This window comes from Nothobranchius furzeri, chromosome 10 (assembly GCF_043380555.1).
Source record: "Nothobranchius furzeri strain GRZ-AD chromosome 10, NfurGRZ-RIMD1, whole genome shotgun sequence".
NCBI classification, from domain to species: domain Eukaryota; kingdom Metazoa; phylum Chordata; class Actinopteri; order Cyprinodontiformes; family Nothobranchiidae; genus Nothobranchius; species Nothobranchius furzeri.
In genome coordinates, this window is record NC_091750.1 from 35,676,772 (window position 1) to 35,812,088 (window position 135,317).

The window sequence follows — 135,317 nt, forward strand, 5'->3', positions numbered from 1 at the left end:
TTAAAAACAGTGACGGGATGATTCCCCCTCCCCCTGCATAACTGACCCCTCACATTCAGAACAGTGATGTGAGGAGATGATTGATTCTCCTTTTGCATTACTGACCCCCCTTTCATGACAAACGGTGATGTCATGTTTCACTTTTGTTGGGGTGTGCTACTCTTCTTAGGCAGAAGTCACCCATTTCATGAAAATAGTGATTTGAGATAACGTTTGGCTAGCCTCACTAGATTCAGACAAAACTGTGAAATCATGTGATGCTTCAATTCAATTCAAAAATACTTTATTAATCTCACAGGGAAATTGATTGCTGTAGCTCAGAATAATGAATTATATATATATATATATATATATATATATATATATATATATATATATATATATATATATATAGATATAGATATAATTATATATATATATATAATTTTATATATATATATATATATATATATATATATATATATATATATATATATATAATTACATATGTAATCTGCTAGACAAGATACATCCTGATGATATAATTATATAATAACCGTTATGATTATATAATATACAACAATGATATAATTTTGTCATGAACACCAAGGTGTTGACGCATAACTTGATTTTATTGTTTCAAAGCTTCATGTGATGGAGCAAGGTTTTCTGCGCATGCGCTTTTCTCACTTCATCGCACACAAAGCTGCGGTCAGGTCCCAGGGATGCGCGCGGCCGAGAGCAGCACGCGGTAATTTGTCGCTCGGTACCGGCAGGCGGAACGGCTGGAGCGGAACGGAACCATGAGCTGCAACTGGGGCACGGAGCTGTGGGTACGTGAACCTGTTCCCGCTCAGAACCGGTTAACGGCAGCGCAGAAACCTGCTGCTGGGCGGCCATCAGTGCATGTGTCCGCATGTGCGCGTGAGGCCCGCTCTTCCATAGCAACACGGTGGGTGACGTCAGCGGCTGGCGCTGCAGCATCACGGACGGTGCAGAGACGACAATAAATCAGTGTTTGACAGTGTTTTCTGATGATATGAATAATTGATCCGAAACTAATAAGCAGGTGAACGTACTCCCCGTTAGGTCCCACGCGCGTGCAGGTAAAATAATAGCAGAACCGTTATGATTCTGCTGCAGCCTGCCTGCCCCACTGACTCTCACCTGACTATTAGATTTGTTGAAACTGTTGCAGATTTCCGAAATGATCAGAAACCAATAATTAATAATAAAAACGATTAAAAACAACACCTGTTTGGAGTAACCCGTTTTTTTCTGCTGTTTCAGGATCAGTTTGAGAATCTGGAGAAACACACCAGCTGGGGAATCGACTTCCTGGAGAGATACACAAAGTTTGTTAAAGAGCGAGTGGACATTGAGCTGAGCTACGCCAAACAGATCAGGTAAATAAACGCCTCACCTGCAATCACCTTGGCCCTATGTCCTGCTCTGCTAGAGACTCTAGGAACCGAAGTGAACTCACAGTTGGAGCCCTCGTGGACCCTGAGGTCCCCAGCATCGGGCGTTTAGTTTGTCGAAGCCCAGTTCCACCATCACGGCCCTTGCCTGTGGAACAACCTGCAGAGGGACCTCGGGACTGTTGATGTTTTCAGAAATAAGCTTAAAACCTACCTTTTTAGTTGTTAATTTATTCATTTCACTTTATTTTAACATTTAGTTTATTTATTGTTGCCATGGCGATGACCCTGGTCTCTGTGGGCAGGACTCCAACAGCAGCAACACTAGATTGGTGTCTGCTACCCGTCAATCAAATAGACACACCGCTAATTATTCCTGATTGCAAGCTTTAATTACATCTGAATATAGCGCTGCACGATATTAGGAAAACCTGCGATATTCCATTACAATGATTAATATTGCGATGACGATATCGCTTGCGATAAATAAAAACTTAACTCAGGAACAAAATTAATCAAAACAAAGAAGTAAAAAAAATCATAAAAATTATAAAAGCAAAAGATGTGAGGCAAGGGGAAAAGAAAATGAAGAAAAGACATTCAGTGGATCCCGGGAAAAGCAGAATCAGCAGAAAGAGCAGAACAAAGCTAACTCAGGTGTTTTCTGACCATCAAAATTAAGTGCCATCCTCCTCGGGGGCGGGCATCTGACCTATGAGAACCCACCCGATTGGCCAAATGGGTGAAGAGCTCTATTTGCGTTGTTAAAAAAAACATAATGCTTTCATTTGATTGACAGAATGCATCATGGGTAGCAAACATTTGAGCTGACCATTTATTGTGATATTTATCTGTTCTTTGCGATATGCATATTGTGCATGCTGATATCGCGATGACGATATATTTACGATATATTGTGCAGCCCTATCTGAATATATGAGTTACAGAAAAATTCACCCCCCTCAGAGTTGTCATGACGATAAACTTGACATTTTAAACGCAAGTCACCCCCAAACCAAGTTTTTTTTTGCTGATAAACTACACAAATGATTGTCTAATCGTGCTGCAGACACGCGTACTCAATCATTTGGCGCTAAAACTGTCAGTGTTGTGTCGTTGTCAGGTAAAAACTGCACTGCATTTGAATTGAAATCTGCCGTCGCTATTGGCTAAGAAGTACACTATGACGCTAGATGGTACATTATGATGTCACAATGTCGTTGTGAGCCTGTGTGTGTGTATTTTTTAGTGGCTCCGTCCTCTCGGTCTGCCAGGCAGCAGCATTTGTTGCGTTTTTTAAACATAAAGTGGGAGTGGAGTAAGTTTCTTGTAGGGGGTGACTTGCTCTTTCAATGTTTTTCTGAACCAGGCTGTAAACATGTCTATTTCTGCTGTGAAGGTGGGATGTTTATGGGAGTCAATGCCTTTCATACGTTTCACCCTACGAAGTAGGTAAACTTGTGTATGATTTGGTCTGATATCGTATCAGATTGATGTCGGTGTCCGTCAGTACCGAAGGCTGCAATATCAGCATCGTATCGAAAGTGGAAAAGTTGCATCGGGACATCCCTAAAAATGTCACCTGTCTTGTCTTCCTGCAGGAACCTGTCTAAGAAGTATTATCCAAAGAGAAACCGAGAAGATGAGAGCAGGTCAGTCACACATTGTGTGTGTGTGTGTGTGTGTGTGTGTGTGTGTGTGTGTGTGTGTGTGCCAAACCCGGATTTCCAAAGTATTTTCTTTTATTCTCTCTTTTCATCTTTTCTGATTCTCTCTCTCTCTCTCTCTCTCTCTCTCTCTCTCTCTCTCTCTCTCTCTCTCTCTCTCTCTCCCAACCTCTCTTCGGTTTTTTCACCTTTCCCTTTCTTTTCCATCCTTATTAAAACAAACCCAAATTAAATTGCTCTATGGTTGCTGCTGGAGCTCCTGGATCAGATGTTTACAGTAAAGGCTTGACTCCCAACACAGGTGTGCACATAAGTGGTCCGCAGGTGCGTATGCGCTGTCAAAATAAACAATGCGCACCTGAAAAAAAGCTGCAGCTCGCATTTGCGCACCTAAGACTTTGTGAAGGAAGAAATACATTTCTGGAGCATTTTAAAGAGCAAGTCACCTCCTACAAGAAACTTACTCCACTCCCGCTTCATGTTTGAAAAATGCAACAAATGCTGTTGCCTGGCAGACCGAGAGGGCGGAGCTGCTAACAAATACACACACACAGGCTCACAACGGCATTGTGACATCATAATGTACCAGTTTACATCATAGCATACCTCTTAGCCAATAGCGGTGGCAGATTTAAATTCAAATACAGTGCAGAGTTTTAACCTGACAACGGCACAACACTGCCAGTTTTAGGCAGAAAATTAAAATTTTAACTAAGATGCACTGAAGTGCCAAATTATTGACGACACGTGTCTGCAGCACGATTAGACACACATTTATTTAGTTTATCAGGGGAAAAAGTTGATTTGGGGGTGACTTGCTCTTTAAAGATGTCCAAGAAGCAAGCACCGTTAAGTAATTATTTTGGTGTTCCTCCGCCTCCAAAAAACGTCAGACTGAGTCGGAACCGCAAAAGAAAAGCGTATTCACGGAGAAGTGGCTGCAGGAGGTCGGCTGGCTTCAAACAAACGGAGAACGCACAGAGATGTGGTGCAGATTATGCCGTGAAAATCCCACCCTGGCAGACAAAAACAGCGCCTTTTACAAAAACTTCAATCATCCAGCGTTTGATAAACATGCTAACAGCAGAGATCATCAGAAAGTTGTTCGGGAAGTCAATAATGAAGCTGAACGCAGTCAGGACCATGATGAGGACGATGAGTCTGTATTTATGCCATTTAAAAAACTTCAGTGCTCTGAAATAGTAATTTTGTTAGTGCTTTAAAATGTATTTTATTTGATTTTTGTTATCACAAAAGCAGCTTTTTACACGTTGTGTTTTACATTCAGACAATTCAGTCATGTTGTTTGAAAATGAGAAGGTTTAAGTTAAGCTGGCTATATGTACCTGTTGTAGTTGTTTTCAGTCAAAATTAAAATATGTCGCATTGTCAACGCGTTACTCTGTTTTGTTCCTATTGTGAGTTGGGTTAGGAATTAAGTGCATTAAAAATGTGAGGACCAAGCAGCAACCATAGGTTTTCCCCTGAGTACCAACCCAAAAATATTATGTGCACCCCTGCTCCAACAGCCTTCAGACCCTAAAGACCCCTAACACACGAGCCCATTAACGATGACTTTTTTTATTTAAGGGAAAATCTCCGTAACCATTCTGGCTGGGGACGTGATCGTACCCTAACCCTGTCACCTGTTGGATCTGCTAGGATGCTGAGCAAAGGCTTAAATCTAATATGACAGTTAGAGGTTGACTGATATTGGTTTTTCTGTTGCAGATACCGATGCCGATATCTAGGGAGACATGATCAGCCGATGACCGATATGTAATGCCGATTTTTAAGGGCTGATTTTCATGACCGATATCTTGACGTTTTCCACCATATTTTCATGTTAAAATGTCCCTGATGACATCAGATATCAGTAGCGATGGGTACTGAATTCGGTACTTTTTAAGGTACCGACCGAATTCCACAGTACCGACTGAGCACTGATTCACGTCATTTGAAACGGTGCCTCGTTTCGGTACCCGTCCTTCATAACGAGAACTTGCCTAGACAGCTGCGCATGCGCAAGAGCGTTATGTCGTCGGTCGCTGCGAGCCAGTTGTAAACAGAGCAGCATGGTAGAAAGAACGCACGCTAACGCTTGGGTCCACTTCACTAAATGTGATGGGTAACTGGGTGATGATGAAACCAGCGACAACGATCTAAGTGAGACATCCTCATCTTAATCTGCTCCGGTAGGTAAATAAAATGTTTAAGATAACGTTAGCTTGATATGTTAGCTTCCGTTCCGCTAATGATGCGTTCGCTTTCTCCTCGGAACTCAGAATTTCCGACTAGAAGAACATGAACGCGCTCTAAAGTTTGGCTTCACTTTACTAAATGCGACGGGTGATTGGGTGAAGATGAAACCAGCGACAACGATCTAAGTGTGAGGCATCATCGTTTTAATCTGCTCCAGCAGCTAAATAAACTGTTTAAGATAACGTTAGCTTGATATGTTAGCTTCCATTGCCACCGTTGTTATCAGCTAATGGTGCGTTCGCTTTCTCCTTGGAAATTCTAACTTCCCAGTAGGAAAAATCAAATGAAAAAAGACGGCAAAAGGAATGAAGATACACAGTAAATTTAGTTCACAGTAAAGATGTTTGCTTCAGTTTAATTATCAGCTTATAAAACTACAAGGACGATGTTAAAATACAAACAGTTGTATGTTATTTATCATGATATTTATCAAATATTGTTATATATTGAGAAAAATATAAAAGACAATTTAAATATTAAACACTCAAAAGTATCTAAAATTGGTACCGTTAAGTACCGGTATCGATTCCTAGGTACCGGGAATTAGTACCGAATCGATTCAAATGTCAAAGGTGCCCATCCCTAGTTATCAGTATAGCTGAATCAGTGTTTGAACTCTGAATTTAACTAAATGTTAAACCTTAACCGTTCTGTGTTAAAGTCAGACACATAAATAAAGTTAATTTAGATTTCTTTGTTATGCAGATGTTATTAGTGAACGTAAAAAACTCTTTCATTAAATAAACTGCACCGGGCTGCCCGAGGATGTGCCTGATTTTAAATCAGCTTTACTAAGGACAATTATTAGCCGATGTATAATTAACAATAAATATCAGCCCAGGCCTACCCCTAATGACGCTGCTTACTGAGGCTGTGGTGAGAAAGAGATCCGTCTGAACCAAATTTCCAACGTTTTCAGCAGTAATATGTGTTGGATTGTGGACCAACTATTTCATTGGATGTAAAAAGTTCTGTTTTTGCTTGAGATGACTCAGGTGTGGCAGGAACATGATGCAAAATGCGAGTTGAACATTATTTATCATTTCTGAGATGAAAAAAGGGTTTCTGTGTTGTGGTTGCACCTTGATTGCCGTGTATCATTCCAATCACAATCCCAGCTTTCTGATGACATAAAACATGCATGTAGAAAGAGCGATGCAAGAAAGACGCTGATTTGACATCAAAGTGGGTCACATCCCATCCACAACACTAATTTAAGGCATAGAATAACCACCAATGAGGAGCTTGGAGTGTTGATTAGGTTGTCCAGTCGCCCAACCTTGGTGTGAGCATGTTCACTGAGCTGGCCGTTGACTGTGACGGGTTTCTTCAGGTACACCTGGTGTTTGGCCTTTGCAGCCACTCTGCAACAGCTGAACGAGCTGGCAGCTCAGAAGGAAGATCTGGCCGAAAACCTGAACTCCCAGATCGTCTGCGAGCTGGCGCGGTACACGCAGGAGCTGAAGACCGAGAGGAAGACCGTGAGTCTGTCACCTGAGATTTGTTGGTTAAAGCTCTACTCACACCCTACAGTGATCACACCTGATAACACGCTGCTACCCAAAGGCACAAATACAGTTTCACTGAATAGAATAGAATAGAATAGAATAGAATAATGTAAAGGATGGGTCGTTTACATCAAACTTATGAACCATAAAATGTGAGATTCCATCAAAATATGAAATATCAATCTGATGGATCTTTGACTATTTTAACCAGAAGATCAGAACTTTTTATTGCAGGGATTAAGCGACACTTCGTATTAACCCCGAGGAAAGAGAGAGAGTCAGGTTTATAATAATTAAGAAATTTATTTCTACACAATTTAAACAAGACTAACTTTAACACTCTGTGTACTGATGGACGAAGGTGGAGTGAGACGTGATATGATGGTGGTGTGTGTGGAGTGTTATTCAGAACCAGCGGATCCGGAGAAGCATTTAGTTCTGAGTGGGAGTGAATGTTTCACTCTAAGCTTTAGTCGGAGATTTATAACACACATCAGACGCCATCTGTCGGTCTACGTACCCCAGGGGAAGCCTCCGTTAGATCCAGAATGCCGAGGTCGTCTTGGACCCTCCTTGGTACCGAAGCCGGTAGAAAAGCAGTGGTGCCGACCAGTCGAGTCTTGGAATGCTTCCAGGTCACGACAGGTTATCACTGGCGTCTCCGAGACCCTGAAGGGGTGGTGAGGTTCAGCTTTTATTCTGAAGGAACCGTTGCGGTCAGGTGTAACGTGCAACAGATTTTATCCAGCTTGTCGAGGTTCTTTATGGCTGAAGAGGAAGTCCGGATGGCCGGTCCGAGACTTCTCTAGAACGCTTGAACTAAAGAAAAGGTGGTGTGGGATAGTTTTTATAATTGTCATATTTTGGTTTACTGGTGAATCAGAATTTGACATGCAAAAGAGGGTTTATACAAACACCACAGAAAACCACGCCCAGCCAGAAACGAAGGTTCTGATTGGATCAGACAAAAGGAAATGTGTCATGTGACTTTAGCATTACGTGTCATCAGTGTCTAGTGCAAATGTCCAGGATTATAATAACTTGTAAAATACTACTGATCACAGGATTATAATCTCAAGTACTAACATTGTCATTTCACAGACTGATTGAACATTGGGCTCACATTATTAATGGTAATAACAAAGTTATTGATCATGTGTTTATCACAAGAGTTCTTAGTCTTCGCTGTAACAGAGGTGAAGCAGTTCAGATGAGCAGAGTGCATGAAAGACCTTGGCCACTATCTCATGTAGATCAGGCTGTCAGAGACTTTATGTCTCCGCTCGAGCAGACGCAGCAGATCATGACCTTTAGGTCAAAAACAGGACATTCATGACGCTACAATAACCTTTATTGTCATTGCAACAAGTACAACGAAATTAGATGCAATCCCCATGTCCAAAATTGAATTTAAATGGGATAAACAAATAATTAAAAAATATATAAAAAGATAAAAAGAATCTAAAAAATATGTATAAAATAGAATTAAATTGGAGAGCAGTACTGCACATGAACCTCTGCACTTGAATCATTTCGCACTGACTATGTGTGAAAGAGAAGCTAACAATATATATATATAATAATATTGCACCAGTTTATTTATATATTGCACATAAAGTTGGATTGAGAAGAATGTGGGGTGGGGGTGGGGGTGTTAATTGCCATTCAGTGCCCTGATAGCCCATGATAAAAGCTGCTGTGTAGTCTTTTTGTCCTCGTTTTGAGGCTCCTGTATCTTTTGCCTGATGGCAGTAGTTGGAACAAATCCTGAGCGGGGTGTGAGGGATCTTTTAGGGTGCTTTCCGCTCTCCTGGGGCAGCGAAAGTTGTGAAGTTCATCCAGAGAAGTCAAACGACAGCTGCTGCTGGGCGGTCTCCACAATCCTTTGGAGTGATTTCCTTCATCACTTCATCAAAGGTCACATTTACCTTTAAACCCCCAAACCATGAAAGATCCACAGAAGATCTGTTTTGGAGCTCAGTTAAAATGAACCTCCGTGTTCCAGGCTCAGGTCTTTATCTGGCAACCATCGAGCGGGCTTTTAAACAATTCAGGTGTCTCTCACAGAGACCATAACCCTAGAAATGATCTTGGTGGGCGTCTACCTGCACATCCCCATTTCTGTCCTCTCTGAGATGGAGCTCAGCTACGGGACACTCATCTTTCATCCCAAGCTCGGCTGTGGTTCTCCTTTCTCTGCAGTGTTCATCTGCTGCTTCAGGCTGAAGTTCTCCTTATGGTTCCTGGTATCTCTGAGGATAATATCAACCAGTCTCAACCTCCTTAGCAGGTGACTTTGGGTCACAGTGAATCTCACCTTGTGTCTCAGAGACCTTGATGAAGGAACTCCACCTCCATCTAACCCTTTCTAAGGTTAAACTATCCATCAACCAACCGATCAGGCCAAACCTGGATAGATGAGTCACTTCCTCAGCGGTCAGACAAAACCTGGACGTAGGACTTCTCTGTCTGCTGGGTCAGCCTGGTTTCTGTCCACCATCTTGTATCGGAGTCATTCTGGTCTGCAGACCCGGTTCTCAAATAGACAGAAAAGCTCTCGACTGAATCTGGACTTCCAGACCAGTTCTACCAAACCTCTGATGAACGTTGGCTGCTTTTTTTTCATTTCTTCTTCCGGCTCTTGGAGGGTGCCGGAGCTTTTCTTCTCCTCTCCTCCATATCTTATCCTCAAGGCCTTTGTCTGTCTGTGTGTGCTGGGTGCACGGCTGCTTCTGCATTTTTCTGGTCAGTTGGTCTCTCAACGCGGTTGATAAAATTTTTCAACGATGAGAACGGGAGAAGGGGCTCCCGGATGCCCCTCCGGCACAGACCAGCTGTCTGTGGAGGACTCTGAAGACGTGTGGATATTCGTGGTGTTGGTGTCGGGTTTCCTGCTCATTGGCCTTGGAGGCTACCTGGCTTACCGGAAAATTAACGAGCTGTCGAGGAATACTGGCCTGATCCCGGAGCTCAGGGATGGTTTGCACTGCGCTGTGAATTCACAGACTCATAATTGTCGAGATGAATCGTAAGTTTGGGACTTTGGCCGAGATTCATTCATTGGCACAAAGATGGATGCCATCAAGGAGAGAGTGGACGAATCAGCACGAATTGGGATAGATTAATGTCCATTACTATTTGGATTCGGAGAGGTTGAGGACCAACAAACTGTAAGACAGAGAGGAAATTATCTCTGTCTGGCCCCAAAACAATTTCTAATCTAAATCTGGTGCCCTTGAGCCTGCAAGGCTCCAACGAAAACTCCCCCCTCAGAAGATATGTGGAATGTGCCGTCGCTATGGCAACTCAACTCTGTCTCCTTTCCCAGCCTGGGCGGGACTGCGGGAAGGTCGCTGAAACGTTCCAGGGTCACTGCAACCCTCCAACCCTCAATGCTCCTCCCCCTATCCACACTGATGTGACATGCGCTGCTTATCGTGGCTGCAGGAACTGAAGTGGGGATAGTCCCAACCCACCACCCCACCTAGTGGACACTTATGTTGTGTTGTCTGAAGTCTGTTGCATATCTGTCTGAGGTGTTTTTTGCAGAGCAAAGCTGCCCTCCTGGTGGAGGGTAACTCTGAAGTGCCTTTTTTCCCTCCACCTGAACCAATCCTCATGTAACCCTCTTGATCTCTGTTAAGGTAGCGCGACTCGGGTTGCAAATGACCACAGTCACCAATTCTTGTCATGTGGCTTGCCCATGTATGTCTGATCTCTGAATTGTGTGTACTGAAACTCTAATTTCCCTCTGGGATTAATAAAGTATCTTTGATTTGATTTGATTGATTTTGTTTTCATTCCAGCATTTCCAAGATGGTCGCCGTGCTCAGCAACACATAGAGAGCTCCTGGAAACAGCTGGAATCTGTAAGTAGTCAACTGGCCACATGCACTCACACTGGCCACACCCACCATCCTCCTGCTTGAGCTAGCATAACTGGCTCCGCCCACCTCGTTAGATCATTTTTTGTTTTTGTTCAGAGCAAACGCCGCTATGAGCGAGATTGTAAGGAGGCGGAGCGAGCTCAGCACATCTCAGACAGGATTGATGTGGAAAAGACGGACGGAGAGAAGGTTGGTCACACAAATCACTGAACATCTGGAGCAGCTGTGCTAACTCTGTGTGATGACAGAATCTGATCTTTGTCTCTGTCTCTGTGTTTGTGTCTCAGCGCTGCTCCATTAAGGTAGGTTTGGTGTTTCCAACCAACTCCAGATGTTTTGGTGCAGAACTGTTGATGTGTTTTGGTTGGCTGGTTCATTTCAGACTCGCCAGACAGCACAGCAGAAACAGCAAGCTGCTGAGGAGTCCAGGAAAGACTATGTGACCAGTTTAAACCAGTTTAATCAGGACCAACACCAGCACTACCACACACTGGTACCCGTTATATACCAGGTAAACCAATACCAGCTATAGCAGTGCTGCCAGCAGAAGTAATGGGTTTGGGCGGCCATGACTCAGATTAAAAGAGCGACTGTTGAAGGTCAGCGGTCCCAGGCTCCTGTTGAAGGGCCCTTCAGTAGGGATGGGCACCTTTGACGTTTGAATCGATTCGGTACTAATTCCCGGTACCTAGGAATCGATACCGGTACTTAACGGTACCAATTTTAGATACTTTTGAGTGTTTAATATTTAAATTGTCTTTTAGAATTAAATATATATTTTTCTCAATATATAACCATATTTGATAAATTTCACGATAAATAACGTACAACTGTTTGTATTTTAACATCGTCCTTGTAGTTTTATAAGCTGATAATTAAACTGAAGCAAACATCTTTACTGTGAACTAAATTTACTGTGTATCTTCATTCCTTTTGCCGTCTTTTTTCATTTGATTTTTCCTACTGGGAAGTTAGAATTTCCGAGGAGAAAGCGAATGCACCATTAGCTGATAACACTGGTGGCAATGGAAGCTAACATATCAAGCTAACGTTATCTTAAACAGTTTATTTAGCTTCTGGAGCAGAATAAAACGATGATGCCTCACACTTAAATCGTTGTCGCTGGTTTCATCTTCACCCAATCACCCGTCGCATTTAGTAAAGTAATTCGACACCGGTTGGCGAAAAGCTCCAGAGTTGTTTAAAGAACTGAAGCCGTTAAACAGGAGCGACCCAGAAGTTATTTCTTGTACCCCTAAGAAGCCACGGCATCGTTTTGTTTTACTCTAATATCAGGTAAACCAGGTTGGAGGCTAATATTAAGCTAACATTGAGCTAACAATGCTAACGATGAATTAGAAGCAAGTAGTCAGCTCTAAAAAATTTTTAAAAATCTACTTTTTCAATCACCAACAACTCGATATTATAATGAAATAGTGTGATGTCAATAAAGAGTCCATCGTGGTGTGATGGGAGGAATGAGCACCACCTCACCCCTGCCACGTGGACCTCAAGTGATAAACCATCAATCCTGCTCAATGGTCAACTTTCCTCGCGAGGTCACCCATAAAGACAGTGGGAGGGTTAAAGCTTCTTTCCGGAGTAGCTCTCTTATCCGATGGCACCATCTAGTGGCTGACAAGCATATCACACAAAAAGTCTGTTGCTCTGTTTTTTTTAAGATGTCGACTTCACGCTTCTGTTTATAAATGTGCTTCTGTAGCCAACAAACAGCTACTGCTGGAGGCATACTACCGTAATAAGTGTAGTAAGTGCTCCCTACCATAATACACCCAAGAGTACTAACACCGGATATGAAAATTTTATTGACTCGTCTTTGTTCGTCGTCTAGAATCTTCTGGCGCTGAGCCTTAACTGACAACAGCCATGAAACTCAGAACAGGAGTGAGAGAGCAACTTCTTTTTAAACACAAATGGACTGCAGTACCCACATTTGACCACATGATGTCATTCTTTCTTCATTCTTCCACATTGAGACATCGGTATAGAGCTTTCAGATTAAATCTGTTTGTACAGCGGATTCAGGACATGGAGGAGCGGCGTATCGAGAGAGTCAGCGAAGCGATGCGTTTGTCTGCAGAGGCAGAGAGAAAAGTTTATCCTGTCCTCAGTCACTGTTTGGATGCAATGATGGACGCCGCTGAGAGCATCCAACCCAGAAAGGTGAGTCTCCTCTTCGCTGCGTTCTTCTCCGACGGATGTGTGAGTGAGATGCAGACGTCTGTGATTGGTTTAAAATCAAAATATCACATTTTTGTTTAGTTTGCCTTCTCTCCTCAGAGTGACTCCAGCTGTTGCTGTAGCAGCACAGACACATGCTCTCTGTGTCTGTAATGATCCTGGAAATGCTCATGTACAATGATGGTGTGCCTTTAATCTAAGACAGACTTCAAGAACGTTGTGGCTCTGTCATTTCAGAATGTAATATCATCCATTACGACACTAAAACCACCCAGTTTTGGGATGAAGGACAGAAAGTTGCTTTAAAATGTGAAAAGTCTTGTGTCACCTGCTGTTAGGACACTCGCCACGTGGTGGATGTGTACAAAACGGGCTTCGACCCTCCAGGCGACATTGAATTTGAAGATTACAGTGCCACCATGAGGCGGAGCATCTCTGAATCTAGCTACCTCAACAACAGAGCTGAGGGGCGGAGACACAGCAGGAAGCTGTGGCCCTTCTTACGCAAAAACAAGGTGAGCTCAGCTCCGTCCCCGTCCCTGCCCACGTCCCACGCAAAGACAAATGCACCTGGACAATTCAACCGTTTCACCTGGAGCCTTGTTTTGTCTCTTTGCAGCTTTTGAACCTCTTGTCCTCCCCTCGGCAGCCTCCGCCTCCACCCCCAACCTCACCTTCACCTGGGGCCGCGGTCAACAGTCCCCACTCCCCACCCACATCCTCCAGAGAGCCAATCACACAGCGGCTTAGTGACCTCATGAGCTCTAGTTCAAAAACCAGGAAGCAGTGTCTTCGCAGCATAAAGAGAGGGGTACACACACACACACACACACACACACACTCACACACTGTAAATATAAACGTCTATATATTACCGTATTTTCCGGAATATAAGTCACACTTTTTTTCATAGTCTGGCTGGTCCTGCGACTTATATACCAAATTATGTATACCGTGCTGCTGCGGGCCGGCTCCGGCCCAGGAATGAGCTCTCCCCGCCCGCTGGGAGGGTTTGAAACACCGCCACCCTCTGCTGGAGACCGTGGCGCGCTGCTGCAACAGCTGATTGTTTATTCTGTTATTGTTATCGGTACTTGTCTTGCAATGTGAAACGCTTGGTCTCAGATTTAGTAAAAAAAGAATAAAATTTCCCCCCAAAATGCGACTTATATATGTTTATATATGTTTTTTTTTCTTCTTCATGATTCATTTTATGGCTGGAGCGACTTATACTCCGGAAAATACGGTAGATGTATATTTATAAAGAATATTTTTATTCTTTTTCTGATGTTTCATCCAATAAACATGTTTCTAAATGACTTGAAACAATATTTCTGTAAACCAAGACACGAAAACATCTTTTAAGCTCAAATTCAACAGAACAACTGAACTCTGACGTCAAAAATTAGATGTAATTTAAGTAAAATCTGTTGAGCGTCAATGTTTTGACGTTCTAATCAAATATAACGTTTGGACTCAATCAGGGATGTGTATTTTTGAAATTCTGGCGATACGATACACATCACAATACAGGGGAGATGATACGATAAATCACGATATATTGCGATACATTCAGTCAGACGTTACAAACAATTAATTTTACTGAATTTATTGTAAGAATGTTCAGTAAACAGTCCAAACTGATACGTAACATGTTTAACATGAGGTATCTGAACCATAAGGGAGGGATTTACATTTCAGTGGTGGAAACAAAACTCATTGCACACTGCTGCCAACTAGCGGGTGGCGATTGAATTGCACAAAACGAAAAGAAAATACACAAATGTTTGCATGTAAATTCTTTCAAGAATTAGATACACGGCTTTTGAATATCAGTGTAATAATTACAGGGAAAAAATCACGATATATTGCCATATCGATATTTCCGATACACAGCTTTTGAATATCGATATACTATTGCTGGAAAAAAATATCACGATATATTGCCATATCGATATTTTCTTACATCCCTAGACTCAATCATAGTGATCACGTACCAACGGTGGGACTCCCTCCAAGCAACAACAGACACAAGTGACTTTTTACTGGTTTACTGGTGGATTTAAAGTGTTTAAAATGTTCTCACTGATGTTTTGTGCTGGTTGGGGCTAGCCTAACCCGAGCTTCTCCTAAAACACCGAATGTGATTAAACGTTCTGTTTCGTTCATGCTCTCCTTTCTGATTGGACAGCTGTCCCTAAAACTGGTCAGTATCTGTTCAGATGAATGTTTCTGCTGGCGGGGAATCTCCTCGTGAACGTGCCTGAACTGTTGCAGGTCTCCAGCCCAGCAGACTGCAGCCACCTTCCTCCTGAGCAACGGCGCAAGAAGCTTCAAATCCGAATCAACAACATCAACCAGGAAATACAGCGCGAGAAAGAACAGCGGTAAAGCCACCGGACAGGTTCCACGTTCGCTCTAGGATTAGGATTAAGCCTGGATTATTTGAGCCAGTTTGATGTTCTAGTCCCTCTGTCCTAGAGAGCCTCTGCTGTCAGGGTGCCTAGAGTGTTCCGGTTCTGCTTGTGACTGGATCAGATTGTTGCCATAGCGATGGCTCGCGAATGCTGGGTTGATTGGCTCTCGCTCTCTGAGCGAGGAACACAATCAACGTTCCAGGACTTGGTTGTGTGTAAAGGCTGTAAATCCCTCTGTGCTTCAGAGACGCTCTGCTGAAGATGAGGGAGGTTTACGAGCGAAGTCCTCAGATGGGCGATGCGGGCAGCCTGGAGCCCCGGCTGGAGGAAGTCAAGCAAAACCTGCAGAAAATGGAGGAGGAGCTGAGAAGGATCCAGGTTTGTTTGATGTTTAGCGTCAAGAATTCAGATGAAATGATGGTGAGATTACATAATTACCTTCAGTCTGTCCACATCTGAGCAGCTTTGTGTGTTTGTTGTGTTGCCGTAGGTGTGGTTGTCAGAGACAGACAGTGGCCTGTCTGATCACAGCAGCAGGAGGCAGGGTGGAGGTTGTGGGTTGAATTCTCAAGCAACAACGCCAGGCAGCAGCAGCTTGAAACAGCTGAACAAGCGCAGCCCGGCCAGTAGAGAGAGGTGCTCGAGACGTCTCAGACTTCGGATCTTTTTCCTGCTCCGTCTGAACTCCTTTGTCTCTGACCCCTGACCTCTTAGCCCCGATGGCAGTTACACCGAGGATCACAATGCAGAGCTTCACTTCAAGTCCCGCAGTTCAGAGTTCGACGACGAGTTTGACGACGAGGAACCGTTACCGAGTATTGGCACCTGCAAGTCTCTTTACCCGTTCCAAGGTACGTCCCTGCAGGCTTTAGCAGCGTTTACAACAACAAATCATCTCCTAACCCAAACTAAAGCATTCAAGCTTCACAGTAGGGTTCTGGAGGGATGGATGGACTGTGTTGGGCTGGGCTGGTGTCAGTGATGTTGTGGCACAACATGAGCCTCTGTTTGTGACTTGTGTAGCCTCCAGGAATGGTCAGTTGTCCGCCCACAGCGGGACCTCTTCAGTATCGGGCCATTTGGAGACATAAGTCTTAACTGGTGCCTTCTAGGGATGAGCGAGTACACCACTATCTGTATCTGTACTTGGAGTGGGCGTGGCCTAACCAGGAAGTGGGTGTGGTTTACATCAATATGTTATTTTAAGTCTGATCAGAAGTCGCTATGTGTATTATTTATTTGAAAACTATTTACAGAGCAGCCTCAGAGATGAGATTAAATGTTTTTGATCACAATAGTAAAGGAACTATTACAGAACAAGTTTTTCAGTAAAATCAGAACATTAAATCAGAACATTAATATTTAAGTGCATGAATTAAGAGAGAGAGAGAAGAAAAGATCTTTTCTATAGCGCCTCTCAAGATAAAAATCACGGGGCGCTTCACAAAAACAAAACATGTAAAATAGAACAAAGACTTTAGAAAATGATTAAAATATATTTAAAATGAGCAACAAATAGACAATTGTGAGTAAAAAATGTAAAGAAAGAGAGAGAGTGAATAGGAAAGAGGGAGTGGATCCTGAGGAAGAGGAGAGAGAGAGAGAGAGAAAAAAACCTGACCGGAGCGGAGGCAGTGACTGACGCAGCATGAGCCGTTTTCAGCTCTGTCTTGTCAAATGCACCACGTACGTTACGAAAAAAGTTACTTTAAATAACTTTAAAGTAACCTTAAAAAGAAGCAAACTGAAGAAAACATAGGGAGTACTGAAGAAACGTGAACAGTGAAGCAAGCACAGAGATCCGTTACTGTGTGTGTGTGTGTGTGTGTGTGTGTGTGTGTGTGTGTGTGTGTGTGTGTGTGTGTGTGTGTGTGTGTGTGTGTGTGTGTGTGTGTGTGTGTGTGTGTGTGTGTGTGTGTGTGTGTGTGTGTGTACCAGACGCGGACTGAGGTGTGAGCTCCCGGCTGCAGAGTTTTGTGTGTAGGGAGGGGCGGGTGCTCTATGTGACTGGCCAATCACAGAGCGTGAAGACAATCAGTTACCCAATGAGGATTTTCCTTCAGCACGATTACAGATATTTACGAGTTTTACTCATTTCATGCTGGTACTCGTCAACAATGCTTTATCCGTACCGGATACTCGTCTGAAACGAGGGAGGGGGGGGTGGGGTGGGGGGGTGGGGGGTGGGGGGGGGGGGCGCTATAATTTCTCAACAATTAAAAACACATTGTTTTGTATTTGCAGACTAACTTTTACGTTGTGGTTTTAGAAGACAGTACAGGTTTACTGATAGCATTTATGTGTTTACAATAACTTTTGTGGGGGGGACAACTTTGTGTGAGGGGGGATGCGTCCCCCCCCCCCCTCGTCCCCCCTGGGATCTCCGCCTATGAATGAAATGGACAATATGGTTAAACAAAATGTTTTGATTAATCTGTGCTTAAATTACTGAAGTTGAAGTGATTATTATTACATTGAAAGATTAATAAGGATGAAATGAATATATGACCCATATATTTAATCAGCGCACTGACTGGACAAGACACACTCACCATATCTCCATGACGCAGGTTAAAGTTAACGTCACAGCACATAATCCTGCATCTTCATATCTGAGGGAGGTGTGTATCTGAGGTTGTTGGCAAAACCCCTTCACAGGGCAAGTTCTGATTCATCAGTAAACCAAAATATGGCCGTTATTAAATCAGCATCACTTCCTGAGGAATCCAGTTAACTCTGACTGGCCGTCGGAGGAAGCCTCTGCTCCCATCGCATCTTTTGACGAGCTGTCAAAAACCTCTTGCACGCTACAGATGACCGCAAGCGGTTCCTGCAGAATAAAGCTGAACCAGCTCCGACTCCTTAAGAGTCCTCCATAGATATAAATAACGACATGTCGTGACCTGGAGACATCTCGAGACCGGTCTAGTCGGCACTGCGGTTTCTTCTACGGACTTCGGTACCTTTGGGGGTCCACGGACTTCCACACATTCCGCATCTACCACGGGGGTCTTCGAAGGATGCGTAGACTCGGCAGATTGCGTCTGATATGGCTTCATGAACCATCACTATAGTTATAGCAGACCCTCCCACTCAGAACTCAGTTCCTCCAGATACGAGGGTTCTGATGACATCACATTCACACATCATCACACCCCACATTAGATTCATTCATCACATAAAGTGTTTTCTAGTTGTCATGTTTTTAATTGTTTAGAAAATAAATGTCTTACTTTTTATAAACTTGTAAACACTTGTTAACCTGGATGATTGAAACCACCTGACTGGTTCAGGTGAGTAGCAGAGGCCTTTCAGACCCACATCCGTCCAGGTCAGACAATAGAACCTTCTGGACAAAAGGTGGAGGCAGTGATGTGGTCTCCACACGTTACTGATGATCTCCTGCTGTAACAGATGCTCTCCTCTAGGTGGTGCTATAATACCTGATTTAACACATTCAGTCACGACTGCTGGTTAAAAATCAGTCGCCTTCAAACTTAAACAAAGAAGTGAGAGACTAGATTCCGAACTGTGTTTTTAGGTTGGGTTTGACCTAACCTCTGACCTCCCTTAAGATGCTTTAGCCCACAAAGTGTGTGGTTCTACAAGGTTCTGAATGGGTTCTGTGTGGTTCTGTCGTCTGATCTTGTGGTTTCTGACCCTCTGCAGGTCAGAATGAAGGCACTCTGTCGATGGTGGAGGGAGAACTGCTTTCTGTTGTGGAGGAGGACAAAGGGGATGGCTGGACCAGAGTTCGGAGGAATCTAGAAGAGGAAGGATACGTTCCTACGTCCTACATCAAAATTTTCTTGGACAGCAGCACCAAAGGTGCCGTGACCTACATCTGACCTGTGAGACCTGTAATGACCTTTAATGTCTTCTTTATCTGCTGACGACCTTCAAATAATCCCTGGTGCCTTTGAATGGTGATGGAGGAACGGATTCACTGCAGGACGTCTGAGAGGCTCCAGTTAGCTCGTTATTTATTATATTAATATTATTATTGTTGTTGTTGTTGTTGTCCAAAAGGCTCTAACATGTGAGTAAGCTGTAGGATAAAAATAGATGTAGCCTAAGTTAAGATGAAAGATGTCTTCTGTCCGGCTCACTAGAGACCTTGTGTCCAAAGAGTCTGGACCTACGACATCCCGGCGTCCTCCTTGTCTTCCAGAAATGTTCTCATCTCCACTCCTACTTCCTGTCTGGTGTTCATGTGTTCCTACAGCTCTGGGTCTGCTTGACACACCGACTGGGGATGCTGGGAAACTGTTAATGATGTGGACATAATTCCTGTCCCCAGCAAAGACACATGAAGAAGTATTGGTGCATCCTTGTGAGTGGATGTTAAAGCAGGAGCAACATCCCTTCAGCTTTAGTAGAGGAGATTCCAGATGGAGCCGTGTGAGGACAGCCAGGATGTAGAGGCCAGAGAGAACAACATGAATGGACAGCAACAGCAATAACGACAAACTTGGACTCTAGAGCAGCATAACTAAAGGCATGAGCCAGTATGTCCTCCAGCAGCATAACTAAAGGGATGAGCCAGTATGTCCTCCAGCTGCATTACTAAAGGGATGAGCCAGTATGTCCTCCAGCCGCATTACTAAAGGGATGAGCCAGTATGTCCTCCAGCAGCATAACTAAAGGGATGAGCCAGTATGTCCTCCAGCCGCATTACTAAAGGGATGAGCCAGTATGTCCTCCAGCTGCATTACTAAAGGGATGAGCCAGTATGTCCTCCAGCAGCATAACTAAAGGGATGAGCCAGTATGTCCTCCAGCCGCATTACTAAAGGGATGAGCCAGTATGTCCTCCAGCAGCATAACTAAAGGGATGAGCCAGTATGTCCTCCAGCCGCATTACTAAAGGGATGAGCCAGTATGTCCTCCAGCCGCATTACTAAAGGGATGAGCCAGTATGTCCTCCAGCAGCATAACTAAAGGGATGAGCCAGCATGTCCTCCAGCCGCATTACTAAAAGGATGAGCCAGTATGTCCTTTAGTAGCGTAACTAAAGGCATGAGCCAGTATGTCCTCCAGCCGCATTACTAAAGGGATGAGCCAGTATGTCCTCCAGCAGCATAACTAAAGGGAAGAGCCAGTATGTCCTCCAGCAGCATAACTAAAGGGATGAGCCAGCATGTCCTCCAGCCGCATTACTAAAAGGATGAGCCAGTATGTCCTTTAGTAGCGTAACTAAAGGCATGAGCCAGTATGTCCTCCAGCAGCATAACTAAAGGGATGAGCTAGTATGTCCTACAGCAGCATAACTAAAGGGATGAGCTAGTATGCCCTTTAGTAGCGTAACTAAAAGGATGAGCCAGTATGTCCTCCAGCAGCATAACTAAAGGGATGAGCCAGCATGTCCTACAGCATAACTAAAAGGATGAGCCAGTATGTCCTCCAGCAGCATAACTAAAGGGGAGAGCCAGTATGTCCTACAGCATAACTAAAAGGATGAGCAAGTATGTCCTCCAGCAGCATAACTAAAGGGATGAGCCAGCATGTCCTACAGCATAACTAAAAGGATGAGCCAGTATGTCCTCCAGCAGCATAACTAAAGGGGAGAGCCAGTATGTCCTACAGCATAACTAAAGGGATGAGCTAGTATGCCCTTTAGTAGCGTAACTAAAAGGATGAGCCAGTATGTCCTCCAGCAGCATAACTAAAGGGATGAGCCAGCATGTCCTACAGCATAACTAAAAGGATGAGCAAGTATGTCCTACAGCATAACTAAAAGGATGAACAAGTATGTCTTTTAGTAGCATAACTAAAGGGATGAGCCAGTATGTCCTCCAGCAGCATAACTAAAAGGATGAGCCAGCATGTCCTCCAGCAGCATAACTAAAGGGATGAGCCAGCATGTCCTCCAGCCGCATTACTAAAGGGATGAGCCAGTATGTCCTCCAGCTGCATAACTAAAGGGATGAACTAGTATGCCCTTTAGTAGCGTAACTAAAAGGATGAGCCAGTATGTCCTCCAGCAGCATAACTAAAGGGAAGAGCCAGTATGTCCTACAGCATAACTAAAAGGATGAGCAAGTATGTCCTTTAGTTGCGTAACTAAAGGGATGAGCCAGTATGTCCTCCAGCATAACTAAAAGGATGAGCTAGTATGCCCTTTAGTAGCGTAACTAAAAGGATGAGCCAGTATGTTCTCCAGCAGCATAACTAAAGGGATGAGCCAGCATGTCCTTTAGTAGCATAACTAAAAGGATGACCCGGTATGTCCTACAGCAGCGTAACTAAAAGGATGAGCCAGTATGTCCTACAGCATAACTAAAAGGATGAGCTAGTATGCCCTTTAGTAGCATAACTAAAAGGATGAGCAAGTATGTCCTACAGCAGCGTAACTAAAGGGATGAGCCAGCATGTCCTTTAGTAGCATAACTAAAAGGATGAGCCGGTATGTCCTACAGTAGCGTAACTAAAAGGATGAGCCAGTATGTCCTACAGCATAACTAAAAGGATGAGCAAGTATGTCCTACAGCATAACTAAAAGGATGAACAAGTATGTCTTTTAGTAGCATAACTAAAGGGATGAGCCAGTATGTCCTCCAGCAGCATAACTAAAAGGATGAGCCAGCATGTCCTACAGCATAACTAAAGGGATGAGCCAGTATGTCCTCCAGCAGCATAACTAAAGGGATGAGCCAGCATGTCCTCCAGCCGCATTACTAAAGGGATGAGCCAGTATGTCCTCCAGCTGCATAACTAAAGGGATGAACTAGTATGCCCTTTAGTAGCGTAACTAAAAGGATGAGCCAGTATGTCCTCCAGCAGCATAACTAAAGGGAAGAGCCAGTATGTCCTACAGCATAACTAAAAGGATGAGCAAGTATGTCCTTTAGTTGCGTAACTAAAGGGATGAGCCAGTATGTCCTCCAGCATAACTAAAAGGATGAGCTAGTATGCCCTTTAGTAGCGTAACTAAAAGGATGAGCCAGTATGTTCTCCAGCAGCATAACTAAAGGGATGAGCCAGCATGTCCTTTAGTAGCATAACTAAAAGGATGACCCGGTATGTCCTACAGCAGCGTAACTAAAAGGATGAGCCAGTATGTCCTACAGCATAACTAAAAGGATGAGCTAGTATGCCCTTTAGTAGCATAACTAAAAGGATGAGCAAGTATGTCCTACAGCAGCGTAACTAAAGGGATGAGCCAGCATGTCCTTTAGTAGCATAACTAAAAGGATGAGCCGGTATGTCCTACAGCAGCGTAACTAAAAGGATGAGCCAGTATGTCCTACAGCATAACTAAAAGGATGAGCAAGTATGTCCTACAGCAGCGTAACTAAAGGGATGAGCCAGTATGTCCTACAGCATAACTAAGGGGATGAGCCAGTATGTTGCCCAGCAGTCTAAGCCTACAACAGCGTAACTACACCTTTCTCTTTACAGGAGCAACAGAATCCAGCGAACGCCCATAAAAGGACGTTTTCTATAGCATCATCAATTTGTGAAGAGGTCGTGTTTAGGTGTCCCTGTGGGACTGAAGACAAAAATAGTCTAATGAACCTCCACTTGTGCCTGCTCTAACGTCTACCTGTTGTTTCCTCTGTTCCCTCTGCCCCTCTGTCTTTTAGGCTTTGTTCAGAATAGTCGGCTGGTCTAGCTCAATCGCCCGATGAGGACGTCTCACTACTAGAAGGGATGTAAAGATCAGAAGAGGTCTGGAGATGGCTCCTTATTGGACAGACTTTCTAGAAGATATTTGGACTAATTTAAGGTTTTAATAGAAGGAAACCTGCTGCAGATTCACAAAGAAGCCAGAGACGCTCTTTAGGTTGATGTTTCATCAGAATGTTGCTGAATGTTTTCATGAAAATTAGAATTTAAATGTAACTTAAATAGATCCTGATTTGAATCAATTTAATTTAAAAGACATACTGATCTGAGATGCTGCTTGTGTCAATGCTGAGTCAGTAAAAACTTATGGCAGTGATGTCATAGCGATGAGACTGCAGTGATGTCACAGCGGTGAGACTGTAGTGATGTCATAGAGTTGAGACTGCAGTGGTGTCACAGCGGTGAGACTGCAGTGATGTCACAGCGGTGAGACAGTAGTGATGTCACAGCGGTGAGACTGCAGTGGTGTCATAGCGATGAGACTGCAGTGGTCACAGCGGTGAGACTGTAGTGATGTCATAGCGATGAGACTGTAGTGATGTCACTGCGGTGAGACTGTAGTAATGTCATAGCGATGAGACTGCATTGATGTCACAGCGGTGAGACTGTAGTGATGTCACAGCGATGAGACTGCAGTGATGTCACAGCGGTGAGACTGTAGTGATGTCACAGCGATGAGACTGCAGTGATGTCACAGCGGTGAGACTGTAGTGATGTCACATCGATGAGACTGCAGTGGTGTCACAGCGGTGAGACTGTAGTGATGTCATAGCGATGAGACTGCAGTGATGTCACAGCGGTGAGACTGTAGTGATGTCATAGCAATGAGACTGCAGTGATGTCACAGCAGTGAGACTGCAGTGATGTCACAGCGGTGAGACTGTAGTGATGTTATAGCGATGAGACTGCAGTGATGTCACAGCGGTGAGACTGCAGTGATGTCACAGCGATGAGACTGAAGTGATGTCACAGTTGTGAGACTGCAGTGATGTCACAGCAGTGGGACTGTAGTGATGTAGTGATGTCACAGCAATGAGACTATAGTGATGTCACAGCGGTGAGATTGCAGTGATGTCAGCAGTAAGACTAGTCATGTAGTGATGTCACAGCGGTGAGACTGTAGTGATGTCACAGCGATGAGACTGCAGTGATGTCACAGCTGTGAGACTGTAGTGATGTCACAGCGGTAGGACTGTAGTGATGTCACAGCGGTGAGACTGTAGTGTCACAGCGGTGAGACTGTAGTGATGTCACAGCGGTGAGACTGCAGTGATGTCACAGCAGTGAGACTGTAGTGATGTCATAGCGGTGAGACTGTAGTGATGTCACAGCGGTGAGACTGTACTGATGTCACAGCAGTGAGACTGCAGTGATGTCATAGCAATGAGACTGTAGTGATGTCATAGCGGTGAGACTGCAGTGATGTCAGCAGTGAGACTGTAGTGATGTCACAGCGGTGAGACTAGTGATGTCACAGCGATGGGACTGTAGTGATGTCATGGTGGTGAGACTGCAGTGATGTCAGCAGTGAGACTGTAGTGATGTCACAGCGGTGAGACTAGTGATGTCACAGCGATGGGACTGTAGTGATGTCATGGTGGTGAGACTGCAGTGATGTCAGCAGTGAGACTGTAGTGATGTCACAGCGGTGAGACTAGTGATGTCACAGCGATGGGACTGTAGTGATGTCATGGCGGTGAGACTGCAGTGATGTCAGCAGTGAGACTAGTGATGTCACAGTGGTGTGGCTGCAGTGATGTCACAGGACCTCGTTTTAGGAGCAGCCATTTTAAATTTTGTACTTTTGACCGTATGTAAAAAGATTTCTATCTAGTAAGTGTTGCTCTGCCCCAAACATGCTCGTATTAGCCACGCCCCCTGAGGAACAGTTTGTTTTGGCCCCGCCCATCTGCCACTTGGTGATAAAAAGACTAGCTGACTTTAAAAACGTGAAACTTTTTCTTTTATTAGTGAGCTACTGAGTTATTTTATTTGTTTTTTTACAAGATGTGAATCTGATGATCATGAGATCATGCTTTTTTCAGCTTCCTGTGTGTCAGACTTTCAAAATAAAGTACAGTTTGAGTGTAATGTTGATGTTGGTTATTTTTACTCAGTTTTGATGAAGCCAACTCTCCTCTAAGCTACAAACAGGAAAGCAGAAGTAACGGCAGCTTGATTAGGTGGGGGCGGAGCTGCAAGGCTCATATTGCTGGCCTCCTGCTGGCAGGACGTGGTTGAAACTCCTCCCCTGGGAGGTGTCCACGAGGACATCCTGTCCAAACTACCGCAGGGGACCCCTCTCCCGTTGTCCTGGATGTCCGAGCTCCTCCCCTATCTAAAGATCACAACCGTCGGTGAGGGTCAGATCAAACACCGAACTCCTCATTCCGGCTCAGAATCTCTGCCAATGCCACTCTGATCCTGTCTGACAAGTTCTTACAACATTCTAATGAAATGTTTCATTATTGGCCTTTTAAACGTTTATGTTGATCCTTCTGATAGAAATTCAGGTCACATGATCTCCACTCTCCATTGTTCAAAGCAGCAGCAGTGTGTGTGTGTGTGTGTGTGTGTGTGTGTGTGTGTGTGTGAGACCCAGACACCGAGTTGTCTGAAATGATCAGGATGACAAATAGAGTCCCGCTGCTCTGATTGGTCGGCTAAATGAAGCACGTGTGACGAGTGTGAGGCTGCTGAAAAGGTTTGATAAAAAAATCAGAAGAACATTTTTATAGTTAATCACCTGGAGAATTAATTTTCTCTCCTTCATAATCGTTTTACTAGAACTGAATACAAACGCTGGATCTATAACCTGGTTCACTGGTGGCTCTGGTCCTAAGTTCTCCATCCGACAGGAGTAACCTAACCTACAGAGGCATGGCTCTGTCTCCCTATACTGGTGAAGCTGGCCATGACCGGGTTACTCTGGTTTTTTAGTCCAGCTGTGTGGATTTCTGAAGCCCTTTTGGAGGGATGAATAAATCCTTGTGGTTACTTATCCAGGTGAGTCGCTTAACCAGTTAGGATAGACTGCCATCTTTCAGCATCTTCACCCTGAAATACTAAAGTCCAGCCAGCAGGTGTCTCTACAGGTAATTAAACCCACATCAAGTCTATCTATCTATCTATCTATCTATCTATCTATCTATCTATCTATCTATCTATCTATCTATCTATCTATCTATCTATCTATCTATCTATCTATCTATCTATCTATCTATCTATCTATCTATCTATCTATCTATCTATCTATCTATCTATCTATCTATCTATCTATCTATCCATCCATCATCTGAGACAAAGCAGCAGAAACACGTTTTTTCCGTTTCTCAGCAACAAAACGGTTATTTTCTCATCCATGTTGGTTTCTGTCCAAAATGCTCAGCTAGTGTGTGAACGCTGTGCACAGCCATTGTGCCATTGCACACACACACACACACACACACACACACACACACACACACACACACACACACACACACATACTGTAGTGCTTGCAGATCTGCAGATGGAGATGTTGTTTCTATGACAACCCGTTGAGGACGATGATTTATTTAAAGATGTTCCCAGCCTCTCCTCCTGCTGGCTGATTTCATTCCAGTCTGTCGTTAAGTATCAGAGAGGAAACGCTGACCTGAAACGTGTCGTGTAGAAACCCTGAAGCCTGACCTAAATGAAGATGAAGCTCTATAGAACCCTGAGAACTCCCCGAACCCGAGGCTGTTTCCCAGAACACAAATCGTTTTATCCTGATGCCTAAAGCAGCTTCTCGTTTGTCTCATGACCTCAGTTATCTGACTCTCAGGTTTCATTGAAGGGAATCCTGACACACCCAACCCAAATGCAGCTCAAGCCTTTCTCTATTCCAAAGGATGTGTTGGTATTGATTATTTGTAATTAATTAAATACGCCATCACCCAGTAAATAGTAAATCAGGAACAATTTTTAAAGCGGCGACATTTTCAGCTGGAGGCCAAATGGCTTCCTGCAAAGACTGAAACAGGAAACGGTAAGAAAAGCTCAGCACCACGGACAGCTCCTCCTCTTCCTCCTCGGCTCTGTTCACCAGCCAGGCTCTGACATCATCCCCGTACCCCTCCCCACTGGAGGATTTGATCTCCACTCGGCTGTTTTTTGGCGTTGAATCAGAGGAACAAGAAAGAGGGTGGTGGAGGAGGAGGAAAGCAGAAAACCATTAAAGCGGGTTAGTAATCAGTTGGTTAGCAGCTGGTTTGTGTTTTCAGGACGATCCAATGGAGTCTGAGGAGAGCCTGCTCCACGTTTGTCTGCTGCTTCTGCTGCTTGGATCCAACTTCACTCTGGTACCGTTCAGTCTGTTCTTCACACAGTTCTTCATCTTCATTTCTGTTGCTCTTCCTCCCTCCTAGGGTTAGGGTTCGGTTTCCTTACTGCTCATTTTCAGCTCCAGTCATTTGTTCTGAGGTTAGGGTTTTGGTCTGTTCTGGTTTCATGAATGTTTCCTTTAGGGTAAAGGTTCTGTTCTGTTGTCCTGATCGGGAACCAAAACCGAATTTAAAATCAGAAACTCTTAGAAACTAAATAAAAAACCTCAATTCTAATAAATCCGGTAATAGTCCAGATTATGAGTTGGATTACGATGCATTAGGCTGGAGAACAAAACTGAAGCAACTAATAAAAACCAACATTTAAAAAGAGAAAAGCATCAAATAAAATCATTGTCTGATTGGCTTAATCATAGGAGACGAGTGAAAAGTGTGAAATTACATAACGATGAGAATTTTAACACATCTTTAACACATTCTGGGATTTTCACACATCTTCTCATCCATCCCTCCTCCTTCACAAGCTGCTATTTCTGTAAAGAATTCAAATCTGTTGTTTTGGCAGAAACCAGCAAAGATGCTAAAGATGAAAACAGAGATGTCTAAATCAAGAGTCTCGTTGTCCTGGTGTTTCAGGATTAGAGTCATTAGGTAATGGCGGCTCCACGTGTTAAAACAACATTTGGACCTGTTCAGATCACTTTCCCAGATCTAGGTCATTGTGTTGTAATTGAGTCGAGACGACAGAGGGTAGCGCACCTGAATGTCTCAAGTCCTGTAAAGGGATGTGGGCAGGAGTGCCCCAGGTAAGGTCTTTTATTCAGATTTAACGTCTAATCTGAAACAGTTAAATGAAATTTAATCCTCAGGGAACACTCTTTCGTCCTCACTGCTGAGAAGTTTCTGATCCTCACCTTTACTCTCAGGTTGGTCCTGCGACCCCGGAGGAAGGCTGGCAGGTGTACAGTTCAGCCCAGGATGCTGAGGGTCGATGTGTCTGCACCGTTGTTGCTCCTCAGCAGACCGTTTGCTCCAGAGATGCGCGAACGAAACAGCTGCGACAACTTCTGGAGAAGGTAGAAACGCCAAACACGGAGACTGAACTAACAACAAACTCAGCATCTACTCTCAGTACTATGTCATGTTGTGGGGCAAGAGTCTAACCCAGGAAATGCAGAATCAGAGTCAGAGTCGGGTGGTATGAAAAAAAAAATTATTGAAAAAAAAAAGGATGAACTAAGGGCGCACTGGAAAACCAGCGGGTGCAGAAACGGGAAGCAGCGTCTGGGGGGGGGGGGGGGAGGAGCAGAGGTGAGTATGGGAGTAATAGTATGGTAGGGGAATTGAGGACGGAGGGACTTACGGCTTAGAAAAACGAGACGTGTGTGGGAGGGGTGAGCCGGGGTTAGTCCAGGGAATGAATGTAGAGCGGTTGAGGTGAATGGTGAAATTGGATCCGGACCGGTGTGGTTCTGGAGAGGGAGCGAGAGGTGGAGGAGATCGGGTCGGCACTTGGAGGAGGGTGAACCAGGAGACGAACCAGAGAATAATCCAAAACGGCGTCGGGAAAAATCCTGATGGTAATCCAGACCTGGGGTGAGTAAATCCATAAAAGTATTAATCCAAGTCACGAGAGAAAAACACACTAGAGAACTAGAGCTAGAGATAAACTACCGGTCAGTGGTAATCATCCGGCGTCGAGTCATGTCCACCTTCCTCCTTATAAACCGGCCCGCTGATCAGCTGATTGGAAACAGCTGTTGCTCCCTCTCCTGAAACCAAGCACTCAGAGATGGTGAGAAGATGAGAAGAGTACTCACCCCGGCTCATGACATACTAAAGTCAGGGACTTCTATCTCCCTGTTTCATTCTCCCACATGAGTTGTTTAGACGTGCTGATTGGAAAAGAGGAGTAAATTGTAGCCCTCAGCATCATTAGCAGCTCTTGCAACCCGAGAGGGTGCATCGCAGGCTGATTTAATGATGTACCCGTGTTGAAGTCATGTGACAACATCTGCTGACACACGTTCATGTTGTCCAGGTGCAGAACATGAGCCAGTCCATTGAGGTTCTGGACCAGCGGACTCAGAGAGATATGCAGTTTGTGGAGAAGATGGAGGTTCAACTGAAAAGTCTGGAAAACAAATTCAGACAAGTGGAAGATGGGCATGAAAGCAACATCGCCAGGCAGTACAAGGTGCCACCAACACTGTCAGTTAGCAGCTTACTTCACCGCGTGTCTGCAGTTCCCGAACAACGTCAATTTATGTATCTGCAACATTCTCTCAACAAACTGTTCTGAACGGGGAGGTCCTGATCTGATCGTAAATATCAGATCGGGTCATCCAGCCACACTCGGCTCCATCAGCTGGGCTGTAAGCACGCCCTGCTGGGCCGCTTTCGTCAGGCAAACTGACACCTAGCAGACGGACACGTGCTTTATTTCAATTCGCTTTGAGGATATAAAAAGCCAATTCACGTGTGGGACATCCCTAATAAATAATGTGTTTTAGTATAAGAGTTTCCTGCTTTTTCCCCTCATGTCTCAGTCCATTAAAGCAAAGATGGAGGACTTGCGTCCCCTGATCCCCGTTCTGGAGGCCTACAAGGCAGATGCTCTGCTGGTCCAACAGTTTAAAGAGGAGGCGGCAAATGTGACGGAGCTGCTGGAATCCCTGCAGGAGCAACTGGGTGGACTTGACTACCAGGAGCTCCATGGTAGAGTGATGAACCTGGAGGACCGTCTGCGAGCTTGCATGCAGAGACTCGGTATGTACACCACTGATAAATTAGCCAAAGTGTGCGTGAGTGAGTGAGTGAGTGAGTGAGTGAGTGAGAGTGCACAGCTAGGGTCCTGTTTACAGATAAGTGCTGCAGCCCTGGATGGTCCAGATAGAATTGGCTGAAACATCAATAAGGTGGAGGCAGAATCATGATTTGGGCCAGAATCATGGGGAGGGAGCTGGTCGACCCCTTTAGGCTCCCTGAAAGTGTGAAAATGACAGCGGACTCTCTTCATGGTACAAAAAGAAGAGCTCTACATCTCTGATGGGTATAAAAGAAGAGAAACTCATGGTGGGGCTCCCATTCTTCCATTGCCTTCATCCATGCTGAGAATCTTCGGAACATCCTCAAGCAGAAGATCTATGAAGGCGGGAGGTTGTTCACATCCACACTGTAGCGGTGGAAGAAGGTTCAGACTTCCTTTTTAGGGCTCAGTATCTCGTCCATGGATGCTTTGGGATGCGGGCTGTTGGGATCGTTCCTCTAATCTTTACTTCAGAGGAAAATCGCTCTCACCGGTCAGCTACTTAAATATGACCTAAATGTAAATATGACTCCTTAATGCTGCAAAACCAACACACAACTGTTTCCGATTGGTTACAGCCTATAAAATATGTTTACCTCTCATGTGCGTGATGTTTTAAAACAGGTCATCTTAAGTTTTACATAAAAATCCCCATTTTCATTTGGAGGAAATCGTGACTGTCATTTGCATCAATTAGAAGGAAAAGTCTATGAAAAATGTGATTTGCATAATTATTTGGAACACAGCATTGAACCGTCTTGTAGCCCAGCCCGCCATCGCTGATGCAGACCAGCCAGGAGCCCTGACACCCTCCCCTGACGGCCCTCACCTACACCCCCACCAGGGTCCGCCGCTTTCCACCACAACAAAGTGTCATGGATTCTCTAAAAGCAAAGTGTCTTACTATCTTTCAGACATTTAAATCCTCAGACTTTGTCATTTCTGTCACCATTTTTTTTTCAGCCTGTGGAAAATTGACTGGAATCTCTGAACCAGTCACCATTAAGACCTCTGGGTCTCGATTTGGCTCGTGGATGACTGACCCGCTGGCTCCAGCTGGAGACAACAGAGTAAGTTTGTTGATCAGCACCATCAAAAACACACCATGAAAATAATCAAACATGATCTCAAACAATCTTCTGAGTAAGTGGTGCTGAAATCCTCCCGGGCACTAAACTCCAAGAATGTTTTACCCCTCTACGGGGACAACGTCTATATTTAAACATCGTTGTGCCTTTTCACAAACTCTTAGAATTATGGGATTTCACCCAAACAATCATCAGAGATCAAGCTAGTCGCAGTTATTCCACCAATCAGTGCGGGGTTATGACGCACCAAATATGGGCGTGTCTGCAGAGCCCGAAAACTGCTCGGTCTTCTCGTGTGTTTACGGTCGGTTCTCTAAAACTAACAATGCTAGGTTTATGAAACTCTTCCATCACATGGTTGACTAGTTGTGCTAAATAAGGATACATGTGTTGTTAATGTTAAACTCAATGAAGTTGGTGAAATCATCGCATGAGCAACATTCGCCCTGAACAAGTCAAATAAATTATACCATACCATACCATAGTTTATTTATGTAGCATGTTTAAAACGCAGCATGGGAGCTGCCCAGAGTGCTACACAGGCTAAACCAAAACACGACCAATCTAAGGAACTAAAACAGAAGATAAAAGTACCAATCAAAAGCAGATAAAACATGAGGAATACTAAGAACACAATAAAAACTAAAACAAGTCACTGACTAAAAGCCACATCGTAGAAGTGGGTCTTTAAACGAGATTTAAAACCCGCCAATGATGGAGCCTGCCCAACTCCAATGGGCAACGAGTTCCACAGCTTTGGGGCAGCATGCACGAATGCTCTCTCAACCCGTGATTTCTATCGCATCCGGGGCGTGCACAGCAGCAGGAGGTCAGCCAACCTCAACGTGCACGTGGGTACACATGGAGTGAGCAGGTCAGAGAGACAGGGAGGTGCCAGGTCGTGGAGTGCTTTAAGTCAGTAACTTAAACTGTACTCTGAAAATGACAGGGAGCCAGTGAAGATGTGCCAGGACAGGGGTAATACGGTTACGTCGGTGCGTATTTGTCAAGACGACCTGCGGCCGATTCAGGGCAGAGACCGGAGCACCAACTAGGAGGGCGTTTGCATAGTCCAGGCGAGAGGTAATGAAGGCATGGATGACTGACTCAAAATGCCTCCACATCAAGATTTGTCTGAGGCGAGTCAGGAGACGAAGCAGATAAAAGCAAGACCTCACTACGGAGTTTATCTGTGGGGCCATTGAGTTCAGCATCCAGCTTTACCCCGAGACTTGTCACACCACACTGTTTGGGGTTGAGGGTTAAAAGGTCACAAACAGGGTGAGAGCCATGGCGGTTGCGGGGGTCAAAAGAAATAGACTCAGTCTTCCTTTCATTTAACTTTCAGATATTGGATGCCAGCCAGCCCTTCACGTCACTTAAACATGCAGCCAATCGCGAGTCCGCGTTCTTCTCATCCATTGCTACGTATAATTGACAGTCATCAGCGTAAATGTGATAGCTCAGGCCATGCCGATTCAGGATTTTGCCCAGAGGCAGAAGGTAGATAGAAAACAGCACGGAGCCTTGTGGCACCCCCCAAGGCAGTGGGAGACAGGAGGATGCACAGTCACCAATCTGGACAGAGATGGACCGGTTGGATAGGTAGGAGCGGAACCATTAATGTGCCACCCCGTCACCGCAACCCAAGACCCAAGCCGGTCCAATAAAATATGGTGATTGACTATCAAAAGCCGCTGAAAGGTCCACCAGGAGCAGCAGTACCCTAGACCCAGAGTCGGATGCCACCAGAATGTCGTTTAGCACCCTAATCAAAGCAGGCTCCGTGCTATGGTGTGGTCTGAAGGCAGACTGAAATATGAACAAATTTAGGTCAAATTTGTTGTTTTTTTAGACATAATCTTAATATTTATGGTTACAGTGATAATAACAATTACAATACTTAATATATTTAGCAGTTTAAAACTAAGATTTCTATGGAAAATGGAGGACAGTTGTTGCGTCAACCAAGCTCGCCATCACTGATGATGATGAACAGGAAGAAGATGATAATGAGGCCGATCATCAAATATAAAATATTCTAAAATATTATAATAATCTGTATTTGATAAGAAATTGTATCTATTGTTCAACAACTTTTCACAAATATTCTACAGTTTTTATAAAAATATACTGCATTGTTTAATAACTGTGACATATTCTGTATTTTTGAACAGTGATGTAATGTTCTAAAATTAGCTAGATTATTCTAAAGTGTATTAAAATTATCCGTACTGTTCAAAAATAATGTTTATTTAACTTATTCATGCGTTTTATTTTGGGATTTATTTTGCCAGAACATGGCCAACGTCCATATTTGGTCACTTTGTTTTCTCTGATTTTCTGCAAGAAAATAAATATTAAGGTAAATTACCAAAGTGTATTTCTGTTGTTACAATTTTCAAAAGTAACACCTACTTCAATGAAGTCCTACCCTATAAAGCAGGGGTGTCAAATATGCGGCCCACGCATATTTGACATCACTCACTTTCAAAATGGTTGTTTTATGCTGACGTGTTAAATGTCCTGAAGGGGCTGAGTTTTGAGAGGACCGAGTTCACGTTCCTCTCTCATAGTGGAAATGTGGCTATGGAACCTGCCGCTACGGGAGTAAATAATGCACTTGTTTGTCTTTCATACAGGTTTGGTACATGGATGGTTACCACAACAATCGCTTTGTCAGGGAATACCAGTCGATGGAAGACTTCATGACAACAGACAACTTCACCTCTCATCGTCTGCCTCACCCGTGGTCCGGTACCGGTCAAGTCATTTATAATGGATCTATTTACTTTAACAAATTCCAGAGTCACACCATCATCAAGTTCGACTTCAGCACTTCACTCATCAGTCGCTCCCGGCAGCTCGACTTTGCTGGTTACAACAACATGTATCATTACTCGTGGGGGGGTCACTCAGATATTGACCTCATGGTAGATGAGGGGGGACTTTGGGCTGTGTACGCTACCAATCAAAATGCAGGTAACATTGTCCTCAGCAAATTAAACCCAAACACGCTCCAAATCATCCGCAGCTGGACCACCAACCACCCGAAACGCAGCGCCGGCGAGTCCTTCATGATCTGTGGAACGTTATATGTCACCAACGGTTACTCGGGAGGAACCAAAGTGTACTACGCTTACTCCACCAACTCGTCTACGTACGAATACATCGACATCCCTCTGACTAATAAATACAGCCATCTGTCCATGCTTGACTACAACCCAAGAGACAGAGCACTCTACGCGTGGAACAATGGCCACCAAGTCCTGTATAATGTCACTCTTTATCACATAATACAGTAACGTTAGATCATGTCTAGAAGTTTCAGTAATGTCACAGTCCCGTCATACAACGGTCTCCTCCTCAACTAGGATTAAAGATTGTATTTGATTTACGAAAAACCTTCACATTCCCTCTCATCCCGTTTAGAAACGTGCAAAAGACACGATCAGGTTCCCTTTTCTGTGTTGTCAGGGCGGAGGGGTATTTACTGCTGAAGAAGTGGAATATCTGAGCACTCCAGTAGACGCGTCCTCAGTGGGTCCCATGGCCACAGATATTAACAGTGACTTTGTTGTGATTTATAGTGAATTCAGTTTTATTTGAGTCTCCAAGTGATAGAAAAACATATGTTTTCTCTTCAGATTCTGTCCTTTTTCAGCTTTTTCACGGTTTCACATTTTGCTAAACTCTTTTGGAATTCAGCCATCGAGCGCCATGTTTGATCGGCCTCCTCATACATCGTAACAGGTAAAACTGGCGTAGAGGTTGATGTGTAACAATTCTGCTGCCAGTTGGCCCATTCAAACATAAAGACTGAGTTTTCTCTAATGCAGACAGCCAGCCTTAAGCAGTGCTTCCAGTGTTGCTAACCAGCCAAGTTTGATTTTTTAGACCTGAATTTTTTACTACGATAATTAAGGCCTGGACTGTTACCGGCCAGCATGTCGAAGCACTCAGACGAAGATGTGAGAGACGTGCTTTTATGTGACTGTTGGAAATAATTAACTCAGAAACATCTGAAACCACACCGTGACATTTCAAATCCAGACATAAAAGGATTATTTTTACGATTGTCCATCATACTAGACTTTGTAATAATGTCTTATTATGGAAGAAGACTCTGGTGTGGATTCTATCTAAGACCTTAATGTGTGTCCACTAATCTACCCTGAAAACAAAATCATTTTTCGGTTTAAGTTCATTAAAAGTTGGTTTAGTTAAAGCATCATGGATGCCACCACATGAATTTAATGTACAGGTGCTGGCCAGTAAATTAGAATATCATCAAAAGGTTGAAAATATTTCAGTAATTCCATTCAAAACGTGAAACTTGTACATTATATTCATGCAATGCACACAGACCAATGTATTTCCGATGTTTATTACGTTTAATTTTGATATTTATAGGTGACAACCAATGAAAACATCAAATCTGGTATCTCAGAAAATTAGAATATTCTAAAGGCCAATGAAAAAATGTTTGTTTCTCTAATGTTGGCCAACTGAAAAGAATGAACATGAAAAGAATGTGCATGTATAGCACTCAATACTTAGTCGGGGCTCCTTTTGCCTCAATAACTGCAGTAATGCGGCGTGGCATGGACTCGATCAGTCTGTGGCACTGCTCAGGTGTTATGAGAGCCCAGGTTGCTCTGATAGTCGTCTTCAGCTCCTCTGCATTGTTGGGTCTAGCGTATTGCATCCTCCGCTTCACAATACCCCATAGATTTTCTATGGGGTTAAGGTCAGGCGAGTTTGCTGGCCTATCAAGGACAGGGATACCATGGTCCTTGAACCAGGTGCTGGTGGTTTTGGCACTGTGTGCAGGTGCCAAGTCCTGTTGAAAGGTGAAGTCTGCATCCCCATAAAGTTGGTCAGCAGCAGGAAGCATGAAGTGCTCTAAAACTTCCTGGTAGACGGCTGCATTGACCCTGGACCTCAGGAAACAGAGTGGGCCAACACCGGCAGATGACATGGCACCCCACACCATCACTGACGGTGGAAACTTTACACTGGACCTCATGCAACGTGGATTCTGTGCTTCTCCGCTCTTCCTCCAGACTCTGGGTCCTTGATTTCCAAAGGAAATGCAGAACTTGCTTTCATCAGAAAACATAACTTTGGACCACTCAGCATCAGTCCAGTCCTTTTTGTCCTTGGCCCAGGCGAGACGCTTCTTGCGCTGTTTCTTGTTCAAGAGTGGCTTGACACACGGAATGCGACACCTGAATCCCATGTCTTTCATGAGTCTCCTCGTGGTGGTTCTTGAAGCGCTGACTCCAGCTGCAGTCCACTCTTTGTGGATCTCCCCCACATTTTTGAATGGGTTTGTCGTCACAATTCTCTGCAGGGTGCGGTTATCCCTAGAGCTTGTACACTTTTTTCTACCACATTTTTTCCGTCCCTTCGCCTGTCTGTTAATGTGCTTGGACACAGAGCTCTGCGAACAGCCAGCTTCTTTAGCAATCACCTTTTGTGTCTTGCCCTCCTTGTGCAAGGTGTCAATGATTGTCTTTTGGACAGCTGTTAAGTCAGAAGTCTTCCCCATGATTGTGGTGCCTTCAAAACAAGACTGAGGGACCTTTTAAAGGCCTTTGCAGGTGTTTTGAGTAAATCAGCTGATTAGAGTGGCAGCAGGTGTCTTCTATATTCAGCCTTTTCAGAATATTCTAATTTTTTGAGATACCAAATTTGGAGTTTTCATTAGTTGTCACTTATGAATATCAAATTTAAATGTAATGAACATTGGAAATACATTGGTCTGTGTGCATTGCATGAATATAATGTACAAGTTTCACGTTTTGAATGGAATTACTGAAATATTTTCAACCTTTTGATGATATTCTAATTTACTGGCCAGCACCTGTATATTCATGTTTTTTTTTTTGCTTCACACAGCAAAATCAATACATTCATTGTTAAAGTTAAAAATTAATCTCATCTATGAATCATTTATATTTTGGCAAAGACTGGGTTTTGGGGAGCACAAGTGCTCTTAGGATCCTTAGACTGAGCTCCGTGTCTCCAGCCAGTGGCGCGGCGAGGTTTTCATGGAGCCCCAACCAAAAAGACTTGCCGTCCGGTGCAGACCAGGAAGTGTGAAGCCACCTCTGGTTGAGCAGTTGGGAAGAGGAGGGGCCCCATCAGGGGTGTGAGATGGTCAGCAGAGCTGTTCTGTCTCACTACTGATGCGGTTCTGACTTGGTTCAGTTTGTCGGCCTCTAGGGGCCCCTGGTGGTCTGGGGGCCCCTATTGACACATGGGCCATCTGTCTCCAGCTATCTGAGGACATTACCTGTCCAAGCTGTGAGAAGTAGACATTGCAACCCAAGTTCCAAACCTTTGTCGCAAAACCCCAACCAAGATCGACCAAAAACATCCAGGGCCTGTTTGGGTTTTACCACTCTGGAGTTTTTAAAACAACTCCAGCAGTGAAAAATGCAAATAATTGCTTTTTCACTGCCCACCTTTCTACTGGGGCTGTTTCAGATTCACTTCGGCTGCGAATGTGATCCATGCAGCTGGTCCTTCACAATCACAAAATCAGGATTGAGTTCATGCATCATTTAGCCACGATAACAAGGACGGAGAAAGATGGCAGCATGTATCCTAAAGGTCTTGGCCAAAGAGGAGTCACAGGCCATGACATTTAGTTTACCTAAACAGTAGGAAACTTCCATGTGTCTTTTATTTTGAAAGTTTCTCATTGTTTTTACAGTTTCTGTTTTTGAATTCCTGTCTGGCTCAGTTTGAACTGCTGAGTTTGACTTGTTCTGGAGGCGTAGCTCATAAAAACAATCTGGGGCAAAAACTTACAGTAGTGGTGCGACACTACGCTTCTGGGATGCGTTCGTCCGTTATTACACCACGTAGATGTTTGGTGATATTTATGCAAGTCAGAGGACTCCAAAGTGCTTTACACCATAGTCAGTCATTCACCCACTCACATACAAGCTGATGGTGATTGTAGCCTGAGCTGCCTTGGGGCAGGCCACTGGTCCCTCTGACCAGCACCAGCAGGCAATTCCAAAAATCACAAGTGACACAGATAGAGCCTGGGTTTGAACCGGCAACTCTCCAATTACAGAAGACCTGCCAAACCATGAGTCACTGTCGCCCTAACCAAGTCCGCTCCAGGTTTGTCAACCTCTGCTTCTGTAATGAAAAATGTTGTAGTCAGATTTAGGAGAACTTCAAGCTGAATCTTTCACCGTCTGGCTACTATCTGGTTACTATCTGGTTACTATCTGGTTACTATCTGGTTACTGTCTGGGGCGATGGTGGCACAGGAGTTAAGAGCTCGCCCCGTAATCGGAAGGTTGCAGGTTCGAGCCCCGCTCAGTCTGTCGCTGTCGTTGTGTCCTTGGGCAAGACACTTAACCCACGTTGCCTGCTGGTGGTGGTCGGAGGGACCGGTGGCGCCAGTGCTCGGCAGCCTCGCCTCTGTCAGTGCGCCCCAGGGCAGCTGTGGCTACATCGTAGCTCATCTCCACCAGTGTGTGAATGTGTGTGTGAATGGATGAATGACTGATTGTGTTGTAAAGCGCCTTGGGGGGTTCCAGGACCCTAGAAGGCGCTATATCAAATACAGGCCATTCACCATTTACCATTAATATCTGGTTAGTATCTGGTTCCTATCTGGTTACTATCTGGTTCCTATCTAGATACTATCTGGTTACTATTTAGTTACTGTCTTGTTACTATCTAGTGTAGCGTCATGAATGTCCTGTTTATGACCTAAAGATCATAGTCTCTGACAGCCTAATCTACATGAGATAGTGGCCAAGGTCTTTCATGCACTCTGCTCATCTGAACTGCTTCACCGCTGTTACAGCGAAGACGAAGAACTCTTGTGATAAACACATAATCAATAACTTTGTTATTACCAATAATAATGTGAGCTCAATGTTCAATCAGTCTGTGAAATGACAATGTTATTACTTGATATTATAATCCTGTGATCAGTAGTATTTTACAAGTTATTATAATCCTGGACATTTGCACTAGACACTAAAGACACGTAATGCTAAAGTCACATGACACATTTCCTTTTGTCTGATCCAATCAGAACCTTCGTTTCTGGCTAGGCGTGGTTTTCTGTGGTGTTTGTATAAACCCTCTTTTTCATGTCAAGTTCTGATTTGCCAGTAAACCAAAATATGACAATTATAAAAACTATTCCACGCCACCTTTTCTTTAGTTCAAGCGTTCTAGAGAAGTCTCGGACCGGCCATCCGGACTTCCTCTTCAGCCAAAAGAACCTCGACAAGCTGGTTACACCTGACCACAACGGTTCCTTCAGAATAAAAGCTGAACCTCACGACCCCTTCAGGGTCTCGGAGACGCCAGTGATAACCTGTCGTGACCTGGAAGCATTCCAAGACTAGTCTGGTCGGCACCGCTGCTTTTCTACCGGCTTCGGTACCAAGGAGGGTCCAAGACGACCTCGGCATTCTGGATCTAACGGAGGCTTCCCCTGGGGTACGTAGACCAACAGATGGCGTTTCATGTGTGTTATAAATCTCCGACTAAAGCTTAGAGCGAAACATTCACTCCCACTCAGAACTAACTGCTTCTCCGGATCCGCTGGTTCTGATAACAACATTCCACACACACACCATCATCATTCATCACGTCTCACTCCACCTTCGTCCATCAGTACACCGAGTGTTTAAAGTTAGTCGTCTAAATTGTGTAGAAATAAATTTCTTAACTATTTTAAACCTGACTCTCTTTCTTTCCTTGGAGTTAATACGAAGTGTCGCTTAATCCCTGCAATAAAAAGTTCTGATCTTCTGGTTAAAATAGTCAAAGATCCATCAGATTGATATTTCATATTTCTATGGAATCTCACATTTTATGGTTCATAAGTTTGATGTAAACGACCCATTCTTTACACTAGTAACTATCTGCTTTCTATCTGGTTACTATCTTCCCTTCAGTATGCAGCAGTCAGTGATCTTCGCTTTGGAGAACCTTGGGGGGAATCTCTTCTCTTAGCAGTCTTTCTCAGTCACTGATGGCTCAGAGCTAAACTCCAAACCATCACAACTTTCCATTTAACATATTCTAATGTTGGACTCCAGTTTAAAACAGAACTTTTACAAACATTCTGACCTTTATAGCTGGATTTGTGAAGTGATCAGCTGAATTGTATTTACAATGGGACATGTTTTCTATACAGTGTGTCATATAGCCTTATACAATTATAAGATTGTTTTATAGCTTCAAACGTGGAAGATTTTCTTTATTTCTCAACGTTATCTTTCTGAAAACGTCCGTCTCAGCTTTATAGCCCAACCCCACGAGAAATCATGTCTCTTTACTTCTTCCATCAGTGACTTTTGTTGCTTGTTTTAATTGATAAACATAATTTTGCCCTGACTGTTCCTTTCCTGCAGTTCATGTTAGTGCTGGAGGGAGCTACTGTAAGTTCAGACATGCTGCAGAATGCTGTTGTGCTAATTAGCTCTGTTAGCTGTTAGCTGCTAACATTTCATCATTAAAATTCTGCTTGTCTTTTTCTTACAAGATTTATACGTTTTAATGTTTTATTTAATGTGTGTAAAGTTGATAAACATCACAGTTTGAGTTTGTTTTCCTCCAACCAACAAAAAATAAAATATAAAAGATAAATTTTAATGATGTTGCTGGTTTATCCCTGTTGGGTCATATTTTCTGGTAGCTTGGGATTGTCACACAAATTACAAAGGGTAGATTTACGTGAAAAAAATGCTATTTAGCTTCACAAAGAGTGTAATTTATGAAAGTGTGGGAAAATTTAGCAAAAGACTTTAGCTTCTTTAGATTCTAGCCACATCCCTCTATCATGGAAATGTATGCCTGAATAAATAAACGCCTAAAGGCCACTAACCGCTTGTATGACAAGTCGGCACCATGAGAACACGCTAAGGGGGGTTATCAAGTCTCATCTTGGGTGTTTTAGCTAAATTTCTACAAATCCTGAGGATTTGACACTCGTGTGTGTGTGTGAGGTAGGTTTGCGGAGTGTTAAAAAAAAAGGAGGGAGTCGAGGAAGTATAATAGGTCATAAACATCCAAGTATATTTTGGATCGCCTTGGTCGGATTTTTAGCTTCTGCTATAATGGTAAATGGCCTGTATTTGATATAGCTCCTTCTAAAGTCCTGGAACCCCCCAAGGCACTTTACAACACAACAAGTCATTCACCCATTCACACACATTAACACACTGGTGGGGATGAGCTACGATGTAGCCACAGCTGCCCTGAGGCACACTGACAGAGGCGAGGCTGCTGAGCACGGGCACCACCGGTCCCTCCGACCACCACCACATTTTACATTTACGCGGTAGGAGGGAATGGGGGAGGGGGGGGGGGGGGTCAGACTGAAGACTGGGATGAAGAGTTGAGGAGGTTGGGATTAGGATGAGGAAGAGAAGAGAGAAATGGTGGACTGAAGGGTTTGGACCTGATTAAGGTAAGGTACAGTGAGAATGGGAGCATTCCAGAAACTGTCCATATCCCGTTATCCAGGAACAAGATGAGAGAATGTTGTCTGATAAAAATAGGAATAAGTTTTTTGAATGGCTCTTGGGACTCAGATCAAATGTGGAAAATGTCCTTAGGAAAGAGCAACAGCGCCTTCGTCTGGACACAACAAAAAGTTGAGCTTGTCAGGCGTGAACAATGCTTCTGCTGTTTCAAGAAGAGTAAAAGCAAACGATGTGAAATATAGAGTCGCCCTGCCTTCCTTCCTGGATCAAGACAACAAGCTACACTTTACATCTTGTTGCCAGAAAGACCTCGTTTTAGCTTTGATGCTGATTCTTTTGTCTTTTATTGTGATTTTTGTAGTTAGACTTTATCTTGTGCAGCACCTTGAGCTTCCTTGGCTAGAGCTGTATGAACGTAAATGTGTTGATGATTATTTAAAGCCTTATAGGAGCCAGGAGTTTCAGGCTGAGGCTGTAGGCCAGGAGGAAAAGGACGAATACTCATAGAGTTAAAACCGATGACTCCTCTGGTTTTTATTTATCTGAACTCGAGTGCCAGCTGGATGTAATCTTCACACCTCGTCTGTGTAGCAACGTGCTCCACCACAGAACCGATGCAGAACATCACACACTTCTTAGGGTTGTTGCTGCAAACTGAAGTTTCAGGCACTCAGAAGTTTCGTCTTCCCTTGGTCCAGCGGGATGGGCTGACACGACAAGTCCTCAAGTAGAAAAGGATGTGGAGGATGAACTTAAATTGTCCGGGTTTTACTTTTACCCTCTAAAACCAAACCTGGCAGTTTGGTCAGACCTTCTGATTCCCACCAACGACTTGTCTAAACCTGGGGAATGTGTCTTGTTTCGATCGCAATCTTAAAATTAAGCTTAGATCCCAGAATTCGAGGCATTCATATAAAATAAAACATCTCTTTACCATCAGAATTTTTGCATTTTCTGCAGGTTATGACCGATTTTATTTTGTGTTTCTAACAGCTGTAGGCATCACTCTTTAGGGTGAACACTCAGCAGACAGAAATTGGTAAAAAGAAAATTTAAGGAGATATTCTTCTTTTGATTTTATGTTCTGATTAAATAATACTTTCTCATAAATACATTTCATTCTCATCATACGAGATTAAAGCTTAAAATGCAAATACTGATGTGAATTTCTGGAGGTAACAACTTTTCTTTGAGACAAAATCTGTTTTTCGATGAATTCTGACAAATCTTTAAGAAATTAAACACAGTTTATACTTTTAATTTTTTTATTTGAATCTCCATATTTTTCACGTTGTAACTGCTGACTTTTTACAGCTGCTGCTGTTGGTGCTGGGGCTGTCCTCGGTCTGTCTGCTGTGGGAAACAGATCACCGGATCAAAAAGGTAAAGACGTAACGAGACGCTTATTAGTATTTGGATTTTTCATTACAGAACGTTCTGTTCAGCCGGGACACCTGCCGAGTTACCACATGGCCGTGTAACTGTTGCACACTTTAGCCTTTAGCCAGCAACAGAAGTGGCTGTGTCCATTAATTTTATTTTACTCATTTACAAAGTAAAGTTTTATTTATTTGTTATTAAAGTTGTTTGTTTACACAAAAGAAAACCTTTTCATTTTCATTTTGTTCCCTCCATGTCCCAAATACTAAGGATGCCCACCGGTACACTTGGTACCAGGGCAGCCTAGGTCACAGGTCGATGATAGATTTTGTAGTCGTATCATCTGACCTGCGACCGTATGTTTTGGACACCCGAGTGAAGAGAGGGGCGGAGCTGTCAACTGATCACCACCTGGTGGTGAGTTGGATCAGATGGCAAGGGAACATGCCGCGTAGACCTGGCAGACCCAAACGCATAGTGAGGGTCTGCTGGGAACGCCTGGCAGAAGAACCTGTCAAAACGGTCTTCAACTCCCACCTCCGGCAGAGCTTTGACCACGTCCCGAGAGCAGTGGAGGACATTGAGTCCGAGTGGGCCTTGTTCCACTCTGCGATTGTCGAGGCGGCTGTTGCTAGCTGTGGCCGTAAGGTGGCCGGTGCCAGTCGTGGTGGCAACCCCCGTACCCGCTGGTGGACACCAGAGGTTCGGGGAGCCGTCAGGCTGAAGAAGGAGGCCTACAGGGCGTGGCTGGTCTGTGGGTCTCCGGAGGCAGCAGACAGGTACCGGATAGCCAAGCGGGGTGCGGCAGTGGCAGTTGCCGAGGCAAAATCTCGGGCGTGGGAGGAGTTTGGTGAGGCCATGGAGAAAGACTATTGATCGGCTCCAAAGAGGTTCTGGCAAACTGTCCGGCGCCTCAGGAGAGGAAGGCAGCAACTCGCTCACACTGTTTACAGTGGGGATGGGGAGCTGCTGACGTCAACTGAGGCTATAGTCGGACGGTGGAAGGAATACTTTGAGGAGCTCCTCAATCCCACCAATGCGCATTCCGAGGAGGAACCAGAGCTGGGAGGCCTGGGGATGGACTGTCCGATCTCGGGGGCAGAAGTTGCTGAGGTAGTCAAACAACTACACAGCGGCGGAGCCCCGGGGGCGGATGAGGTTCGTCCTGGGTATCTCAAGGCTATGGATGTGGTAGGGCTGTCATGGTTGACACGTCTCTACAACATTGCGTGGTCATCGGGGGCAGTTCCTAGGGAGTGGCAGACCGGGGTGGTGGTCCCCATCTTTAAGAAGGGTGACCTGAGGGTGTGTTCCAACTATAGGGGGATCACACTCCTCAGCCTCCCTGGAAAGGTCTACTCCAAGGTACTGGAGAGGAGGGTCCGATCGATAGTTGAATCTCAGATAGAGGAGGAGCAATGTGGTTTTCGTCCTGGCCGTGGAACTGTGGACCAGCTCTATACCCTTGCAAGGGTGATGGAGGGGGCATGGGAGTTTGCCCAACCAATCCACATGTGCTTTGTGGATTTGGAGAAGGCTTATGACCGTGTCCCCAGGGGCACCCTGTGGGGGACGCTCCAGGAGTATGGGGTGGGTGGCTTTCTGTTAAGGGCCATTCAGTCCCTTTACCAGAGGAGCGTGAGTTTGGTCCGCATAGCCGGTAGTAAGTCGGACCTGTTCCCAGTGAGGGTTGGACTCCGCCAGGGCTGCCCTTTGTCACCGGTTCTGTTCATCACTTTTATGGACAGAATTTCTAGACGCAGCCGTGGTGTGGAGTGTGTCGAGTTTGGTGGCAGGAGAATCTCGTCTCTGCTTTTTGCGGATGATGTGGTCCTCCTAGCTTCATCCAGCTCTGACCTTCAGCTCTTGCTGGGTAGGTTCGCGGCCGAATGTGAAGCGGCTGGGATGAGGATCAGCACCTCCAAATCTGAGACCATAGTTCTCGACCGGAAAAGGGTGGCTTGCCACCTCCGGGTCGGGGGAGAGGTCCTACCTCAAGTGGAGGAGTTTAAGTATCTCGGGGTCTTGTTCACGAGTGAGGGTAGGAGGGATCGGGAGATCGACAGGCGGATTGGTTCGGCATCTGCAGTGATGCGGACGCTGAGCCGATCTGTCGTGGGGAAGAGGGAGCTGAGCCAGAAAGCCAGGCTCTCGATTTACCGGTCCATCTACGTCCCAATCCTCACCTATGGTCATGAGCTTTGGGTAATGACCGAAAGAACGAGATCGCGGATACAAGCGGCCGAAATGAGTTTCCTCCGTAGGGTGGCCGGGCTCAGCCTTAGAGATAGGGTGAGGAGCTCGGACATTCGGGAGGGACTCGGAGTAGAACCGCTGCTCCTCCGGATCGAAAGGAGCCAGTTGAGGTGGTTTGGGCATCTGGTCAGGATGCCTCCTGGACGCCTCCCTGGGGAGGTGTTTCGGGCATGTCCTGCCGGCAGGAGGCCCCCGGGTCGACCCAGGACACGTTGGAGAGGTTACATCTCCAATCTGGTCCGGGAACGCCTTGGGGTCCTGCCGGAGGAGCTGGTGGACAAGGCCGGGGAGAGGACGGCCTGGAGCTCCCTGGTTGGGATGCTGCCCCCGCGACCCGGACCCGGATAAGCGGAGGAAGACGAGAGAGACGAGAGATTTTGTTCCCTCGCCTTAACAAAAATGACTTTAACCCTGAGATTAAACCCAAGGCACACACTCATCCGGGATCACACCTGAAAGAGTTTCACAGGATGAAAATATTTTACATGAACATACTCTTCTTAAATTAGACAAAGACAGTCTCACAGTTTTAGGGAGAAAAGCTGTGTGTGTGTGTGTGCATGTGTGTGTGTGTGTGTGTGCATGTGTGTGTGTATGTGTGTGTGTGGGCGCGCGCGTGTGCATGTGTGTGTGTGTGTGTGTGCACGCGCGTGCGGGTGTGTGCGTGTGCGTGTGTGTGTGTGTGTGTGTGTGTGGGCGCGCGCGTGGGCGCGTGTGTGTGCACGCACGTGTGCATGTGTGTGTGTGTGTGCGTGTGCGTGCGCGTGTGTGTGTGTGCACGCGCGTGCGGGTGTGTGTGTGTGCGTGTGTGTGTGTGGGCGCGCGCGTGGGCGCGTGTGCGTGTGTGTGTGTGCGCGCACGTGTGCATGTGTGTGTGTGTGTGCGTGTGCATGCGCGTGTGTGTGTGCACGCACGTGCGCGTGTGTGTGTGTGCGTGTGTGTGCACGCAGGTGTGTGTGTGTGCGCGTGTGTGCATGCGCATGCGTGTGTGTGCGGGTGTGTGTGTGTGTGCATGTGTGTGCGTGTGTGTGTGCACGCGCGTGCGTGTGTGTGTGTGTGCGTGTGTGTGTGCGTGTGTGCGTGTGTGTGTGTGTGCACGCAGGTGTGTGTGTGTGCGCGTGTGTGCATGCGCATGCGGGTGTGTGTGTGTGTGTGCGTGTGTGTGTGCATGTGTGTGCGTGTGTGTGTGCACGCGCGTGCGTGTGTGTGTGTGTGCATGTGTGCGTGTGCATGTGTGCATGCGCATGTGTGTGTGTGTGTGTGTGTGTGTGTGCGTGTGCGCGTGTGTGTGTGTGCGTGTGTGTGTGTGTGTGTGTGTGTGTGTGTGTGTGCAGGTGTGTGTGTGCATGCACGTGCATGTGTGTGTGTGTGTGTGCGCGCGTGTGTTTTCACGCGGGTGTGTGTGTGTGTGTGCGTGTGTGTGCACGCGTGTGTGTGTGTGCGTGTGTGTGCACGCGGGTGTGTGTGTGTGTGCGTGTGCATGCGCGTGCGGGTGTGTGTGTGTGTGCGTGTGTGTGCACGCGGGTGTGTGTGTGTGTGCGTGTGTGCGTGTGCATGCGCGTGCGTGTGTGTGTGTGTGTGTGCGTGTGTGTGTGTGTGTGTGTGTGCAGGTGAGGAGAACACAGCAACTGATGAATTAAACTAAAAAAAAATACATTTTAAAATAATATTTTAAATAACTGAAATGTATTTTTCTGAAATGTTTGTCTTTGTAAAATTTAAGTTAAATGTGATTTTTCCAATGAAAACAAATAAAGGAGCAATGCAAAACATCGCCACAGGCTGACCTCTTCCACAGTCACCACAACAACCAGTTTGATGTACCACCCCAAAATTTTCTCTGGCGTCGTCTGGCCACCCCTAACAACATTTTCTGGGTCTGGCCACCTCTAACAAAATTTTCTGGAGACGCACCTGCATGGAGATGAGACAAGAGACAACAAGGTAAACATGGCGTCTTCATGGTGAAGATCATTGTACAGAGGAGGAGCAGCAGGGGGCAGCAACACACAGATGTCCGTGCGGCTCTCTTACCCCTGGATTAATAAATTAGAGGCTACGTCTTCCTTCCTATCTCACACTTTGTCTCAGAAGCACGGATCACACACAGCTCCTGCTGCAGACAATAAAACTTTCAATAGAAAAAAATAAATAAAACCACACTGCCAAATACTGTCGAAATTCCCAGGACTGGATGTCCCGGAAACTTCACCCCGCTGGTGCAACACTCAGAACCTCTACAGGCTGCGTTTAACATGTAAACTGTGAAAATTCATGACAGGACAATTAGAAAAAAACGAACAAGTGTGGCTGTCTGGAAAAGCTGCAGCGTGAAGCGTCCTCTCTCCCAAACAGACATAGTTTAGGTTCTCAAAGTGTCATCTGAGCAAAGCAGAAGACCCGACAAGGAAAATAACGATGGGAAGTATCAGACTTTGTTCTGTGTTGGCTGCAGAAACATTCGCACGGCTGCAGTTTTTTCAGACTGTTGACTGTTTGTCCAACAGAAGGTCACAAGGGGGCAAACAGTTTAGTGGTTTCGGTGAGCCTGCACTTTGTGGAGTCCCTGAAGGTCGTCTGAAGCTTCATTTCAGCTGAGGGAGCTGTTCTGCTCGGGGCGTACAGAAGAGCTCAGGTTGGCAGCACACGATGAGGAAAGCTCTGGAATGGAAGCAAAGCTGTAGAACAAGCAGGAAATGCAGCGTCGCGTGCACGGCTGGCTTTAAACGGCGCAACAAAACCGGGATGTAACTGTGCTCCTCCCATGGTTCCGCCATTTTTTATTCATTTATAAAAGCTAGCATTGTTGTCATTAGTGGGCTGTGATTGGTCCAAGTCCGAATGAACAGAAGCTCTTCTTCACTAAATGAAAAGGGTAAAAGGAGGTGGTTATTCTGACTAAGCTGAGCGGTAAGCGTGCGTGTAGGAAGTTCTCCTTTGCTGCCATCCTTCTGTCAGGACTTCCTGCTTCTTTCTGCCCCGTTCTGCTCATGAGTGTAATGAATGCTGCCCTGCTGTCTCCTCGGGCCCTTCTGCCCACTCGCTCTGTGTGCCCTCTGATTCAGCTGTTCCTCAGCAGCTGATATTTGTGTCACAAATATCCTGAACAATATGCTAATGTGAGCCACTAAATATTCATTAACTGGAAAACTTCCAGGATGACAGCTGGGAGCCCAGACACGATGTCATTGGAGAAAAAAGCTAAACTAAAGGGAAGGAAAGAGGGAAGGCATTAAAGTGGCCCAGAAATGCAAAAAGTTCCTCTTTATAACCTTTACGAGAGATTTTGTTCCAAACACTCTAAGAAATGAAAGGTTGAATTTAGTCATGTGGATGGTTCCACTAAACCTTGTTGCTTGAATGTGAGTGTTTACTTTTGAAGTATTTAAATAAAAAACTGCGTGGCAGATCGAAGTTTGTTTAACAAATTTTAGACGATAATATTTGACCTAATAAAATTTAACTCACTCAACTTTATTTAAAGGGACTTAACGGACATTTGAATTTTTATGCTCGTGATCGCCCCCTCAGGCCAAAAGCGTAACGGCAGCTTCAATAGTAGGCTCGTGCACGGGGCGCGCATGCTGTACGTGCACACTCCTTAACGAAAATAACAGCTGAGACAGTCCCGTGTGTGTGTGTGTGTGTGTGTGTGTGTGTGTGTGTGTGTGTGTGTGTGTGTGTGTGTGTGTGTGTGTGTGTGTGTGGCCCGGAGGATGGAGGACAGGAGAACGTGCAGCTAATTAATTAAATAATGTGGTTCTGTACCTTTCTCTTCAGCACAGCCGACAAAGGTTTATGATGGGTCAGTCCTCCTGCATGCTCAGATCATTCCCTTCCCTTGCTTGAAAAATTGTTCCAAAATGAAAGTTGAACCCACATCTTTTTTGTCTGTGAATTCAACGCCGTTCGGCGAGTCTCAAATAAAAATTTGGGCATCTTACTGTAAAAAAATATACCATTAATGTAAAAAATAAACTCTAAATAAACTATGTTTGCATCCAGAATCAAACCCAGGTCTTCTGCACGAGAGTCAGACATCTTACTAGCTGAGCTAAAGCACCAGTGACGTCCTTTGTATCTGTAACATTTATATCCTTGATGACAGCTGAAACAACGTTCAAAGAACGGTTCGGAGTGAAAATGGCTATTTTGTTGCTAATTAGCAGGAAATATCTAGAAGAAAGTTCTACAGAAAGTAGCTAAGGGTCCTCAGAAATGTAGCTAGCTTTGTCACTAGGCGTTAGGAACAGCGACAAAGTGGCACTGCCTCTCTCTCTGCTGCTAAAGCTACGGATAGCAAATGCTACGGGCGATGTCTGAGCGTGAACGCGCATGAAGCAGCCTGCTCGACCCGAGCATCTCTCTTTTTCTGTGATTTTACAGAAAAACAGGCAATCACAGTAAAACTGCCAGGGCTCATTCTACAGGACCAGGGCATTGCAGGAGAATGTATGAAGAAGACATTTATTATTTCTATACATGTTTTGGCTATCAAACTTCCATAATGTCACTTTAATGAGGAGCTTCACTGAGAAACCATTATTTCTATTATAATCAGTCACTCTGAGTGTTTCATGCAGGCTGAACATGAAAATAGTCTCCTACACCAACTCCTGCAGTAGCTTCTGATAGAAAACAGACAGGGAACCTCTAGGATTAGAAAATCCTGACAGATCTATGTCACACTGTCACTTAACACTCATGGACTCACCCATCTTGACTTAAAACGGGGAAGGCTGTTGTTGGTTTAGCCTCCAGGAAACAGAAGAGTATGTTTTGCCTAGTAGAAGCTAACTACACTGAAAAAAAAGATCTGTTGGATTTACGTAATTGAATCATGTAGATCGGTTGCATGAAATTAGATCATGTTTTGATTTTATAACTTCTTTATGTAATGCCAACATGTTAATTAAACAAGAACATTTCATGTTAGTACAACATACCTTTAACATGTTGTCACCACATAAAAACATTATAAAACCAAAACATAATCTAATCTTGCGCAACCGAATGCTAATATATTAGCATTAGCAACTCCAGCACACAGCAGAACTCCTTCAGGCTTGTTTGAGTGGTGGTGTACCACAGAGATGAGTCGGCGGCCCTCATCTGCTCTTCTATTACATGATTCAATATGACTTTATGTAAAAAAAGACGTCTGTACAGTTTTCTTCTCTACAAAGCAGAACAGTCTGCTCTGCTTTGTAGAGAATTCATTTGTTTTGTCAAAACTTCACAAAAAGCCGGAGCTGACGAGATAACGCGGCCACACACACGATGCTGACAGCGGTCTGTTGTGTTTAGAGGCCTCTCGTCTACCCATCCATAGATCTGACACTGGTCTCAGAAGTAAAGGAGATAACTCGAAGCATCTTTAGTTTGCTTTAAATGAGTCACATTTTGTTCTGATTCACTTCCTCTACTTCTAACTTAGACTTAAAAAACCGCGTGAGTTGACCATATTTCTGACCAACATCATGTGGTCCTTTGGTTTGTGCTGAAGCTGAATTATTAACAATAATAGACACGTTTCATGAAAAATTGACCAGAGGTGGAGCATGGCCCAGGCTGATGGCATCCTGGTACCATCTAAATGTTTTCCAGTCATCACAAGCGTGCAAAAACACCAACTTCTTTAGACTGTTGAACAAAAAAAAAAAGCCATTTTCTTGGATTCGCTTTCAGACTGTATTGTCTTTGTTGAGCTTTACTGCCAAATGTATCATATCTGATACACCCGAGTCAGAGTTTCTACTTCGTCTCCTTGTCCTCTCTTTCTCCTCTTCTCTAATAGAAGAATGGGACAGCCCACCATGTTAAACTGGATGAAGAGCACATGTGCTCAGAGACAGATGGTTGTTTTGATTACCTTTATTTTGGTGCTGGTGACACCTCCGTGCACGGTTTATTAAAGTGATTACTCACTCTTTTTCTCACCTAGATGCCATTTGCATATATTTAATACCTGACCTCCACTGTGACAAAATCTTTAAACTCATTTTCTCTTTATGCTCTTTGAAACTCCTCCCCAGTTAAACCAGCGTGCCGTTTGCTTTCCTTCACATTTGCATTGAAACTTTTGCGTCCATCTGTCACCATCCTTTTGCTGAGACGGTAGATTTGAGCCCTTTTTGTGTGCAGTAATCCTGCAGCCGCTGACAGCTGAACGCTTGAACCGTCTTCTGTGGTGTTGGTGGGAAGGAACAGCCTGAGATGGCGTGGAGAGACGAGGACATTCAACCGCTCTCGGGCTCGTATGCAATAAAAGCCTCGAACAGGGATGCTCTCTGCACGCTTGACTGGAGATGAGTTAAAATATTCTTTAAAAAAACCTCTTTCTTTTTTTTAAAAAAAGGGTCAGAGCATCAGGGAGGGGGCCAACCCATAAACTAGAAATCCTTGTTTCATTATTAATAAAAGTGTTGGTTCTCTTCTGGGCTCTGAAGAAGAGGGTGAAGAGCCCCGGTAATGAAATAGGAGTGGATTAGCAAACTGGGGGAGTCATGGTTGTTTGTCATTGGACGGTTATTTAAAGTGTTCATGCAATTATTGATGGTTATGCTTTATTTTCAACATAGTTCTTGAGTTAAGCGATTATTGTTTTCTTCTTCTTCTGTAATAACTAATTAAATTGGCCTTTGCCACTTGCAGATCCCCCACCAGAGGGCAGTAGACCTGTTTAGGACTAGATATGGCAGGTTTCTCACGAAGGTACTAATTCTGATGCTCCATCTGGATGTTTTAAAGAGAGATGTCTGTGTTACATCCAGAGAAGGAATGAGAGCATCAGTCACCTTATTTACCACCTCAGCGCTGTAGTTTTTGCATGCGTATAAAACAACATGTCATCTGCATACATGTGAATATGGCCCTCCTTCCAAAATAGACAAATTCTAGCTCTTTGGCTCATTTTATGAAGATAATCCTGTGATTTTTCTACATCAAGGATCACTTTACAAAAGACTTTATAAAAAAGCAATGAGCAGAGTGAAGATGCATGTCTCAGAATCACCTGACTGTCATCTCTTAGTAGACATCTCCTCTCCGGAATCAGTGAGTTTTTGCATCCAGCTGAGCCGTTTTTACCTCCACGATTTTCTGCATCGCTCCACTTAGAGCATCACCAAGAAGAGGCGACTTTAAGAGAAGAGGCAGAGAAAGAAAAGATTTTATTGCGTAAATTATTCAGAGAACGAAGCTGGCTGAGATTCCTATGTATTGTACAGACAAGAGTTTGTAATATTAATGGAGCTGAGAAGTTAGAGGTTATTTTTCCTCTTTCTGCCTCTTCCTGCTGAGATTTGACTCATCCTGGTTTTTTTTTTCCTTTAGATGGAAAAAGGAGAGCAGCTTGTGTCCAAGCTGAAGTCCCGCTGTAGAGGTCAGACTGGAGACAAGATGAGGACGTACAACCAGAATAACTCACAGCCAGCAGTGTTTTGAAGTTAATTCTGGGTGCTGCTGTTCTCTCATCGTCTCTGATAGGTAATTTGATTTTATGCCATATTACCTTAAAGGACGACACACCCGAAAAGAGAGAGAGAGAGAGTAAATTGATTATTTGTAATGTCCATGTGCGTGGCTCAACATGCGAGAAGCTGGACTCAACCAACCAGCCCCCACTCTGCTCCAGCCTCAAAGCCCTCACCTCACCAGCTCTGCATACCCGCGGTCTCCATCAGGAGACCAGAATGTTAGGTAATATTTAATCTCCATAACCCTGGAACCTGTAATAACACACATGACAACAAGGAAGACATTTTACCCTGAGTCTCCAAAACATGGAGAGTTAACGCAGAGAAACCTCCTCCGAGGCCTCCCCACGTCACTCCCAATGTGCTCCTAGTTCGTCAGGGGCTTTATTCACAAATGGATGGGGGAGAAGGCGGGCCTTCTCAGGTTACAGAGGCACAGTTTTCAGTTGGAAACCCACAATCAACATCCTCGCTCAACCTTTCATGAACAACAACAGTTGGCAAAAACAGAGATTCATGATGTGTTTATGACACAAACTGGGCATCTTTTAGGCCTCAAAAAGGTACAATTATAAAAATACCCAACAGTCTCTTCCTGTAGGGATCATGAGGAGTTGCTGTTTTTGACTCTCATATTCATATTTTTACTACATTAGTTTCTATAATTTAGCTCTGATTCATTTTTCTCACTCAGAGTTAAAGGTACAGTATGTAAGAATACAGTGAGAAATTTACAGCGATAAACTCCTAAAAGAGTCTGATGTTTCAGTGCCACAACAGATATGCTCCGTTTTGAAGTGAAGAGTTCGTATATGTTTATCAAAATGTGTTTTTGAGAAGAAAATTTCCATTTGGCCAACTGTGTTTTGTAGGAGCGTTTAGAACAAGTGTCTGACGTGTGGGTGAGAGCTTGTTATAGCGATAGAAAAAAACTGGTTGCCTTTTACATTTTGTCCTTTTAACTAAAACAAGGTTCATGCTGCTGCTGCCACAGAGACCAGTTTAGCGTCTTCCTCCTTCGTCCTTCAGGATTTGTTCTGCTTCAACCAACAAACCCGGGAGTCACAAAGGAGCTGCAGAATCTTTAATGTGACATAAAGTTTTGATGTCGTCGTCTTTTCGTGCTTCTCTGTAATCCCGCTTGACTCTGACCGATCGGAGCTCTTGTTCTTTCAGTCAGAATATCGTTCAGAACAAGGAACATGAAGGCTGACGCGATGTTTCCTCCAGTTTAAGGAGGGGGGGTTCCACTGGGCTCACTTATGCGGGGTGAAATTCACTCACTCACTTTCAGGTCATGTTTAGAGTCTCAGGGAGCTAGATGAGAACCGGGGAACCCGCTGGACGCCCGTGCCGTCACAGAGACACGAAGAGACATTTTAGGGTCGACAGTCATTTTGGGTTTATTTATTATATAAATAAAGATTTATGTAAACTTTCATTAATAAGCTATAAGGTCTTGGCTGAATTCCTTTACTTAACCTCAACCATAATTATTTTTGTCTCAAAATGCCCGTGCTGTAAAGTTACTACATCTGGATGTGACTGGAGAGTGCGATTACTAGTAGTAGTAGTAATAGTAGTAGTAGTGGTGGTGTCCTGGAACCCCCAAGGCATTTTACAACACAATCAGTTATTCACCCACACACATTTACACCCTGGTGGTGATGAGCTACATTGTAGCCACAGCTGCCCTGGGGTCGTACACAGACGCCCTCCGACCACCACCAGCAGGCACGGTGGGTTAAGTGACTTGCCCAAGGACACAACGACAGCGTCAGACTGAGCGAGACTGGGGCGCCCTTGCTTATTGATCACTCATACCACGTTACACACGAGTCGTGGTTTAGAGTCAGTCTAGTCATTAAATGAGTAAGAAAAGAAAAAGTCCAACTGAATTTATGTGTTTTCATGTAATTTAGGTGTTTTATAGAAAATCACCAGGAGTGCATGAAATTAAAACTAAAAGAGACACTTTCCTGCAACAATAAGCTCCACCCCCTTCTGGATTCTAATGCCACAACTTTTGCAGATTAAAATAAAATTTATTTTGGATTAAAAATCTTTAACTTTAGCGATTTGAGCGTCTCAGCTCCTGTGTTGTTTTGTCTTTTGAGCTTCCGATAATCTGGAATTTTCTTTGTGTTAGAGAAGTTAGGAAGAGAGCAGAATTCTGAATGCCAGGTTCTTCTGTGGAGGATCAGCCCTTCAGGTAAGATGTCCCTGCTGCTTTCCCTCCAAACCGCAACGTTTATCTTGTGTTTCGGCTGTGATGTCAGACTTCATGCATTGCGTCGTGTCTCTGCGTCATCAGCTGGTCTGGATCTGTTCAGACCCTGGTCCTGGTGCCACCAGAACCTCACATTCAGACAAAACAAAGAACAGAACCTGCTTCTTCTGCAGCTCTGTTTGATTTTAGAGGAGAATAAGATTTGAAAAGCTCCGTTAAGGCTGCTGCTGCTGATTATTTCTGCCATCTTTAACTAGTTTTATAGTTTTCATTGATAAATGCATCAATGGTCAAAAGGTGATTTTGTCCTTTTGATTAAATAAACTAAAACAATCACACAAATTAAGCGATTCAGTCTGTCTTGTGTTATTCAACCAACGACCACAAATGTGCAGGATTTTAAAAAAGCCAGTTTTATAACAAAATGCATCGAATCAACCAGATAAATCACTTTTTTAAACTCAGAATCAACAATAATCCTGATTCAGTGTTGGAGACAAGCAGAAAAATCTGGATCTCATGTTTCCTTTCTGTGTTTTTGTGACGCACTTTATATGTCCTGAAAGCATCACACACACACACACACACACACACACACACACACACACACAAATCAATTATTACTGGACCTGCGCTCCCACCAGCCTTTCCTCCTGCAGCATCCGGACCAGATGCTTTTTTCTTTCTTAGGGCTGAAAAACACCAAATTGAGGATTTTGTTTTAATCACCTTTCTCTGTTGATGTTGCTGCAGCCATCATGGAGCATGTTTCCAACCTTTAATGAGGACAACCACGGGAATGGGAGAGAAAAGAGTTTATTATATCTGGAAAAGTTTCCTCCTCGCTGCCTCTCTGGAGCTCTAAGCGGGTCGTGAGACACAAAGTTTTCAGGTCTGTTATGTTAAAGACCGCAGGTGGATGAAGGTGAGCAGTTTAGTGGTTGGTTGCACCTCTTCCAGTCTCCTCCAGCAGAAACGCGACTCTCCCGCGCTCATCGGCGCCTCCCGCAAACCGGTGCGCACCGGAGAAGCCATGAGACGACCCAAAAACTAACGTGGCTGGTAAGAAAACCGGTTTGTTTGGACCTGCCGTGGTTCTGGGTCTACGCGGAGCTGCGGGTCAGCAGCGCGGCGCAGTTATTGTCTGATGCGTAAAAGCGCCAAATGTGCGTAAAACTGTTAATTCTCTCAGTTTAACGTTTGGATAAAGATTAGATTAATGTTAACTTTTTGTGGAATATGTATGAAGTATTTATCTGATTTTCTATTTAATACTAAAATCAATATTTCAAAGAAAAACCTGAAAAAGTGAATAAAAGAGTAAAAGTTGTTAAAATGCAGCAAATTTCACGACTGATTAAACATTTAAATACATCACTATAATAACACTTATTAAGACATGGTGTAAAAAATGTTATTTTATTCTCACATTTTTGGAATTTATCCAGAAATGATGGAATAGTTTCACACATTTACCTGCTGTTTAAAATAAAGTGTTTTTTTAAAGAGCAAGTCACCCCCTACCAGATTCTAACTCCACTCCCACTTCCTGTTTGAAAAATGCAACAAATGCTGTTGCCTAGCAGACCGAGAGGGCGGAGCCGCTAACAAATACACACACACACACACACACACACACACACACACACACACACACACACACACACACACACACACACGACAGCATTGTGACACCATAATGTACCCGTTTACATCATAGCATACCTCTTAGCCAATAGCGGTGGCAGACTTAAATTCTAATACAGTGCAGAGTTTTATCCTGACAACGGCACAACACTGACAGTTTTAGGCAGAAAATTAAAATTTTAACTAAGATGCACTGAAGTGCCAAACTATTGACGACACGTGTCTGCAGCACCATTAGACACTCGTTTATTTAGTTTATCAGAAAAAAAAAGTTGATTTGGGGGTGACTTGCTCTTTAAGTGTCCGTCTGTTCACGTCCTTAATGAAATATGATCGTGTCACGTTCAGGAGGTTAGGATCCAAAATGCAGAACACCCAGAACGACACGAGGCAGAAGCGGATGTAAAATAAAAAAAATTCCTTTATTTAGGATGGGGAACAAAAATAAAATCCCAAAGAGCAGGAAGCCGAGTCAAATGTCCAAATCCCTTGACAAAACAAAAAGCTCACTTTCTGAGCAGATTACTAGAGACCAGGTGGGGAAACAAAACAACACTGACACAGACACATACAATGGACCGACAACACTGAAGGACAAGACAAGAGTTTTAAACACAGAGGGAGGTGATCAGGGGAGCAGGTGGCAGGTGTGCTAGTGAGAGCTGGAGGGAAGGCAGGTGAATACAATAATCTAATAGAGGGAGAAAGAAACAAGCAGGATGACAGAAAACCTTAACCTATAACACAAGGATTGAACTAAACCTAAAGACTGAGGGCCAAACATAAACAACTCATAACTAGACGGATGAGGAGGACTAAATAAAGATTGATTGTGGGGAATGATTAGAAGGACACCTGAGGGAAGTCTACAGAGGGCTGGGGATAATCATGGGGCACAAGAGGAAAACCTGGAGTGGGAACTGGAGGGGCTGGGGAACAAAGGGACACAGAACATGACAGACAGATCGTTTTGAAAGATTTGCATTGAAAGCATTAAACTTTGATTGTGCCATGAATGACAAACTATCCACCATTGGATTAAAAGACTTTATTAATGACTTTACATGAACATTAATCTCTGAAGTCAGCTGATCTATAATTTCATCTTTTCTGCTGAACTTGATAGTTCAAAGGAAAAGTTTTAGTTCCACTCTGAAGATTTCTTTAAGGACAAATAAAAGCAGCCAAATTTCAGCCCCGTTATGTAACGTCCACCACGACAGAGGGAACAAACAAAACTAACAGGTGAAAAACGTGATGAATTATTCATCATCATGTTTTACTTCACCTCCCAAAATGTGTTCACTGTCACGTCTGTTACTTTTAGAACACCTTTAAAACTAATTAAATAAAGAATCACGTTACATTTATTAAATATTCAGCAGAGAAATGTCAGGTTTATGGTTATTTAATGGGACTGCACAGTGGAGCAGTGGCTGGTGTTGTTGCTGGGTTCAAATCCCAATCTGGGGTCTTTCTGCGTGGAGTCTGCATGTTCTCCCTGTGCACTCTGGGTTCTCCAGCTTCCTCAATTCAATTCAAGTTTATTTATAAAGCGCCAAATCACGACAAGAGTCGTCTCAAGGCACTTCACATAATAAACATTCCAATTCAGGTCAGTTCATTAAGCCAATCAGAAATAATGTGTCCTATATAAGAAACCCAGCAAATTGCATCAAGTCACTGACTAGTGTCAGTGACTATACAGCAATCCTCATACTAAGCAAGCATGCAGCGACAGTGGAGAGGAAAACTCCCTTTTAACAGGAAGAAACCTCCAGAGGATCCTGGCTCAGTATAAGCAGCCATCCTCCACGACTCACTGGGGATGGAGAAGACAGAGCAGTTCATGACTTTCAGTTTGATTGGTCTCTCTAAATTTGTTATTAGGTGTGTGTGTGTGTGTGTGTGTGTGTGTGTGTGTGTGTGTGTGTGTGTGTGTGTGTGTGTGTGTGTGTGTGTGTGTGTGTGTGTGTGTGTGCCTTTGTGTTTCCCTGATGGACTGGTAACCTGCCCAGGGTGTACCCCGCATGCTTGCCCGGAGCCTGCCGGAGATGGGCACCAGCCCCTCGCAAAGACAATGGATGGATGGTTACTTCATATTCATGATACTGACTTTGCATCTTTATGTTTACATTTGGTTAGAGTCCAGATGGTGGATGGATGGATGGATGGATGTGGGTGGAGACAAGCACGGTTGCTAAGGAGTTCTGGATCTCTCTTGTTGTTATTGCTAAATACAAATCCTCTCTACTGTTCGGGTTCCTCTTGCTGCTCCTTCATTACCAGACATTTCTAAGTAAAATGACCCTGAATGAAGATGCAATGACTCTTTGTTATTGTTATGAGCCTAAAAACAGAAAAATCAAACATAAACGGTAGAGGGTCTGACAGCAGAGGGCGGTGTTGAAATGGGACTCTCAGAAGAATATTTGATGTTCTTTTTTCTGTTGTTCTTTTAGCTTCAGTTCATTCCGCTTCAGGAAAAGATTGATTACATCTTATTCAGCTAATTAGGACCGAGCAGCGAAAGCGCTGCGAAGGCCTGTTGTATCTGCTCTGTTTATTTTTCTTCTGCCAAGTTAATTGGCTTTTTGGAGGCCTTAACATACCAGAAAACTCAGGAATCTTTGCACACATGTCAGGCGAGGTGTAAAATTTTGTATTTTAAAGGTCCCAAAAAAATCGCAATAAAACTAGCTCCACAGCGCCCCCTAGAATGTGAAAAAATACCCCCCCCCCCCCCTCCATAAAGCTTAGTTTATCATACAGTTATGAAATTTTGTACACTTGTAGTACTTAACAGTCCGCACAGAAAAGCCTCCTGCAACCATCGTCTACATCAAACAGGAAGTCGGCCATTTTGGTTTGAAGTGGTGATTTTGACCCCATTTTGGCCGTTTCCAGGGTCCGCTTCTGATTGATTTACTCGATCAATTTTTGCACAATCGTCTCGAAAGTTGTGGGAAAGTGCTCAGAAGGGATGGGCGATCAAATAAAAAAAATAAAACAGACTTTTTGTATATGCTGAGGGGGCGTGGCCAGACCTCGAATTTTGACTACTCGCAAAAAATATATAAATGGCTATAACTTCATAACCAAATAGAGTAGAGTTACAAAAACTTCTGTGGTCATTCCACATCCAGCCACAAACTAAAATGAATGGTCGGATGATGACATCACACAAGCCCTGCCCCCTCAGGACCAAAAAGGTCAAGTTTTACTGTGATAGGTCCCAAATCGCCCCATTGAACTTAATCACCACAAATTTGTAGCTGGTAACTCAAGACAAGTGATCTTGTAACATCCTTTAACTCTGCAGTCAGAGACGCTAGGGTTTCCTATTTCTCCAACCTGGTGTCCCAGAGCAAAGGGAACCCCAAGGTGCTGTTTAACACCATCAGCAGCATCGTCTCTCCTGCCTCTCCTACAGCCTCCATCCACTCTGTTGCAGACTGTGGGAACTTTCTGTCTTTCTTTGTGGACAAAGTCAATAAGGTTAGATCTAGCATCTCTCCTTCAGTCTTATCGCTGCCTCTCCCGACTCCAACCAGGCCCATCATCCTAGATAGCTTTGCTCCTGTTTCTTTGCCTGAGTTAACCAAACTAGTTAACTCTATGAAGACCTTTGCATGCCCCCTCCACATCTTACCCTCATCTTTGTTTAAAAGTGCTTTTCAGTCCATCGGTCCCAGCGTGCTCTCTATAATTAATGCTTCTCTGGTCTCTGGTCAGGTCCCTGCTTACTTTAAGAACGCTGTAATCCACCCGCTTCTTAGAAAACCGAGTCTTGACCCCTCTCTCCATAGCAGCTTCAGACCCATCTCTAAACTTCCGTTCATCTCCAAGATCTTGGAAAAGGTTGTGGCTAAACAACTCACAGCTGCTCTTGATGAACATAACATCTATGATAGCTTCCAGTCAGGTTTTCGTAGAGCTCATTCTACTGAAACAGCTCTTCTTAGGGTCTCTAATGACCTTCTGACTCACAGTGATGCAGGGGACTGTTCTGTTCTGGTCCTGCTGGACCTGACTGCAGCCTTTGGCACTGTTGACCATCACCTGCTACTGGAGAGGCTGAGAGACTGGATAGGCCTATCAGGAACTGCTCTGGAGTGGTTCTCCTCTTATCTCTCTGAGCGCTCCTTTTCTGTGGCCGTCTCCAAGTTTAGGTCCTCCACCACCTCTCTTACCCATGGTGTCCCACAAGGTTCTGTGCTGGGGCCTCTGCTCTTCCTCCTCTATCTGCTTCCTCTTCAGAACATCCTGAGATCCTTCAAAGGAATCTCCTACCATCTTTATGCTGATGACATCCAACTGTACATCTCCTTTAAGCCCCATGAGATGTCTAAGCTGCAGCTGTTACACACCTGCTTAGACTCTATCAAAACCTGGATGGTGGGAGCTTTCTTCAGCTGAATGAAGATAAGACTGAGATCCTCATCTGTGCCCCAGACAAGCTGGTTCCCAAAGTCAGAGACTCTTGGTCAGCTTGCTTCTCACACCAAACCTTCTGTCAGGAATCTTGGCGTGACCTTTGACCCAGCTCTCACCCTGGATTCTCATGTCAGTTCTCTTGTTGGCTCTTCCTTCTTCCATCTCAGGAACATTGCTAAGCTGAGTCCCATTCTGTCCCGCTCTGAACTTGAGACAGTTCTCCACACCTTCATCTCCCCACGCTTAGACTACTGTAACTCTCTTTTCACGTGTCTGAGCAGAACCTCCCTGAACCGTCTACAGGTGGTTCAGAACGCCTGTGCTCGGCTTCTGACCAAGTCCTCCAAACACACCCACATCACCCCGCTTCTCCTCCAGCTTCACTGGCTGCCGGAAGCAGGTGGAGACTTCCCACTGGTGAAACTACACAAACCACAAAAGTGTAATTTCTGGTCAGGAGAAGGCGGGTCAGGTTTCAGCATCAAGAATCACCAACACCAATTTGAAAACAATAGCCTAAAGCACAGGTGTCAAACGCCGGTCCTCGAGGTCTGGAGTTTGACACCCCTGGCCTAAAGTGTTAAAGGGATACTATGCAACGTTTTCATATTTTAAAATCATTTTCACAGCTGATTTGATTAACTTAGAGATGAACCGCTCCTGTAGACACTAATGAAGGCCGAGGAGACATCTCAGTTGTCAGATTAAGATGTTAAAAAGTTTCACCTTTGGTTTCGCTAACGCTAGTGGGTGCTAAAAGCAAGCCAAAACGGCTCAGCATTCCTATAAAATCCCTTTACTGTTGCTTTAATAAAGATCCTCATAATTAGGTTTGTGTATCTCATTAGACTGAGTGAGTTTATCACCTGCCAGATCGTCCAGATTGTGCAGGAAGCCAGAAAACACGCAGCTGAGTTCATTTCTGTCATGCAACACGACTCAAACCCAAAACTTTCACAGAAACATGAATGTTTTATGCTTTGTTGCTGCTCATATCTGCCTTTGGCGAATATTTCGGCAGGCTGTGCGAACTAACGAGGACTTGCAGCTAACTCCAGCTGATAAAACAGAACAAAGTCGTTTCAGCTCTCTTGGGAGGTCATACGTGATTGAATGATCACATGAAATGTGAACAGGAAGGCATGAGGGACATCAGCGCCTCTATTGGTGAGATTGTTCTACGATGGAACCGTCTGAGTCGGGACTCGACCCGTACATCTAAAAAGCACCAGAGGGTGAAAATCTGCAGACAGAAATTTAACCGTAGTCTTATGTATTCATGGTTGGAGATAAATGGATGATTGGACTTGAAAGAATCTGACTTACCATCACCTAATCTCTAGTTTAAACATTCGTGATACATTATAATCCGTGTTTCTCTTGTTTGACCTTCCTTCTTCCTCGTACTTCCATCATCTTCCTCCCATCTGTTCATTCCTCTCCTGAATGACACCTCCCTCGTCTCACCTGCCCGTTCCCCTCTCTCGCTCCTGCACCTCCTCTCCTTCCCGTGTTTCCTCCTCCCCCCGCTGCTCCCTGCAGGTGGTTGATGGAGAGGTTTTCGAATGTCAGCCGGGACCGTGGTTATCGCAGGAGGCATTCTGGCTGCAGTCATCTTACTGACCATCGTCGCTGTGTTGTGTTTATGTAGGTTGCAGGTACGACTGTTACTCGCGTGAGTCAAATACCTACGATTAAAAATGTTGCTCAAGTCAGAAGTGCCTTTTGTTTTCTGGCTGCAGTATTACTGCTGTAGACAGGAGGAGTCTGAGAAGGGGGAAGAGGAGGAACCAGAGCTTGACACCATGTCTCCCTCTCGCCCCTTGGCTCTGTGTGCTCCTCCAACTCCTCCAACGCCGGAGCAGTACAGCGACGAGCCCGAGACCTACCCACCCACCTTCCTGACGGAGGCCAACGGGCCTGCCAGTTACTCCCCGCCTCTCCCACCGCGCAGGTGCCAGCGGGCACACGCCTTCTGCCCCTCCTGCGCCCGCTGCTCGATGCCCTTCTACCTGCAGCATCCAGAGAGACTGTGCAATGGGGGCCGCAGGATCAGCTACAGGACTGTGCAGCAGCAGGACCTGGAACTGCCCGAGGATCTGGCCAGTTTCTACCAGAAGCTGCTCCGCTCCTACACCATGAAGGAGGTGGTGACCCAAAGCTACAGCACCGACGTCTAGTTGCTGCACACATCTGGATCTGATGTAGCTGTGGCTGCGGCGTCGACCCTTCTGGCCGGTGTGGGAGGCCTGGACATGAAACAGGTCCTTGTTTGACCCAAAATGATCATTTTGCTTCCAGCCTACCTGAATTAGAGTTAATTAGTTAGCTGAGTTTATGACGTCTGTGAATTAAGCTATAAACAAAAATAATTCATCACTAGTGCACAGATGCCGTTTGTTTGAAATGTGTAAACAACGGCGCCCCCAAGAAATTACTGCCCCCAGGGAAGACCAGTGTTAATAAATCATATTGTTTAGTCCAACAATAAATTCATTTAATTTATACAAGACACAAATGTAAAACCCAATAAAAATATACAAATAATGAATAAATAGATCATAAGTAAAATAATAAATCATAAAAACGATGTTAGTTTCTGCTGCTCACCATTTTAAAGAGGCACCAGTCCATAGTTCTTGTGAAGACGGCAGCAGGCGAATTAACTCAAAATGAAATTCTAAGACAAATTTTGAAATAAAATTTTTAATTGCTTAAATGTATTTTCTGAAATATTTGTTTCTCAAATTTGAGTTAAGTTCTCTGGATACCTTTTATTAAAACAAATAAAGGAGCAATGCAATGCATCGCCACAGGCTAAACTCTCCCCGAGTTACCACAAGGAAGAATTTAGTGTGCCACCCCACCGTTTTCTGTGGCCCCGTCTGGCCACCCCTGTCAACATTTTCTGGGAGCGCCCCTGTGAGTAAAAAAATCACAACGGTTTCATTTTACCTGTTTGTGCTTGTAGAGCTGCACAATCCTAAATATGCATCCCTGAGCTAAGTTAGCACAGATCACTCACTGTTTAACTGTTGCACAAAATCACTAAAGCACCAGATCTGCTGCTCAGATGTTCTCTGTGTCCTCCAGGGTATCCGCGGGTCCTTAAAAAGTCTTAAAAAGTCTTAAATTAGCTTTTCTAAATTTAAGGCCTTAAAAATCCTTAAAAATTACAAATAATCTTTAAATACAGTTTCCAAAGGTCTTAAATTACCAAAGCCCCAATAAACAAGAATTTCTAGTTAGTGTTCAGCATTTTTTGTGTGTGATGTTGCCGTAAGCGGAACCGTACACATTCAGTTGGTTGTGAAAGGGGGCTATTTTTGGATGAGCACATTAGCTGGTTAAGCTAGTGGGAGCTTGCGCCATGGGGAAGTGCAAGTTTAATGGTAACTAGGTGGGTAATCCCACGTTTGCGACGTGGTTAGCACCGGTTCCAGGCAATAGCTGGAAATTATAGCTTAAAATCAATTTAAAAGAATAGCTTAAATTTGGTCAAAGTGGCCTTAAAAAGGTCTTAAAAAGTCTTAAATGTGGCTCCCTTAAACCTGCAGATACCCTGGTCCTCCTGTGTGACTGATGGGAGTTACTGTGTTTTAACTTTTGCTCCTTAGGCAAAAAGAGCCCAAACTATGATTTAATGAGTTGGTTTTTTGCAGCTCTTGACTAATAAGTTAGAGCAGAAGTATTTTATGGTTGTACAGGTTGCAGACCCTCACACTTTTAGCCTGGACAGCTGTTGGAACTGAGCTCTGCAGCTTCACTTGAAAAAATAACTCAACTGTACTTCATGTTCGTCTGTCACTGTTTGTTTATCAGTGTTGGGCAAGTTACTTCAAAACTGTAATGCATTATTTATTACTTGTTACCCTCATTTTAAAGTAATTCATTGCATTATTACAATATTACTTATTATAAAATGTAAGGCATTACACTACTTTTGCATTACTTTAAGTTACTTTCACCAAAACAACTTCAGTATGAATCTGGTCATGTGACGCTCAGTGAGCTCATGACATGTATGTGGAAGGTGATGTGGTGTCTGAGCTAGGATTGCTGTTAAACACAGCCAGATATAATAACAGTTCTTTAAAATGGTTGTTTACTAAATAAAAGCAACAACAATCTGTACTCTCAGCACGCTGCCATCTTATATTAACTCATTCACTGCCATTGACGACTAAAGTCGTCATTTGCATTTTTTACTGTTTGAGCATCGGAACGAGCCCCCGCGCTGAGAGAACAAACATCTCAGCCCTGAAGCCGATCTTCATCCACATACGTCACAGATCACATGATCAGGAAGCAACACATCCATGTGTTTGGAGATCGTTTTGGGCCGTTCCTGTAAAAAAAAGTGAGGCGCGAACCGGAAAAGCGTCTGCCGATCACAATTCGACAACGGATTATGAAAGAATGGATAACGCTCGAAACACGCGGCTTCTTCCTGATGTAAGAGGTGAGTATCCTCTTTGTTTTGGTTGTTTTGGCATCGACATCATGCTAGCGCGCAACGTTCTGTGACTCTTAAAAAAACTGTAAAAACGGTGAGAAACGGTGAGAAACGCTGGCAGCGAAGGCCGTTAGTGATCAGGAAATGGCTGGCAGTGAATGAGTTAACTGAGCAGGGAGTGAGGTGGTGGGGGCTCCAAGCCCATATTTGCCTTGGTCCCCAAATGCCTTGATACAGCCCTGGATGTGGGACTGACTTCTGGGGTGATCTGATTCTATCACATGTATAAATATTAAATGCTTATATATTATTGCTTTTCACTGGTAAAAATGTGTATCGGGGATAAATCTACCAGCTTTATTTCTTTTCAAGCACTTTGTTTTGTTTTCTTGATTTTATGTGAATCATTTCTGGCCCTTTCTCTCTCTAACCTTCCTGCATGCTGCATGTTTTCTCCGTCTTCCAGAAAAACTGTAAACTAGACTTCCTACGATCTACCGAACGCAAAAAAAGCTTAATCTGCGCTGCGCTCCAGAAGCAATGAGTTGAAATCACCGGCGCACAGATTATGAACTCAGCTGAAAAGTACATGAAGTACCAGAGAATATGGGCTGATATAAACGATCGCAAACGAATGACTTTGTTTTGGTGGAGCAGGACGCAGCTGGAGTGTTTGAGCCGTTACCGCTGCGTCCTCTCTGCTCATAGAATGCCCGCAAAGCTGAGTCCATAAATGACGTCATTTATGTGGATACTGGATCTTTTTTTCAGGATTCCTGCAATTTGAGTTTTTAAGAAACCCACATCTTGATTCTGGGTTTAAAAATGAATTGTAATTACCGCGTTACTGACAATTGTACCGAGTAACTGTTACCATTTTCTTTCCCTGTAATGCCTTACATTACCACATTACAGCAAAAAGCAATGCATTACAGTAATTAATTGTTTTTGTACCACGCTACTCCCAACGCTGTTTGTTTGTAATAAAAGGGCTGACTCTCCTGTACAGTTCTCTCACTCCTCTAGCTTTAAGATCCCGTAAGAATGAAAACAAATCTGCTCGTTTTAGCTGTTATTTAATTGAAATACAAGTCAGTATTTTCAGGTGTTCAGTTACTATCAACAGTACACGATCTCCATGGTTGTTTTGTACAAAGAGGTATCAGTTATATAAAAACACACATCTGAATACATGTCAGCCATACTTCAAGTGTCAGGAATCGTCCCGCCTGTGCTCGTGCTCGACCCCGCCCCTCCGGCTTCACGCACACAGAGCTGGCCTGGGATCAGTTGACCCGATGAGTAGCCAGGGTTCTGGCATCGGGACCGTCATGTTAAATGAAAATGTGCTATGACTAATAAATATGCTCCCATGTCCTGCAGGCCTGCCGGCGCTGCTCCAAACAGCAGGGAGGTGGGATGGAGAGTTTCTCACGCTCTGCTGCTCAGCGCCAGAGTCTAAAAACACACTTAAATAATGTTTCATAAACGAGTTTCTGTATTAAATATTCTCACCATGCAGGATAATCATCTGAGGAATAATTTAATCTGATAAAACAGGAGCTGGAGCTCCACGTGTTTGGGAGGTGGAATCTCAAATCTGCTGCTTGAAAGCGATTTTCAGAACAAAACAGTCCCGTCAATCCAGATTATCTGTGGAGGTTCTGCTGCTTCTTGTTATTCACAGTAGCTGCTGATTACGACGCTCCAAGTGCTTTTAGACAAGATTTTATTTCCTTTCTAAAAAAAAATATTTTCCTCCAAACACAAACATAACCACGCCAGACCAGCAGGTGGAGCCATTGTCAATAGGAATGATTAAACTTCAATTCTGATTCTGGTTTGCAACCACCTTTGAAAGGAAAGCTGGGTGAACCAGTCTGGCGTCTCCACAAGGAGAACACAGATGTCGCAGCTTCTAGGCTCGACACACAAAGAGAGAGAGCAGAACGCCGCTCAGCTTGGAAACACTGCAGCTCTCCGCGATAAATGTACAACTCAGCTTAAAAATAAGGGTTTTCTCAGATTTCAGGGGAATCCAAAGTTCATCCTGCAGATATGTGGGCTGGAATGTGTGTCTTTGTGTTGGAGTCAGAGTCAGGGTGGAGAAGGGTTGTGGAGGGGGCAGAGGCAGCATCCTGGACTAGGAGGTCGAAGGTCGCACGGCGCGGCAGGAGTGGCAGCAGGCCTTGCTGTAGTACCAGTGGCTGCACAGGTTCACCTTCAGGGCCAACAGGCAGTTGGTGGAGGGCCGGTCCTGGCAGCTCTCATCTGGGACAAGAAGAGCAGGACAGGTTAAATGTAAATGCTCCTGGAGCTGCGACCAATCAGCTTTTGACTAAACCCCCTTCAGACAGGCCATGAAAAACAGAAATGTTCGTGACTCTGTCCTTAAAACCTTTGTGTCTGAATACAAACATCTGGATAACCTTTTCCGTAATGGAACCGGACGACACCCCTAGTAACAGGACCGGACAGGGTGGCTGCTTCAGACTGGTGAGGTCGAGTTCCGGACAGGGAGGAGGGGAGGACACTGTGCGCACCTAGATAGCTCGCTGCTGTAGCATGCAGCAAACCATGGCAGCTCGCCTCCTACGGTACCGTCTCTTAGACGCGAGGCGTAGCGCTTCACACCACTTCCGCGATTCCTTTATTAACCATAGAGCTTCATCGTCCAGGTCTCTTATGCAGCTTCGTGCGCGCAGAATTATGCTTAACATACGTCCCGATCAGTGAGAGGAATTCTAGCTCTCCGTCGGCCATGTTTGACTGAATAGCTATGTTTGGGTAAATGAGGCTGTCACGTTGAGAGCACGGAGGTGGTTAGGACCCAAGATGCAGATTACCCCAGATGACACGAGGCTGGAGCGTTTTAAAGTAAATCCTTTATTTAGGATGATGAACTGAAAATCCAAAAAGGGGCAGGAAGCCAAAAGCAAAAGTCCTGAATCAGGAGAACAAAAGCTGACATAGAGCACAAAAAGTGGAGACTAGAACTAAAGCTCACTTAGAGCACAAAACAATGCTTACAACAACATACAATGGACCGACAACCACACAGAGACAAGACAGGGCTTAAATAGACTGGGAGGAACAATTAGGGAAACAGGAAGCCGGTGTGTGGAGTGAGGGCTGGAGGGAAGACAGGTGACAACAATTATCTGGATGGGGAAGCAGAACCAAAGGAGGGCAGATAAACACAAAACTGAACTAAAAGACTGAGGGAAGGACTCACACACACCCAATCACACCCAAATACACTCACACACACACACTGAGTTGGGGAATGGACACGCACACACACAGAGAGAGCTGGGGACAAAGAGGCTGGAGCTACAACTGGAGGGGATGGGGATGATCGAATGCCTACAAACAGAAAACACATAAATGAGACGCAGATAAAGGACACACGAGGGCGCTATGAGACACAAAAGGGAATCTAGAGAGGGATGGAGAACACCAGGAGACACATGAAGGAAGGGGCAGACGCAGACCATGACAGAGGCGTGCACGCCCGCCGCACTATCCGGGTACAGCCTTCCCACCCCCTCTCCCTCGGACATCTGGAACTTTTCCCTGCTGTGAGAAGGCAGCCGAAAGGACAAGTTCAGGTACAGAAGTGGTGTGTCTGAAAACACAGTTCTGGTTAAAACCGGACTGAATTGTCCACACGTGTTCTGAAAAGGGCGAGGAGTCAGCTGCTTTTGATCCATTTTTAGTACTGACTGAGGATTGTGTTTATTTAACCAGTTAAATGTGACAAAAAATAAAAATAAAAAAGCACAGCTTCGGTCTCCTTCTGCAGCAGCGTCCACAAGCAAAGAACTTCCTTTGGTCTTTCACAATAAAAGTCTAACACACCTCAAACTACCCGCAGCCTTTAACAACAGCTGAGAACAATAGAAACACATTTTTATAAACTTCTGATGTTTTCAGGAAACATTTAGACTCTTATTATGAAGGACTGAAGGAGGTTCAGTGAGTTTTGCTAAAAGGCTTTCCCCTTAAATAAAATACTTCTGTCTTTAATCTCACTTTTTTCTTCTTCTTCTTCTTTTGCTGTGGCATCAAGTTGTGTCCGTCTCCATCTCAGAGAGAACCCGCGAGTGGACTGACGCGTGTCGTTAACCAGCTAGTTAAGACCTGGTTAGGTGGTGTGGGTTTACCTGGAGGCTCGGTGGGGCAGGGCTGCAGGGTGCAGGTCTGTTTGGACACCGGTTTGGTTAGAGGGTCGCAGCCCCGGACCAGCTCCCTGCCCTGGTAACACTTCACGTCCCTCATCCTCACACCAATGCCACACGTCTTCGTGCACTGAGGACAGGAACAAACAAAATCTGTTTACATTTGATAAAATGTAGTTTTTTATTATAATGATCAACAAACCTCTAATGTAAACTTTAACTAGGTGTTTGTGCTTTGTAGCTTAACTTTGAGATATCTGAAGTAAATCTCATCTCACGTTAAACTGATTAAGTTCATTACTCGTGATGCGTTACCAGAAGATTCCATTCATTTCCAGGTTTGATCATTTATTCCTTGTGTTCCAGAGGTGGAGCTAGGGCTTTTCTGAGCATGGGGCCATCAAGGGCCCACGGTATTCAATTCAATTCAATTCAAAAATACTTTATTAATCCCAGAGGGAAATTGATTGCTGTAGTAGCTCAGAATAATAATAATAATAATCAAGTCATCAAAGAGGTGTTGTATATTACATTGGCTGTTGGCAGGAAGGATCTCCAGTAGCGGTCAGTGTTGCAGCCAAACTGAAGAAGCCTCTGACTGAAGACACTCTTCCGTTGTCGGACAGTCTTGTGAAGAGAATGCTCAGGGTTGTCCAATTGAGTCTAAGATATTACTAAAGGCCACATTGAGGCTATCATTTTCAATGTCCATATGAATGTTAAAATCCCCCACTACAATGACCTTATCAGTATTTAGCACCAAATCAGATAAAAAATCAGAGATCTGTTCCAAAAACTCAGAGTAAGGGCCTGGTGGACGATATAAAACTACAAACAAGAGTGGTTTTACAGTTTTGCAATCTGGATTAGGAAAACTAAGAATAAGATGTTCGAACGAACTGTAGCTATTAATTGGTAAGGGACTGATTAATAAGTCCGAATGAAAAATGGTTGCCACTCCTCCTCCTCGCCCTGTACTTCGAGCAAAAGTACTGTACTTACAGTACTGTGCAAAAGTTTTAGACGGCAGTGGAAGGAAAGAATGCTTTCAAAAAGGGATTTCATCTTTTATTTTCATCAGTCAACATGAATGAATGAATGAATGAATGAATGAATGAATGAATGAATGAATGAATATGTGGTGTGACCACCCTCTGCCTTCTAAACATCATCAGATCTTCTAGCTCCACTTGGACTGGGAGGGTGCTCCAGACATCTCGGAGAACTAACCACAGATCTTCTGTGGATGTAGGCTTCCTCGCATCCGTCTGTCTCCTCATGTGGACAGATCATCTGGGACAGCAGTGGCTCAGGAGGTAGAGCGGGTTGTCCAGTAATCAGAAGGTTGCAGGTTTGATTCCGACTCCCACCCGAGAATGCTGCTGTTGTTCCCTTGGGCAAGACACTAAACCCACCTTGCCTGCTGGTGGTGGTCGGAGGGGCCCGGTGGTGCTAGTGTTCGGCAGACGTCTCCTTTGTCAACGCGCTCCAGGGCAGCTGTGACTACATCTGGCTCCTCCTCCCCAGTGTGTGAATGACTGATTGTGTTGTGAAGCGCCTTGGGGGGTTGTAGGAACCTAAGAAGGCGCTAAACAAGTGCAGGGCTCTGTAGGTGCCAGACCATCCCTTCCAGGAGCTCTTGTTCTCTTTGCTGAAGATGGTTCTGAGTGACCTTGGCTGGATGTTTGGGGTCACTCACTTTGCATTTTTTAAATTGATAAAACTAAACAAACATTATTTCTATTTCTGAAATCTTCTTTGTTTACATTCATTCACACCTACCTCAAACTTTTGCACAGTTAAGACAGATGAGTGACAGCAGGGGCTAATGCCCCCGAGGCCCCACCCCTAGGTATGCCCACGCTTTCAGCCCAGAGTAGTTGTGTTTTACCTCGGACCAGGGGGTCGTGTACCATTTGAAGCACGGTCTCTCGAAGCAGGTGGTTTCGTCTTCCGGTTTCTCGCTGCCTCCACATGCCTCTTCATCAAAAACCTGGAACTTTCCTCCGCTGATGCCGACACACTGGACGATCCTTAGTTTGACGCCGCGGCCGCAGGTCGTGTTGCACTACAGACACAAACGTTACGCTGCAGGAGTTCTCTCTAACACACCTGTGGAGACGTCCTGCCGCGTGTCTCACCTGCTCCCAGTCTTGGCTCAGCCAGTGAGGAGCGCAGTCCCTCTCCCCGCAGGGCTGCGTGGCCAGAGGCTTGGTCTCAGGGGAGCACTGGTTCTCAGGGACCACGCGACCCTCCGGGGTCTTACAGTAAACATGACGCATCATCTTCCCCTGACCGCAGGAGCCGGAGCACTGCAGCAAGTAGAAATCAAACAGAAAAGCCTAAAAAATCCCCCCAAAATCCAATTTTTCTGCATCTTTACTTGACATTTGTAGCATCGGGTTTATTCAGGCACTTACAGGACCCCACTCAGACACCGTCCAGTGGCGTTCACAGGGGGGACCGGTGCAGTTTTTGACGTTTGGTGGTTGGGTCATGGGGTCACACGGTCTGGTCTCATCTGAGCAACGGACATCACGGCTCACCTGAGCTTTGCGACCACATTTAGCAGGACACTGGATAAAAGAGTCACCTGATTATGACCATCCTTAACAACAAAAATCAGAAAACCTCAGAAAAATCTGGATCCAAAGCAAAGGAACCACTGTTGCTAATGAAATGATTTTATTTAGAAGAGGTCACATGACTGTTCTGATGATGCGTCCTCCTGACTGGGTCAAGTCGTACCTCCATCCACTCTGCCACCTCCCACTGAGGACCGCAGGCAGGGCTCTTACACGCTCGCCTCTCCACGGGTCTCTCCAGGTCAGCCATGGTGCAGAGGTCACTGTAGACCGAGCTGTCCAGACCCGGGGACAGCATCTTCCAGCAGCGGACTTGTCGAAACTGGAAACCCTCTCCACAGGTTCTGGAGCACTCGCTCCAGCTGCTCGCTTCCCACCTGGAGGCACACATTCGTCTCACCTGAGGGATGCTCTGGCTTTGTCATCGTTAGAGCCAGAAACAAAACCTTCAGCAGATCTCACCTGGGCTGACACTCTCTCCCAATGCAGAAGTCGTGGACTGGTTCTGGTCTGGTCAGAGCATCACAGTACATGTCGTGAACCTCAACGCCATCATAACGCACGCAGGAGACAAAGGACTTGGACACCCCTGGGTGGAGGAATCAGAAGGATGTTAAACCTCCCCCCCCCCGACGGAGAATCCGGTGCGTGCCGCAGGATTTTACAACTACCTATGGAGCAGGTCATGCTGCAGGGCTCCTGAGAGGAAAGCTTCCAGCGGTACATGTCTGCTGGGCTCAGTTTCATGTTCTTCTGGTGGAACCTTTGATTCCCTCTGTGTTCAACACACAAACCATCAGGAAAACTGTGGGAATGTTTAACCAGTGTTCGGAACGTTACTTTTAAAAAGTAATTAGTTATAGTTACTGATTACTTTGTCAAAAAAGTAACTCAGTTACTAACTGACTTACGAGATTATACAAGTAACTAATTACCAAGAAAAATAACTACTTAGTTACTTTTTTCATTAAAAAATGCTAGAAAAATGGGTTCCCCTCTTAATTAAACTTACTTAATTTACTATAAATGACTACAACAGTGAAATATAAATGACTAATGACTGGAACGTAATAAAATGTCCAAATGTTTTTTATAAACCTGAATAATTTAAATAAATAAGCACTTAACAGGAGGAACTACTAACCCTAACATTACACTAATCTAGACTATTAAAAGGTCACTGTGTGATATTCAACAAGACCCCAATCAGCTAACATTTAAAATTGCAAATAGAAACACCTGTAAAGGTTCCCGGGCCTTTAGATGGTCTCTCAGTCTAGTTAAATTACAGAAATGAATGTAATTCTAAGTTTTTCCAGCTTCGCATAATTATTAGCAGCATTTCTGTTGCTGCTAATCTAGTATCGGTTAAATAAATAAATAAAATCCTTTAAAATGACACCAGAAGAGGCACAAGCCTGATGGAGGACTTACATTTACTAACTTGGGTCAGACCCAACCACAGAAGAGCTGAAGCTGGGTGGTGAACACACACAGGTAGTTCTAACAACACCTGAGCTCCATGGCGTCTGAGACTGATGCATCAGTGTTACGGCGGGACTAAAGACGTGATCAGGAACAGGTTACAGCTGGATGATCTAGGAAGGTAGAAGATCAGGACGTCTGAGCGGTGAACAGGTGAGCGGACCTTCGGGACGTCCCGCTGTCACGCTAAGAAGGGCGCGACTGCAGATCCACACCTGCAGCCGTAGACTATTCATCACGTCTTCCTCGTTCTCCACGGGCCGTGATGCGCTTGGATGCAAACATCTGCCTCTTTAGCTCCTGATCAGCTGACGACAGCTTCAACACACGCGCTGCTTAACACACGCTTTTCCTTGTCAGTAACAGAAACGACGTTTTGATAAAAGAAGACGGTAATTAATTGGTTTGCTCATTACTGAAAAACATATTTTTGTAGTTATTTTAAACGGCGTTATTCCCATCACTGCTCTGGTGGGTCTACAGCAGGCTGAGACCGTGAGAACACTGAGGGTCTCCGCCCACCCGGCCAATCATCATCGTGTTTGTAAGCGCGTTACCGACACCTCTCTCTCCCTGGCTGCAGCTGAAGTGTGGCGGTCAGAAAGCCTCACACTGTTGCTCAAACTTCAACAAGCACATAGTAACGCACAACCTTCCGTCCCCAGTAACGGTAACGGCGTTGCAACGGCGGGAAAGTAATTAATTAGATTATTCCGTTACCTAAAAAAGAACGCCGTTGCTCCCAACACTGTGTTTAACTGTAGACATGAGTGGATTCTGCAAATGTCTGAGTGAATAAGAGACCACTTCTGGAGCCTGAAACCTCTGGAGGTAAGGATTGTTTTAAGTAAAAGGACGTTTAAGGATACCCAGTCGTATCTACAGAGCAGACAGCTGATTTACAGCCTGAAATCCTGCAGATTAGCTTTATTTGTCTTGTTATTTCACCACATCACATAAAATGTCACATTCTTGTCGTAACACCGGTCGTTCTTTTGCCAGATGTTCGCTGGAACCTTACATCTCCTGAGTTTTACCTCCATGTCCGCCTGTCCTTCTCTCACCTTTCAATTCCTCCCGAGACGGCGGCACGCTTTCCCTTTCCCGTAGTATTTCCCACTTTTCTTACAAATACTTGGAATTGTTTGCTGCTGAGTGTTTCCCGTCCATTCCCTCTGTGCTCGTTCCCGATGAAAGGATGTGTTGTGTGTGTTTTTCTTTCTGTGCAGAGGTTACCATGAGTTATTACTGTGATTAATACTGAACCTGCCCATCCTGTCTTTAGGTCCACGTCTACAGGCTAACCGTCCAGCCTCACAGATTTACCGCCTGTGATGTCTATCCGCCCATCAGCTGATATTTAAACTTCCTGACGGCTTTACTGTTTGTCTACAAAGTTTTTCAGCATAAAACTAAACCCGGTTCTTCCTTTAGGTGCGTTCTGTTTGGTGACCTGGTTCTGTTGGAGCGGCCAGAGGTCTTGCCGTTGTTCTGGACCGTCCGGTTCTGGTTGTCTCCGCTGTCGTTGCCTCTGTGGCCTAGAGCGAACTCCAGCGTCTCATTCAGGTCAAACGGGCCGGCCCGCTCCAGGCTGCTCAGGTCCAGATCGGACGGGAACAAACCGTCCCCCTCCGTCAGCAGCTGATTGGTGGAGATGTTGATGAGCAGCTCGTCCGGGCCCATTCGTCCGTCCAGCAGGACCCTCCAGATGAGGTTGGTTGAGTCCGGTCTGGGGTCCAGGGGACCACCGTCGGGGGCCGGTTTGGCAGTGCTCTCTGATTGGCTGCTGTTCCCTTCAGGTGGAGAAAAGTAGAATCAAGTTACTTTTATGGATTATTTCAGTGCAAAATGTCAGAATATCAACATCCAACATGAAGCTGGGAGCCACGCGGAGGCTTTAAACGACTTTTGGAGGAATTGTTTTAAGATTCCAAATCGTGGAATGACTTTAATCTCCAAAACTTCCTGTGAAATTACATTCTAAACCTTTACACGTCCATCGCTACGCTATTCCCGCTGAGGAAACAGGATCCCCCCCCCCCCCCCCCCCCGCCTCCCTATCGGAGTCTCATGTTGTGAACTGTGATGTTCGTGCTTATATGTTTGAGGGTTTTTTTTTGCATAGTAGAGCTACGCCCTGCCGGGAGTAACTCTGGTATGCCTTTTTTTCCCTCCCCCAACTTTCCTCATGCAATCCCCTTTTCATCTAATTGAAATGAGCGCCGTTATGGCTGCTCTCGTGGTCTGCCTGTATCTGTTCTGTCTACATGTGTGTGTGTAACCTTGGTCAGGCTGTTCTGTGAAGTCAAGTTCCTATGCTCTGGTTCGCTGGAGCACTGGCAATAAAGCTTTCTCTGATTCTCTGATTCAGGGACAAATATGAAGGAAATCCTGCTGTGCCTGACCTTGACCTTTGAACTGACTCTCACCTGTAAACTTAGGGGGCGTGGCTTTGTCCTGGTCACAGCCAATGGCCGCCGTCTCCTCATAGACCTCGTTGGTCTCTTGACTCTTCTGACCATCAGCATCACTTGTCTCCAGCTGGTCCCCGGGGACATCCTGGAAAATGCTGCTGTTAGGGGTCAAAAGGCTGCCCTCTTCCACCGACACCTCTCCGGCTGAGGAGTCCGACCCCGTGTAGACCGGAGGAGGGGGGAGGGGAGGCAGGGAGTCTCTGAGGACGGTGTACTCGTAGGTAATGTAGGGCGTACGGCCATTCTGGTTCCACACCTGAAGATGTGACAGGTAAACACTTTTTAGTTTCCAGATGTGTCTGTTCATTTGTTTTTCTATGTTTGCAAGTTGGATTCCGGTTTCTCTGCACACCCTGTTTTATTTTATTTGCATTTCTCATCATTTTAATCATTTCTTCCCTTTTCTAATCCACAGAAAATCTCAAAATCACATTTAAACGTTCTGGTGAAAGTCTCATGAGTCGGTACCAGGATGTTTATGGCCTGGTCAAGGGGGCCTTTGGCCACGATGTACTCGATCCCAGTCTCGTAAACATCCATGGGTCGGCGGTATTTAAAAATGGTTCCTGCTGCGTGGAAGTTCTGGGGACTGTCCAGCTTATAGGCGCCATTGAAGAAGAAGTTTCCCGCCTGGTCGGTCACAGCTGAGGAGCAAAAAAAAGTCAAAGCTCTGAGGAAACGGCAGAAGCACCATATTTATGATGATGATGATGATGATGATGATGATGAGGAGGAGGAGGAGGAGGAGGAGGAGGAGGAGGAGGAGGAGGAGGAGGAGGAGGAGGAAATGTACCGAGAACATCAGCGGATTTCTTTCTCTCGATTATCTGGATGTCCCAGGATCCTTCAGGAATTTGGGTGATGAATGAGTAACCTTCACAGGAAAACAAACTTGTCATTTTCCCAGAATTCCCCTATTTTAGTGTAACAAGAGATTCATTAAACGTTTTTAAAGTGTGGACTCACCCAGGGTGGACGCACCACGGCGGAAGTTTCCGGTGACTCGGCTGCAGCTGCTACCGTCGCCCTGACAAACGCCACATTTGTCCAAAGCATTGGAGGAGAACAGCACTCCGTCGCATCCGATCGGCTTGGCAGGGAGAAGGTTCGTGTCATTCCAGACAAAAGCCAAAGATATCGAGAGTTTTGTCCCAGAAGGGATCTGCATCCGACAGTCTCGGACCTTCTCACCTCACATGTCCCGTCCACGCAGACGCCGCGGTAGCTGCTGTACTTGCAGGAGGTGCCGTCTCGCGCCGTCACCATCAGCTGCCTCTGACCGTCGGTCGTGGTGCAGTGGAGGTCACATGGGTTACTGGAGATGTGGACGTAGTCATCTAAAAATGGAATCATGCTAGTTATACTCTCACTGATGGAAGCGAGACAGCCGAACACAGGTGGCACCAGTCCCTCCGACCACCACCAGCGGGCAAATTGGGTAAAGTGTCTTGCTCAAGGGCACAACAGTAGAAGTCACTGGCAGGAACCTGGATTGAACCTACAACCTTCTGATTACTGGACAACCCGCTCTGGGTTAAGTGCTTGTCCCGTAATCGGAAGGTTGCAGGCTCGAACCCCGCTCAGTCACTGCTGTTGTGTCCTTGGGCAAGACACTTAGCCCACCTTATCCAAGGGACCGGTGGCGCTTGTGTTAGTGTGCCACAGGGCAGCTGTGGCTACAGTGTAGCTCATCATCATTCTTTAATGTTTTACTTCAGGTTAAAACAATTTTAATGGTTGTTTAAACTTTATTTTATAGGATAATATCAATACACTTAATATTCTAAGTGAGATTTTCATCATTTGAAAGTTGTGTGTTGTATTTTATTTAGTTAGTGTTATTTTTACACATATAAAAGTGACAATGTGTATTTATTTATGTATTTTTTGTTTGTTTTTTTTGTTTTTCCATTGTTGTGTGAGCAACAAGGCCAGAAGCATTTTCCACACCTATTGTTCATTATTCAATTGTCACTTTTCCAGTAGATTCCATAGCAGACTCCTGATTATTTATATTGCTCTAAGTCTTTCAGGTCACTTATCATCACAACTTCTCTTCTTCGGGATTGCTATTTAAACTCATCATTACTTTGCAGTTCCTCGTCCATGTCGCTTATATCTTATGTTGTTTTTTCAGGCTGCGGACCTGTCTTGCAATTTCAGCATTCTTTTTCGTTAATTGTCATCGTCGTCTTCCTCCGCTTATCCGGGTCCGGGTTGCGGGGGCAGCATCCCAACTAGGGAGCTCCAGACCATCCTCTCCCCGGCCACCTCCACCAGCTCCTCCGGCAGGACCCCAAGGCGTTCCCGGACCAGAACCTCTCCAACGTGTCCTGGGTCGGCCCGGGGGCCTCCTGCCGGCAGGACATGCCCGAAACACCTCCCCAGGGAGGCGTCCAGGATGCATCCTGACCAGATGCCCAAACCACCTCAACTGACACCTTTCGATCCAGAGGAGCAGCAGTATTACTCAGAGTCCCTCCCGAATGTCCAAGCTCCTCACCCTATCTCTAAGGCTGAGCCCGGCCACCCTACGGAGGAAACTCATTTTGGCCGCTTGTATCCGTGATCTTGTTCTTTCGGTCATTACCCAAAGCTCATGACCATAGGTGAGGATTGGGACGTAGATCGACCAGTAAATCGAGAGCCTGGCTTTCTGGCTCAGCTCCCTCTTCACCACGACAGATCGGCTCAGCGTCCGCATCACTGCAGACGCCGAACCAATCCGCCTGTCGATCTCCCGATCCCTCCTACCCTCACTCGTGAACAAGACCCCGAGATACTTAAACTCCTCCACTTGAGGTAGGACCTCTCCCCCGACCCGGAGTTGGCAAGCCACCCTTTTCCGGTCGAGAACCATGGTCTCAGATTTGGAGGTGCTGATCCTCATCCCAGCCGCTTCACACTCGGCCGAACCTACCCAGCAAGAGCTGAAGGTCAGAGCTGGATGAAGCTAGGAGGACCACATCATCCGCAAAAAGCAGAGACGAGATTCTCCTGCCACCAAACTCGACACACTCCACACCACGGCTGCGCCTAGAAATTCTGTCCATAAAGGTAATGAACAGAACCGGTGACAAAGGGCAGCCCTGGCGGAGTCAAACCCTCACCGGGAACAGGTCCGACTTACTACCGGCTATGCAGACCAAACTCACGCTCCTCTGGTAAAGGGACTGAATGGCCCTAAACAGAAAGCCACCCACCCCATACTCCTGGAGCGTCACCCACAGGGTGTCCCTGGGGACACGGTCATAAGCCTTCTCCAGATCCACAAAACTCATGTGGATTGGTTGGGCAAACTCCCATGCCCCCTCCATCACCCTTGCAAGGGTACAGAGCTGGTCCACAGTTCTACGGCCAGGACGAAAACCACATTGCTCCTCCTGAATCTGAGATTCAACTAACGATCGGACCCTCCTCTCCAGTACCCTGGAGTAGACCTTTCCAGTGAGGCTGAGGAGTGTGATCCCCTATAGTTGGAACACACCCTCAGGTCACCCTTCTTAAAGATGGGGACCACCACCCCGGTCTGCCACTCCACAGGAACTGCCCCCGATGACCACGCAATGTTGCAGGGACATGTCAACCACGACAGCCCTACAACATCCATAGCTTTGAGATACCCAGGACCAATCTCATCCGCCCCCGGGGCTCCGCCGCTGTGTAGTTGTTTGACTACCTCAGCAACTTCTGCCCCCGAGATTGGACAGTCCATCCCCAGGTCTCCCGGCTCTGGTTCCTCCTCGGAATGCGCGTAGGTGGGATTGTGGAGCTCCTCAAAGTATTCCTTCCACCGTCCGACTATAGCCCCAGTTGACGTCAGCAGCTCCCCATCCCCATTGTAAACAGTGTGAGCGAGTTGCTGCCTCCCTGTCCTGAGGCGCCGGACAGTTTGCCAGAACCTCTTTGGAGCCGATCGATAGTCTTTCTCCATGGCCTCACCAAACTCCTCCCACGCCCGAGATTTTGCCTCTGCAACTGCCACTGCTGCACCCCGCTTGGCTATCCGGTACCTGTCTGCTACCTCCGGAGACCCACAGACCAGCCACGCCCTGTAGGCCTCCTTCTTCAGCCTGACGGCTCCCCGAACCTCTGGTGTCCCAACAGGTACGGGGGTTGCCACCACGACTGGCACCGGCCACCTTGCGACCACAGCTAGCAACAGCCGCCTCAACAATCGCAGAGTGGAACAAGGCCCACTCGGACTCAATGTCCCCCACTACTCTCGGGACGCGGTCAAAGCTCTGCCGGAGGTGGGAGTTGAAGACCGTCTTGACAGGTTCTTCTGCCAGGCGTTCCCAGCAGACCCTCACTATGCGTTTGGGTCTGCCAGGTCTACACGGCATCTGACCCTGCCATCTGATCCAACTCACCACCAGGTGGTGATCAGTTGACAGCTCCGCCCCTCTCTTCACTCGGGTGTCCAAAACATACGGCCGCAGGTCAGATGATACGACTACAAAGTCTATCATCAACCTGTGACCTAGGCTGCCCTGGTACCAAGTGTACCGATGGGCATCCTTATGTTCGAACATGGTGTTCGTTATGGCCAAACTGCGGCTTGCACAGAAGTCCAATAACGAAACACCACTCGAGTTCAAATCAGGCGGGCCGTTCCTCCCAATCACACCCCTCCAGGTCATGCTGTCATTGCCCACGTGAACATTGAAGTCCCCCAGCAGGACAATGGAGTCCCCTGATGGAGTGCTATTTAGCACTCGCCCCAGGGACTCCAAAAAGGGTGGGTACTCCTCGTTAAATGTTCATTTAAATACACAGCGGTCCCTTTGAACTTCTTTCCCTGTTTCAGTAACTCTATCTTTGTTTTGCGACTCACAAACCAAAGAATAATTGCTGGCTTTGTTCTACTGTCTTTTCTGGGTAGCGTGTGACGTACTGCGATACGATGGCTCTGAATACTCACATTCTTCGTTTGAAGGAATTTTATCACTTGCTGTTCAAGCGTTACAGCCCCTTTACTGGGGCATCTTCACCATCTTTACCTCCGCCAGCTGTTACTCTGGTGTAGGTTCGGTGTTGCGTCTCCAATCCAGTTATGACTAAATCCTCCATTCTTGTATATTGTTCAAGGTCCTCAATTCGCCATACCAAGTCATCTATTTTCTTGTCCTTCTCTTTTATCAAATTTTTTGTTGTTTTATTTCATCCATGAGGTCATGAAGCATACCTTGTTGTTTAGCCACTTTGCTCAGTTCATCAGACATGAAATTAAGTGATTTTCTACTCTCCTCCAACTCCTCTTCAACTCCTGGGTTTGCTTTTCAAGGAGCCATCTTGAAAATGGTGAGAATGATATTTCTTGTGATGGCCCACTGAAGTCACTGTCGGTTTTCTTGTTGGTAGCTTGCTAGAGGAGCCTGGGCCCAGTGGTTGGTGGAAGATCCTTGTCCTGGTGGAGCAGGAGGATCCTCATAGTAGCTACCCTGGTAGCTGGTGCGGCAGGCTGGAGCCGGGGCCTGGCCTGGTAGCTGGTGAGGCAGCAAGTCGGTCAAATCTCGATCTGGACGGTGTTTTCCTGAATCCAGCAGCAGCAGCAACACGGAGCGTTCACTCCGAGGTCTCATCCCAGTAGAGCCTGGTCTGGTAGCTGTAGCAGAACCTGGGCCTGGTAGCTGGAGCAGAACTGAAGCAGACCCTGTAGCTGGTAGGTGCCCTAAACCTCAGACCCATAAAGACACTATTTTCCCTGGCAATAGGGGGCAGTATATACCAAAATCATTGCCAACAAATGGTATTTTTGTTTTTTAGTAAGGCCCAATCCCAAAACTCGCACTTCCACACTTGTACCCTTCAACGACACAAAACCGGCCAGCGGTGCGAGTGTGTAGGGTGTCCCAGTGCTGGCGGATTATAAGCCGGCAGCTACTTTGGGGGCAAATTTCAAGTTTAAATGTAAGTCAACTAATTGTCGCTATCGGGCTGATATCAAAAATGTTATTTTTTATATCCAAAGAAGTTATCTATGGTTGGTTATTTGCTTAGTAGTTGCAGTTTCAATTGTTAGCAGGTAGTAACTCGCTCACATATTTAGTTTAACAAATAAATGCACAATTGAAAAGGTAAAAGGCTTGTTATATATGTATATTGAAACTTATATGTATAAAATATAACATTAACTCCGATGTCACATGACGTTGCGTGGCTTCCGCGGTGATGCAAGTCTGTTCCATTTAACCGTTTTCTTTGACCAAGGAAGGGCAGTGTCCTCGTTAGTAAGGCGCCTGGCCTCGCAAGACAAGACAAGAAGGCCGTCTAGCGAGGTCAGGCGCCTTGACACTGAGAAACACCCTTAGACCCACTTCCATGTATTTTAGACCAGATTTTTTGGGGGGTATTTGTTATGAAGTTAGCTGGGCCTCATTTAATTCATTACTAATGGCATTTGGATGGAGATTAAGAATAAAAATCTCTTTAAGGCTCCTCTCACCAGGGTAGAGCGGTTTCCACTGGTAGCTCCTCCCGTTGTAAAGCTGCGAGTTAAACGACCAACACTGCTCCTCTCTGAAGCTCCTCCCAGCGGCGGGACATTCCTGTTCAACAAAAACCATCACAGTCCTCCTCTGGTTTCAGTTTGTTGAACAGAAAACTTCCTTTTTTATCTGTGGCACCACGACAGCGTGGAGCTCAGCCTGATCTTTGTCCTCTCACCAAAACCACGAAGCTCGGCTGACAGCCAGCTGGAGCTTCTGTGTTTGTTCAAATAAAAGAAATGAAGAGACGACACGTCACCGGGGCGTCCACCACTCACTTTGGTGTTGCAGAGGTGATATTTCTTGGCTGTCCCTGTACAGGTCATGTTGTCCTTCCCAGCAGTAACTTTCTTTCTTTGGACAGAAAAACAAACATTCAGTGAGAGGATTGTGAATCAAACTGAAACCTCGATAGAGGGTCAGACGATTTCTTCTCTCATTGATCACACAGTTGGGTAAAACCCTGTTTGGTTGTCCCACTCAAAAAGACGAGATCTGTAATTATCATCATAGGAACATTTCAACTGTGAGAGACAGATTTGGCAAATCAGATTTTATGATTCTTAAAAAATAGTGTAACACCTCACAATAAGGGTCCTATTATTACGTTATTTAGTGCATTATTAAGTATTAATAAACTATTAAAATATTAACAACTTCTTAACCATAATGTGTAAAGCAATACTAAGCAGCCCATCCCCCCCCCCCCCCCCCCCCCGACCCTTTGTCCTAACCTTAAGGACACTTAATAGTTGACAATGAAGTTAATAAGAGACCTTTGTTTATTAATGCTTAATAATACATTAAGTACGGTAATAAAGGGACCCTTATCGTAAAGTGTTACTAAATGTAAATGTAGTAATTTAACCCCATCTAACTGTTCTGCTAATGATGTAAATATATCTGATCACTTTTTTCTGTCATTCAACATCCCCCTCTGCTCTTTAAGAACTAAGCCTATCCGTCACATCTCATTCCGCAATATCAAAAACATTAACCCAGACACCCTGTCATCTATTATTAACACTATATACATCCCTAGTTCTGCTTCACCTGACCATCTTGTTTCTCATTATAACTCCACACTCCACAATATCTTGGATTCTCTTGCCCCAGTCAAAACTCTGTCCGTCTCCTTTACTAACTCTGCCCCCTGGTTTACCCCTGAACTCTGACAGATGAAAGCCAAAGGACGTCAACTCGAACGCCTCCATAAAAGAACTGGTCTTGCAGTACGCAAAGAAATGCACAAAACTCATCTGCTTCAATACGGACTCTATTAAACATACAAAATCTGCTTTCTACTCTGGATTGGTTTCCTCCAATGAAGGCAACTCCACTGACTCTGTTCTCAATAATGCGCAATATTTTTCATCCCCCGGACTCTCTACCCCCCCACCTGTATTCTGCTGACTCATGTAACTCTTTATTAACCTTCTTTATTCAGAAAATTGCTTCCATACACCAGCAATTAATTCCAAGTTCTTCCCCTCCCCCTGAGATTTTTTCACCCGGCCAGTCATTTTGTTCCTTTCTTCTTCCCACCTCATCCGAAATATCTGATATTATCTGCAAATCCAAGCCCACCACCTGCTCTCTCGACCCCCTCCCTACAGTTTTGGTTAAAACATGTCTCACCTCCCTTCTCCCTCTCATTACCGCCATAATCCACTCCTCCCTCTCTACCGGTATTGTTCCCTCACTTTTCGAAACTGCATCTATTACTCCAATATTAAAGAAACCCGGCACCGATCCCAATAATTTCAATAATCTTCGTCCCATCTCAAATCTTCCCTTTCTTTCAAAAATCCTTGAAAAAATAATCTCTGCTCAACTCCATGCTCATCTCACGCTCAATAGCCTCTATGAGCCCTTGCAGTCTGGCTTTGGACCTGGCCACAGTACAGAAACTGCACTCATAAAAATCACTAATGACCTCCTCACTGCTGCCGATACTGGACTGCTCTCCATTCTCATCCTCCTCGACTTGAGTTCAGCCTTCGATACCATCTCTCACACCATCCTCCTCCATAGATTGTCTTCCCTTGGCATTTCTCATACCCCGCTTGATTGGTTCCATTCATATCTCTCTGGCCGTACTCAGTTTATTCAACTCAAATCCTTTACTTCCCGTCCCTTCCCTGTCACTACTGGCGTCCCCCAAGGCTCTGTTCTCGGTCCACTCCTTTTCATCACTTACCTTCTTCCCCTGGGAAATATTTTCCGTAAATTTGACATCCATTTTCGTTGTTACGCGGATTACACCCAGCTCTATGTACCACTCCAAACCCTCCTCTTCACTTCCTCCTTCCTCCCTCACCAATTGTTTATCTGAAATCAAAGACTGGTTCACATCAAACTTTCTCAAACTCAACAGTGATAAAACAGAAATGTTACTTGTCGGCACTAAATCTTTACTATCCAAAATCCACAGCTTTACACTTCCCGTCGACAACTCCTTAGTTTCCCCCTCCCCTCAGGTCTAGAGTCTGGGTGTCATCCTCGACTCCTCACTATCCTTCCAGTCCCACATAAACAATATTACCCGGTCTGCCTACTTCCATCTACGTAACATTAACCGCCTACGCCCCTCCCTCACTACTCACTCGGTCGCCATCCTTGTCCACAGCCTCATCACTTCCCGTATTGACTACTGCAACGCTATTCTCTTCGGTCTTCCTCACAAAACCCTCCGTTAACTCCAACTTCTCCAGAACTCGGCAGCCCGCATCATTTCCAGAACTCCCTCCTTCCACCACATCACCCCTGTTCTTCAGCAGCTCCACTGGCTCCCAGTCACTTCCAGAATCCAATTCAAAATTCTGCTATATACATTCAAAGCCATCCATAACCTAGGTCTACCGTACCTCTCAGACCTCCTTCATCCTTCACCCTCCACCCGTTCCCTCAGGTCCTCCTCCTCCATCCACCTCTCTGTCCCACCTTTCCATCTGGTCACTCTGGGGAGCAGGGCCTTCAGCCGCTCTGCTCCCCAGTTCTGGAACTCACTCCCTCCTGACCTCCGTAACATTGATTCCCTCACTCTCTTTAAAACCAGACTCAAAACTCACCTGTTCCGTCTAGCATTCCAATAGTTACTCTCTTTGCTCCATTCTGTCTGTTTGTTTTATGCTGTTTTATCTTTTATTGTTGTGTATTTTATCTCTGTAAAGTGTCCTTGAGTGTTCAGAAAGGCGCTGTTGAAATAAAATGTATTATTATTATTATTATTAATTGTTGTAAAATGGTGCAGAAAATAAGTATTCAGTTACTACAAACCAATTCTGGCCTTACAGACCAGGTACTTCTTCAAGAGGCTCTTCTATCCTCCACTCATTACCTGTATTAGTGGCACCTGTTTGAAGGTGTAATGAACCAAAAGGGTCCGTTTTCACCATCGAATTGACACAGTAACCTTTCATACATCCCAGAGCTGCAGAGTCAAGGTCACACCAGCTGGAGGATTCAGATGCACACATCAACCTTTTTCTCACTTAGTGTTCTTCAACGCAGACATAAATAAACTGTCAAGGTCTCCCGCAAAAGCCCTTATCTCTCTGCCCAGACTGCTGGATTCCTCACTCTGAATAAAAGTGAATCCACACGAATCCAACAAGACTTTACAACTTATAAGTTAAATAAGTAAGTAAGTAAGTAAAGTAAGTAAGTAAAAGTTTATTTATATAGCGCCTTTCACAGATATAAATCACAAAGCGCTGTATATAAATAATCATATGTGATGAATGAACAAGAGGTCTAACTCAAATGTTTGAGTAATCTGTGCTTAAATCAATGAATTTGAAATGAATATTGTTCTTACAATGATCCATTTATATCACAAATCAGTATGTGTTTGATTTAACAAGTTAATCATTGTTTACACTCATACACATTACAATAAGATACATATTAAGGTTAAAAACATTTTTGTATCTGAAGGAAGGCGTGACTTTCTGAGGAATGTTTTGGTAAAGCCTTCCAGAAATGGCACATTCTGATTTGCCAGAATACACCAGAAAGCATAACAAAGTAGTTTAATAAAACAAAAATTACTTCCCCAGTAATTCAGTTTCTAGCGGAGTTCCTAACCGGCCACTTCGGAACAAGCTTACTTGAGACATCTCTTTTGACATACAGTCAAAACCTGTTTGCACGCTGCAAGCTGACTCAGCCAGACGGAGCCACATCCACTTTGGACGCAAACAAGCATTCCAGCTACTGTTTTGACCTGGAGACATCTCAATACTGGACGGGTTGTATCGGAGTTTAATCTACGAAATCTCGGTGCTGTGAGGTCCACCTGACATCTGACAGTCCGGATCTGCTGGCGGTCTCCGCTTTTCTTTTACACCCAGATTTCTTTCAGATACAAAGATTCTGATAAACATCTAACTTACATCACACCACCTACACATCACACTCCATCACTGTATATCCACTCCATCACATCTCATTATTCATATCTTGTCATGTCTAATCATTAGTTTAGAAAAGAATAAAATTCCTTTTTAACTAAATACTTGACTGTCTGAATTAATACGGTGTGTTTATGGTCACTGAACAAGTAAAAGTAACCATAATCTTCTGATTAAACATTCAAAGATCAATCAGATTCATATTTCATGTTTATATAAAATCATCACATCTTATTGGTCATAATTAATTTGCAGTCGTCACGCTATAAAGTGTGACCGCTACAAAGGTGTGTGGTAAAATGACATAGAAAGTGGAATAAATACAAGATCGCTGACAATCTCCCTCGACCTGGGGCTCCAAGCATGATCTCACCTGGTGGGGTAGCTACAGTAATAAGACGGCCCAGAACTACATGAGGGAAATGTTTCAAGGGCCTGAAAGAAGCTGGGACTACAGGAACAAGGGTTTCAATTAATAACACATTGGTCATACGTCATTATGGAGCAAAGTCCTGCAGTGACGGAAAGGTCCCCTTGTTTAACCCAGCACATGTCCATGAATGCTTCACAGCATTCAAACTATTGTCTTCTTCTTCTTCTTCTTCTTCTTCTTCTTCAGTAAACTTTTTGAACCTTTTCAACTCCTTCAATTTTTTAGCTATTTCAACCATTTAAAATCAAAACATTCAGCTCGTTAGGCTCTTTTCAGCCACTACTTTTGACATTGATATCTTTAATATTTTTCAAGTTATTCAGCTTTTTCTGCCAAAAATTTCCCATTGACATGAATGGGATTAGTCAATTTTCAGCAAATTCCTATCACTTTTTTGACCTAAAACTCTATTGGGTTCCCTTTAACTTAGAGACTTCATTCAGAGTTTAACAAACTCACAAGACTTTCTTATTTAGCATATTAAAGAGGCTTTTTGATTTATTTTACGGTTTTTCTAAAATCGCAGGTAGAAGTTGAGGTATGACTAGAAATTTTCAGAAAAATTCACAAAACTTATAATGGGAAGAGATAGGAGCGATGACCCTCCAGGAGGTGCAGCAGCTTTTGAATGCGACGAGACGTGTCAGAGGTCTGAAATGACATCTGAGCAGCTGAGCACTGTTAACAGTTAACTGCGTGATTTATGAAATCTTGAAACAAAAATTTCCACCAACCACATCTTTTATCACTAATGATATTCTCAAATTCGTTAGGTTATTTTATCCGCTTCAAAGTGATGCCTTTGGTGTTACCGTAGGAATTTGTGCTACAAGCCTCAGGAGGAAGACTGTGCCAGCTTTCCTCCATTTAAACCCCATTAAAAAAAAGGCTCATGTGGCCGACAGCTGAAATGTTCTCCTCATATCTTCTAGAACATTCATGGTTGGCACGCAAGACTTCACACATATGACTGCCAAAGCCTTCTGCCGGTCATGTTATTTTTTATTTTTCCAATCGGTGCAACAGTTTTTGAAGGGTGATGAGACGTTCACAGGTCTGAAATAACATCTGAAGCAGCAGCAAACTACTGCATGTGTTTTGAACATCTTGGAACAAACATTTCCTACGGCTGTCATGACTCCCATCCTTCACCCTCCTCTGCCTCCTCATTCAACCTTCATTCAGCTCACCTGGTCCCTTCAACAAGCTCCTGACAAGCCCGGTTTCCCTGGCAACCACAATCACCTCCATTCTTCTCACCTGTTCCTGTCACCAGCTTCATCCACTTCACCTGCTCCTGACTCCTCAGCTCATCTCACACACCGGCTTCCCCTGCTATAAAAGAACCATCCTGCTATCCAGTCTCTGCCAGATTATTGAAAACATTTGCCAGTAAATTCTCCAGCCATCCACCCTGCCGGATCTCTGCCTCCGGACCTCGTTTTTTCTCCTGACCCCTGCCTTGAACTCTGCCTGTCATCACGACCCTCGCCTGTCTTCTACCACGTCTCCAGCCTGCTCCCTGTACCTGCTTGTGCTGATATGGTTTTGACTCACGCCTGCCCTCCGACTCTGTCTCCTGCCTCGCCCTCCTCTGGTAACTCCACAAAAAATAAAAGATTTTTTTTAATATACTTTTACTGTGTTTGGCGTCATTACAGGTCTTCTGAGTTCTGTTCGTGACAACGGCCCCAACGTTTATAGTACACTAATGATTTCCTCAAATTCATTAGGTTATTTTGCCGCTTCGAAGTGTTATCTTCGGTTTTGCTGTTGGTATTACGGGTTTTGTGCTACAACCCTCAGAAGGAGGGCTGTGCCAACATTCCTCCCATCATAAAGATACCCCCTGTGGCTGACAGACAGGTGACATTTTCTCCTCATATCTTCTAGAAGATTCATGGCAGGCACAAAAGACTTCATCCAGAGGACCACCAAAGCCTTCTGCCGCTCATGCTTTTTGAATTTTTTGAATCAGTGGAGTACTTTTTGAATGGTGATGAGAAGTTTGACAGGTCCAATTTCACTTCTGAAGGACAGATTGAAAGGCTTCTCTCATTAACAGGAAGGAGTACAGCTGCAGGCCTCCTACAGCCGGGGGAAAAGGCGGGAATACAATGCTGCTCTCTGATTGGCTGAGAGTGTTCAACCATTTTCTGTCCAAGCAGGATCGAGCACCCACACATATGATACATCATATCGACCGGCTTGGTCTCAGGAATCTAGTACTGAATTTTAAATGTGTAATATGTTACCATGGCAACAATCATAGCAACGACATACATTTTAGACATTACTGTATCAAAGTAATATAACATACGAACATTATTTAAATTTTATGTTCATGTTTATGTATTTAGCAGATGCTTTTGTCCAAAGCAACTTACAAGTGATAATTGGCATGGTGCCCTTGAGGCTAACAACAATAGCATTAACAACAACAAACACTTTTTAGTCAATCGTAGGTCGCAGTGACGCAGCATGATGAATCCTGGAGAGGAGGGAACAAGGAGTGGACAGTAGAGAGGGGGAAAGGTGCAGGGAGGGTGCTAGTTTAGAAGATGCTCTGTGAAGAGCAGGGTCTTCAGGAGTTTCTTGGAAATTGAAAAGGAAGCCGCTGTTCTGATAGTGCTTGGAAGGTCATTCCACATTTGTGGAACGATGCATGAGAAGAGTCTGGATTGTCCTGAGCGTGGTGTAGGCGCTGCTAGCCGACAATCCTGTGATGACTGGAGCGGTCAGGCTGAGACGGAAGCCTTTGCAAGAGGATTCATGTAGATGAGAGCCGTACCATCTCGGACTTTGTATGCTAGTGTTAGCAATTTGAATTTGATGCGTGCAGCTAGCAGTAGCGAGTGGAGCTCAGTGAACAGAGGGGTGACATGTGCTCTTTTTGGCTGATTGAAGACCAGACGTGCCGCTGCGTTCTGGACCATTTGAAGAGGTCTCACATTACAGCCTGGAAGACCAGTTAGAAGGGCATTGCAGTAATCGAGGCAGGAGATGACAGTAGATTGCAACAGGAGTTGGGTGGCATGTTGTGTTAGGTATGGTCTGATCTTTCCTATGTTATACAGCGCAAAGCGGCATGAATGAGCAACAGAGGCAACATGATCTTTAAAGGTCTGGTGTTCATCAATCACAACACCCAGATTTAGAACTGCCTTTGAAGGAGCCAGAGATAGGAAGTCATTCTGGATTGAGATATTGTGCTGTATGGATGGTTTTGCTGGGATGACAAGTAGATCAGTTTTAGAGAGGTTGAGTTGGAGATGGTGGGATTTCATCCATTTTGATATGTCAGAGAGACAGTTTGATATTCGTGCAGAGACAGTGTGGTCGTCCGGTGGAAATGACAGATAGAGCTGGGTGTCGTCTGCATAGCAGTGGTAGGAGAAGCCATGTGATCGAATGGTCTCACCCAGTGAGGTGGTGTATATGGCAAAGAGAATAGGTCCTAGTACAGAGCCCTGGAGGACTCCTGTGGCAAGATGGTGCATGGTAGAGGATTGTCCAAGCCAAGATACACTGAATGATCGTCCTGTGAGGTATCATTCAAACCAGGCGTGTGCTTTCTCTGTGATGCCCATGCTAGAGAGTGTGGACAAAAGGAATCCATGGTTGACAGTGTCAAATGCAGCCGATAAGTCGAGCAGGATAAGCACTGAGGATTTGGCAGTCACTCTAGCTTCTTTTAAGGATTCCGTCACTGCTAACAGAGCAGTTTCAGTGGAGTGGCCCTTTTTGAACCCAGATTGGTAAGGGTCAAGAAGACAGTTTTGTGAGAGGTATTCTGTGATCTGCTTGAAAGCCGCCAAATTTTAAAAAGGTCATGGCACATTGAACATAACTATATATAAACAGGGTGAAGTCAAACACTGTTTTCATCATGGGAGAAGAAGTGGAGGTGGTTGAGGAATACAAATACCTTGGAGTTCACCTGGACAACAGACTGGACTGGAGAAAGAACAGCAAAGCCGTTTACAAGAAGGGAAACAGCAGACTGCACTTCTTGAGGACGCTTAGGTCCTTCAATGTCTGTAGCAAGATGCTGCAGATCTTCTACAAGTCTGTTGTTGAGAGTGTAATCTCTTCAGCCATCGTCTGTTGGGGTAGCAGCATTAGAAGCAGGGACCTGAAAAGGCTCAACAGCCTAATAAAAAAGGTTGGTTCTGTTCTGGGGACGACTGTGGAACCACTGGAGGAGATAATGCAAAGAAGGATTCTCCAGAGAATCAAGAAAATGATGGACAACCCTGAGCATTCTCTTCACAAGACTGTCCGACAACAGAAGAGTGTCTTCAGTCAGAGGCTTCTTCAGTTTGGCTGCAACACTGACCGCTACTGGAGATCCTTCCTGCCAACAGCCATTGTAATATACGACAACTCTTTGATGACTCGATTATTATTATTATTATTCTGAGCTACTACAGCAATCAGTTTCCCTCTGGGATTAATAAAGTATTTTTGAATTGAGTTTTATTTGAATTGAACTGAAGTAGATTCCTGTCATCTGTTACCATGGTAACACAAGTGCAGAAGGACATCCCCAAACCAGTTTCGAAACGCCTGATATTGAGCCTATAACATACTGCTGTTTCTGATCATTCTGAGCTCTCTCCACTTAAAACTAGCAGCATAGCTGACATTTTAATGCTAGTCAGAAGGCAGGGACCGCCCCCTCCTCCTTCGCTGCTCTCTGATTGGCTGAGAGTTTTCAATCGTCTTCTGCCTAAAAGGAAATAGGCACCTACACATATGATACATCAATTTAACCTGCTTGGTCCCAGGAGTTGTGTTTTAACTTGAATTTGTGTTCTGCATTACCATGGCAATGTGCTTAGCAACAACATTTAATAACATTTTAGACACAACTGTATCACAACATACTTTAATATAGAAATGTTATTCAAATTTTAAGAGTCATGTGACATTGGACATTGCTTTATTGAAGCAGACTCTTGTCATCTGTTACCATGGCAACACAACAAATTATGGCTCACTCTAACCAAGTCTCATAGGAATGAATATAAAAAAGCTGAATATTGAGTCAATAACAGACTTCTGTTTCTGATCTTTCTGAACTATCTGTACTTAAAACTAGAAACAAGTTCAATTTGATTGACCAGACTGATTGACTGACTGATTTATTGGCTGGGTGGGAAAGTGCCCCGCTCCCACCCAGCCCCCTGACTGGCTGAGAGAGGTCAATCATCTTCTGGCTAAATGGAATTACACACCCACACATGTGAGACATCAAATCGATCGGCTTGCTGCTAATTTCACATCCATCCACATATAAATCCATACATGCTTCTATCCATCCATCCATCCATCCATCCATCCATCCATCCAAAAAAACAATTTAACATCCATCCAACAATCCATCCATCATTTCATTCATCCAACCATTCATCCATCCCATACCAAGTCTGAACATATGTTAATCTATCAGTTTCACATATCAGTAAATGTTTCTAAATTCACATTTCAGCCAATTGTTAAAATGTACCCATTAAACTATTCTCATCCAAATGCCAGCTGTTTAACATTTCAACTTTCGAGTTTTTAATCAATGTTTAATGATTTAAGTTTTCTGCTGTTTAGCATTTTTTGTCCATTCTTCACCTATATTCTGAGCTTTATTACACCTGGTGGTGATTTTTGCTTCTAAATCTTTAAATACATTCAGCTCATTTTGACAGTTTAGCTTAGTTTCAGCTTCACTTCAGCTATTCAGCAGCTTCAACAATCAGTTTCCGATTTCTGTATATGCTGCTAATTTCACAGTTCAGCTAAATGTAAAGATTAAACTGTTAAAGTTTAGACACTTTAGCTGTCCAGATTTTTAGACAATGTTCACAGATTTCAGTTTTCTGCTGTTTAGGATTATTTTTCTGTATTATTTACTTACTTTTTGTGCTTTACTTGCTTGTTAGTGCTTTTTGCTTCTACATCTTTCAAAACATTCAGCTCATTTTGACAGTTTTACTTAGTTTCAGCTTCAGTTCAACTGTTCAGCAGCTTCAGCTTACAGTTTCAGCTATCCAGCATTCAAACTGCATTTGTGCAAGAAATGCACATTTTTCTAGTTAATATAGCGCCAAATCACGACAAGAGTCGTCTCGAGGCACTTCACACATAATAAACATTCCAATACAGGTCAGTTCATTAAGCCAATCAGTAAAAAGTTTCCTATATAAAGAACCCAACAGGTCGCATCGAGTCACTGACTAGTGTCAGAGTCTTTACAGCAATCCTCATTCTAAGCAAGCATGCAGCGACAGTGGAGAGGAAAACTCCCTTTTAACAGGAAGAAACCTCCAGAGGATCCTGGCTCAGTATAATCAGCCATCCACCATGATTCACTGGTGATGGAGAAGACAGAGCAGACACACACACACACACACACACACACACACACACACACACACACACACACACACACACACACACACACACACACACACACACACACAGTTCTCTTTAGTAGACATTTTGTTTTTCACAGGTTTTCTAAAACTGGTGAAAAGAATGCAGGTTTTTGGCGTTGTTCAATCAAACAAGCTGCTTTATTGATGGAACAGGTGAGAGGGTGACTGACCTTTGTTTGAGGCAGTGCCTCTCCTGGGACATCACCCCCCCTCCACAGGTCCGCGTGCAGGCGGTCCATTTTGCCCACTCACCCCACCAGTAAGTAGTCACCTCCAGCTCCTCTTCCAGACTGTTGGAGGCAGCACCCTCCTCCTGCAGGCACACAGATAACAGACGTGTGTAGAAACTGCTGCCTCAGTGTGCCGCAGCTCTATCGATCCGTGCAAAAGTCTTAATTCAGCCTTGATTTTTTACATTTTTTTCCTATCTTGCTTCCAAATGTCGTCCGCTTTTCCGTGGTCGGGTTGTCAGGAGTTTCTTGAAAATCGACAGGGAAGCCCCTGTTGTAGTAGTGCTTGGTAGGTCATTCCACATTTGTGGGATGACACGTGAAAAGAGTCTGGATTGTCCTGAGCGCGGTGTAGGCACTGCTAGCCAGCAATCCTTGACTTACCGGAGCGGCCGGGCCGTGATGTAAGCCTTTGCAAGAGGATTCAGATGGATGGGAGCCGTACCATCCAGGACTTTGTGCGCGCATGCTAGCGATTTGAATTTGATCCATGCAGCTAGACAATGGAGCTCAGTGACCAGAGGGGTGGCATGTGCTCTTTTAGGCTGACTGAAGACCAGACGCGCCACTGCGTTCTGGACCATTTGAAGAGGTCTCACAGTACAGGCTGGAAGACCAGTTAGAAGCGCATCCAGTAGTCGAGGCGGGAGATGACGGTAGATTGCACCAGGAGCTGGGTGGCTTATCATGTTAGGTATGGTCTGATCTTGAATTTACTCTGTTGTCGCTCACTTCTATAACGTTTGTAATTTGTTCACCACCTCCTGCAGCGTTTTACACGTTCTTACTCACGGAAACGTTGCTGATCTTTCCAACAACCTTGTAACTTATTTGAAATAAAAGTTTCCTGTAAACTTTTCGAATGGATTCAAAGAACCAAGAAACAGGAAACTGAGGCCCTTCGACTCTTGCAGGGAAACTGAGAACCAGTGACATACCAACGTCACTTTGTTACCAGCAGCTTTACACAATTCCACTACTGGTTACCATTTCCTGCTACTTGTAAAAAAAAAAACTTCCACACTTCTACACCTGTTTTCACGTTACTGACAGGTGAAAGGAAGCAGAATAAATGAGTTTGAATGCCGGGCCGAAGCTGTTGTTGCATTAAGGACAGTAACAACAGCAGCTGTATGATTGTTGGAGCGTCAGAGGAGCGTGCGTAAATGAGCGTCACGCTGTTTTGTGCTGAGGCTCCGGTGTGTGAAGACGTTCGGCATTTCGCACATTCCTGATATGGATTAACAGCATTAACTCGGGCCGAAGGCTGCATCCATTCATCCAGACAGGTTCATCGCAGTGACCGCTGGAATGTGAGCTGAGCTCCTTGTAAAGGTGTGAGACAGAGCAGCTGTGAGGGGGAAAAAGCAGACAGACGGCGTTCCTGAGATAGAGCGGCCGGCACGTGAGAGAGAGAGAGAGAGAGAGAGAGAGAGAGAGAGAGAGAGAGGAAGAGAGAGAGGGAGAGAGAGAGAGAGAGAGAGAGAGAGAGAGAGAGAGAGAGAGAGAGAGAGAGAGAGAGAGAAGAGAGAGAGAGAGAGAGGAAGAGAGAGAGAGAGAGAAAGAGAGAGAGAGAGAGAGAGAGAGAGAGGAAGAGAGAGAGAGAGAGAGAGAGGAAGAGAGAGAGATAGTGCAACATTTATTTTATGTCTTTTAGACTTTTTTGAATATTTGCTTTAACTGAACTCCTTCAAGGTATCAGTGAACCTTTGTTGACTTTAAACTTATTTATGCTCATCTTTCTTTTCTGCTGTCCTTCATCTCTTAGATTTTCACGCATTATTCACTTTCTCACTTTTAAAACCTGTTTCCAGGGTTGCAGGCTGCAAAAACCTGAAAAATAAAACAGGCAAACTACCTGCAGACATTCATGCACGCCAAAGATTCAAGCAGAAAATCCTGTTTCATGTGCAGATTCGGCCTGTTTTTAGACTATTTCTGCTTGGAATTACTAAAAGAATTGAGTTGAAATGAAAAAGTCACGTGGAGTTGCGTACCTGCAAGCCTCGGGAGGACAGATTTCCTACAGACACCACCAGTGTCAGGAAGCCAAGGAGGACCACACCCGTCTCCCCAAACTGCTCCCATGACCACACCCTCATCCTAACTGTTAAAGAGAAAGACGTTTGGTTAAACACTTTTTTTTTACACAGATCAGCGTTTTGTGCACGTATGCAGAGCAGCCTGAAACAAATCTTCACCACAGACTAAGAGATAAACATCATCTGAGAGTGAACTCTGTTTCGAACATAACCCCGTGAGCTCTGCTGGTTTTCCACAGAAAGTCGCTGCAGTTCTTCGAACGCCCTGGCAGTCCGAGCAGGCGGCTGCTGGCAGGTGGAGGGTGACGCAGATGGGCTGCTGAGAGGCCCCAAACGGTGGAGACAAGGGAGCTGGACGGCAGAGGAGCCCGTCGAAAGTTAAACAAGCCCCAATGAGCTGGAAGCATGGAGGTAAGTTTCCTTGGACTCTACACAGGTAGGCCTTTGTTTGGCTCCCTGGACTATAAGGAGATGTGGAGGTCTGAAGGTAAAGGCTGGCGTGAACAGACAGACACACAGGAAATGGAGGGCACTTCAAGGACTCTGCAAAAAAGTCTGTAAATCCCCTTTAATAATTTAAAGAACTGCAGCAGCTTTTTTATGAAGTAGTCACAAACACTTTAATAAACCTCATTATTTCCCTGAAAGGTGCACAAACTGTTTTGGTTAGCAAAAATCCAGAAATGGAGTTCTTCACAAATGAAAAATATCTTAAATTTCAGTAAATAAATCAATAAAAAGAGACGAGTGAGTTCTGTGGATCCCGCTCACATCCCGCGGACGCCCCACACATTAAACGTTAGGAGACATCTCCACGTGTTCCCGTGTCTTACGCCGCCTTATTGAAATAAGCAAACGGCTCGTCTCGCCCTCTCTGCCGTCTGGCTTTCACTAAATATTGGTGACAGGTGTCTTAAAGCAGCCGAAGCAGCACCTGGACTTCATTATCCAACCAGACACAGCTGGAGCTGGGCCAGCTGCCAAACACACACACACACACACACTCACACACACTCACTCACAGAGAAGACAGACACTTTGTCCGACACAGCTACACGTCTGTACACACTCAGTCTGTGGCGTGACTTGGTGCACAAACACACTTTGGTCTTCGCTCATGCTTGAGCCCCACACACACTCAAAAACACACACATCACACACACGTTTCTACATGCTTGTGCGAATTTGACCAAATACTGAGCTTGAAATTTTAAGCTCCACCCCACCACACAGAAATCCTCTTAGTTCACTAACCAGTGAGATTATCATCTCATCAAACCACTTCAACCCCTTGAATCATCCAGATGGAGCATCAGGATTAGTACCTTCATCAAAAACCAGCCACATCTGGTCCCATACATGTCTGCTGCCCCTGGCAAGGGCAGTTTTATTTCTTTATTGCTGTTACATTGTTGTATCTTTAAAGAGACAATGTGTAGTTTCTGCCATTATTCCCTGGAAACATCCTTAAAAACTTGGTGGAAAATGAATGAAATGAGGCCCGGTTGTGGAAAATTTGGCGGCTTTGTAACATATAACCACAAAAATTGGGTCTACAATACATGGGAGTGGGTCTCACAACGCCATATTTGGCACCGTGCTTCCTTCTGTGTGAGCTCTTGAGGACAAAACGCATTTACAGATTTGTAACAAGAGGTTACAAAACTTTCGTTGTTTTACACATTTACCTCTTCGCTTGTTGCCAGTGAAGAAAGAGAGTCTGAGGAGGTTGACCGATTTTTACCCCTAATGGCCATCCACTAGTAAGGTCTTACTCGAACACAAATATATTGTTTGCTTGCAATGATTTAGGTATCTACTGCCTCCTATCGACAGGAGAACTACCGACCTATCCCTCTCCTCCTTTTTCTGTCCAAAATCATTGAAAGGGCGACTTTCAAGCAGATCACAGAGTACCTCTCACAAAACTGTCTGCTTGACCCTTACCAATCTGGGTTCAAAAAGGGCCACTCCACTGAGACAGCTCTGTTAGCAGTGACGGAATCCTTCAAAGAAGCTAGAGCGACTGCCAAATCCTCAGTGCTTATCCTGCTCGACTTATCGGCTGCATTAGACACTGTCAACCATGGCTTCCTTTTGTCCACACTCTCTAGTATGGGTATCACAGAGAAAGCGCATGCCTGGTTTGAATCGTACCTCACAGGACGATCATTCAGCGTATCTTGGCTTGGACAATCCTCTACCATGCACCATCTTGCCACAGGAGTCCCCCAGGGCTCTGTACTAGGACCTCTTCTCTTTGCCATATACTCCACCTCACTGGGTGAGATCATTCGATCACATGGCTTCTCCTACCACTGCTATGCAGACGACACCCAGCTCTATCTGTCATTTCCACCGGACGACCACACTGTCATGCCGCTTTGCGCTGTATAACATACAAAAGATCAGACCATACCTAACACAACATGCCACCCAGCTCCTGGTGCAATCTACTGTCATCTCCCGCCTCGATTACTGCAATGCCCTTCTAACTGGTCTTCCAGGCTGTACTGTGAGACCTCTTCAAATGGTCCAGAACGCAGCGGCCCGTCTGGTCTTCAATCAGCCAAAAAGAGCACACGTCACCCCTCTGTTCATTGAGCTCCACTGGCTACCGCTAGCAGCACACATCAAATTCAAATTGCTAACACTAGCATACAAAGTCCGAGACGGTACGGCTCCCATCTACCTGAATCCTCTTGCAAACGCTTACGTCTCGGCCCGGCCGCTCCGGTCATCACAGGATGGTCGGCTAGCAGTGCCTACACCACGCTCAGGACAATCCAGACTCTTCTCATGCATCGTTCCACAAATGTGGAATGACCTTCCAAGCACGACCAGAAAAGCAGCTTCCTTTTCAATTTTCAAGAAACTCCTGAAGACCCTGCTCTTCAGAGAGCATCTTCTAAACTAGCACCCTCCCTGCACCCGTCCCCCCTCTCTACTGTCCACTCCTTGTTCCCTCCTCTCCTGGATTCAATGTGCTGCCTCACTGTGACCTACGATTGACTAAAAATGGTTTGTTGTTGTTGTTGTTGTTGTTAGCCTCAAGGGCAACATGCTGATTATCACTTGTAAGTCACTTTGGACAAAAGCGTCTGCTAAATACATAAACATAAAATACACACCGTCACTTTAAATCAAAAAGTAAAACTGAGTATTGCATTACTAAGTCCTGCAGCTGAGACCGGAGGAGGCACATTAAAAATAAAATACCAGGTCTGACACTCGATTTAAAATCACACAATGAGATGCAGAATTGTTGCCATGCATCATGGTCTGAGTTTAGGGGCATTTTATAATGAATAAAAATTATAGTTCATATTTGGAATACTAATGCAGAATGACAGATGTGCGGAAAAGAAAACAAGTGAACGTTTTACAGCATATGAGCCGTAGAAGTGGAATGCAGCCTTTTAAATGATACCGTCACTGTCGTGTCCCAAATTTTCTGATTTTTTTCCCCTTTATCCCAATTTGCAGGTGACCTGCCCATCAAAGAAGTGTTGAGAAGATTCTGCTCGAGGAGATTTTCCACATTCATCACTTCACGACCAAAAAGAGGCATAAATTTTATCGAATTCCTGGTGAGAAATCACATCTTTTGTCATTGTTGCCATCTCTTGGGTCGGAGTGTGAAGCAGTGTCCCAGGAATGTCTAACGTTCCTTGTTTTCTACAATCACAGTTCTCACACGGAACACACGTCTGCCTTTCTGCACGTTTCCAGCTCTGCAGGTTTCTGTGGTTTCAACGCAAGACTGGCTCGCTGCCTCGCTTTGGTCCAGACAGGGTCTTCCTCTTTCCTCCTCCACTGTGCTGTCGTTTCCCAGCAGCCGGGCAAAGAAAAGGAAAAAAGCAAACTGTTCCCTCATCTTCCCTGCTTCCTTCCCCGCTTTCCCCTGTGCCGTCCCCACCCTGACAGACCCTTGGGGCCCCTTGCCTCTCCTTCTTGTTTTTGTAGCATGCTAACCTTAGCAGACAGACAGACAGCACAAGTCGATCCCCCCGAGAGGCCTGGTTGGAACGGCGGGATGAGGCTGATATATCAGAGCTGAACATTTATGACCCAATGCTGGACCTCACCCAGACGCCGGTGGACACCTGTAATATGAATCTCATATGTCTCGAGTGAAGATGTTACAGGGTTTAACGACGTGGTGTAGCTGAAACAACCTCCGTAGGTCCACTGGTGGCTTTTTTATACAGTTATGAGTCAAATCATTGACGTAAACTCTGACAACGGAATAATGCTGAAGCAAAATGAGACTTCAGACTTTTGTTAGGTGGAAAACAGCGTTTATCATGCAGGTGTTGGTGCAATGAACGCTTCGCTTCAAGAGGATCGGCTACTGGGTGGAAATGTCCACGCTAAAGCAACAAAGAGTGCAAAAGAAAATCATCTGCAGACTACAACAGCCGTTTGAGGAATTACGCTTCTGTTTAGAGAACTCTCAGAAGGATTACAGGTGATTTATAGGTGTTGGCTGCTGTTTGTTTCCTCCTGTTTATTTTAGATGAAGAGCTCAGTTTGGTTTATCTCGGTTATGTTTCCTACTTGGTTTTTTTCTTGGCTTTTGACCGCCGTCTGCCATTGAGAATATTTCAGAAGTCTGTCCCGTTTATTTCTCAGGACCTGGAGGAACATGGGTCTTGGTTCTTGCCAGACATAAAAACCTCTGAATCTGTAAAAAGAAAAAGTAGATCCAACTTAAACAAAATTGCTTCAATTGGTAAAAAGCAATTTAATTAAGTTCATCCAACTTAAATTATTATAATAATTTAGGTTGGATAAACTTAATTAAATTGCTTGTTCCAATTGAAGCAAATCAATTAGGTTGATTAAACTATTCTCTTTTTCAGTGTACAAGGTGACACCTCCAAATCAACTCCACAAAGGGAAAACAAGGTCCTGAAGGCTGATTCACCGATCCTTGTCTTCATGGGGCTACAACATCGGGCTTCAAGGAGGTTGAACAAACCTGTAAATTGCAGCATGAAGCTTTGCTGCGAACTGCAGTTGTTGATTTTATTTGTTGATCGAACTATTTTATCTGTAATTGGTATCAAACCTCACAAAGTGGGACAGAGTTTGAATAAATCAGTTTTTAAGTTGCTGCTGTGCCTCGATGAGATGTTGGTCACTCAATAGTTAAATATGTCTGCTGTGGTCTCTAACACGAATGAAGGCTTGTGAGTCATTTCCTGCAGGGAGCCTAAGTCTCCTCCCTTTCCGGTCGGCTCACGGGTCCCCAGAAGAACGAAAAAATGGAAGCAGCTATTTTCTAACCTGCTTTGCCTTCCGCCCTGGATCACACACAGCTTGTAAACGTTCGTAATTAGCATGACTGCAAATCAGACGTCGCATATGTGACGTCAACGCAAAATCTCCTCTCCCCTAGCATAGCTGCTACTTACCACATGGCCAGATTTATGGATTTAAGCCCCGGATCTTCTTCAGACCTAAATCCGCCCCTGGAGAGGAGAAAGTAACTTCGGACGGCAGGATCTGGAGTCTTGTTTGCTGATGTTTGGACATCTCTCCTCTGATTGGCTAACAGCAGCACGACTCTACCGCTGACTCTGTTTGCTCTGCAACATTGATGTTTCATCCCCACAAATAAAACAAGCCTGGAGGAGTTCTCCAGTGTGTTAGGGTTGCTAATGCTAACGGTTAGCTTTTACTAGCCGAGACGTTCTCTGCCGTTTCCTGGATGCTAAACCAACAACAGCCTTCCCTGCCGTGAGTCTATACATGTTAAAGTTAAAATATGGAAACTTTTAATAAAAAGCTATATTTAAAAACAATATTCCTCCACGGGCGTTCAGAGGTGTGCAGAATGAAGGTGCAGTTTCTCCTTTTAAAGCTTTATTTAAAAAGTGAAATAATTAAATTTTTATTCTGTCGAGCACAACACTGTGTTTATGTTTACGTCTACCAGCCACTAGAGGGCACCGTTGTGCTAAAAAGTCTGCTCAGCAAGGCGAGGTTGGGACTGTGTAAAATGGTGGACTTTACAAGTTCGGCAGCTAATTCTGAGCCCAGAAGACGTTCTGACGGTAAACACTGTTGTAAAATAAACGTATTAGTAGAAATTTGTTCTTATCCCGCACAATTTGTCTCTGAACATGGTGCTGGAACGTGTCAGCTGTGAACCAACATCCTAACGGCTGGAAAATTAGTCCTGGTGTTGCAATACCACCTCTGAACACTAGAGTTCACCAGAGTGTTCATGCTCCATATTCAACCTTTAAGTGACAGCATGACGTAGATCTGTCAGGATTTTCTATTCCTAAAGATTTACTGTCAATTTTCTATCAGAAGCTGATGCAGGAGTTGGTGTAGGAGACTGTTTTCATGTTCAGCCTGCATGAAACACTCGGAGTGACCGATCAATTTCAAAAATAATCGGGGGAAAATGTTTTTTCAGTGAAGGACCTCTTTAAAAATTCCTATAAAGCTTTATTAGTGATCTGTGCAAGCGTCCCTTTGAAAGTTGAAGACATAAAGAAGTGCAGAATGAGAGGGTTGACAGTGTAGATTCATCAGTGTTCAGTCAAAAGGCTGCTGGTTCAAGTCCCGCAGCTTAGCTGAGAAAGATGCTAAATTCCAGCATGGGCCTTAAACTTGCCTGTTAATCCTGCTTCTCATTTAGTTGAGATGAGAAAAGATTTTTAGTTTGAATCACACTGAATTTGTGCTTCAGGCACATTTATAAATGTAATTCCTGAGTTTAGACTTCAAGTTGTGCTAATTATAACTTAATTTGTTTATGTGCATTTTTTGCCCAGCAGGCAGGAAGCCCGATCTTTGTCTGTAACGGGTTACAAATTAATTTTACAGTTTCCCAACACCTTCCAAAGTCGTCTCCCATTTCCGACTCTCGAAAATGTCCACAAACTCCGGCTTGGCGACGAACACTGACTTAAAAACGTTGTGAACAAGTTTGAAACTCCAGCAACACAAAAGCAACATCCTGCATCATTATCAAATGTCAGACATGAACGCTGCGTCCTAGCCCGGCGAGACTCGGGCTCTGCCGAGGATAAGAAACAGCCAAAGAGAATAAAGAAGGATCAAATACGTAGCACCTTGATCACAGGAAAGGGGTTAAGAAAACAAACTTGAAACAGTCTCTGGTGCAAATCCCGAGCGGCAGCTGAGAAATGGTGCAACAACTGCTGAATTCTTAGAATTTCTTAATAATGAAAAGCGGTATGACACATTGGTGATTAGAAAAGCCCCAGCGTGTCACTGTCTGCCTCCTACGGCTCATTTTGGTCACACTCTGGGAGGAGAGCATGTAGGTTGTGGGTGTCTGCTTGTCCAGACACAGACTCATTACTCCTGTTTTATGAGCCAACCCCTCGGTGGTCCCTTCCTAAAGCACTCGTGATAACCGGAGAAGGGAACGCTGCAGAAGTCCATTAATAAGAGACGGGAATCAGAGGGCGAGGGAGCCGGGCTGAGAATCAGAGAGAGAGGTCGGAGGAGTTTAGTTGCCCCCCAGGGGTAAACAGAGTCTGTGTTAAATTGCTCCCAGTTGAACTCTGAACTGTTTATTGACTCACTCTTCAGATGTGGAGTTCCCAGGAAGACAATAAGATCCCTCACAAAGAAAAGGCTGATCTGTTTAGGGTTGCCGTGGTTAAATTACACTACAGACATAAACTTATAGTGGATGATGCAGTCCATACATGAAGATTAAGCGTATTAACTGTTAGCACCAAGTGGCGGTCATGAGTTGGAAAAACAGTTAAAAGAGTTTTTTAGGGTTTGTTTTTCCAACATCTTCATAAAAATCTTCTGAGATCAAAGATCCAGACGACATTTATGACAAAAGAGAGACAACTTTGGGACAAGCTGACAAAGACAATGCAATAAAAACAAGGAGAAATCCACTAAAAACACTTTTTTTCACAGCTGTTGCACTTATTGAAAATTATGCCACGCTCACGCACACATATGCAGAACGTGTTGCATTAGTGTGCACCAGTTCAGCGTGAAACCGAGTAAAAACCTGCACTTCTTACACATTTCATCTCAGGAAGTGTCAATCGAAATGTGTTGAAAACGAATGAAACGATGGCCTGTTGGTGAAAAATTTGGTCTAAAATACATGGGAGCGGGCCGGCATCTCTGGGAGACGCCATGTTTTCTTCTACGGGAGCTCGTGAGGACCAAAGTTACAAAACTCCCATCATTCATAAGCATAAGATATTTACCTCTTCACTCATTGCCAGTGATGAAAGGGAGTCCACAGATCAGGTCTCTGCTGTTTGCAGATGATGTGGTCCTGTTGGCTTCATCAGAACGTGATCTTCAGCTTTGGCTGGAGCGGGTCGCAGCTGGGATGAAAATCAGCTCCTCTAAATCTGAGACCATGGTCTTGAGTCAGAAAAGGGTAGAACGCCTTTTCCGGGACAGGGGTGAGGTCCTGCCCCAAGTGGAGGAGTTTAAGTGTCTCGGGATCTTGTTCACGTGTGAGGGACAGCTAGAGCGTGAGATCGATAGGTGGATCGGTGCTGCATCTGCAGTGATGCGGGCGTTGTACCGGTCTGTCGGGGTTAAGAGAGAGCTGAGCCAGAAGGCAATAGGGTGGGTGACAAGATAGGGTGAGAAGCTCGATCATCCGGGCAGGGCTTGGAGTAGACCCACTACATCTCCATGACAAGAGGAGCCAGTTGAGATAGCTCGGGCACCTGATCAGGATGCCTCCTGGACGCCTCCCTGGTGAGGTTTTCCAGACACATCCAACCGGGAGGAGACCCGAGGGAGGAGGACACACTGGAGGGACTGTGTCTCTCGGCTGGTCAGGGAACACCTTGGGATTCCTCCGGAGGAGCTGGCCTAAGTGGCTGGGGAGAGGGAAGTCTGGACGTCCCTGCTTGGGCTGCTGCTCCCATGACCCGACCCCCGATAAGCGGTTGAAAATGGATGGATGGATGGATGAAAGGGAGTCTGATGTGCTTGCCAGCGATTTTTGACCCTAATGGCCATCCGTTGGTAAGGTCTTATTCAAACAAAAAAATACCACTTGCTCGCAATGATTTAGGTATAAACTGCCCTGTATCGTCGGCGGCGGCTTCCTCCGCTTATCCGGGTCTGGGTCGCGGGGGCAGCATCCCAACTAGGGAGCTCCAAACCGTCCTCTCCCCGGCCACCTCCACCAGCTCCTCCGGCAGGACCCCAAGGCGTTCCCGGACCAGATTGGAGATGTAACCTCTCCAACATGTCCTGGGTCGACCCGGGGGCCGCCTGCCGGCAGGACATGCCCAAAACACCTCCCCAGGGAGTCGTCCAGGAGGCATCTTGACCAGATGCCCAAACCACCTCAGCTGACTCCTTTCGATCCGGAGGAGCAGCGGTTCTACTCCGAGTCCCTCCCGAATGTCCGACCTCCTCACCCTATCTCTAAGGCTGAGCCCGGCCACCCTACGGAGGAAACACATTTCGGCCGCTTGGATCCGCGATCTCGTTCTTTCGGTCATTACCCAAAGCTCCTGACCATAGGTGAGGATTAGGACGTAGATCGACCGGTAAATCAAGAGCCTGGCTTTCTGGCTCAGTTCCCTCTTCACCACGACAGATCGGCTCAGCGTCCGCATCACTGCAGATGCCGAACCAATCCGCCTGTCAATCTCCCAATCCCTCCTACCCTCACTCGTGAACAAGACCCCGAGATACTTAAACTCCTCCACTTGAGGTAGGACCTCTCTCCCGACCCGGAGTTGGCAAGCCACCCTTTTCCGGTCGAGATCCATGGTCTCAGATTTGGAGGTGCTGATCCTCATCCCAGCCGCTTCACACTCCGCCGCAAACCTACCCAGCAAGAGCTGAAGGTCAGAGCTGGATGAAGCTAGGAGGGCCACATCATCCGCAAAAAGCAGAGACGAGATTCTCCTGCCACCAAACTCGACACACTCCACACCACGGCTGCGCCTAGAAATTCTGCCCATAAAGGTAATGAACAGAACCGGTGAAAAAGGGCAGCCCTGGCGGAGTCCAACCCTCACCGAGAACAGGTCCGACTTACTACCGGCTATGCGGACCAAACTCACGCTCCTCTGGTAAAGGGACTGAATGGCCCTCAACAGAAAGCCACCCACCCCATACTCCTGAAGCAGCCCCACAGGGTGCCCCTGGGGACACGGTCATAAGCCTTCTCCAAATCCACAAAACACATGTGGATTGGTTGGGCAAACTCCCATGCACCCTCCATCACCCTTGCAAGGGTATAGAGCTGGTCCACAGTTCCATGGCCAGGACGAAAACCACATTGCTCCTCCTCAATCTGAGATTCAACTATCGATCGGACCCTCCTCTCCAGTACCTTGGAGTAAACTTTTCCAGGGAGGCTGAGGAGTGTAATCCCCCTATAGTTGGAACACACTCTCAGGTCACCCTTCTTAAAGATGGGGACCACCACCCCAGTCTGCCACTCCACAGGAACTGGCCCCGATGACCACGCAATGTTGCAGAGACGTGTCAACCATGACAGCCCTACAACATCCATAGCCTTGAGATACCCAGGACGAACCTCATCCGCCCCCGGGGCTCCGCCTCTGTGTAGTTGTTTGACTACCTCAGCAACTTCTGCCCCAGAGATTGGACAGTCCATCCCCAGGTCTCCCGGCTCTGGTTCCTCCTCAGAATGCGCATAGGTGGGATTGTGGAGCTCCTCAAAGTATTCCTTCCACCATCTGACTATAGCCCCAGTTGACGTCAGCAGCTCCCCATCCCCACTGTAAACAGTGTGAGCGAGTTGCTGCCTTCCTCTCCTGAGGCGCTGGACAGTTTGCCAGAACCTCTTTGGAGCCGATCGATAGTCTTTCTCCATGGCCTCACCAAACTCCTCCCACGCCCGAGATTTTGCCTCGGCAACTGTCACTGCTGCACCTCGCTTGGCTATCCGGTACCTGTCTGCTGCCTCTGGAGACCCACAGACCAGCCACGCTCTGTAGGCCTCCTTCTTCAGCCTGACGGCTCACCGAACCTCTGGTGTTCACCAGCAGGTACAAGGGTTGCCACCACGACTGGCACCGGCCACCTTGCGACCACAGCTAGCAACAGTCGCCTCAACCATTGCAGAGTGGAACAAGGCCCACTCGGAGTCAATGTCCCCCACTGCTCTCGGGACGCGGTCAAAGCTCTGCCGGAGGTGGGAGTTGAAGACCATCTTAACAGGTTTGTCTGCCAGGCGTTCCCATCAGACCCTCACTATGCATTTGGGTTTGCCAGGTCTACGCGGCATCTTCCCCTGCCATCTGATCCAACTCACCACCAGGTGGTGATCAGTTGACAGCTTCGCTCCTCTCTTCACTCGGGTGTCCAAAACATACAGCCGCAGGTCAGATGATATGACTACAAAGTCTATCATTGACCTGCGACCTAGGCTGCCCTGGTACCAAGTGTACCGATGGGCATCCTTATGTTCGAACATGGTGTTCGTTATGGCCAAACTGCGGCTTGCACAGAAGTCCAATAACGAAACACCACTCGAGTTCAGATCAGGCGGGCCGTTCCTCCCAATCACACCCCTCCAGGTCATGCTGTCATTGCCCACGTGAGCATTGAAGTCCCCCAGCAGGACAATGGAGTCCCCTGATGGAGCACTATCTAGCACTCGTCCCAGGGACTCCAAAAAGGTGGGTACTCTGAACAGACATTTGGCCCATCAGCACAAACAACAGTCAGGACCCGTTCCCCGACCCGAAGGCGCAGGGAAGCTACCCTCTCGTCCCCCGGGGTAAACCCCAACACACAGGCAGAGAGTCTTGGGGCTAACAAAAAGCCAACCCCAGCCCTCCGCCTCTCACCCGGAGCAACTCCAGCAGAGGAGAATGTCCAACCCCTCTCAAGGACTTGGGTTCCAGAGCCAATGCTATGTGTTGAGGTGAGTCCGACTACATCTAGCCGGTACCGCTCAACCTCTGCCACAAGCTCCTGCTCCTTCCCCGCCAGCGAGGTGACGTTCCATGTCCCAAAAACCAGTTTTCTTGTCCGGGGATCGGACAGCCAAGGCTCCCGCCTTGGCCTGCCACCCGATCCAGATTGCACCGGACCCTTCATGTTCCTCCTGCGGGTGGTGGGTCCACAGTTGGATGAGCCCATGTATCCGGTTCGGGCTGGGCCCGGCCGGGCCCCATGGGCGAAAGCCCGGCCACCAGGTGCTCGCTCACGGGCCCCAACCCCAGGCCTGGCTCCAGGGTGGGACCCCGGTAACCCTCCAGGCCGGGTACTCCGACTCTTTGTTTTAACGTCCATGAAAGATCTTCTGAACCGTTCTTTGTCTCACCCTTCACCCAAGACCAATTGTCATGGGAGACCCTACCAGGGGCACAAAGTGCCCCAGACAACATAGCTCCTAGGATCATTAGGGCACTCAAACTCCTCCACCACGATAAGGTGACGGTTCAAGGAGCAGCTGCCCTGTATCGCCAGGGAAATTCACACGTCACTTTAAAGTAAAACATTGAAGATAGCAAGGATTTTTATCTTGACCATAACCCAAATTAAACCCACACCTTCATCTCCCCACGCTTAGACTACTGTAACTCTCTTTTCACGTGTCTGAGCAGAACCTCCCTGAACCGTCTACAGGTGGTTCAGAACGCCTGTGCTCGGCTTCTGACCAAGTCCTCCAAACACACCCACATCACCCCGCTTCTCCTCCAGCTTCACTGGCTGCCAGTCAACTTCAGGGTTCTTTTCAAGATCCTGGTTCTGGCCTATAGGGCCTTACATGGACAAGCACCATCTTACGTTGGTGATCTTCTCAGTCCCTACACCCCCAGCAGGTCCCTGAGATCCAGTGACCAAAGCGTCTCTCCCCCTGAGCCTGAGAGCAGTGGACTCACTGGTCTCCTTTAAACTCACCTGTTCAGGCTTTGGTGTGACCTTCATCACCTCCCTCTCCTTATCCAGCTCTTCCTACCAACTCCGCCTTTCCCGGGATCCACCAATTTCCCTCTTTCCTGTTCATTTTCTCTTTCCCTATCCTTACATTTTTAATCACAATTTTTAATTCATTTCCTCATTTTAACCATTTTTAAAATCTTTTTCATATAAAAAATTTTTGTTCCTGTGAAGCGCCTCATGATTCTTATCTCGACAGGCGCTTAATAAAATATTGTTTTCTTTCTTTCTTTTAAGTAACTTAACGGGGCATTATGTAAGAATGAAGTAACAACGACCTACTGTGGTCAAACTTGGTTACTGCAGCACATTTTCTAAACACACGAATGAGTTTCGAACTACTGCTGGTTATTCGAAAAGAAGCTTCAGATACTGTTGGAGCAGACTAATTTTTCCAATTCATCGTTAGCATTGTTAGCTCAACATTAGCCTCCTGCATTCTTTACCCAATGATAGAGCACAACAGAACGATGTAGTGTCTTCTTTAAATTACAAGAAATAACTTCTGGGCTGTGTCTTTTAACCAGAGGATCATTTGCTGGTTGGTGTCTAATTACCAATGCCAGCACGACAGGGTTAGCTGGTGCAGACCCGGCAACTCGAAGGGCTCACAGATTGTAAACAAAGACTACATCCCTCTTTGAGCATTTAAATTTTTAGGAGAGCAGCTGACAAGCCCCCAGCCGGCTGAGAAGGAAACCTGTTTTGATGTAACCTTCATTCCAGCATGATTGTGCCATTAGCCTGTTTTGTGATTATTTCACTGTAAACTTTGTACATATTGTACCTTTAAATTGAACACAAAACCACCAAATACAAGAGTCTGGTGTGGAGGTGGAGCAAAAGAATATGGGTGAAGAGATGTCTAAACTTCCAGGTCAAAAGAAGAGCATTGAGTGATGGATTTGATGTGAGGGTCAAAGGTCAAACTAAACTCCATGTTGCTGAGGTTGTGGACATTGTTCTTTTTGGTAAGTGGCTTGTATTTATGTACAGCTTATGGGGATCTACAACCCCCCAAGGCACTTTATAACACACCAGTCATTCACCCATTCACATTCCTCCAGAAGGAGAGCTCTAATAATCAGGTAAGAAACTGACTGCTCATAATGCAGCCCTACATCTAAACCATGGGTAGGCAACTCCAGTCCTCGACAACTACTATCCAGCATGTTTTGTTTGTTTCCCTGCTACCACACAGCCGATTCTGATCAGCAACTGATTAACAGGCTTCTGCAGAGCTCGTCGAAATGCTGAGCAGGTGAATCAAGTGTGCTGGAAGAGGGAAACAGCTAAAACATGCTGGATAGCGGCCATCGAGGACTCGAGTCACCCACCCTGATCTAAACCAACGATAATTCTGTTTTATTAACCGTTGATAAAGTTCATAACCTTTACTTTCGGACTAAAGCCTGACAGATTTACGTGTTTCACTACCAGACTGAGGTTCCACCACAGAGCTATTGTCTTTAAAGACCAACATTGTGTTCACAGGAATCCTTTTGCACAAGCAGATGTCACTTGTCTGCTCTGTAAGAACATTTAGTGAATCCTGGAGTGAAACTCTAAACGGGAGATGTGTGGAGATTTTATCCCAGCAACTGGCTGCTGCAGAACGGAGCCAAAAAAGCCAGAAACTACAGTTCGACAAGCAGAGCTGGCACAGATGTGAGCCTCTACCTCACCAGTTTACACACACACACACACACACACGTCTCCCAACAGCTGACAAGCTTCCAGTCAGACTCGGGCCTCTCCAGGAATACACATGCACGCATGCCTGCACAAAAACACACACTCCTCTTAAAGCGAGTCAGCATTATTTTCTGGATTTGTTTTGGTCTGGTGCAAAATGCAAGTCTCATTGGCTCTGGTCTAACTCGTAAACACACACGCACACACACGCACACACACACACACACACACACACACACACATAAAGAGAGAGAGTATAAAAACCACAACAGTTCATGCAGGCATTCAGAGGGCCAGAATCACACATACTTTCACACAACACACACACACACACACACAGCCAAATGCATGAACACAAACAAACACACACACACACACACACACACACACACAAAGTAATTAGCTACTTACCTCGCCTGCAGCAGTCCAAGGGCGTTTTGGTTTTTGTTGAGGATGCCAGTCAAGGTGTGTGTGTGTGTGTGTGTGTGTGTGTGTGTGTGTGTGTGTGTGTGTGTGTGTGTGTGTGTGTGTGTGTGTGTGTGTGTGTGTGTGTGTGTGTGTGTGTGTGTGTGCGTGTGTGTGTGTGTGTGTGTGTGTGTGTGTGTGCGGGTACGCGTGTGTGTGTGTGTGTGTGTGTGTGTTTTAGCCGGCCAGCGACAGCAGGACTGTGTTGTCGTGTGCTGATGAGAGCTGCTGTCGCTGTAGAATGAGCAGAGAGGAGGATGAAGAAAGTGAAGAAGGGAGGGAGGTAAGGTGTGTTCTCCCTGCATCCCTCTTCCTCCTCCTCCTCCCCATAGGAGCAGCTGAGTGGCAGGAGGAGGAGGAGGAGGTGGGAGGAACAAAGGAGTGACCCTGGATGTCTGATGGTTTTTTCTGACTGTTGCTCCTTAAGTCCGTCAGTTTCATAGCTCGGCCCAAAAAAGTAATAACTTTATTTATGAAGCACTTTCAAACAAAGCGCAGAACAGTAAAGTAAGAAAAAACAGTATAAAAACGTAGAAACAATACAGGTAAAAGCAGATTAATTTTATAAATAAAATTAAAATCAAAATAGTAAATGGTGCTTTCTGGGGTTCCACAACCCCCCAAGGTGCTTCACAACATAATCAGTCATTCACCCACGCACACACTCACATTCATACTATATATGGAATTACATTAATCAAGATTGTTTTCATAGTTTTGAAGTTATTTTGATTTAGAAATGTTGTAAACCAATTCATTTTACATCACGTTTACAACACCTCAGTGGCGTGTCCAGATCTTTTAAAATGGGGTGGCCCAGGTGAGGCACAACTTTGTGCATGGGTGGCCCCAATGATTATGCTTTTTTGTTTTACCCCCAAGCCTTTTGTGGAGAATGAAAAGCCTATTTAAAGGTAAATTAGTGTGGTGGCACCTGGGGTGGCCAATCAGATTCCAAGGTGGGCATGTGCTACCCCAGGCCACTCCCTGGACACGCCCCTGCAACACCTGAGCACATTTTTAGGAAGACTCAGATTTATAAAGCAGGAGGTCAGATAAAGAGTTTGCCTGAGTATATATATATATATATATATATATATATATATATATATATATATATATATATATATATATATACATATATATATATATTTTTTTTGCTGGGTTTTAGGAGGATTCTACACAAAGTAATGAATGAGACCCCTGATCGCCTCAACATGAGTATGCTAAAAGATCTAAAAAAGCAACACACCCTGATCCGCTGTTGCTACGGGAATTCAAGAACAAGAGAACCCAGATCATCTAAAACCGCGTTCCCCTAATGAGTGAAATGAAGTTGTTTTTAAATGTTTCTTTGTAATTAATCAGTTTATCTTTGATACGGATTTTTCTTTATTTATTTGAAACATTTAAATGGGACAACAAAAACAAAAACAAATAAAATCGAGCTAAAACTTTTAGTCAGCTCCGAAACACGAGCTTCGTGTTCCTAAATGTGTGCAGGTTTTCATCCCGTCTCAGAGGAAAGAAGAAGAAAGTATCATTTCTAAAGCGCCTCTCAAGATAAAAATCACGAGGCGCTTCACAAAAGCAAAACATGTAAAAATATAAAAATATAAAAAAGCATTTAGAAAATGTTTTAAAAAAATATTTAAAAAAGCAAAAATAGACAATTGTGATTAAAAAATGTTAAGAAAGAGAGAGAGTGAACAGGAAAGAGGGAAATCAGTGGATCCTGAGGAAGGTGGAATAGGTGGGGAGAGCAGAATAAAGAGAGAGAGGTGAAGAAGGTCATACAAAAGCCAGCTTGAACAGGTGAGTCTTCAGCTGCTTTTTAAAGGAGACCACTGAGTCCACTGATCTCAGGCTCAGGGGGAGAGAGGTCCAGAGTCTGGGGGCCACAGCAGCAGATGATCTGTCACCTTTGACCTTTAGCCTGGTGCTGCACAACCAGTAGGCTTTGATCACTGGACCTCAGGGACCTGCTGAGGGTGTAGGGACTAAGAAGATCACCAATGTAAGATGGTGCTTGTCCATGTAAGGCCCTATAGACCAGAACCAGGATCTTGAAATGAACCCTGAAGTTGACTGGCAGCCAGTGAAGCTGGAGGAGAAGCGGGGTGATGTGGGTGTGTTTGGAGGACTTGGTCAGAAGCCGAGCACAGGCGTTCTGAACCACCTGTAGACGGTTCAGGGAGGTTCTATTCAGACACGTGAAAAGAGAGTTACAGTAGTCTAAGCGTGAGGAGATGAAGGTGTGGAGAACTGTCTCAAGTTCAGAGCGGGACAGGACGGGACTCAGCTTAGCAACGTTCCTGAGATGGAAGAAGGAAGAGCGAACAAGAGAACTGACATGAGAATCCAGGGTGAGAGCTGGGTCAAAGGTCACACCAAGATTCCTGATGGAAGGTTTGGTGTGAGAAGCAAGCTGACCAAGAGACGCGCGTTGAAGTCTGACCTGAATGGTTCAGACACGAAACTCATCTAAATCAGATTTGTGTTCACATCACAGATGCCTAAGAAACCAGTGTTTAAAAAAGACTCTTCATGGCATTTTGATACAACTGATTCTCATGTTTTTAATTCCATTTAGAAGAAAAACTGTTTAAAATACTTAAAGTGACAGTGTGTATTTTTCCTGGCGATAGGGGCCAGTAGAAACCTAAATCATTGCAAGCAAGCATTATTTTTGTGTTGGAGTAAGACCTTACTAATGGATCCCCATTAGGGTCAAAAAGTGCAAACTTTAGCAAAATAATAAGAGTATCAGACTCCCTTTCATCACTGGCAACAAGTGGTAAACGTGTAAAACAACATTTAAGAATGGCCTGTATTTGATATAGCGCCTTCTAGAGTCCTGGAACCCCCCAAGGCGCTTTACAACACAATCAGTCATTCACCCATTCATACACACATTCACACACTGGTGGTGATGAGCTACAATGTAGCCACAGCTGCCCTGGGGCGCACTGACAGAGACGAGGCTGCCGAGCACTGGCGCCACCGGTCCCTCCGACCACCACCAGCAGGCAACGTGGGTTAAGTGTCTTGCCCAAGGACACAACGACAGCGACAGACTGAGCGGGGCTCGAACCTGCAACCTTCCGATTACGGGCGAGCTCTTAACTCCTGTGCCACCGTTGCCCCAAGAATGATGAAAGTTTGTAATCTTTTATTACAAATCAGTAATGTGTAACCCACATCAGAATTGTGGTTTGTGCTGCGGCATAAGGTTGGAGGTGTAATTTCCCTCTCCGCCACTAGGAGGCGAGTATGCCTTGAGATGACTTCCTGTTAGTCAGCATTTCCTGTTGTGAAAGCCGTTACTCACGAGGCAACCGCCAGATTAACTGAAAGATCCTGGTGAGAAAAGTTAAAATAAAAGTTAAATTTGCAATTTATCTTCACCAACTAGCTATTAACAGATGGCTATTTGTTAGGATCTGAATTCTGTGAAATACGGCCGTGGGAAGCTGCGTCAGCCAGGCGAGCTATCTCACCACGAGCTCCGGTAAGGGATGCTACATGAATGTTAGCACCATAAAGACATGTAGTTGACTGCTGTTAATATATTTCCTGTTTAAAAACCAGTCGGAGTTGTGATACTTATGTTTAAAGTACTGTAACATCACTGATGTGCAGATGTTTATTTTTAAGTGTTAAAGAATATATTAAAATGTGCCCAGCTAACCGCTAGTATTAAGCTACTGCTTAGCAATTTCTGTGTGTTCTACTATTACTGTGATTCATTTGAGTTTGTTAGCTTTCCAAAACGTTAAAGGAACAGTAATATTGTCATGTAGTGCTTAAAGGCACCCTTTTAGTTGTTGATTTAAAAGTTAATTCATTTGATAAAGATGCAAAAAGTTCATAAAATGGCATTATAAAATGTGAAGGATCTCTTACTCTGTTGGATGTATTAGTGTTTAAAGAAGTTGATATATTTTTCTGAGAAATAATTCAGTTGAAATATCTGAAAAGGAAGAACAGTTAAAAGCAAGCTGAAAAAAAAAGATAAATGTGGGAGAGTGAATCTTACAAATTTATTTATTCTTAAAAGGGTAAATATAAGGTATATTTTCTGTTGCGCTAAAACCTTGTGTGATGCAACTCAAGTTATTTCATGATGCTTGAGACATTGTGTAACTAAAGATGAGTGATGGAAGGAGCATAGATAAAATAGTAATGTATGCACTCTGCCCTGTGTGCATAGATTGGTTTTTTGACCAAGACCGGATCATTTGAGATCTGAACCTTGTGGGTTCAGTGGCGAGCCAGTTCCAAGAGAGTGACTGTAGACGGACCAGAGTACGGTGTGGCCAGCCGTGGGATCCATCTTCAGCGAACCCCAGGACTATCACTACATCCCTTCACACAGATAAGACTGACACTTTTAAAAAATCTACCCGGGTAGTGTTAGATCCACTGGACAGAAACGCACACACACAAACTAATTTCTCTTTCCAAAGAGAAGTGGACTGAGCAACAGGAGTGGAAGCTCTTTAATTGAAACTCTTTGGAGAATTTCCTCAAAGAGGGTTTTGGTTTTATTTTGAGTCCTTTAATGTGCGTTTGTGCACTGTAGGAAGCCGGCTTAGATAGGCAGGGTTTGTAAACTTTACACCTTTTCAATACAGTTTCTATTTAAATCATATCTTATCTGTCATTGTGTGGTTCCTTCTCTGCTGATCCTTTCAAGGCTCCATAATCTTACCTAGAACTTTTGATACTGGTCCAGAGTTGTCAAGACAATAGTTCAATACCTATTTCATATTATTTAATTGTAATACCCGTTACAAAAGTGGCGAGCCAGCCAGGAGCCTAGTTAAGTGCCAGCAGTGAAACACATCTCATGTTTGGGAAATTGTATGAGAAAAAAGGTGTTTATATGCTTTAGCATTATTGCCAAAGATGGAGTTCATAGCTAACTCAGGTATCAAAGTCCCAAATGCAGTGATTGTGAGTGGGTTGCTTGGATCGCCAGAAGATGAGGAGATCATAGACTTTCTGAAGAAATATGGTTCTGCTAGGCTCGTTTCAGTAACTGATGCTGAATCAGAGTTTTATAAAAACCTGATTATTGAGTATCAAGATGGTGCCGCCATTGAAGCCTTATCTTCTCTTTTGCCTTACACACATGAACTCAAAGAGAACCCAAGTGTCAGGTATCTCGTTCAAGCTTTGGCTAGCATTTACACTACAAAGGTTGGCTGCAATGTTACCAAAACCTACCTCAATGAGATAAAGAAATTGGCTAAATTAAGTGGGAAAGACTACGAAGAAGTGCTGAGAGATATGATGTCAGAGATCAGTGAGGCAATTGGAACAGGCAGCGCTGATGAGGTATCTGTAGCCAAACCGTTCAACACATCTCTTGAAACAGTCGAAACCTCAGATCACCAGATGTTCAGAAGTCCCTCCTTGATGGATTTCGGTCAAGATTGCCCCGAACCAAAGCCACCCACCATCCTGAGGCAAAATCTACCCATCAGGGAGAGTGACCTACATCCACCTGAAGTTCAAAAGGTCATCGTTGAACACATTGTAAGGAAAAGTGACTGTAACATATATCCACATTTTCCCATCAAGCTTCACCCATTTTCAGGCAAAACCCCAAGGCCCAGTAATGAGACCGACTACGACACATGGCGGTCACATGCTGAGCTTCTCAGAAAAGATTCCACTCTGTCTAATCTTCAGAAGTCTCGGAAGATGGTTGAGAGCTTGCTCTCCCCTGCAGCAGATATTGTCAAAAGGCTAAGTCCTGAAGCTACCCCTGAAACTTACCTTCAACTGCTGGATGCAGCCTTTGGAACTGTTGAAGATGGCGAAGAACTTTTCGCCCAGTTTATGAATACTCTTCAGGATCCTGGTGAAAAGGCTTCATCCTACCTCTGCCGCCTACAGGCTGTTCTAAACCTTGCTGTTAAGAGGGGAGGAATTGCTGCTGAAGAAGCAGACAAATATATTCTCAAGCAATTCTGCCGCGGTTGTTGGGACAACATCTTGCTCTCTGACCTCAATCTAGAAGATAAGAAAAGTCACCCTCCAGCATTTGCAGAGCTCCTGTTACAGATCCGTACTGAGGAGGATAGACATGCAGCCAAAGTCACGCGCATGAAGAAGCACCTCGGCTCAAATCGACAGCGGGCCGTTACTAGCTCGCAAAGCACATGTGCCTGCAGCCAGCAAGTAGTGATCCCACCCGAGTCCAACACATTGGAGGAACTCAGACAGCAAGTCGCATCTCTTCAGAGCCAGCTTACCGCACTGATGTCAAAGAAACCCCAAAAGACCTTGAAACCCAAGGGGAGCGCTGAGCACGCATCCAGCCGACCAATACCACCTAAACTTGACCCTAGAGCACCAAGCTGGAAGCCATCCAACCCAAAACAGAACGCAAGGCCAAAGGCCTGGTATTGTTTCAAGTGTGGTCAGGATGGCCATATTTCTTCAACTTGCACTAACGAACCAAACCCCACTCTCGTTGATGAAAAAAGAAGTCAGCTAAGAGAAAAGCAGCGTATGTGGGATGCGACAAACCATCTAACTCCCAATGAAAATTTTTAGATGAAGCCTCAGTTGTAGGGCAAACTGAGGCTGAAGCAGCTCACCAGTGCCCTGTTAATAAAGACGCTACACCCAAATTAAGTGCTGCTTTGAACCAGTGTAATGTCAGGAAACACCTTTCGAAGGTTTCCCCAAAACTGGTAGGTACAAAGAGTACATGCCAAGTAATGATCCAAGATAAACAGTTTAACTGTCTGATGGACACAGGTTCACAAGTGACTACGGTTACCAAGTCCTTCTTTGATCAACATCTGTTTGAAACACAGATAGAGCCACTGTATGATCTATTGGAAGTTGAAGGTGCCAATGGGTTACCCGTACCTTATTTGGGCTACATTAAAATCACCATCACCTTCCCAGAACAATTCCTGGGCAAGGAGTGTGATGTCCCAACCTTGGCCTTAGTGGTGCCAGACAGTGGAACATCTGGCTTTCATGTCCTGATTGGTACTAACACCCTTGATGTGGCATATAACATGCATAAAGAGGAAGGTCCAGCGATCCATCACCCCTCATCAGATGGCTATAAGACTGTGCTGAAAGTATTACAGCTGCGACATGAACAATGTCACAACAGTAACATTGGAGTGGTGAGGATGCATGGGAAAGAAACAAAGGTTGTTCCGGCTGGAGCAACTGTTGTTTTAGAAGGAACTGTAGCAGTCAAGGGGTTCCAGTCGGAGAAGTGTGCCATTGTGGAGTACCCTACATCATCTCTACCTGGAGGACTGCTGGTAAAGACCTGCCTCCTCAACATACCAACCAGATCCCCATGCAGGCTACCAGTTGTGATATCTAATGCGTCTGAGCACGACATCACTATTCCGGCCAAGAGCGTGATTGCTGCGCTCAATGCAATCCAAGCTATTCTACCACACAAGCAGAGTGCGACGGAGGGTCAGGAGCCAACTAAGCTACCTGGATCCAAGTCCCCTGATCAACCTAAGCTGGTCTTTGACTTTGGGGAATCTCAAATCTCTCCAGAGTGGAGAGACAGAATTGTGAAAAAGCTGAATGGCATGCCTGAAGTCTTTGCCATGAATGATATTGACTTTGGGAGGACAGATAAAGTAAAGCATCACATCAAGCTGTCTGACCAAACACCATTCAAGCACAGGGCCCGGCCAATCCACCCAAACGATGTGGGAGCCGTCAGAAAACATCTTCAAGAGCTTCTTGATGCTGGAGTGATTCGTGAGAGCGAGTCTCCATTTTCATCCCCCATTGTTGTGGTTAGGAAGAAAAATGGTCAAGTTCGTCTCTGTATTGATTACAGGAAGTTGAACCTGCAGACAGTGAAGGATGCGTACGCACTCCCAAGGATGGACGACACTTTCGCAGCACTCTCTGGTTCCAAGTGGTTCAGTGTTCTCGACCTCAAGTCTGGTTATTACCAGATTGAGGTTGATGAAGCTGATAAGCCCAAGACTGCCTTTGTCTGCCCGCTTGGCTTCTGGGAGTTTAATCGCATGCCTCAAGGAGTGACGAATGCCCCAAGCACCTTCCAGAGGCTGATGGAGAAGTGCATGGGTGACATGAACCTGAAGGAAGTTGTAGTTTTTCTGGATGACCTGATAGTCTTCTCGCGGACTTTAGAAGAACACGAAGTCAGACTCGTCAAGGTCCTTAACCGATTGAAGGAGTACGGTCTGAAGCTGTCTCCGGAAAAATGCAAGTTCTTCCAGTCTTCGGTTCGCTATCTGGGGCATGTGGTGTCGGAGCAGGGAGTGGAAACAGACCCGGAGAAGATAGCAGCGTTAAAGACCTGGCCAGTTCCTCAACGCCTAAAAGAGCTGAGAGCCTTCCTGGGATTCTGCGGGTACTATAGGAAGTTCATCAAAGGCTATTCAAACATAGTAAAGCCTCTGAATGATCTGACATCGGGGTACCCACCTGTACAGAAGCATTCCAAGTCGAAAGACAAGAGTGACCAGTACTACCACCCAAAAGAACCATTTCTGGACCGTTGGACACCTGCCTGCCAGCAGGCCTTTGAAATGATTATAGACAAATTAACAACATCCCCAGTTCTAGCCTTTGCGGATCCCACGTTGCCCTACATCCTACACACGGATGCAAGCTCCACCGGCCTCGGACCGGCCCTGTATCAGGAGCAGGAGGGGCAGCTGCGTGTTGTTGCCTACGCTAGCAGAGGGCTATCACGTAGTGAATCCCGCTACCCAGCTCACAAGCTCGAGTTCCTGGCATTGAAGTGGTCTGTGACAGAGAAGTTCAGCGACTATCTGTATGGCAACCAGTTTACGGTGGTCACTGACAGCAATCCCCTCACTTACGTACTTACTTCTGCCAAGCTCGATGCAACCAGCTATAGGTGGCTGGCTGCACTCTCCACCTTCTCTTTTAAGCTCCAGTACCGCCCTGGGAAACGAAATGGAGACGCTGACGCGTTGTCACGACGGCCTCACGGCAATCTGCATGACGACCTACCATCTCAGAAAGAGTGGGACAGGATACGTCGTTTCACTCAACATCACCTATCTGACCCAGGAGACATTGAAGTGGTTAAACCAGAAGTCGTTCAAGCCATTTGTGAGAGACAACTTATCTATTGCGCCAACAATGCAATGGTCTGTGATGGTGGTATCTCTCTGGTTGAAAGCCTGGCCATTTCTGCAGATGCAGTGCCTGACAGCTTTGGGCATGAGGATGGGCTTGGAGGACTACCCATCATTCCAAACCTTTCAGAAGAGGACCTCAGAGACAAGCAACGAGCTGATCAGTGCATTAAGCATGTCATTTCCCAGATTGAGCAAGGAGTGAAACCACCACCTAGTCTAAGAACCGAGCTTCCAGATCTGCCTCTCTTGTTGAGAGAGTTGAACAAGTTTGAGCTCCGAAATGGCATCCTCTATAGAACACGCCTAGAAGAGGGACACACACAACATCAGTTAGTCTTGCCTGCAGAACTTCGAGACGTGGTTCTAAGAAGCCTACACGATGACATGGGTCACACGGGAAAGGAACGCACCGTGGATCTGGTCAGAGCCAGATTCTACTGGCCAAGAATGGCTTCGGACATTGAGAAGAAAATAAGAACGTGTACCCGGTGTGTGTGCAGGAAAGCTCTACCTGAGAGAGCTGCACCTCTGGTGAATATAATGACTACACGACCACTCGAATTGGTATGCATGGACTTTTTGTCTGTTGAACCAGACAGAAGCAACACAAAGGACATTCTCGTGATCACTGATCACTTCACCAAGTATGCTGTAGCTGGGCCGACACAAAATCAAAAGGCTCGAACAGTTGCAAAGTGGTTGTGGGACAATTTCATCGTCCATTATGGATTCCCAGAGAAGCTGCACAGTGACCAAGGTCCTGACTTTGAGTCGCGGTTGATCAAGGAACTCTGTCAGATTGCGGGCATCCGTAAAACGCGAACAACACCATACCACCCGAGAGGCAACCCGGTGGAACGCTTCAACCGCACTCTATTAGACATGCTTGGCACTCTGGGAAGTCAAGAAAAATCTCACTGGAAGGACTTTGTAAAGCCGTTGGTGCACGCGTACAACTGTACCAAGAGTGAGGTGACTGGGTTCACACCATATGAACTAATGTTTAGACGCCAGCCAAGGTTGCCTGTTGACCTCGCATTTGGGTTACCAGTGAAAGAACAGCGACACAAGTCACATTCCCAATACGTACAGGACCTTAAATCTCGTCTTGAGCAGAGCTACGAAGTTGCCACAAGGACTGCTGCCAAGGTAGCTGAGAAAAATAAGATTCGGTTTGATAAGCGAGTAAGTCCTTCTGCTTTAGGCGTTGGCGACAGAGTACTTGTCAGAAATGTGCGTATTCGAGGAAAGCACAAGCTAGCTGATAAGTGGGAATCCACAGTCCATGTGGTAGTGAAGAAAGCTGGAGACCTTCCAGTCTATACAGTTAGACCAGAGAACAACGAGGGTCCCAAGCGCACGCTGCATCGCGACCTCCTACTCCCATGCGGATTTCTTGCTGCACCAACGGAGGAGTGTGCTCAGCCCAAACGAGCTAGAAAGCATAGGACACGTCAGAGTACTCCTAGCAGCACAACGAAGCTTGACCAGTCTTCAGATGAGGAGGACATTGTTCCCATTGCTTGGTTTGAAATACAACCACTCTCTGAGACGACTGGGGGTGCTGCAACACAAAACGCCCCAAGAGACCTAGGTTCCAGTCACGCCAAGCATAACTTGACACCAATCTCTGCCGAGTCAACGGACGATCTGGAAGGTGCCAATGTTATGCCTGAGGTCACATCAATTTACCACAGAACAGATCATTGTGGCAATGAGCAGAGTCCAGACGATGGTGAGACCTCACCTCCTGCTGCAAACGTACCAGCACTTGAACTCCATGAGTCTGTGGGAGGAGCAAAGGTGGATGATAGTGCATCCACTGAATCTGAGGGACAAAGGACGCTGCTGGATTACAGTTCAGGAGAGGAGGAGTTGCTTAACGAGGTCAAGGACTTAAGTGAGGACCAACCTAAAGAGATCCCTGTCCTCCCAGAAGCGTTGGAGGATGTGATGAATGATCCTAGAACTGAAGGACAGGAGGAGGATGGTGAAGTAGAGGAACAAGCTGACACTGATACCCATGTTAGGAGGTCTGAGCGGGATCGCCAACCACCGATGAGGCTCGACTACACTGAATTGGGGAAACCAATTGTCACCGTGGTAAAGTCCTTCTTCCAAGGGTTGACCGATGCGTGGAATGACATGGTAAATGAAGGTGAAGCACATGCTTCTACTCTTGCCTTTACCCCCAAGAGACATTTGTGTGAACCTTGTCATGCACAGGGACGTGCAAGAGTTCAGGAGGGGAGAGTGTAACCCACATCAGAATTGTGGTTTGTGCTGCGGCATAAGGTTGGAGGTGTAATTTCCCTCTCCGCCACTAGGAGGCGAGTATGCCTTGAGATGACTTCCTGTTAGTCAGCATTTCCTGTTGTGAAAGCCGTTACTCACGAGGCAACCGCCAGATTAACTGAAAGATCCTGGTGAGAAAAGTTAAAATAAAAGTTAAATTTGCAATTTATCTTCACCAACTAGCTATTAACAGATGGCTATTTGTTAGGATCTGAATTCTGTGAAATACGGCCGTGGGAAGCTGCGTCAGCCAGGCGAGCTATCTCACCACGAGCTCCGGTAAGGGATGCTACATGAATGTTAGCACCATAAAGACATGTAGTTGACTGCTGTTAATATATTTCCTGTTTAAAAACCAGTCGGAGTTGTGATACTTATGTTTAAAGTACTGTAACATCACTGATGTGCAGATGTTTATTTTTAAGTGTTAAAGAATATATTAAAATGTGCCCAGCTAACCGCTAGTATTAAGCTACTGCTTAGCAATTTCTGTGTGTTCTACTATTACTGTGATTCATTTGAGTTTGTTAGCTTTCCAAAACGTTAAAGGAACAGTAATATTGTCATGTAGTGCTTAAAGGCACCCTTTTAGTTGTTGATTTAAAAGTTAATTCATTTGATAAAGATGCAAAAAGTTCATAAAATGGCATTATAAAATGTGAAGGATCTCATTACTCTGTTGGATGTATTAGTGTTTAAAGAAGTTGATATATTTTTCTGAGAAATAATTCAGTTGAAATATCTGAAAAGGAAGAACAGTTAAAAGCAAGCTGAAAAAAAAAAGATAAATGTGGGAGAGTGAATCTTACAAATTTATTTATTCTTAAAAGGGTAAATATAAGGTATATTTTCTGTTGCGCTAAAACCTTGTGTGATGCAACTCAAGTTATTTCATGATGCTTGAGACATTGTGTAACTAAAGATGAGTGATGGAAGGAGCATAGATAAAATAGTAATGTATGCACTCTGCCCTGTGTGCATAGATTGGTTTTTTGACCAAGACCGGATCATTTGAGATCTGAACCTTGTGGGTTCAGTGGCGAGCCAGTTCCAAGAGAGTGACTGTAGACGGACCAGAGTACGGTGTGGCCAGCCGTGGGATCCATCTTCAGCGAACCCCAGGACTATCACTACATCCCTTCACACAGATAAGACTGACACTTTTAAAAAATCTACCCGGGTAGTGTTAGATCCACTGGACAGAAACGCACACACACACACACACACACACACAAACTAATTTCTCTTTCCAAAGAGAAGTGGACTGAGCAACAGGAGTGGAAGCTCTTTAATTGAAACTCTTTGGAGAATTTCCTCAAAGAGGGTTTTGGTTTTATTTTGAGTCCTTTAATGTGCGTTTGTGCACTGTAGGAAGCCGGCTTAGATAGGCAGGGTTTGTAAACTTTACACCTTTTCAATACAGTTTCTATTTAAATCATATCTTATCTGTCATTGTGTGGTTCCTTCTCTGCTGATCCTTTCAAGGCTCCATAATCTTACCTAGAACTTTTGATACTGGTCCAGAGTTGTCAAGACAATAGTTCAATACCTATTTCATATTATTTAATTGTAATACCCGTTACAAATGCATTTTGTCCTCATGGGTTCCCGTAGAAGGAAACATGGCATCTAATAGGGAGCCTAAGTCACTTCCGCATCACAGGTTTCCAGAAGAATAAAACAATGAATGCGAGTCAACGGGGCTAAAAACGCTATTTTCTAATCTGCTATGCCTTATGCCCTGGATCTCATATGTTGTACTGCAATTTAAATGAAAAGTAATGATAGGCGCTTCGACCACGCCGGTCACGTACTTTGAGATTTATCGGCTTGTAAAAGTTCGTAATTAGCACGGCTACACACCAGAAATCGGCACGTCGCATTTGTGCCGTCACCACATAATCTCCTCTCCCGTAGCGTAGCTGCTACTTACCACATGACCAGATTTATGGTGGTTCTTTCCTCCTGTGGGAAGTTTGCTGAACTTACAGCTCATTTCCCTCAGTTTTCTCCGTGTCTGGTTCGATGACGTCACTTTCGTGAAGCGCGTTTGTAGTCTTGGACTTATTTTCACACAAAACCTAAAATATCATTCCCCCCGTTCGAAAATAAGCGCGCTCTTGGTATCAAAATGTGTCTTTAAAATTCACAGACATCATATGTGAAATCCATGGCACAGAACAAGCGGATCTTTAGTCCCGTTGACTTGCTTTCATTTTTTTTTGTTCTTCCGGGGACCCGTGGTAGGTGTCTTAGGCGTCGAGACTTAGACCCGCTCCCATGTATTTTAAACTTGATGTTTATGGCTATGTGTTACGAAGACGACAATATTTTTCAACAACTCTGCATCATTTCATTTATTTTCAACAATGTTTTGATGGTTATTTCCAGAAATTATTGGTAAAAACTACACATTGTCTCTTTAAAGTGATATTTTACTTCAATGGCATGATGCTAAAAAGCCATTATAATAATAACCAGGTACATCTGGAAACCTTCAAACACATTTTCTTTGTTTTTCAAGCAGAAAGGTGTTTTATAACATTTATAGCATTATGTTCTTAATTTTTCAAGATTCTACCTCTTAGGATTTGTCAGTTTTTTGCTGTTATATTTAAGACAAACTCATTTAAATCTAAATTTGAGTTTTTCTCAGTGAAAGTTAGCCCTTTAGATCAGCTTCTGTTCTTCTGAGCACCCCCAAAAATCCAGAGCACGCCTGAAACCAGATGATGGAGATGTGAGTTCAGAGAAAGGGAAAGTTAAGGATGAACAGAGATGCCTGAGGACCACCGTGTCTGCCCTCCATGTCCTCCTCCTGTCTTCTTCTTCTTCCTCCGCCTGTCTGAGTCGCTCCTTCCTGTTTTATTTCTGCTCCTCTTTTTCTCTTCTGTTATTTCTTACCCCTCCCTCTTCCCCTTCCTCTGGTTTCTTTTCTCCTTCAGACACTCTCATTCGTTCGTCTGTTTCCACAGCTGCACTTGTTCTTCATGATGGTCTTTTCAGGAGCTTCCAACGTCTCTCCTTCGTAAAGTATCAGCCTACAGGACTTTAAAATGAATCTGTCGCTAAAATCCTCAAAGGTCTCTCTTTTGGCTTACAAAGCTGGAGACACCACAAACATCAAATTTAGTAAATAATCAGTGTGCTGCTGTAACAAGTGAATTTTCCCACAGTGGGATCAATAAAATCTATTCTATTCTGACGACATCAAAATCAGCATTTGTAGGTAAATTTCCCCGTTGTTCGGGATGAGTTGCATTCTTTCAGAGCTGAAACGCAGGAAATGCATTCCCTGAGGAAGAAAGGTGGCTGCCATCTTGGATTGTCAATGGGCCAATCACAGAGGTGTGTTTACTTACAAGACTGTCTGCTTGACCCTTACCAATCTGGGTTCAAACAGGGCCACTCCACTGAAACTGCTCTGTTAGCAGTGACGGAATCCTTAAAAGAAGCTGGAGCGACTGCCAAATCCTCAGTGCTTATCCTGCTCGACTTGTCGGCTGCATTTGACACTGTCAACCATGGCTTCCTTTTGTCCACACTTTCTAGCATGGTCATCACAGAGAAAGCACATGCCTGGTTTGAATCGTACCTCACAGGACGATCATTCAGTGCATCTTGGCTTGGACAATCCTCTACCGTGCACCATCTTGCCACAGGAGTCCCCCAGGGCTCTGTACTAGGACCTCTTCTCTTTGCCATATACACCACCTCACTGGGTGAAATCATTCGATCGCATGGCTTCTCCTACCACTGCTATGCAGACGACACCCAGGTCTATCTGTCATTTCCACCGGACGACCACACTGTCTCTGCACGAATATCAAACTGTCTCTCTGACATATCAAAATGGATGAAATCCCACCATCTCCAACTCAACCTCTCTAAAACTGAACTACTTGTCATCCCAGCAAAACCATCCATACAGCACAATATCTCAATCCAGAATGACTTGTTATCTCTGGCTCCTGCAAAGGCAGTTCGAAATCTGGGTGTTGTGATTGGTGAACACCTGAACTTTAAAGATCATGTTGCCTCTGTTGCTCGTTCATGCCGCTTTGCGCTGTATAACATACGAAAGATCAGACCATATCTAACACAACATGCCACCCAGCTCCTGGTGCAATCTACTGTCATCTCCTGCCTCGACTACTGCAACGCCCTTCTAACTGGTCTTCCAGGCTGTACTGTGAGACCTCTTCAAATGGTCCAGAACACAGCGGTGTGTCTGGTCTTCAATCAGCCAAAAAGAGCACACGTCACCCCTCTGTTCATTGAGCTCCACTGGCTACCGCTAGCAGCACGCATCAAATTCAAATTGCTAACACAAGCATACAAAGTCTGAGATGGTACGGCTCCCATCTACCTGAATCCTCTTGCAAAGGCTTACGTCTCGGCCCGGCCGCTCCGGTCATCACAGGATCGTCGGCTAGCAGTGCCTACACCACGCTCAGGACAATCCAGACTCTTCTCATGCATCGTTCCACAAATGTGGAATGACCTACCAAGCACTACCAGAACAGGAGCTTCCTTTTCAATTTTCAAGAAACTCCTGAAGACCCTGCTCTTCAGAGAGCATCTTCTAAACTAGCACCTTCCCTGCACCCGTCCCCCCTCTCTACTGTCCACTCCTTGTTCCCTCCTCTCCATGATTGATGTCAAGTTGTTATTGTTGTTGTTATTGTTGTTGTTAGCCTCAAGGGCAACATGCCGATTATCACTTGTAAGTCGCTTTGGACAAAAGAGTCTGCTAAATACATAAAACATACTAAAGTAGTGAACAATGATTTGTTCGCTGGACTAAAAGATCATTTGGAAAAACTCTAACAAAAATTATGTTGGAATAAAAGTAAAACAGCCGTACTTCATCATTTTCTTTTATCATGTTAACCATTTCAATAAAGGGATTAATTCACTGTCATTAAACTGAAAATGAAACGTCCTCACCATGTGTTTGTCTTTTTATCACCTTTAACAGGTGGGATGTCTCCCAGCCTTCATTGGTGTCTACAGGAGAGATTCATCACTAAAACAAATCAACTGTGTTCGTGATCTAAAACATGCAGGAAACATGCTGGAAGCAGACTGTAGCACCAGGTATGTAGGCTGAAGTCCAACAGGTGGTGGCCCGGCACTCTATAGACCAGAACCAGGATCTTGAAATGAACCCTGAAGTTGACTGGCAGCCAGTGAAGCTGGAGGAGAAGCGGGGTGATGTGGGTGTGTTTGGAGGACTTGGTCAGAAGCCGAGCACAGGCGTTCTGAACCACCTGTAGACGGTTCAGGGAGGTTCTGCTCAGACACGTGAAAAGAGAGTTACAGTAGTCTAAGCATGAGGAGATGAAGGTGTGGAGAACTGTCTCAAGTTCAGAGCGGGACAGAATGGGACTCAGCTTAGCAACGTTCCTGAGATGGAAGAAGGAAGAGCGAACAAGAGAACTGACATGAGAATCCAGGGTGAGAGCTGGGTCAAAGGTCACGCCAAGATTCCTGACAGAAGGTTTGGTGTGAGAAGCAAGCTGACCAGCCCTTTTCAGACAGACATTCTGGAACATTTGTGGACAATTCAATCCGGTTTTTAACCGGAAATGTGTTTTCAGACACACCACTTTTGTACCGGAACTTGTCCTTTCGGCTGCGTTCACACAGCAGGGAAAAGTTCCAGAAGTCTGACGGCGGCGGGGGGTGGGGTGGGGGGGGGGGGAGAATCGGACTCATGTTAAGAAGAAGAAGAAGAAGAAAATATCATTTCTATAGCGCCTCTCAAGATAAAAAATCATGAGGCGCTTAAGCATAATTCTGCGCACACGAAGATGCATAGGAGACCAGGATGATGAAGCTCAATGGTTAAAGGAATCACTGAAGCGGTGTGAAGCGCTCCGTCGCGCGTCTAGACGGTACCGTAGGAGGCGAGCTGCCGTGGTTCGCCGCATGCTACAGCAGCGGGCTATCTAGGTGCGCACGGCGTCCCCCGGTCCCCTCCTCCTCCCCCTCCCCCTTGTCCGGAACTTTACCTCACCAGTCTGAAGCAGCCACCCTGTCCGTAACAAGTCCGGACCTGTTACTAGGGGCTTCGTCCGGATAAATTCCGGAGCACGTTATCCGGATGTTTGTATTCAGACAGAAAGGTCTTACGGACAGATTCCGGAACATTTCCGTTTTTCATGGCCTGTCTGAAGGGGGCTCAAGAGAGTCTCTGACCTTGGGAACCAGCTTGTCTGGGGCACAGAGGATCTCAAGACAGGACATCTCTTGGTCCTAGTCTGTTAGAAATCTGCTTCACAAAAAATGTCTTTGTCTTAGCTTGACAATAAATTTCTGAGCTGGCTCCAACTACCCAGGTTGAGTAATCATTCAGGAAGAGTGTCGAGGAAGTCAGCTCCTTAAATACCCCCTGGAGGATGATTGGAGATGAGCTGCAGCTGGCCGTTGCTCCTGCCCTCCAGACACGCCCACCTGCAGACTCTTAGACCTAAAAACATGGTGAGAGTAAAAACAGCCCGTGACAACTGGCTGAAGCACATGCTTATTATGCCAATCCGTTTAAAGTAAACAAAATACTTTTTCATACAGTTCATATGGGTTCAAGAGTTAAGAGCATATCTCACTGATTATTTGTAGACATTTCCACAGGAATCATGTTAAGCTGGTGCACGGATTTATACAGCTGGCTCAAGTGGAACACGCAGTGTGATGAAACAAAATGACTGCCATGAAAAATGGAGAGAAACATAAATTTGAAGCCTGTGCATCCGTTTGTGGAACGGTCTGGATGAAGAAACAAGCAAAGTAAAAATTTTGCACAATTCAAAAAATGTATATAAGGAGTTCTTAAATAAAGAGTATACAGAATTAAGGTGGTAAAACTGCTAACTGGTTATCATCACCATCATCAAACCTTATTCCGGACACTATCAGGCCCATAGCAACAATAAAAGTCAACGACGACAACATACAAACTATAAAAATGGGAATAAAAGAGTGAAATAACGAGCAACAGTGAGCTCAAATGAACACAAACAGGCAACAATGCCGCTGGTTCCAAGGATTGGGAAAGAAGCTAACCGAACTGTTTTGTGTTGGACAGAACAGACACAATATAGTCGTCAGAGGCCATCAACCATACATTAGACTGCGAAGCATGGCACACAAGTAGGAATACCTGCATACATAAACAACTGGCTGGCCGGTCCATTTGGGTACCCTCGCTTGGGTTAGACACGAGCAAGTGTGAAATTGTGACGGGCAATTGTAGGTCTGCACATGCATGCACACTTACACAGATAGGGATATAGGGTGTATTGAAATCACTATTAATTGCAGATAAAATCCATCCATCCATTTTTGTCTGCAGACTAAACATGGAGGCCCAGACTTCCCTCTCCCAGTCACTTGGGCCAGCTCTTCCCGGGGAATCCCAAGGTGTTCCCTGGCCAGGTGAGAGACATAGTCCCTCCAGCGTGTCCTGGGTCTTCCTTTAGGTCTCCTCCCAGGTGGACGTGCCCGGAAAACCTCACCAGGGAGACGTCCAGGAGGCATCCTAACTAGATCCCCGAACCACCTCAACTGGCTCCTCTCGATGTGGAGGAGCAGCAAATCTACCCCGAGCCCCTCCCTGATGACCGAGCTTCTCACCCTATCTCTAAGGGAGAGCCCAGCCACCCTGCGGAGAAAACTCATTTCGGCGCTTGTATCTTTTGGTCAGCTTTATTTTTATTTTTTATGTTTTTTTGAGTATTTTATGTTTTTTTAGTTAAATCTTTGAAATTAAATAAACAAATGAAAATTAACTGAAGTGCAATGAAAATGTTCTTGTTGCAGTCGAGTCATAAAGTGTCTTCGTCTCGCCTTCTATTTTATAGGAACTTGAACCACAAAGCCTTCCAAACGTCCGATAACTCGCTTGTGCCTGAATCGGGAACCGTAAGCAGATAAATCGGGAGTTTGGGACGAGATCCGCAGACATCTTCGATGACTGTCAGCGTTTTTAACAGGTTTGTCCTTTAAGAGACAGCAGTAGCTCAGGAGTGGGTTGCCTCATGATCAGACGGTTGTGGGCTCAATTCCAGCTCCCGCCAAGGGTATACTCCTGTTGTGTCTTTGGGCAAGACACTTCGCCCAACTCGCCTGTGTTAGTGGTGGTCAGAGGTGCCTCTGTCAGGCTACAAAGCTTACCTCCATGAATGTGAGAGTGTGTGAATAATGGAAAGCACGTTGGGTGCCTAGAAAAGCGCTATACGAATGCTCTGCCACTCCTGCAGAGAAACCAAAGTTTATCACATCAAACAGGATCTGCTGCCATTAGGGTTCGTGCGCGCAGACATTTTCTGCTTTAAACCAGGCTCTTACGGTGGATTATTTATCTTATGCAGTAGGCTGATGCCACTGGCCAGTTTCAGACAGGAACACAAAGAAACTCACACATTTCAAACCCAACAGGAGGGTTAAAATGTGCTGCAAAGTTCCCGGCAGAGGGCGTGGTTTTGGCCTCATCAGCTTCTGAAAACCGTTTTGTTCTGTTTCCATCCTCCCTGGCAGCTCCGCCTGCTGAAACACTCGGAGAATCTGAGGCGTGTGATGAAAGTCCTCAGCAATACTGAACCCTTTATGCTGCTGCCCTCGAGCCCTCGAGCAGGTGTAACAGCTGAGAGTGCGGGGGGGGGGGGGGGGGCGTCTGCTGCCACACCAGCATCAGAGCAGAGTGCGGTCATATATGACAGATCGTAAAATGATGCGTCACAGTTGAGTTCTGGAAAGGGGAGGGGTTTAGTTTAGTTAGTTTAGTTTCTATTTTTATCACTGCTATTGTTTTTCTGATGTTTTTATTGGTTAGAGGTATTTGCCCTGATCTTTATCCTGTTGTACAGCGCTTTGTGATTTATATCTGTGAAAGGCGCTCTATAAATAAACTTTTACTGACTTAATTACTTAATCAGATTAGAAAGTTCGGGTGTTTTTGTTTCTGGTTCTTTTGCTGGAATCTCCAAAATCTGACGACAAACAACAAAAACCTACAATGATAAATGACCCGCACTTGTATAGCGCCTCTCAAGAGTAAGGACTCCAAAGCGCTTTACACTACAGTGCATCATTCATCCATTCACACACATTCATACACTGGTGGGGATGAGAGGCGAGGCTGCCGAGCACAGGCGTCACCCATCCGTCCAATGTCGGGTCAGATTTGGAGCTAATGTTGGAAACATCAGACACATACAGGTAATAGAGAGTCAAGAGTTTGTATTTTGATTTTAAGGTTGGACCAAAACACCTCAAAATTACCTAAAACCCCCAAATATTCCAGATATCAATCAGATTTTATTTATAAAGCGCCTTTCAAACAAAGTGCTTTATAAAATGACCCCAAATTCCCATAACAGTTTAAAAACATTAACAGACATATGCAAACACACACACACACACACACACATCAGTAAAAATTTATATTCGGCTGAGTCCAGATGAGCTAATTAAGGTAAGGCAAGGAAACTCCATCAGAGGAGTCATCTGCCCCGGCAGCATCAGGTGTTCCACACTAAGTCAGGGCACTCTGAGGAGGGGGAGCATAGACCCCCACCTCCACTTAAACACTACCTGTAGAGCGTCCAGGAAGCAACAGTCGACCACCGCCCCCGGGGCAGAGGGCCCCTACAGAGAAAACACTGGATTAAAATGAGTAAAAATATGAAAATTAAAGAGCTAATATAATAGACATAAATAAATAAAAAATAATAAATAAAATCATATAGACAGTAAAATAATAATATTATTAAATAATACAATTGTGCTAAAATATCATCATATAAAACGAGGAATAAAACTATAGTAAATAATTAGATAAAAGCTAACCTACATAGATGGGTCTTAAGCCTGGACTTAAAAACATGAACAGATATTTCAGATATTTATGAAAAAATATTTCTTAACATATGAAGGTTTAAATCTCTGGATGACATCATGCCTTTACTGAATAAGACCTCCATTTTCACGCTTCTGCACTTGTTAGACACTTTTTTATCCAAAGTGACTGACTGACAACCCTAACGTGCACGTTTCTGGCCTGTGGGAGAATCTGGAGGGAGAACGTGCTATCACCACACAGCAGCTGGGATTCAAACCTACAACCTTCTTACCAGACGACGGTGCTACCAACTGCACCACCATGCAGCCTTTAATTAAAATAATAGCAACGATGATAAATCGGTCAAGTTACAAGTGAGCAGGCGTCATCAGACGATTAGGAACTTTGAGTGTTTTTATAATAAACTAAATTTATTGAGAATATCTGAGAGAAAAGACCAAGAAAGGATCAAATGTGTTTAATATTGTGAAGATGTACATATTCATGTCAGGGTTTGAGTGATGAGCACTGAATAAACACAGCGGTGCGTCTACTAACCCTAACCCCAGCCTGCTCTGAGTCGACTTGGCGTGAAACTGAAGCTTTGTCAGAGTAGTCTCTGTTGTTATTACCCACCATGAACATCATGTCCTGTAAATGCATCTGTTAGAAGTACCGTCAGTAGATGCAAACTCCTAATCGAGCCATCTAAAGTGCCGAAGACGAGGAGGCTGCGAGAGGAGCCGGCTCCCTGACAGGAAGTCTCCAATAGCTGGGAGCTTGCGTACTGCCTGTTGAAAGCTGGAATCACTCACTGTACATTTTTCCGTCTCTTCGCCGTTGATATAAATTATCCGACTGGCCTCAAAGCGTTTCTGAAAAGTGACATGACGGATGGGACTTCCCTAGAAAACGACTACAGAGAAGCTTTCGTTTCGGGACCTTTTAGTTAGAGGACTGAAGCTTTTGTTGGTTTTAGCGGGTGGACATCCCCAAATGTCTATAACAGTTTGATCCAAGTGGGTAGAACTTTATGGCTGCTTGTTTTAATTATTTATAGATTATTTTATTTAAACCACTTCTGACTTTAAAGCCTCCAGATGGATCACCAGGATTAACATTTATGTTGTTTTATTTATTTAATCACATTCTATTGGATTGTTTACTTTCCGTATTAGCTCTTGTGATTTTACATGTTACGTATTTTAATCCTTCCAGTGTTTCCTCTGGGGAGCCCTCTGCCTTGGGATCGGTGGTTAGTGGCGGCGGCTGGGGCGCTCCTTGGGTAGTGCCCAGGAATGCCCGAGTGGTGTATAGTATAGTATAGTGGTGGGGGTTGCCACCCTCCCTCCTACGGCACCCTGGATTGGTGTCTTGGCTGCTGTCGAGGCAGATGGCTCCCTTGATAGCGTTGTCGTCGTCTTCCTCCGCTTATCCGGGTCCGGGTCGCGGGAGCAGCATCCCAACTAGGGAGCTCCAGACCGTCCACTCCCCAGCCTTGTCCACCAGCTCCTCCGGCAGGACCCCAAGGCATTCCCGGACCAGATTGGAGATGTAACCTCTCCAACGTGTCCTGGGTCGACCCGGGGGCCTCCTGCCGGCAGGACATGCCCGAAACACCTCCCCAGGGAGGCGTCCAGGAGGCATCCTGACCAGATGCCCAAACCACCTCAACTGACTCCTTTCGATCCGGAGGAGCAGCGGTTCTACTCCGAGTCCCTCCCGAATGTCCGAGCTCCTCACCCTATCTCTAAGGCTGAGCCCGGCCACCCTACGGAGGAAACTCATTTCGGCCGCTTGTATCCGCGATCTCGTTCTTTCGGTCATTACCCAAAGCTCATGACCATAGGTGAGGATTGGGACGTAGATCGACCGGCAAATCGAGAGCCTGGCTTTCTGGCTCAGCTCCCTCTTCCCCACGACAGATCGGCTCGGCGTCCGCATCACTGCAGACGCCGAACCAATCCGCCTGTCGATCTCCCTTGATAGCGTGTCTTTAATTACCTGTTCAATCTGAGCTCAACCTAGTGTTTACTGTGGTCTTTAATGTGTAATTTGTACGAGTGTGTGTGTGTGTGTGTGTGTGTGTGTGTGTGTGTGTGTGTGTGTGTGTGTGCGCCTGGGAATGGTTTGTGGACTCGGGGGTGAATGTGGGTTATATGGGTCATTTTAATCTGTTAAGCACTTTGTGTTGCTTGCATGAAAAGAGCTTTATAAATAAAGTTCGATTTGATTTAGCACCTTCATCACAAACCTGCCATCTCCAGTCCTTTACCTGTCGACATACGTAGCTTTACTAAATAGCCATTATATTACCATTAAACATATTTTATCATCAAAAGAACAAAGATTTTGTTTATGTATAAAAAGATCTGTAAATCTTGTGGATGTGGGACATCAAAGGTGTTTCGTGTGTTTGTCTTAATAAAAATGTTTCCTCGAATCTGGTTGTTTTCATGCTGATTGTTTAGAAAATTACAGGATTTAGAGTCTTACTCATTATTATTAATGCTCTCCTTTGATTAGCTATCAGAAACATAACTCTTCCACTGCCGCTCTTCCCTCTTCAACATTGTGTTTTATCTCCACTAATAACTCGGGCCTGAACGAGTTTTGCCATGTTGTGCAGTCGCTAATG

At 45.1% G+C, this 135,317-nt stretch overlaps 5 protein-coding genes across 6 annotated transcripts; 4 read left to right on the forward strand and 1 right to left on the reverse strand.

The window, feature by feature from the left end:
- Nucleotides 1-648: 648 nt before the first annotated feature.
- fnbp1a (formin binding protein 1a) lies at nucleotides 649-25,062 on the forward strand. 2 transcript variants are annotated; one of them, XM_015960439.3, is made up of 18 exons: nucleotides 649-812; nucleotides 1,270-1,385; nucleotides 3,002-3,052; nucleotides 6,663-6,810; nucleotides 10,644-10,706; nucleotides 10,821-10,913; nucleotides 11,012-11,026; nucleotides 11,107-11,235; nucleotides 12,762-12,908; nucleotides 13,265-13,441; nucleotides 13,546-13,737; nucleotides 15,118-15,132; nucleotides 15,204-15,313; nucleotides 15,589-15,721; nucleotides 15,834-15,979; nucleotides 16,058-16,194; nucleotides 19,013-19,194; nucleotides 22,929-25,062. In XM_015960439.3, the coding sequence occupies exons 1-17, from the start codon at nucleotides 783-785 to the stop codon at nucleotides 19,189-19,191; spliced, it is 1,881 nt and encodes a 626-aa protein (XP_015815925.1). In that variant the 5' UTR covers nucleotides 649-782; the 3' UTR covers nucleotides 19,192-19,194; nucleotides 22,929-25,062. The 2 variants fall into 2 exon arrangements, with proteins under 2 accessions (XP_015815925.1, XP_015815924.1); XM_015960438.3 differs by having other exon boundaries at nucleotides 650-812; nucleotides 19,013-19,171.
- Nucleotides 25,063-25,606: 544 nt separating this feature from the next.
- Nucleotides 25,607-40,823, forward strand: LOC107386197 (noelin). Its single transcript, XM_015960440.3, has 6 exons — nucleotides 25,607-27,296; nucleotides 28,205-28,354; nucleotides 29,320-29,475; nucleotides 29,828-30,047; nucleotides 31,051-31,157; nucleotides 33,818-40,823. Exons 1-6 carry the CDS (start codon nucleotides 27,228-27,230, stop codon nucleotides 34,478-34,480), a joined length of 1,365 nt encoding a protein of 454 aa, XP_015815926.1. The 5' UTR covers nucleotides 25,607-27,227; the 3' UTR covers nucleotides 34,481-40,823.
- Nucleotides 40,824-55,627: 14,804 nt separating this feature from the next.
- LOC107386195 (protein FAM163B) lies at nucleotides 55,628-66,396 on the forward strand. Its single transcript, XM_015960436.3, has 3 exons — nucleotides 55,628-56,062; nucleotides 62,627-62,742; nucleotides 62,827-66,396. Exons 2-3 carry the CDS (start codon nucleotides 62,650-62,652, stop codon nucleotides 63,262-63,264), a joined length of 531 nt encoding a protein of 176 aa, XP_015815922.1. The 5' UTR covers nucleotides 55,628-56,062; nucleotides 62,627-62,649; the 3' UTR covers nucleotides 63,265-66,396.
- A 204-nt stretch (nucleotides 66,397-66,600) lies between these two features.
- On the reverse strand, nucleotides 66,601-111,809 carry adamtsl2 (ADAMTS-like 2). The gene is made up of 19 exons (XM_015960435.3): nucleotides 111,338-111,809; nucleotides 96,266-96,375; nucleotides 94,209-94,351; nucleotides 83,035-83,110; nucleotides 82,714-82,816; nucleotides 77,457-77,602; nucleotides 77,232-77,355; nucleotides 77,059-77,139; nucleotides 76,734-76,909; nucleotides 76,221-76,521; nucleotides 75,245-75,584; nucleotides 72,978-73,081; nucleotides 72,769-72,895; nucleotides 72,470-72,683; nucleotides 72,142-72,297; nucleotides 71,863-72,033; nucleotides 71,613-71,789; nucleotides 69,707-69,851; nucleotides 66,601-67,811 (listed from the first exon to the last, which is right to left on the reverse strand). The coding sequence occupies exons 2-19, from the start codon at nucleotides 96,368-96,370 to the stop codon at nucleotides 67,684-67,686; spliced, it is 2,817 nt and encodes a 938-aa protein (XP_015815921.1). The 5' UTR covers nucleotides 96,371-96,375; nucleotides 111,338-111,809; the 3' UTR covers nucleotides 66,601-67,683.
- A 2,754-nt stretch (nucleotides 111,810-114,563) lies between these two features.
- LOC129164470 (zinc finger CCHC domain-containing protein 12-like) lies at nucleotides 114,564-117,970 on the forward strand. Its single transcript, XM_054744789.2, has 3 exons — nucleotides 114,564-114,754; nucleotides 114,832-114,902; nucleotides 115,605-117,970. Exon 3 carries the CDS (start codon nucleotides 116,303-116,305, stop codon nucleotides 117,959-117,961), a length of 1,659 nt encoding a protein of 552 aa, XP_054600764.2. The 5' UTR covers nucleotides 114,564-114,754; nucleotides 114,832-114,902; nucleotides 115,605-116,302; the 3' UTR covers nucleotides 117,962-117,970.
- Nucleotides 117,971-135,317: the final 17,347 nt, after the last annotated feature.

Excerpts from the sequence above, each read along its gene's own strand:
- fnbp1a (XM_015960438.3), top strand. The coding sequence starts at position 783 with ATGAGCTGCAACTGGGGCACGGAGCTGTGG. Across the intron at positions 15,314-15,588 it reads CAGCGCGAGAAAGAACAGCG|AGACGCTCTGCTGAAGATGA; the intron begins GTAAAGCCACCG and ends TCTGTGCTTCAG. Across the intron at positions 15,722-15,833 it reads AGGAGCTGAGAAGGATCCAG|GTGTGGTTGTCAGAGACAGA; the intron begins GTTTGTTTGATG and ends GTGTTGCCGTAG.
- LOC107386197 (XM_015960440.3), top strand. The coding sequence starts at position 27,228 with ATGGAGTCTGAGGAGAGCCTGCTCCACGTTTGTCTGCTGCTTCTGCTG. Across the intron at positions 27,297-28,204 it reads TTGGATCCAACTTCACTCTG|GTTGGTCCTGCGACCCCGGA; the intron begins GTACCGTTCAGT and ends CTTTACTCTCAG. Across the intron at positions 29,476-29,827 it reads ACATCGCCAGGCAGTACAAG|TCCATTAAAGCAAAGATGGA; the intron begins GTGCCACCAACA and ends CTCATGTCTCAG.
- LOC107386195 (XM_015960436.3), top strand. The coding sequence starts at position 62,650 with ATGTCAGCCGGGACCGTGGTTATCGCAGGAGGCATTCTGGCTGCAGTC. Across the intron at positions 62,743-62,826 it reads TGTGTTTATGTAGGTTGCAG|TATTACTGCTGTAGACAGGA; the intron begins GTACGACTGTTA and ends TTCTGGCTGCAG.
- adamtsl2 (XM_015960435.3), bottom strand. The coding sequence starts at position 96,370 with ATGAGGGTGTGGTCATGGGAGCAGTTTGGGGAGACGGGTGTGGTCCTC. Across the intron at positions 72,684-72,768 it reads GGGAGAGAGTGTCAGCCCAG|GTGGGAAGCGAGCAGCTGGA; the intron begins GTGAGATCTGCT and ends GTGTGCCTCCAG. Across the intron at positions 69,852-71,612 it reads ACACGACCCCCTGGTCCGAG|TGCACGAAGACGTGTGGCAT; the intron begins GTAAAACACAAC and ends TCCTGTCCTCAG.
- LOC129164470 (XM_054744789.2), top strand. The coding sequence starts at position 116,303 with ATGGAGTTCATAGCTAACTCAGGTATCAAAGTCCCAAATGCAGTGATT.